Here is a 113,321-nt window from a genome sequence, read left to right on the forward strand (position 1 = left end):
ATTTCTTAGCAGAATATGCCTGCATAGTTTATTATTTAAAATAACCAGTATCAAACAATTTTATAAGGCACACTACACTCCAGAAATGGCAGTTGAAATATAACGTGGGTATAGCAGAGGGGCTGCAGCAGGAAAGTGGAAAAACAAGATAAAAAGAAACACGGAAAAAATGCTGCTGAATGGAGCTTGTGCCCTATGTTTTCAGTAACTGAGAATTTTTATTTCACCAAAATAGGAAATGTTTTAATACTTATTTAAAGAAAAAAGTTTATTTTACTGAAATAAGGCGTAGCCGAGCGCCCGCAGGCACCTAACCACCAGCTCGCAACCTATGGCTAACACACCCTCCCGCCTCTCCCCTCCCCCCGCCAACGGCCGCACGGTGAGCGACGGTTTCGACACCCGCTTCCCACCCCCCCCCCCCCCGAGGGATTCTGGGAGCTGTAGTCCGAGGCCGTCATGGCAGAACTACAACCCCCATAACAACTGCGAGCGGCGGGGGCGAAGGGGCAGAGGGAGGTGGCGCCATTTTGAGAGCGAGGGGTCGCCCACGCTCCTCTCCCCCCGCCGCCGGTCCGGACTGCGCTGCTCGCCGAGGCCTGGGCGGCGGAAGACGGGCTGGCGGCTTTGCCTGGAGGTTGGTCTCCTCCCCCGCGCGCGGCAGGGGCTGCTGTTCGGCGGGTCCGCGCTGGGGAGGCCCTTCTTCCTCCTCCGCCCGGTCGGGCGGGGAGAGGGGGCAGCGCGGGAGGAGGCGGACGTTTCCGCGCAGGGGCCCGCCGCTGGGGTGGGAGGCGGAGGGGGAGGCCGCCTTACTGCACTGGGCGGGCGGAGGGAGCCGCCGCTGCACCTACCCCACCCCCCGGGCAGGAGGCGCGCCGTGACTCGGCGTGAGGCCGCTGGCCCGCGCCGTTTGCCACCTCCCTGCGCAGAGGGCGGTGGGCGCGCACGCGGCGTCGTGCGCTTCCCTTCACCGTTAGGTTCCGCCAGGCGCGTCCTCCTTTTCCAGGGGGATTTTTTTTTGGTCCAGGTGGAGCTTAAGACCGTGAGTCACTTGTTTGAGATGTTTGGCAGTCTAGTTAAAGTGATGATTTGCTATTGGAGGCACCAGGCAAGCGAATCACTTAGGCAGGTCAGGTTCAACGCTTACAGATAATTCTTTACAGAAATATAACAGTCCTACATTATCCCATCCCAGAGGTGAGACAGTCATCTACAGGTTGTGCTTCCTCAGTACACGCTTGCTTTATGTGGCAGGTTGGAGAGAGACTGCCCTTTATATCCTCCCTGAGAAGGGAGGTGCTGTCATGTGCTAGTTCTCTGTCTCAAAGGATGTGTAGAGAAAATCTCTTTCAGATGAACCAAAAATGGTATTGGAGTGTGAGGCAATCACAGAGCAGTATCCTTTATCATTAGAGAAATTATTGTGCAACAAGTGTTCACATTCTCTCTCTTTTTTGTCTTCATTATTCCACGTCAAAACATGTGCTTCCCTCAAACCCCCTCCCAAGAGGGAGATAAGGATAGAAACAGATAAAGTTACTTTTTTTTTCCAATCCTGCTTTTGAGTGTAGGTAGAGTAATGTTTTGGGATAGCTGGGAGATAGTCCTCAATACGTACAATGTCATACTTGCTTTCTTATTTGCAAAAAGGAGGAACTGGGAAGCTGGAGGTAGGCACAAAACAATGTGTATCTTGAGAGGAGGAGAGACCATACTACCCCCAACTGTGTTCTGCCTAATTCTGAAGAAGAGGGGTAGTTGCACGGCCATGTTTGTCCCCCTTCTGACATTAGCAATATCTCTGAAGTAGTAAAGACAAACTCCTCCTCCTCCTTCTCCTCTAAGGATCTCCTCCTCTGGTTAGAGATGTGAAGACTAAGGGTGGAAGAATTCTCTCTCTTCGTCTTTTTGGGTGATAGGTAAGAAACTGCCCAGAGTAAAACCTTTTCTTGTTAGTTTTGCAAGCAAATGTGAGATGATAAACGTTGCCTACAAATCATTTTCAAGTAAAGAGAAGACTTCATTCCTTGTCCAGAATGAGGAATATGTGACACTTCTCAACTTTCTAGGAGTAAATAGTAATAATGTTTCACAGTTCATAGAAAATGGCAGAATAAACCCTCTAATAGGGAGAATAGTTTCTTCCTGGTTTTGCACCGCATTTGTTTTGGTTCTTTTGCTGAATAAATTACTTGACAGTTTAGAACACAGTGACTATTACTTTTTAGTGCAATCTGTTTAGACCCCTGTAATGCAAAGAAAATCCAAATAATTCTAACTGTTACTTAGAGAGATGGATAATAATGGGATTATGGCTTGACCGCTTGCTGTGCTGGTAACCAGCAGCACCGTCTTGCTGTTTATTTTTATTTATTATTTATTTATTTTATTTTTTATTTCTCATCCTAGCTGTCTGCATATTTCTAGTACTTGCTAGCTCAGTCTTAGATCATAAGCTATTTGGGGCAGGGATTGCCTTTTAGTGTATATTTTTATACAGCATGTATAGGTCTTGATCTCTAACAATGGTACTTGGTTGTCCCCAAAAAGAAGATACATAATAACAGACTGTGTGTTTAATTTTAAGTCTTATTTCACTCATACCAAATTATAAATGCAAGCCAGCATCTGTTTGATGTTAAATGAATTAGCTGAGTCCAGTTCCTGTTACAGAAAATAATCCTAGTGGTACCAGTATGGGCACTTTTGTTGATAGTCTTTGTAGGGATGTCAGGCATTAGTTTGTTTATTGAAACTTGGCACAAGTTTATAAAGGAGATTTATTACACTTGGCAGGTTGGCACAGGTTAGGGTAAATGAATGGTCAGTGCAGACACTGGACTTTCAATAGGTAGAGAACAAAGATTGTTGGTCTAATTTATTTTCAAATGTTAAATTCACATTTAAAAAGAATATTAATATAAATTTATTAAAAATAAATTATTTAGGATGTATCATAAAATACAACTACCAGGCAAGTACTGCACTAATGTGCTTCTGTGGTAAAGATGTGCAATATTGTATATACAGTACATGCAAGTTTACTTGAAGAAAATTTCCTATAGGTGATGTCAGTGTCTATTTTGGCTGAGTATGTTCCACTTGTGACAGTGGAAAGTCTGAGGATATGCATCATAAGCTTGAATAATTTTTGATTTTTTTTTTTTTTTTTTTTACACCTTGCTTTAAAGATGTGTGCCTTGATAATGTTTAAATTTTTCTTCTTCTAAGATGCTTCACGCTGAATGTAGAGTAAGACTGTTGGAGTGTCAGGATGAAATCACAATTGAACCATGTTCTAAAAAAATGAAGTCAACAAAAAAGGCTTATGAGAAACTCTGTAATGATGATTACCAAAATATTCAAGAGAAAGTGGATGCTGAAAGAACATCTAGTGATTTGGTACCACAGTATGTCTCAGATAACCAAGGGGAACATGAAATGCAGAAGCAAGAGAAAATACCTACAGATGTCTTGAAAACCCTGAATGAAGTGCTTCCTGATACAAATCTAGTGCTTAGTCAGCCAGCTGATTCAGAGATCATACAGAATATAAAAAATCATCCATTTGTAATAGCAGATGATGCTAAAGTTGAAGATAAGCAAGACCCTTTTATTACTAATAATGTTGATGAAGGTAATAATAAAAATAGCAGTGAATCATTCTCAGTAAATAGAAATGAATCAAATGACGAGTTTATTACAAGCAAAGAATTTATTGGACCAATTTACAAACCTGCTGAAAGAAACAAACGGGATGAATCTCAGAGTTGCATTGAAGGTAGAAATAGTGGGAGAGATCAGAATGAACTGCGTGAAAACAGAACTAAAAGAAAAGAAGCAAAGAAAACACAGGCTGCTGCTGCTACTGTACCAGAAATAGATGATGAACTGTGCCAGTTTTATAAAGAAATTCACCAGCTTGAAAATGACAATTTAGATAGTAATTTTCAGGCAGAAGAAATTAAAGCTTCTCAGGAACAATATTCTCCATATAACTGCAGTCAGACATCACATGAGGATTGTCAACAGACATTGCTGGGCAGCCCACAACCCTTTTATGAGAATGGACAGTGTTTCTCTGGGGAACAGAAGGGTCAGAAAGCAAGTACTGAGCAACAGTTTGACAGAGAAACAAGTGGCTGGAAAACTGAAAATGCCTTTAATGGACAAGTAGATTCTAAGTTTTGGAACAACTCAGTGCCTGAATTCAGACCTGCCTGGCAGTCAGCAGAGTCTTTCATAGTACCTCAGGGACCTCTTCCTCCTCTGCCTCCTAGATTCAACCAGCAGTCACATTTTCAAGTACTTAATTCCCCACCACGAAAAACAAATGTTTTCCCTTCTCATAATGATGAACTTTCTTACAAAAATTATCATGGTTACCATGGAAATAATGATATCAACTGGCATGGTCCGTTACCTGATCAAGGTGCCAACTATGTTGGTCATATTGATATCCAGAGTACTCAGGCATCCAGAAATGGAAATAATGACCAGAATGTACCCAAAAATAATGGTTTCTGTGAAACCAGAGAAGAGTGTTGGAAAAATCCTAAAAATTACCATACAGATGGAATGCACAGCTTTTCTTTCCTGCAGTTACCTGAGGAAAAGTTACGTAGTTCACAGAAATTGCTCCTACTTTTAAGAGGCCTACCTGGTTCAGGGAAATCAACACTTTCTCGGTGAGTAAAGACTTGAAATTTGGAAAGCATTTTCAAATACAGATTTTTAAGAAATTTTAAAAAGTTTATCTGCAAGCACTTAGCAAATATTGGTATTTGTAAATTATCCTATTAAAATTTTTACTTAGTGAGTAGTGTGATAGTAGGGATTGAAAACATGAGTTTTGGGGTTTTTGTCTCAATAAGAATTTTGATAAACAGGAGCTGTTTTACGCTAGTTTTAAAATGTTTGTTATCCATAAAGTTGCATAATCTCTCATTCTTCTGGAACTCTCAGGTGCACTAGCATGTGGTGGTCTGCCTCTTCATTTTTATTCTCAAATTCTTCTATTAAAAAAATCTTCTGTCAAGTTTGGCAGCTTTAATTCATCTGAATCAGAGGTGCATTTTTATGGCTATGCAAAAATCTTAAAAGGACTATTAGAAGAGGTTTACACTGATAACATTTAATTTGTTTTTAGTGTGCTGATGAAGCTGAGCATTGTCCTATTCACTTTTTTCCTAGCATGATCTGTCCGTTTTTTGTGTTTGTGAACAACACACAAGAGAAGTATCATTGTCCCTTAAGAATGTACTTACTGAAGCCTCTAACGGGGTTCAGAGCAGATGCCACTACCAAGTTAGATTTTTCACTTTTTTTAAAATTGCCTGGTTTAAAAAAATATAAGGGCAGACATAAAACCCAAACACTAGCAGTAATAAATTAAGATACAGTCTTTTAACATACCAAAAAGGAGTTACTATATCAGTATTTACTGATTAAGCTTCATCCAGAAACAGGATATCACAAGTGGGATGTCTTCTTTAGGTATCTTCTGTTATATGTTAAGTGTCTATTAAATAGATACAATAATCATGTTCTTCCTTGTTTTTTGCAGAAAAGAGTAACTTCACCGTGTGGGATTTTTTTTCTATGATCTGGAGATCAGACTCCTAAATATCAGAAAAATTAATTTAACACTTCCTAATTACTGATTGCTGTATTTTTCAAACTTAAGTTTTTGAAGCTGTATGTGCCTCTGATTGTTACAATAATTTCTTTAGGATATGAAATGAAGATAGAAAAGTGGGGGGAAAAAAGCTTGTAGGGGAAAAATACTGCCCCATTCAGTGCACTTCATGTGAAATTATCTAATATTTTGTTTTCCATGTTTCACATGCTGAATGCTCTTTGGATCTTTCACCAACAACTCTTATTCATGTTATATGAAAGATCCTACCTATCTTGAGGTTTCTTTGAGCATATATGCATGCTTTTTCGTCTCTCACTTGTGAGATCAATTACTAATTTAATTTAACAGATGCGAACATGCATGTTGGGAGAGCATGGTCAAGAATGTCATCAAATTTGGTGCACAATTTGAATTGCATGGGACTTGTTTTTCAGTGTATTTACCTATATATAATTTATAAGTTCAAAGCTTGGTTGCAATTGTTAATTCCCATCAAATCATGTCCCAGAATCTAAGGTATCTAGGAAGAAAACACAGAATTAGTAGCTGCCTATGGAGAAAACTTTTTCTTTCAATATCAACTTAGTATCATACAGGAGCTGTAAGTATTTCTGAACAGTGCAATGAATTGCTATGTTGAAAAACCTTTAATTAGTGCTAAATGAACTCGGGTTGCATTTTTACTAGTGAGGTACTCTGCCTTATTTAATATATTCTTTTCAGTTTAGAGTTAGCTTTGACAGGCCTGTGCAGCACTATGTCATGTTGCTCTACAGTATGTGACAAAAAGAAAAATGAGAATCTGGGATTTTTTGGGAGCAAGACCTTCCTGTACACTTGTGCACAGTCTAGCAAATGAGAGTGGACTGTTGTCCTCTTTCATTGTCTGAGTTTCAAAAGCCATGTCCATCTTATGCACTAAATGAGCACAGGTTTTTAGGAGGGTGTCATTATGAATTGCGTGTTATATTAGACATATAATGTTTAATATGTTTGTATATGTAACTTCATGGACTTCTGCAGTGCAGACTAGGACAGCAAATAAAATCTTTTGATGTTGTGTTAGTACCCATATGTATCTTAGCAGGGCTGGTATCTTTAGAATCTCCAAACAAACCTCTACCATTTGTGCTAGCAGAATGATTACACAGAAAAAGTAGAAATTTGATGTCTATTATGTGGATCAGCAGTAGAAGGGAATGAGACATACCTTGCAAGTGGATTTCTCAAGTTTATAATGACAGCAGAGCAGCGTTGACACCCAGGAATCTCGAGTTCAGCTCCGTGTTTTTGTGCAAGGCATGTGTTTGTAAGCACAGGCACTTCTCCTTCTGCTTCCATACTTGACCCGTGCCTGTCCTATATGTTCAGATAGGCTCTGTATTTTGACTGTGTGATCCCACCTGCTTAGAATCACAGGCATGTTATTTGGAAAGGATTTCTGGAGGTCATCTAATCCATTCTTCTGCTTGGAGGAGGACTACGACCATCACTGCATCAGGTCATCAGGTCTAGCCTGGTCTTCAAAGCTTCCAAGTGCAGAACTTTTCATTGTTGACTTTAATGATGTTTTGCTTAACCCAGTCCTCAAGTTTCTCAAAGTCCTTCTGGATAGAAGCCATGTTGTTTAGCATGTCAACCTTTGCCACAGATTTAGTATCATTTGCAAATTCCCTGCCTCATCGTCCAGGTTATTGATGAAGCTATTGAACAATTTGGGCACATTATCAACTGCTGGGGTACTCTGCTTGTAACTGACTGCAGGAGATGATGTCAGTCAAAGTATGTTACATCCATTACTCTGTCTTCATCCACAAAGCCAGTCATTTCATCAGAGGGGGCAGTCTGGTCAGTAAAGCATGATCTGTCTGTTGGAAGTCCATACTGACTGTTCCTGAGTGTTTTCATGTCCTTCACATGTTTGGAAATGAGTTCCAAGAGGATGCACTCCATGATCTTTCCATGGACTGTGAGGCGAGATGAGACTGAGTAGCATATAGTTCCCTGGGTCGTCCTCCTTACTTGTCTTAAATATAGGCATAAAATTAGCCTTTTCACAGACATTGGGCATCTCCCCTGATCTCTGCAATTTATTCCTTGTGTTCACCTGAGCTAGACAGTTCCAGCCTCCTCATACTCATTCGAGTTCCAGTCTCTGTCCATTTATTTCCAGTTTTGCTTCCCTACTGCTATGCAACCATAGCTTTTGGTCTGCAACTACTAGCTCTGCATCTACCATTAAATGCTAAGTTGATTTCTCTGCTCCTTCTTCCATTCCCCCCTGCTTCCTCCCGAGATTAAGCATTTTGTCCCTGTGTCAGCCAGCAGTGTTCTCTCATTCCCAGCTTAATTATGCCAACATCTTCCTTGCATTTTGCTCTTTGCCTTGTCCACATTTCGTGACTTTGCTGCTGGTTCCAAGCTGCTTGTTAGTGTTTGTACCACTCTGCTTCCCTTGTCCTTCCTGTTGTAGCCCAATTTTGTTCATTCTGAATTCAAGTCGTGTCTTGCTTGCTTCTTAAGGTTGTGTTGGGAGAAGTGTTTTCCTTATAATGCAGTATTGGTGCTTACCCCACTTGCTGCCACTGCAATGATGTTCTGTTCAGGAATGGGCTTACTGCAGTGAGAATCTTTGCTTCTTCTGCTGTACTTTGTACAAAAACAAGTACTTTTTGCTTTTATTTTCTGTGCACGCAAGACATTTTAAAGACCTACAGCTTGGCCAGATCCGGAATTTTTTTTTGCAGGGAAAGCAAACGCACATGCTTGTCCAGATTTCACATCCTCAATCCAAAGCTTCTAAGAGGAAAGTTTGCAAGAATGTAATGTGATTAAAAATGGTGTATTTTTTCCTCATTTTTGGAAGTGTTTGAACATTTTGTTAAAAATTTTCCAAAACAATTTAGCCACACACAGATGTCCTGTAATATCTTTAACCCAAAATACAAAAGTCTGCCAAAATTAGGAGTTGATAATGTGATCTTATCATGTGAATGCCATTGGAAAAGTTGCATAAAAGTAAGACCTAGATTTTTAGGATACTTTGCTTCTGAATTTGGCAGCAGTATTAATTTTCCGTTCCTCCATAAATATCTGAACATGAATTTGAGTAAAGGTTAACATCTGAGGTTGAAAGAACATATACTGGTGTTATTGAAAAAGTAGTTTTTCAGGATTACATAAAGACAGTTTATTCTTTATCTGGGGCCATTCTTTCTGAAGGTGGAGTCTCTGGATCTTCTGAATGGGGGAGCTAAAGAACTATTATTGATAGCTGAATATAAGAATATTTGAATGCTGTTGTTTCTAAGTATGTGTTTCTTTAAAGGCTGTTACATGCAGTGTTTTAAAATATCTTTTACATAGCTCAGTAACAGTATAGATTTAAAAATAGTACTTGGTTACATTCTGTTTTTTTCCTTTTCTGTGATACATTAGCTATTTTAAGTAGATAGGGAAATTTGTTAGGTTCTAAGAGATGTTCTTTATTATAATATGATCTCTCAAAGTAGGCTAATCGGAATGCAGTTTGGGGTACCGTTTTAGTTTTGAAGAACTAAAATTAAAGGATGGTGTGTGGGCGCGCATCTCTATTGGCAAAGATGTGTGCTGGCTTGCTGACTGGTTAAAATGACCATTTTAGTTTCAAGATGGGTTTTGCAGGTAGAGCTAATATCTTCTATTAGATCAGTGAGCATGTTTTGAAAAAGCAGGTGAGCTGCTTTAATCTTTACGTCTGCTTTAATGTCAGTGATTGTACTCAAAGGCAAGTGTTCGATTCCAGGGAATACATAGGGTGCAAAAAAGCTATATTACAGCAATTTGATAATACTGCTACTCATTTCAGGCATGTGCACATATTGATACTTATTAATTTGTAATTTGATTCTATTGTCACAAATATACCTCATTCTCCTCCCTCCCCTCTCCCTTCCTTCCTTCCGTCCTGGGATATTATCTCTCTTTGGGATTTAGACAGTAATGATGCCTCCTTTGCACAGATATGCTTTTTGTTGCCTGGGATAAATTTTATTTCCAAATACACATTAGATATGTGTGAAGCATTCCATATGAAGTTGACAAGTATGTTTGTGTGCTTTAATTTTACAGGTTTAAATACTATGAATTCTGAAAGAGAGAATTATCAGGCTTTTAAAATGTGTTTTATCATTTAATTTCACAGTTATGAAGCAGTATATGAACATTGCTGTAATAGTTGAAGCTTCAGTTTTAAACTCATTACTTAGCATTACTTTGTGTGTGTTGTGTACGTTGGAAAGACTGTGTTGTTATGGCCTATTTGGCAATCACGCTGTCTTTCCAAATTGCATAGTTTTAGGATTATTCTTGCAAATGTACTTCAGTGTATTACGTCTGTTCCATCAGAAACGTAAATTGTATAAAAATATAAAAAATGTAAATTGTGATTCATTCTGAACTTAGAGGAACAGTGACAAAATATTTCAAGAATAAACTTTGTTGATGGGTTTGCAGGATTCCCAAACCCTTATCACTGTTTCTGTCTTGCTAAAAATATTCCTGCTTGGAAAATACAGCTGAAGAATTTGAGTGAGTGAGTTACTCTACAGAGCACTGAGCAAACAAAGTCAGATTCTAGAAATAAAAATACAGATTAATGCAGCATTAGTTACTGTCTGTTGATTCGTCAGTTCACATATATCCCTACAAAAATCTGAGGTCTGTCTGGCTCCTAGGAGTTGTAGGGCTGTATCTGTATAGTGAGCTGAAAAATCATGGCCCAGTCATGATTTGCAATCTCTTTTATTAAGGCAGGTCGGTCCTTACGCTTTAATAAGTGCACGTATACATTCAGCACAGAGAAGTAAGTATGGAAGGCAGATCTAATTTTTCTAGTATGGCACACATAGAATATTGTAAATAATAAGATCAGGTCATGTGTAAAATCATGGCTAAGCAATTTAATGAATGTATGTTCCTGTTAAGTATTTTACAGAAGAGAGGAGTCAATATGAAAAAGTGCTATCATATATGGTGTATTTTGTGACACTGGTGCCATTTTATTTACTTAAAAAAAAAAAAAAGACTGAATTCTTGTGTGCTCTGCTAAACGTGTGCAATGCATGCCTTGCTAATGGAGAAGACTAAAATAATTATCAAACAATGTGTAGAGTAATGTGAATTAATATGCAGTATAGTGTTTTATTTAGTTTTTTGTTAACCAGGTAAAACTGGATGGTGAGTTCTTTTTCTAGCTAAGTTTTAAATGAACATCTCTAGCTTGGTAACTTGTAACCCTAGACCATTCACAATGTTTAAACTGTGATCCACGACTGATCTATTGCTGATGACAGGTGGCAAAATGTAACATATTCCCTCTGTGTGAATTAAGCCTAAGTAGCTCTTCCTGCAGATATTTATGGGCAAGTGTGGTAACTTAGAATGAACACACTTTTGTGCCCCTGGGTTATCTGAGATTTGGCCAGCTCTTCTATTCCTGCTGCCTCAGCATTAGTACCTCCCACATGCTGCTAATACTGTTTAGTTTTTGTAGCCTTTGGGTGCATTGGCTATTTCTGAGTTAGAATAGTTACCTAAACTTCATAGGGCAGTGGTATGAGAGCATTGCAATAGGCTGTGAATGCGCTTTGGCACTGAATAGCTGTTTTCTATTTACAAATTTAAATATATTGTAGAAGACAAATTAAGAATAGACAAGGTTTGTAATTCCACCCTTTTTTTTGTAGATCAGACTTTAAACAGTACTGTGCCATTGTCTCACAAGGTTGCACAAGGTTTTCCTTCAAACCCCAATTTCCAAGGACTTTCCGATAGTTTGTTTATTTGTTTTTCCCCCACAGAAATCATAATTTTTTGGAGAGAATATTCCTCTGTGGGATTTGGTTGAAATTGTTTTATATGTCCGAAAGTTGCCATGGAATGATATTTCCTTGGGAAACTAGGCTAAACTACTTTAATCGATGAATATTCTAAATTTATTTTTAAGATAGGCAACAACTAATTAAGAAGGTTTACATTTCCTAATTGCCACATTATTAAAAGATTACATGTTTTACCTGAGTAGTGATAGATGACACTCATCAGTTTTTAATGTGTTATCACGGAGAAGTGATTTTTTTTCTCCTTGTTTGAAGTAACACATGGAGCAGTAATAAAATACGTGGTTTTCTTATCACCCTATTCTAAAGTAGAGTGGTAGGGTGAGTCAGTAATTCCCCAAGAGAAACTAAGCTATGAAAAAGTCATATCTTAATTTTTTTTGTCATCTATTAGACTGAAACTACAGTTCTACAAGATGTAGTAACAAATGCAGCAGTTCAGTGCTGCTGAACTGAGGGTGGTCTCCACTGATCATTAGACACTTGCCTTGTATCATCTTGTTGGCTCTTTCCCTGACAAGTCAACTTGCTAAAAGTTTCAGAAAAGTGACTCAGGAAAAAAAAAAAAAAAAGGAGAAAAGGATCACTTTCTGGGGAGTGAATTTCAGGGGCTTACAGATCCAGTGAGTGCCAGAGCTGATGAGAAGGTGGAGGTAAGTGACACTGTATGGCCAGGACTGGAGAAGAAGACATGGAATTGGGACAGAAGAGAACAGGATCTTAAAGGAATATATATGCTTTTCTGTAGTCCTGACTTTCCTTAGTAGGACGATCTTGAAAGGTGGTTGTAATATTGGACTTCTCCCTGATAATAGAGAATCTGACATAAAATACTGCTAGTTTAATTTTGCTTTTGGACCTGTATTGTGACAGTAGCATAGACAAAGGTCAATAGAGGACATAGAGTTTAAGGCACTGAAAACAAAAATTTAAAGATACAATTCAGTACTCAGCTGCATCCAAATTCCCTCTGATCAGACTGGTTTCTTGAAATGAAAATTGATATGGAAAATGTTAGTAAATACATTAAATGATCATAAGGTATGAAAAATACTGCTTTAATCTGGATTGGAATTATTGTAAATACATACATGTACTTTTGTAAACTGCTTTGAACTTTGCTGAAACTCAGAAATAGGGCACAGTTAAATTTTGTTTTTCACTTGTACTCTTTTCCTCTGTGTTTCCTTTCCTTCTCTGAAATATAAAAGTTGTAATGTTTGTGCATTCTCCTTTGTTTAACAGTTTTCTGCTTGGCCAAAATTATGATGGCATTGTATTCAGCACCGATGATTACTTTCGTCAGCAAGACAGATATACATATAATGCTGCTCAGCTTGGTGATGCCCATGACTGGAATCAGAAGAGAGGTGTGAATGCATAAAAGGAACCTTATTTAAATTACATGTGTGGTTAGAAAATAGAAATATGGCATAACATGTATATGCATTAACAATATATATGAAACTGAGTACTGCATAATTAGTATGTAATTCTTTTTACATTAGATTTTGTACTTTTTAAAGGTTCGGATTTAAAAGGACAAAATCTCTCTTCTTTATGCTATGAGCTGCTCATTTTTTACATTTGATAGTTGCATGTTGGTGGCAGAATTGAACATTTTTAACATTTGCAACAGCAGATTGTCCAATTTTTTCCAGTATATTCCCCGATCTGAGGCTCATTCAAAATTCATGGAAGGATTTTTCCGAGGAAAATTTTAGTTCACTTGTGTAGGTTAACAACTTTAATAGTCATTCCTCTAATACCAGCAGATTGGATTTAATTGGGAAAGAGCTGCACTTTCCCTATTGTTACAGCTGCTTGTGCTTGTGCAGGCCTGAGAGAGACACCTGGAGTAAGAAGGACTGGAAACAAAGACAAGACTGGTTCTCACTCTCTTTCTCTAGCAGTTTTCTAAGAATCTCATTAGGTGTTTGGTCTGCTCCAAGGACTGGGCAAGCAGAGCAAATCCATTGCCTGTGCATGTAGATCCCTCTCTGCTGCAGTGTCTCAAGTAGAAGTTTCCTTTCCATGCAGAGGAATCCTTCTTCACATCAAAAGATAGGGAGAACCAAGGAAAAAAAATGACAGCATAGCAATTATGAATATCCTCCCTTCTTCTCCCCTTCCTGTCCTAGTACAAAATGTTGATACATTGGACAAAATTGGAAAGAAATACTAATATGGAATGCTTGATCTCTGAACGAACAATGAAAGATTTTTTTAGAGTAATCATTAGAATATTAATTATAAAAAGAATTTTTGAGGTTGGAGTGCAGCAATAATAAACATTTCACACACAGTTGCCTGTAAGAGCCTAGGGAACAGAGGAATTTATAAGGCAGCAGTCTGTGGACGAGAGGGCTCAACACTTACATTTAAAGCCACCGAGCAGTTCTCACATGGTAATAATGGCTTCTGGCTGTTTCTGACTAGACCTCAAAATGAAGATCTCTCTGGATCTATATCGTTTATTTATTGAGTGTTTTTGATAGCCAAAATAAGAATGGTTGTTCCTTGTGGTTGTTCCAACACCCACACTGCAAAACATTTGCCAGAATAGCTTTGGTTTGAAGTTATAATGACTTCATATCTACTGTTTTGATTAGATAGGCAGAACTCTATGATTTGAAGTATTTCAGAAGCTCTTGGTTTTATTTATGCTTGGATTCTTGAAATATATGAAATGAGAACTTCAGGGGAGTGGTAATTCTGGTGGTCGGATTCTTGTCTGGTGAGTAGGAAGTCCAGGTTCACGTTTCATGTAAATCACATCAGCTGCATAGGCTATTTATATATTTGCTTAAGGCATATGGCTACATATTTACCTAGGGCTGTGTAAATTCTCTTGTCAGGGTTATGAAGAAGAAAACAAAGATATTCTTTCTTTACAAGTGAAAAAATTAGTTGTCAAAATTATTCCTTTTTTAAGGAATTATTCCTTTTTTTAGTGTCAATCTATATTAGAATAAATGCGAGAAAAACCTTAGTTACAAATGAGACCCATTTTGGGAAAAAATAAATTATTTTAGCTGAACAGAATTTCAAAATCAGCTCTCAAGTGTTTACAAGACTGAATTACAAACCCTTGATACTAGAATACATGTGAAGATTGTAAAGTCAAGAGCACAAATACTAGGAAATAGAATTATATTGCCTCTGCAACTTTAAATATGAAATCAGTTTCACTCTTACAGGCCGTTTAAATTCACTTTTCCAGCTTTGCTTTGTGTCTCCTATCTTAGTTGGTCCTGCCTCTCTTTAGCTAGAACTTGTTGCTGCCTTCCCCATGTTTTTAACAGTGTTGATTTGACAGGTCCGGTTGGGTTTGGTGTCCTTTTTAATCTGTGTACTTCTTTGTTTTGTTTTTGATAGTGACTATTAAAATTAATTAGTAGCTTTTTTATTTTTAAATAAAACTTCATCTAAGGTGTTACTTCAGCACACTTAGCATTCAGATCCAGAGTTACAACAAAATGAAAGAATATATTGTGTGTTGGAGCTATAATATAATCTTTTTTCATGAGCTTCTGCAAATTCATGATGGCCTGATTACCTTTGTTACCAAATTGCTTCACTTGCTTCCTTCATGAATCTTTTCTTAACTACATCTTTCTGGGTTTTTTTCTAGCTTCTGACAGCCTATCAGTCTTTTTTTCTAGATTCAGGTTTTAAAAAAGTAATTTGCGCCAGGTTAATGAAGTCAGGACTTCTTCAATTTTTCGGTTTTTGTAGCTTTCTCCATTGTTTCTTGAGGGATTCTTAATGCTTTGAAACTTATTTTATCTTTGTTTTTTTGCTCCCTTCCATTTATGCAGTTTTTTCTCAGTCTCTTTTAACTTCATTTCTTCCCAGTTTATGAGTAGATTCCAGGTAAATTGAAATATATAAGATAAATCCCTCATTCTCTACAAAACTTGGTATTTTTTCCCTTGACATCCCTCCTTCATTCAGTGCACTGAATGGGCAGGTATTAAATAGAAGTATTTTTTAATCCTCATCGCTCAGTGTGGGTCTCACTTTTCATTTTAACATGTGGCATTTTAACTTTGTTTACTGGAGCATTATGAATTCTCCCAGAAAGTTTTTTGCATGACAGTAGCCTTAGTATTTTAGGTTTCAGATATTTCAGTTCTTGTTTCCAATCCATCATCTAAACTCCTTATGAGCATTAGTGGTATCACAGTCTGAATTTTAGATTGGCAAACAAAGGCACAGTTGCTAAAAAATATCCTCCCATTTTGATATTGGAAGGATGCTTAATTGATTTATCAAGGCTAAAACAGCCTGGGATTTATGAAGAGATACCATTTTAGGCATCAGGGTAGTTTTCTATGCTGCGGAATTTATGAAAAGCTGTTGAGTATCTGAGATTCATGTTTTGTTGCCTAAACTCCTCCAACTGCACCAGTCTCAATTCTGTCCTGTAATGCTTAGGTGCTCATACTGGGTAAAAAGCAGTATAATTTTGCTAGTCCTGTATTAAAAGCATGTCACTGTGTAAGTATTCTGCTAAACAGATTGTGTCACAGCTGCATTTTGTGTGTTTTTCCATCAGTGGAGGTGCTCATTTCATGTGCCTTCTTCCTGGTTGTGGTTTCATAGAACCTAGAAGCAGCTCCTTATTCCTGAGGTTTCTGCCCTCTTCCTGAAATTGAGCAGTGACTTCAAAAGTCATTCAAGCAGAGGCAGCTCGATTGTACTTTTTTTTCTTTCTTTTTATTTTTTAATGGCTCTCACCAAGATTTCAGAAATGTGATGTCTTTCTGTGAAGATCACATATGTCTTAGTAGTTTACTGAAAAAGAACTCAATACCTAAGCACAGGTCCCAGTTGTAAATGCAGCATGTGTTAGCTGGCAGGGCTGGTAAGGCTGGAACCAGGATAGGGTTTCATGCGGAGATCTCAATACTAGCACTTACTAGGCCTCAGACTTTGAGCAGCTCTGCATGTTTTTTTGTGACTTTTACATTTCCTGTTTACCCCTTTGCATCAGTTCACCACCACCTCATTTTTATGTCCCTTGCTTCATTTTTCTTCTTTTTGTTTTTTCTTCTAATTCTTTTCACTCGTGTGTATACCTTACACTGCTTTTAATCCTTTTCTGAGAACTCTTTGTATTTGAGTCAGACCAGATAAGTCCAAAAAATTTCTAGAACAGTGTGCTTGCATTGACCATTTTATTTGAATTGCATAATTGTTTATTAACTCTCTGTATTTTTCGTTGCAGCAAAGCAAGCAATGGAGCAGGGAAAATCTCCAATTATAATAGACAACACTAATACTCAAGCCTGGGAAATGAAGCCATATGTGGAAATGGTAGGTTTTGTCATGTAATTATATTATCTTACAGCTTTGCTTTGCAAGCATACCTTCACGTGTGATAAGCTGGTCTGCTTTGTTCAGAAACATTTTCCTTACTGAAATCTCTAGAGACTGCTTTTTGGTACAGTCAGTAACTTGTATGGCAATAATCCAGACTGATAAAAGGATTGATTAGACCTAATTTGCGTAGCCTGGCATGAAATCCATGACAGGTTTTAGGGTAAGTGAAATTCAGCATGTTACCACTGTAGAGTTGACTACCTATGTTTATTATACTGGTCTGTAAGCATCTTGTTATAGTCACTGCTATACAGATTTTATATAATAAAGATACACATATCAGACATTTTTCTTCCCTTGCTGCAGGCTCTAGAAAAGGGATACAGAGTGGAGTTCCGTGAGCCAGATACTTGGTGGAAGTTTGATCCCAAAGAATTAGAAAAGTAAGGCTTATATTATAGTAGTCAGTGTACTTTTATGTATTTGTATGTGTAAAAATATGTAACAGCTTATATTTTATTCAGCATCTCATTGGTGTATATGCTTAACTGCAAATACAAAAAGAGTCTTTATTTAAATATGACTATTTAAATATACCTTTAAGCAGAAGTGTTACGGGTATCAACATGAACACACAGATAAATAGAGGTCCTGGCTTCTTGGCCATTGGAGTCAGTATCAAAATTTGGTTGGGCATGAATAGAAAAATGATTGACCCATGTAGGAGACACTGCTCTCATAATGAATAATTTAAGTTATTCTGAGAAATTTGTTCCTATAAAACATCACCGAAGCCATGATATTAGTAGAAGGCAAAAAGAGCTTATGCACTTTACAAAGAATGTATCAATATAGGTGATTTGTTCTGTCTGCTTTTATATATGCCTCAGTGTCAAAGAATAATAGCCCATTACTAATCAGTAAAGGTTAAAAGGCAAGTTCTTCTGTTCCGATTATTCCATTTCAGGATTTTCTGAAACTCTACCCCCAGTCTTCCAAGGGTGTGACTTTGAGTACTGTTGGGCATAGGTTATTGGTCCTGTGGGTTTTGAGAAAGCCCGTGAAGCTATTTAATGTTTCTGGTTATTTTGTGTTTTTCTCAGGTTTATCCGCCTTAGAAATGCGTGAAGTATCATTCTGTCCTAGGGAGATTTCATTGTTTGAAAAGCAATGTAATATTTTCATGGTCGAACTCAGAGTTCTCTTACTGATCATCGTTTTATTTGCTCCCAACTGACTTGGCTCGTAATTGTTCTCAGCATTGTAAAATTGCTCCTATAAAGCATCAAGCGCGTCTATACTCACATTACTGACTTAGCCTTTATTGTGTTTATACATTATAAATTTTATTAAGTTTGTATCTTTTGCTCCTAAGCTACCACTAAGTTATTTTTAGAGATGGAGTCCTCTTTCTGCATGATGAGATCTAATACAAGTTTTTCTAGTTTTGGGTGCAGCACTGTTTAGTTAGGAAGCTGTCTTCAGTAATCAGACACTTCTAAGATGTTTAGTGTGAGATTTCCATTCCATAAGACAGATTCATATTTCCCATGAAAATGCAGGTTTTCACGTGGTCTTAACAGGTAACAGAATAAACAAACGTGAAGTATTAATTATTACCATTGAATTTTGTTGCCCGGTCATTAATTGTAGGAGTAAAGTTTATGTATTTACTGAAACCAAAAGGAAACCCTTTAACTCTGAAGTCCTGCTGCCAATTCCTGTAAGTATCCTAGAAATGTTGAAAATGTTTTAGCTGTTCCAGTTGCTCTAAATATTGGAAGGGAGGTCCGTTGTCATCAAACTTAATTTACCTAGAGTTCAGGAAAAGTGCTGATTTGAGGTTTTGTTTTGTTTCTTTTCATTGCTTGGAGGAAGAGGAGGCTTATTTCTCAGTTTTTTGTTTTTGTTTTTTAATATTAGAATGCCTAGGAAATAGATAATATTAAAGAGGTTATTGTCATCCTGGGATTCCCCTTATGAATTTTGAGCTGAACATCTTGTGCAGTACTTGGGCAAATGCTAAGTTAATAAATTCAGGTAACTTTATTAATAATCTGAAGTCCTAAAGACTGATTCCCTCCTAAACAGAATCAATTAAGACTGTTTTTTTCTTTCTGGGAATTGGAATAAAAAATACACCAGCTTCTGCTTTAATTAGTTAGCATAGGATTTTTATTATATTTTGGATACCTCTTCCTTTTTTTTTTTTGCGGTGCTGTGTGATCTATATGAAGTGGTATAATACACCAATATTCTAGAAGTCAAGTGTATTTCAAGATGCTATTTCTTATAGGGGTGTTTCTACCACAGTTTAGTGCGTTTGAGACACCTGTGAAAAGACTTCTTCAAAGAATAAAAAGACTTTCTAGGACAACACTAGGTGAATCCTTGATTTCAAAAAGTTGACAAATGTTTATAGATAGATGTTAGCGGGTTTTTTTTTTTCTCCCAGTATGTTTATGAGGTTCAAATTATTTCTAGACTCATGCGTGATTTTGCTTTTAGTTTAGTTTTGTGCATGTAACTGTCTTGTGAAAACATCTTGACTTCACATGCGTATGTCTTGTAGTCCTCAAGATTTCCTGCGTGTCATTTAGACCTCTATATAAAGGATTTAATGCTTTCAGAAATCATTTTTAGGAAATCTTGAAAAATACCAGCCATAGAACAAAGAAGTGGCAAAATGACTGGTAGAAGGGAAAGGTTCTCTAGTGTTTAAGCCGTGTCAGATGAAAAAGTTGCCATCTGTCATGCTAGTATCCTTTCAGAGTAACTGCTCCGTTAGGAAGCAGAAAATAGTTGTACATTTGTTTCAGACTTTGGAGAGGTAACAGGTATCCTATGTACCCATGTATTTTAGGACAGATGCTGTTTCTTTAAAAAAAGAAAAAGTTACCTACTGTTTCTATATACTGAAAGGTGGAATGCAAACATGCTTTTTATAATTCTTTTTTCTTCAATATGATCATGAATCTGCAATTTGGTATTCACCATTGAAGACAATTAGGACATGTTCAGTAAAGTAATGTCCATGTAGGATTACTTTGCCGATATATTGGTATGCTCTACTTGGCAAGATTCTTCTAGCATAGAGACAGTTAATAGTGAAAAAACTTTACTTTTATCAATAGATTCTGTGTTCCTGTGAGCAAAACAAGCTTCCAAAGCATAACTGTCTATTAGGGGCTTTTGCTGGTATATGCTTGATGTGATTTTTGCCATTAGTGATTGTATTATCCTGCCTCGTTCTTTAAGGGAAAGTATTAGTTCATTCTTGAAATGACTACACAACTCCATTCAATTGTAGATGAATGTACACTTTATTTTGTGCTCTTGAGCTATAATTTTTTTTCTAGCAGTACTGAGATATGGAGAATCTTGAATAACTTTGTGCTACCACCTGCTGGCATGAAGGGACATATACTTCCTCTTCTCGGTTCTTTTTTATCATTCCAGTCAAGTGCTTTTTAGAATCCCTGTATCTCTAACGGGATAACTTTTTCCTGTACTGTTAATCTTGTTCACCTTTGTGAATAAAATTAAAACTGTTAAGACTAGCTAGCTAACCAGTTCAACATGCTGCTGCTGCTGGATTTTTTATTTTATTTTAAGCATGATGTAAAAATGTGCCTCAATGAAACATTGAGCCTGCTGTGATGGTCACTCTTGGTTCTGATGATGTCTCAGGGAACAGCATCTGTGAGAGAAATACTCTGGTTAAATCTTTCCTTCCTAAAGAAGAAAGTTGATAAAATGCATCTCAAGGAGTCAGCCTAATTTTAAATACTTCTTCGATCACCAGTTCTTCTTCTGTTCCACATACAGCGTGCTATCTGCAGTATGCTTTGAACCTTGTCAACTTAACATGTACTTCCATGTTGGAATAATACACACAAACTGCTGAAAAGAGTCGGCCTTTAAAATGTTTCTCTCTATATAGAGTATCCTCTTTCCACTGTAGCCCGTTTGTTCTGACTATTGATTTCTCCATTATAGGAATTGAGAAAGTTGTTAAGGGGGCCCATGCCCGTTCTGTCCCTGACAGAAAGCACAAAGAGGTGGCTAAATTCAGCTTCTTGGTGATAAGAATATGTTGGGTTATAATAAATGTTTGTCTACACTGTTGAAAGGTTCCATGTGTGATGTGTTTTTAGTATCTGTTCTTTGAGATTTGGTTCTGTTAGACTACTGTTAATTCTCTGACATACAGTTCATGCATAAGCTTCATGGTCTTCTTTTTGGCAGAGTCTGAAATTTTCTACTAACATGAATTTTAAGATCCTGTTCTGTAGATACTAAGGAGATAGATACATTCTAATGCCAAAACATATATTTAATCGCCTTTCACTCAGGTTCTTAATTGACCAAGTTCTCAGTGAAAGCAGCAGCTGTTCATTAAACACCTTGCTAGAGCAGGACAATTCTTTTGGCCTCTCCTCCCTTAAATATGTCTTGGTATATTTCTGAATTTGCAGCAAGCGTCAATAAGAACTGTTAGGTAAAGGTATCATGAGCGTGCTGTTCTGGTCCAGAACTAAAATTGGTTCTTATTTTCATATGGAGGTTTATTGATGAGAAACATATTCCATAGTTAAGGTTTTGAAACTATAGTGGGTTTTTTTATGCTGGTTTCTGAGTTTGATAGTTGCTTTCATAAGTAGTAGTCTCATCATTCATCCCTGTTCTCACTAGCTAGAATACCATATAATATCTGATGAATAAATAGAAAGCAAAGACCTTCTAGGATTTTTTATGTACATAGTCCTGATGAATAACATTGCATTTCTGTATAAAAAAGAATGGCTGTATTATTTTTTATTATTTAATATGTACAATGAAGGATTGTTTAAAAACAAGCCGTAACACATGTTAAATCCTGGAATAATGAGAATGTAGTGTAATGAAATCTGAAATTGTAAATGTTACAGCATTTTAGTTTCAAAATGTATGCAATCACTTGATTTAGTTATGTCTTCCAATAATATATAGCTTACTGCTAGGTAATGCAGGAAAATACATCTGGTTCTTTCAGATAAGAAAAGCTTTTTTTAAAGACTGTAAACATATAAACATACCAGAAAATTTATTTAAATTTTTATTTTTATAGGAGGAATAAACATGGGGTCACTCGTGAGAAGATTGCTCAGATGTTGGAACGATATGAATATCAAATATCCATACCTATTGTCATGAATTCAGTGGTACCTCCTCACAAACACATACAAAAGCCACCTCTGCAGCGAAGACATAGGTGGGGAGGCAATACAGACTCATGGAATTTTTTCAGTATTTCCAATAACTGATAACACAGGTTGCAGTCAGTTAATAAAAATCTGTTACTTGCCGTTCTTAAATCTGTCTTCACCACCAGTAAAATAGTGAATCTTCTGCATTTTAAATAGGCCTATTTTAAGACCATTCCCTTCTGGGGATTGTTTCTTTAACAGACTTAAATGTAAATAAAATTGTACATTAAATGTTTTTAAAATATATATTTATTACAGTTGTAATAACTTCAATTTTTAGTAAAGTATTTGGAATAGTATGAAGTATAGCAGAGTCTTCCTTCATAAACCTAGGACAATGATGTTGTCATATACCAGGTAACTGTTGAGCAGTTTTTTAAAGAGGTCATATTATTATATCTTTTAAACAGAACTAAAGCCCAGAAGAAGAGGTTATTTATGTAATACCTAATTTTAATGATTCTCATTGCTTTTAAGTCTCCTGATCTCTTACCAGATTTTTTTTTAATACAGTTGTTTTCTGGATTGTTGGATGCTTTTATTTTACTTAGCATCCAAAATTTAGGCATGTCTTTTTCTCTGCCTTTTTTTTTTTTCTTGTGTCTCAGAAGCTCATCTAGTAGCTGAAGCAACATTCTGCCAATGCAGTATTCACCAGACTGAAACTGTAACTTGAATTATTTTTTGAGGGTTTTTCCTTCTCTGTAGTAGTATATAAAGTGTGATGGTGCCTGCATACCACCACCGTTTTTGTGCTAAAAACACTAAATTTTCGCATTACAAAAATAAATTCACCCCTGTCTTTCTGATCGAAGTTACTTACATTTAGCATAAAAATGACACTCATGAAGCATTAGCCTGTTAACTCCCAATCCACAATTGAGATGAATCAATTCAATAAAAATAGTGGACACAGTTCTGTAAAACCATGTTGTATTCTTAATTTTGGCATACCTAATGTAATCTGTTTAGCACATACCAAAGTATGAGCTAGCATGGAGATTGATTTATTGCCCCTTTTCTCTTAAAAACTGGTAAATTAGTAAGATTTCACTTTGCTTGCTTTCTAACCACTTGCTGTATTAATAAAATATGTCTTCATTGTTGTTTTAGTAGTTCAGTGTAAGTTTTTTATTATTTCAAAGTTTTTATGATTTTATGTACATTAAAATTATTACTAATCTGTTAGTTAAAATAATCTATCTTTAGGCCTACCTACATTTATTTTTCTTATACATTGAATGAGTTAATCTTGAATAGGAAATTTTGTCAAGAAAGGTTTTGGATGGGCCCTGAAAAATTGCTTCATTTTAAAATCTGAATAACAGATGTTTAAAATTCAGCTATCTAATGAAGTATTTTTCTGTGGTTTTGTATACCTATTGTGCAATTCTAAATTTGAACAACTTAATGTATATCTAAAATAATGTTTACATAAGACATCTTATTAATTATCGAAGTTGAAGTGTGCAGTTTCACATTTTAGTAATTGTTTTAATTGAAAAATAATTTTAAAAGCTTCAGTAGTGCATGGATTATTAATATATTAAGCTGCTGTGTATTTAAAAACCAAAACTTTCCAATGATATTAAATATTTTCCCTCATTGTATATTATTTATACCAATCGTGTTACTATTTTTTTAGTTTTCTTGGTCAACTCTTTCCATGTCTAAAGAGAATCATGGAAATCATTGTAAATCCTCAGTAATATTTAATTATCTCAAAGTTTTTATTTTTAAACATGAAAGTGTATTTCAGCTGTGAGGAACATAAAAAGGGTTTTAGAGAGATTGATTTTATTTACTCATATCTATATTACTTTAAGTCCTAATAAAGTGATAACATTTATTGAGGCTTTACGTAATGTTTACACAGTCTGCTAAGATATGACAAAAAATAGCTGGTTATTTGACGTTATGGGTTTTTTTGGTACCTCCCATCTTCAGTTTTTAAAGGAGACTGAGAATTTTTTTTACCAGTGTTTAATTGATTTTTAAGTTGTCTTTAACTGATTTTTTTAAAATTTAAATAGATGTGAATTATTACTAGTTTAAAAAAAGATGCAGCATTTTTGTATATTATCTTTTTAATAAGTTGTTGATGGATAGTAAATATATTGGATATGCAAAGCATATTGGTCAGTGTAGGCTAGCTATGTACTAAAGATACATAACAAGAACACTGCTTTACAACTTGGCACTGTATCAAATACTTGTTATAAACTGCTTAATGTTACAAAGCTATATTCCAAGGTAAGTACAGTGACAAGGTAAGTGAAAACACAATGGAATTACTGTCTGAGTGTGTAATGCTTGGTCTGCGTTTTATGGTATGTTCATATTTGATGAGGATATGACAGTCATGTTTTAAGCTACTAACTATAGATACAAATATCCCTGAGAAATTACTTAGTTATTGTCTGTGGAGGGCATATTGCATTATAATACTCATATGTAAGAATAATAAAGAGAGTGTGTGAAATACACGCACCAGGTATTGAATTTATCCTGCTGCCTCACAAGCAAAGTATTTTGTCAACAATTGCATACAAAAAATGTGAGAACTCCTTGTTCAACTTTAAATTAGGAATCTGAATATTTCTACTATCTGGCATAGTGTTGATGCAGTACACCTATTGACTTCTCACACATAATAGTAACATGTACCTGGAGTTAAGATTTTCTACTTTTTGTTTGTTTGTTTGAGTAAATTGCCAGTTCATAGGATTTCATAAGTTAACAGTGTCAGAATTTTCTTATGTAACTAATGCATAGAACCTTATTGTTATTAATATAAATTGTAAATACCTGCTGCATACCTCAAAAACTGGTGAGGTGGTAAGCAACTTTAAACAAAGTAGTTATAATACTTAGCTGTAGCTTTAACATCCCATTTTTTAACTCTGATTCAAATTTCATGCTTAAATTTGCAAAACATCCATAATTTGGTTCAGATTGCTGTCCAATTAGCATTGGCTATGTAGGATTATTGTGTTACTAAAGAAAAAAGCATCAGTCTTGCTGCTTCCTCTAAACTGCTGTTTTCTTAGTTTATTTCCTGAAATGTTACAAGTTTTCATCAGCCTTGTCTGTGACAAATGATTTAGTGTTCTTACTGTTTCTTTTATTAAAAAAGAATAAAATAAAATGTACCTATATTTTTTTCTTTTTAATGAATGACGTTAAGTAGTCTCCTGTTAGGAACTCTGTCTTCTGTTCTGATAGTTATGTCCTTTTTAGTCCATTTTAATGTAATTCACCATGCTACATGATTTTTTTTTAAGCTTTTATTTAAGATGAAAGAAGAAAGCTAAGATTTTATTTCTATCTTGTCTTCTATCTCTTGAAATCTTCTACAGACATTGTAGAATTTTCTCTATGTTTCTCTGCTAATAGATAACCAAAAATCAGGCTTTGTCTAGGTGAGGTGAGACCCATAACATTTATATTTGATTGTTTTCTGTCTTCCTCTTTCTTGGTAATTAGGCTGTCAGTGTTTTCTTTTTTGAGCTGAACATGATGTTTCATTTTCAATAAATTAGAAAAAGAATGTACTTTTATACTTTCACATTCATGTATGATAGATGTAGTTTGAACACCTGTTTTCTTCCAGAAAACTCAATTTCTGGGAAGAATGCTTCCATTCTGAGTGGCATATCATGGGGGTAACATGACTAGGTATATGATGAGAACTTTATATGATGAGCTTTCCATTATGAAAGAACAGAGAGGCTGTATTACAACTCCGAGTAAGAAGAAATAAGAAGACACATAATGTTGAAATGACAGTTTCTAAAATTGGAATTAATATTCCATCTTAAGAGTGTTCATGTAAATGTTAGATCAGATATATGGAAATATTTCACTTCAATGTTTCTGTATTGATGCTTTTTCATTTCAGTATTTTATCTTCTCATCCTTTTGAAATAGAAGTGCAGTATGAAACTGAATTTTTTTTCTTAGTTTAATGCTCCTTAGTAATCATTTTTTAGGTGAGAAACTACTTGTACAGCATTTCTGATTTTCTTTTTATAAAGCTAAATGGAGCAAATTTTCTGTAAGTCACATTATTTTCAGTTCTCAGAAAAATGTGTGAAGAAATAACCACCTGCTCTTTTAAATATTTAGGAGATGGGGCAGTAGCTAACAGGGGTTGTCAGAGTCAGGTCATTTCAAATCTGTCTAATCTATTTCTGTAATAGGGGAGAAGCAACAAGTGGCATTTTTTTCTTCAGTAGGACTGTGACAGTGTCATTATGGATGAATCATAATAAAAGTATTGAGAAGTATTGGGCCTGAAATGGAGCTTTGCAGCTTCCTTTTATTTGATAGTGCTGCTTCCCCAGAGAGCTAGTTCGTTTTTCAGGTAGACAGTCCTTGACTATTTAATGTATGCCTTACTGATACATAATGCTGTTGTTACAATGCTGTGTTATGCCAAGTCATGTATCTGTGAAGTATTTTTTTTTTCAGTTGCATTGGCAGTCTTTTTAATGGCATTAGATATTTTTCTGTTTTTGAGCTACTAATTGATTTCAGCATCAACTTTTCTCTTATTGTCCCTCAAACTGCTATCAGACTAATTTCTCTTTAATTATGTGGGTCATCCTGTTCGTCCTTTTCAAATTGGCCCGACATTAACTTTCTAAGTATTCCAAGGTTTATTGAAACATAGGAGAAAAATATCTTCTGAACCAATTTTTTGGAGCATGTGGTTGCATGTTACTTTGCCCTACTGATTTAAAAAATGCAAACTCATCAGTGGATGTTGTTTAATCTCTTCCTAAATTACTGACAGACTAAAAAGCGCTACTTTAGCTGACTCTAAAGTGAATAAGCAATCTTTTTTTTTCCCCTAGGGCGTTTATTGTATCATTAAAAAAATTAGTCTTCATTTAATCGTAGGCCTATAATAGTGTTAGTCTGTCCTTTTGTTCTTCATACTTCTGATTGTTTTTATGTGTTCTTATCTGTCAGCTTTAGGTTTTGCCTGATGTATGTTTCCTTTTCTGTATTTTGTATCTTCTGTCTTTCAGTATAACCAGCAGTGAGTACATGTTCTTGGAATGTACATGTTCTAGAAATAATTCTATGAATTTTCTTTTGAAATTAACCTTATGGCTTTGGGGTTAAAAAAAGAATAAAAGTAGCCTTGTTTTAGAATAACTATATTTACTTGTAACTGGAAAAGAATATCCAGCCAACCCTTCTCACAAATCTTATTATGTTTTGTAGAAACGGTCATTTCAGTAACGCTGTCAGTTTTAGCATGGCAGGATCGTAGTGGGATTTAAATAGGGCTTGTTTTGGAACCTGATAGCAATGTGAACTCTCTCTATTACCTTCATAATAGGTTACTGCAAAGCTAACCCACATCTTGTACTTACCATAAAGAGTTCCTGAAGGATCATGTACCTAAGTTAGAGTGGACAGGCTACAGAACTTTTTCCCCATCTATCATTTTTCCTGATTGTTTCACTTTGCTTCTAAGGTGAACAGAAGCTTTTCATGGCTAGCGAAAATAAAAGTGCCGATACCCGATCTTTTAAGTGAAGCGAGACAGATATACAAATTTGAGCTCTATTTGCATATTATAGATCAAACTGTTTGATACTTGCTCCAATTATTTAGTAAGTATACCTGAGAAAGTCTCAAAACTATGAAATCTGCCATCAGGAGACTGTGCTTATGGCTTTGCAGCAAAATTCATTTATCCTTGTTGGTCTTCAAGTGCTAAAAGTTTTGAACTGAATGTTCCTGGAATATCAACAACTACAAAATATTCTTTTAGGAGGAGAATCTGGATTAATCTTGGCAAATGAACTGCTTTAGGTTAGTCACTCTAGGTTGAGTAGGCAAAGCAGAAAGGATTAAGAGTTAAAAGTACATAAAAATTGGATTCAAGTTAGTTACAAGAGGTAAGAAAGACATAAGTTAAATATACAGGTGTATAAATAGAATTCTATATATGTGTATATAGAAGGCACAGTTAGGGCATTATGTTTTGTTCTGTGTTTTTGTTTTGTTTCCTTCCAGCAGTCTAGACTGAGTTCCTGTTTCTAATATTAAAAATCTTTGGTTATATGCATAATGCTGCCCTGTTCACCCTAGATCTTGAGGAATGGATTTTTTGGTGAGTAAAGATACAAAACTATGGCTTTATTTTCTGTTGCTGTCTAGAGGAGTGAACAGTAAGGAGATGAAATTAGTTTACCTGTTCTTGATTAGCCTACAGTGGCCCTGTTGAAAATGTCCAGCTTTGGGCTCCTCAGTACGAGTAAGATGTGACACAATGGAGTGAGTTGAGCGGGGGGCTACCAAGGTGGTCAGGGGCCTGAGGCACATGATGTACAAGAAGAGGCTAGGAGCACTGGATTCGTTCGGCTGTAAGAAAAGAATGCTAAGTCTAAGACAGCTTCTTGCTGTCTTCACCTTCCCGATGGGAGACTATAATGAAGATGGAGCCAGACTCCTCTCAGAGGTGACCAGATAAGAAGCAATGGACAAAAGTTGCAACATAGGACATTACAGTTGGAAGAAAAAAAAAAAAAAGTCTTTCATGAGGGTGGTGAAACACTGGCAGAGGTTGCCCAGAGGGCATGTCTGGGTAGCTCTTGAGCTGAGCTGTGTAAGCACGTGCCTGAAATGCAGCATCCCTAACAAGCATATCATAAGGGAAGGGGACTTTAAAATGGATTGTGAGGTGGCTCACAGGATTTAATTTTTGAACGAAAATCTTGTCTAAAATCAAGGGTCCGCTCGTATTCAATACTGTCTTACATTTGAACCATTCAGATTATATATACATTATACAATATGGTAAGTCTGTAAAAGCAACATAACTTTTTTTTTCATTTGGAATGAAAATGGTTGACACTGTAAGGGTAACTCATTATAGATGTGCGTGTATTTTTTCCACAGCTTTGAACTGGTTATTAAGCAAGTGGGCTTTGCATTTGCAATGGATAACACCATTGTGTCTGGTTGGCTGCAGTCTTCACCTCAGTGCTTCAGCTGCTTGTTTGGAACGTAGACCGCCAACTTGTTAGATGTGGTGGTGCAATGTGCTTCAGTGTTGCTGAGAGGAAGGTGCTTAGGATTTAGTGAGACCTGACAGCTTCATATCCAGATATGTCTTAGTGATGTAGTCTGTCCAGAAAATGATGAAACCTGAGGTTGAACCTTGTCTAGGAAAATTGGATTTTTCAAGCCTGTTACAGATGCTAAAAAGTGTTCCTTAAAATCTCATATAGAAATGTCTTTATATCAATAGAAAAGTGAGGACCACTACTACACAGCAGGTTACACTGAAGTTCTTTAACCAGTGCAGATTTGACCATAGTTCATATGTCTTCAAATGGCTTTTCGATGCAGTGTATTTCTTTTCTAGCCTGGATTAATTTCAACCTGGTTGTCTTCATCCCTGAGCTGATGTTATCCAAGTAATAGAATTAATGTTATCACATGTGAAAACATGATTCATGCTGTACTTCCAGTCCAGTGCATGCATTGGCATTGAAGTCTGTAGTGTTCTCTTCATCTGAACATTGATGGAAAGGGCTTAAGTGAAAAACCAATCCTTTAAAACCTTCATGAATGAGAAGGTGGATGGTAGAGTTGCAGTTTCCTATCTCTGTATTGTAAGTGCATCCCTTTAAGTTGGATTCGTATCATTTGTAGCATTTTGTTTGGTCCTTTATGTTTTATTTTTAATGTGCTTTTTAACATTGAGCCATACCTAATTTTGCGGAGAAGTCCAATAAAACAGCAAATATCCATTAGCATCTATCAGTAAATGTATTGCTGATTCTGTTTTATGTCCTCGTTATAATTTAGAGTTACATCAGTTGAGATGTATTTGTGGCATCTAAATGAGGTTGAAAGCAGCTTTTTGGTAGTTCAGGAAGCAGAGGTTTGATAACGGGCTGAAGCTAGGATCAGTATCTTCAGGATGGATTTCTTTAATGTTGATCAGTATATTCCATGACTAAGGAGCTGAAATGGGAAGTTGGTTCTTTTACTCAGAAGACATTTCTGGCTTTCATTAACCAGGCAGGACAAAGATCTTATTCTGAGTTAGTCACATCCCCCAATGCAGAACTTCTTGTGGAGTGAATAGATCATCATTTGAAAACTGAATTTATATGACTATCACCTCAGGCAATTGTTTTTGTTTGTTTTTTGTTTTGGGGGTTTTTTTTTGAAGTAAGGTGATTGTACTTTGGCATGTATTTGACTACCTAAATAGCTTCTAAAGACATGCTTTGGTCAAACCAGTTTTATGGTATTCTCTGCGTATACTCTCTATATCAACCTTTCATGTGTCTGGACTATAGTAGGGCATCAGCCTCATGCCTGACTGTACATTGCATAGAATTATATAAGCAAGTCTCCTATAGAAATTATATAAAAATTAGAGTAGCTCTTTGAGCATTGCGACAGATTATTGTCTCATATGAAAGCGAGGATTTAAATCTCACCATCACTGACAGTGCTTTTGGGAGACCAGGAATGAACAGTGAGTTACGTCAGGTTGAATCCAATTAGTGGGATCTCTACTGATTTTTGGGGAGGGGACATTAATTTACAAAGCTGTAATTTGTAGACATTTCTTAGGAATCATTTATAGTGAAATTCCATCAGATGGGCTGAAGAGCAACCCTGCTCCCACCGCTTCTTTTGTCTTTGTCTTAGCTAGGCACTAATTTTACTGCTTTTTTCAGTGAGTTAAATCAGCTCAACAACAAAATAAGTACTCCGTTTCTTTTTTCATGCTGACTTGGGCAGCTAAATCCACCCACAAGGAGGTAGATCTGTGCTAGAACCAACAAAAGACAGGTGGTGGAAATGCATGGCAACATCTGGGACAAAGTAGAAAGGAGAATAAGGCTGTTTTTTTCAGCAGCAATGAACTAAGCTGGATGCTCAGCTGTCTAATGGAACTTCAGTCTTCAGGGAACCCAGTAATGATGAAGGACAATTTTTAAAGTATTAGGCTCAGATTTTTTACATGTGTTTGTTTTCCAGTCATTTAATCACCTAATACTAATTCCATTTGATTTTGAGAACTCATTAGTTATAGGCAAGATATGTAACAAAAAAACTGGTACAGTGACTTCTGTTGTGAATCAAAAATTTTGACTTTGATTTGTTTGTTGCTGAAGTGCAGTTAGATCAAGAGGAAGAGAGTGTTCATTCAAAAAGGCACTTGGACTTAGCAGGTAAGAAAGATGCAGAGTATTCCCAGTTTTTGCATAAGCAGCTCTGCTGTAATTTTGATGTTGAAAACGCACTCCAGAGGTTTTCTGGATTAATGATAATAGTAAATTTCCTTAAGCAGCATGTACCTTATGACTAAATGTCATTCTTATGGTTTCATTTTTTTAATTTACCAATTCCTCTATATTTCATTACAGCAATCACTGCAGACTTTTTTTGATATCAAGTAGATGGTGTCAGCTGAGATGTGTGCTAGAGCTGAGGTCTGTGAAACTGCAAATCTTTAATTAAGTAAACCTTTTTTGGTTTTGCCATTTTCCAGTGAAAATGTTGCAAACTTACGTAGTTTATTTTCTTTGCATATTCTGCCTCGGCTGTGGTGGAAATGCATTTCTTTTTCTAGTGAAGAATCTCTTCTGACCACTGACTGTCAGCCACGCTGAACAGTGCTATTTTGAGCATCAGGTTACAACCCTGAAGACAGTAATGGCAAAAAACCATTTTAATATTGTCTAAGTGGTCTGAAAGTGGCTGAAAAGTTTCAAAGCATTCTTAAAGAAATTAAAATCCTATTTCAGCAACATCTTTTGTTAAATCTTTTCAGATCTGTTGCATCTGTTCAGATTTATTGTGTGGTAATAACTGAACAGTTTTTTAAAAACATCATAGCAAAATTTAAATAAATTAAATTACACTTAATTTTTTCCTTTGAGTGTGTAGCATGTGTTAAAAACAAACTACTAACAAATGTCATTGTAAAGAAGACAAGCCTATCTCCATGTTGGTTCTTGAATTTTCTCAGTGTTTGGGTGCCATATGGTTTTACAATAGGGCAAACTCTTTTGAAGAGCTTTAGGTGGACTCAGAAAGAGAAGGAACTTAGATAAAATTAATAGGTATATTTGTTTTATTATATGCAAAAACCTCAACGTGGTAATGGATATATCCCAGTTAGAAAAGTTTTAGCAATGCTACTATAGTGCATTACAGAGTGTTATAGACTTGTTTCTTTGAGAAAGTGGTTGCAATCAGTTGGGCGAAGAGCAGTTGTCTGGAGGAGTGAAGTCAGTTTGGTTGTTCTGTGATAAGCAGTACCATCACTTTCCTTTTGTTTTTAGGGTGGGGTTTTTTTGTTTGTTTGTTTTTTTTAATAGGAAATCTGAATCTTGAGGGAAAAGAATCAGACTTTTACTGAACTGCTATAGCACCTTTTTGTTTCCAGGCCTTTGAAATGGCAAGGTTGTTGTCTTTAATCTGAACTACTGAATGTCACTATATTAGCTGTTTTTCCATATATGCTAAATCATCACCTGGATCAATATTTGCATTCCTTATCATTTTGGCATGCAGTAACTTCAATGAAATAATAGCTGTTAGTTTCTCTTGATCTTCCAGCATGTTCTTTTCCCAATATTTGGTGGATATGTTTCTGTTCTTCTTGCATGCTAAAGTGAATCCTGTACAGTGTTTTTTCTCCTCCTGAGTCAGAATTAATGGTGAGGAAAGGAGGTAGATGTTCTGAACTCTGAGAATTTTTTCCTCATTTCTGCAGGGTTTTTCAATACCTTTTAGTGTACCATCCTAACCTAAGAAGGTCTTTCTCAGGATTGTCTTGAAAGGGCTTTAAGATGTATCAGAAGTTAGGTACCAGAAATGTGCTTGAATCAATGTTATAGAAGTTCCTTTCCATGAGAAGCAGCACAAATTCATGTCTGGGAAAAGTGGATAGTAAGTAGGAGTAGACCTAGAATAATATCAAGTGCGGAGAATTCTTTTCCTTTGCTTCTGGATTTCAGCCTTTCTTATGCCAGTGCTGATATTGGCAATGTGGTTGTCATTTCTGCAGACATGTTACAACAGCACAAAGGCCATTAGACATAATACTAAATTTCTCTTGGAATTGGTGCACAGGTCTGATGTTTTATTCTTCATTCCTTTCAAAAACGATTAAAAACAGGACATTGTTCTGTATTTCATCAGTATGGGGTTTTATGATTTTGAAAACTTCAGAGAACTTTGTATTGCTTCTTAAAAAAAAAGAAAACAACTTTTAATAGCCACGTAATTTTCACGACTGAAGAGAAAAGTTAATGTCAGGATTTAAGACAGCTTTTGTGATTAGTTTATGGCCTGTGCAAAGCTGAGATATGCATAATAATCTTTCCAACCACCAAAGTAGATGTTTAGTTCTTATATCATTTGATTAAACAGACAAATAACATCTATTCAATCCTAAAACTTATTCTGGCATCCCATGTCTCTTTTCAGGCAGACAAGGAAGCATGTTTCTGAGTAGGGAATGTATTGTGAATGGAATTTGGAGTGAAATCCATCTTGGATAATTTTAAGTATCTGCAGTGTAGGTGTCTGCCCCGTAAAGAAAATACGCTGATTTGGGAAAGAAGTCAGTTTTCATTATTTACATGAAAGCACCATGTACATTTAAATGCCCAACATCTGAAAGAAGTCCCATTTCTTAGTAGGTTTTCTCGTCTGGATGCCATTTTAGGGGAATAAGATTTGTGTGCTTCCTAACAGAATGTTTTCCGAGATCCACAGTGCTTGCAGCAATATCAAGGAACCAATACTTTTGAATCCAGTTCCAGTTAAGTGACTTTGTGGCTATACCGAGGCCTAGAAGGCTGCTGAACTGTTTCCAACTCGGAGAATTGGGAGGGCTTGCTTTATGGACTTCAAAATAATTTGTGTAAATTGAGGGTAATAGTGAATAAATTTAAGAATGAATAAAGGGTAAAGATGGGTCTCTGTAGGTGACTTTTAGGTCCCAGGCTGCCTATTGATGGTATTGGCATCCCCTCCACAGGTACACACGCCTTTTTTGTTATTTCTCTTAAGCTCCATGATGCCACACTTAAAACAGCCTATGTTAGATACGAATACACAGAAAAAGAAAATAACAACACTGATTCTTCTTGCTGTTCCTGTTTGTTTTAGTGTATTCTATGAAGTGCCATCCTGAATAAAAAATTTTGCAAGAGCAGCAGATCTTTGACATGAAGATGTATTGATCAAGCATAACTTTGAAAAGCCAGTCTCTCTTTGAAGAGTAGCTTCAGGAGAAGTTAGATTTCTGGACTAGGTTTTCCTTACTCATTTTCATTTCAGGATTAGCTGGCTGAAGGACCAAGATCAAGATTTTCAGAAGAGAAATTGTTAGGGCTCTTTTTTTTTTTTTTTTTTTGGTCTGTATTTCTTATCAAATTCAAATCGGAGGTGCTGAAAAGAACTGGAAAATTAATGTTATGTAACCACCTATAACTAAGTTAATATGTCTGTAGTGTGTTATTCTGGTTCAAATAAAAAATGAAGTATTTTTTTTCCAAATAAGTATATGTGTACTCATAATATGTTGAGCAGTAAGTTTCAGAGTTGTTATAGTCACTATCTTCACATTATTCATTTTGTTTGCTTGCTTGCTTGTTTTTTAAAGTATTTTGAACTTCTGGATGCAGCTAATCTGAATATAATCCATTGAATCTTAATAGATGCATTTTTCTTACCAGATCCTTCATTTAGTACCTCTCTGCTCAGCATGACATTCCATGAAATTTCAGAATACCAATACCTCTTTAATACTTGGTACTTATCATTCAAGCATAATTTAGAAAGACATCCAGAAACATGTTGTTTGGTCTTGCATTGATTTTTTGATACTTTTTGTAAAAGTAGATCTACTTAACAATTAGATCTAAAATTGGTGAGACTGCAGCTATATTTATTTAAACAGGTTTAAAATGTTCAAAAATTGTTTGAATACTAAAGTGTGCATATATGTTCAATCATAATTTCTAAATTTGAGGTTTTATCAATTTAAAAAGCAGATGATCTGTATTTGATAATCAGATTAATGTAAAATACTTATTTTTCAAATTGAATACCACATAGATATAATTATTAAAATATATTTTCTTTCACATTTAGTTCTGTTATTCTTCATATAGGGAGACAATTTTAAAGAAGAACCCTGGGCGCCAATTGACAAAAGTGAAGCAGAGGAAAAAGCGAAAAAGAAGCAAAAAAATGAAAGGCAATCATACAGAAATTACAAAGAAAAAGTTAGGTGGAGCAGCTCATCATCTAATTCCGGATGACCAGGAAACATCAGAAAGTGAAGACGATGACTCAGAAGAAGAAAACAGAAAATCTTTGTGTACATTTAGTGAAGATCCAGGGGACCCAATAACAGGTTGTGAAGAGGGGCCCAATGATGATAATGAAAGCCTAAAAGCCGCAGTGTTTCCAAGAGAAAGGTCTCCTATTACTGAATCTGAGATGTCAACTATGTTGGACAGTGCAATGAAAAATGAGCTGTCTGTAGAAAGTGGCAGTTCATTTTTGTTAAATTTTAAAACTATTTCTAATGAAAACCTAACCAAATATGCTTTTGATGATCAGGAAACAGACCACAGGCAGAAAGAAAGTGTTTTAGAAAGCAAGAGCAATTTCCTAAAAATAAATGATGATAAAAGTTCCACCCAAGAAACGGAATGCAACTGTGCTGATTATAACACTATGTTGTTAGGCACAAAAAACAAACTTAGCTCAGATCAAATTACACGTGCACCTGACATGGAAGCTAAGCTTTTAAGTTTGAATGGTGAAAAAAAAGAAATCTCTCAGTGTTACAGTTCAGAAGTATATGATAACGTGTCTGATAATAACACAGAGGAGAAACATGCATTAAAAGGAAAGAATTGCTCTAATGGCTGGGCATTTTTTTCAGTTAATATACCTACGGAGGAATTGCAGCTGGACTTTGATGAACAAGTTTCTCTCTCTTCTTGGTCTGAGGATAAGTTTGTAGGTGAACAAAGACAAAAAAAAGTGAGGAAACCTAAACAGGCTCATAGTAACAGCTCAACAGAGCTAAATTGCCATCAGTCTTATGAAGAACCAGTAAAGGAAGGCGATCCATTGGTAAAGGTAACAGCAACTGAGGAGACTGCTAATGTAATAAGCAATGGTCCATGTGCCTCTCCTGCAGGTGAAACATGCATTGATTCAGTTGTGGAATCCAGGGACACCTTCACACACTGTTTGAGTCAAGTGAACACTCCAGGAAATGGTCCTGCACCAGTTACATCCAAGAGGAAAACATGCAAAAGAATTTTCAATTTGGCACCAAAGTTTAACCTACCAAGACAGATTGCTGCTAATACAGAGGGGAGGAAGGAAGTCCAGTTAAGAGATGATGTCCCCTCAAAAAGCATTTTAGAAACAGAGCAAAACAGAATTCTGAGCAGAGACAGCGGAGAGGAACATAATGAGAACCTTACATCTCAGGAATGTTCTGCACTTTACAATGGCAATGAGACAGCCTACTCCTTACCCACCTATGATGCAGATTCTCCATTAGGTGACGTTTCATGTAGCCATTTGGGACAATCTGATTCTTCTCCAGTGCCAAGTGTTTGTATTATTTCCAGGACAAAGGAGGAGCAAGATGGAACTCATAAGCAACAAGTAGTTGATGAAAAAGAGGGTGAGAGTGCACAAGCCTCTTCAGCGGTTACAACTAGCAAACCAGATATTTTGTCTTCTGTTAAAGTGGTTTCTGAATATCCAGAAGGTTCTAATATATTGGAAACCTGTGGTGAAAATATGCACAAAGCAGATGACCCTGAGCCGTCAGAGGCTTTGCAGGCCAAAGATAAGCAAGATGTGAACATGAAACCTGATTTTCTGGGACTTCCCTTATCATTAGGATTTGCTTTTCAACTTGTGCAGCTCTTTGGTTCTCCAGGCCTTCCACTAGGTAATACTCTTCTTACTACCTCAGTGTAAAAACACCTATGACTAACTATTCATTTTCATTGCAGGTAACAATCAAATTTTAGCCTTATTGTAAGGAATGACTGCTTTCTTGGTGAATTTCACCTAAACTCTTCTTCAATTTCTGTCTAAGGTGCCATTAGTGTTGAAGCTAAGAGGGTGTCTAGTTTGGCCTTATTTTTGCAGTCTCTTTAGTAATGGTGGCTTACTAACTTTAAATCCAAAGCATGAAGCTCTTGTATTGCATGCTCTTGTATTGTGTTGCTATGTATTGCATTAATACATCATGCTGAGTAAGATTTTAATGAGTTGATTGCAATATTACATGGAAACATGATACAAAGTGTTTGCTCTTATGCAACATTTATATGCTTGCTTTTATATTTCACCTTGTTAGAATAGTACCGTTCCTTTACTTAGTAAAGCTTTCATAGACTGTTATGTGGCTTAGATACTCTTGAAAAACCTTTACCAGAGTCTAATTTAATTTGAAATTGAATATCAAACTTGCAAAAGTCATTTCCTAATACTGAATACATTATTTTAATCATGCATGGTTAAGAAGTGTCACAGGTGTGTATACTTCCGTTCCACAGCTCCAGTTGTCATGTCGTACTTTCAGTTTAATCTTTTTAATTTGGTAGTTATAAGTGTGACAATCAGTCATCAAAGGATTTGTGTGTTGCAACTGTGATTTCCAAATAAGGCAAGCTAACATAACTATCATAACTGTATCCAACAACAATAAGAAACATTCGTTTAGAAATCACTGTAGTATCTTATGTGTATATACCCCTGCTGAAAGGTCAGAAAATATTAAACCCTAAGTTCCATGTTTCCTATGTGCAAAACTGTGAAACCTTTTTGGCCCAAATTTGATGAGACTATTCCTGCGTGAATAATTCATAATTAAAAAAAGAAAAAGAAAAAGAAATGGAGCTAAATTCTCTGAACAGGTAATGCTTTTTACAAATGCAATTTGAACTGAGATACTGTTTCAAGAACTAAATATTATTAGATAGGCCTGGTAACTGCAGCTCACCAAGGTGCAGAAGCCTCTGTGGAAAAACAGTCTTTGATTTGGCCTGCAAATAGGATTAGAAAACAGGCTAGCTTTTCAGCACATAAGCCCTATTGGTTTCAGTAGAATTTACTGTTAAACATGTCTTAAAATTTTTGCTTGAAAGTACAACGGCTGAAAAGCAGCTTATGTTCTGTTTATCTGCCGATGCTGACTTCCAGATTCTTTGCTTTTATCATAAAAGCTGATGGCATTACTACCTGCCAGAACAGTGATGGCAAACCACTGGCGGCACTACTAGGAATGGTACTGATAAATTCGGTGTGGTGCCCAAAAAACCTACAGTGCTGCTTTATATAAATTTGGCACCATACACCAAAAGGTTTTCTGTACAGAGCTATAACAGAGCAACTAGGTACTAGTGATGTTGATATCCTCAACTACTATGTAGTTGCATCTGCTGTACATACACTTCTCTGTGATCAGGTGAAAGGCTCTTGTGTTTAGATGATTACTTTCATTTGAAAATAATCTTTAAGAGACGCAAAATCCCCTTGATATCTCTCTGAAGCCTCGCATGTTTGTGGTTGTTACTTTTTTCCTCAAAATTGTGAATGCTATCTGCAGACTGCTGGCCACATTCTGATTTGACTGTAATTTTCCTACAATTTCAAAAATACTTGGGCTTTTTTGTGGCCTCTTATTTATTGAAAGTCTATATTTTACTGTTGTACACAATTGAACTGTGGTATTTTACCTCGCAGGCAATTAGAATATTTTTTTTTTTTTTTGGTAAAGTATTCTTTGGATACTTATCAATGAAACATTTAGTTGATTTATTTGCTTATATGATTCTCATAAGCACAGAATATATTTCAGACTGTTTTCTTACAAAGAATCTCTTTCAGCCTTTTAAAAAGTGAAGAGTTATTACAGTTAAAGCATTTAATAAGTAATTTAATGATGTTGCAGAACTGTCTATAATTAAACATTTTAAAATGTAAAGATTGTTGCTTATATTGCATTATCTTTTTAAAATTTTGTTTAATCTACAGACTGAAAGCTTTCTGTTGTTCTTGTTTTGCATAGTTTCAGGGGAGGTGTGGAGGAAATGAAAGTATTGTAGGAAAGCTTTTTTCTAAAATGGAAACCAAAACCAAATCTTTCTCTCTCCTCCCCCTCCCACACGCTGGCCTTAGATTCTGTAGAACCTAAATTCTGACTCTGCTGTTGGCTCATTTAAATATCCACCACATATTTAAGTCTGCAAAAATATAATTCAGTGATATGCTCTGGCTAGGAAGAGATTTGAATACTCAACTGCAAAAATATTTTGTTCTGCAGAATCCTTGTTGCCAGATGATTATATAGTACCTCTTGACTGGAAAGTTTCGAAGATGATCTATTCACTGTGGAAGACCTCTGTGGAGGTATGAATTTTAGGGGATTTTGGAAGGCTTTCCAATATTTTAGGTGTAAAGAGGAATTGTTCAGCTCGTGAAGCAAGATGATGTTCTTTGCTAGTAAATTCACCTAGTTTTTTAAACAACAGGAATGAGGAAGTGGCTATTTTAGGTACTCTTCTGAATATTACCAGAGCCAGCTCCAGGCTGCGTAGGACTGAGGTTTTGAAAGATGGGCTTCAGAAATGCATATGATCTAATTGTGGGAGATAAAAATCCATTTTCTCCTGATACTTGTGTCCTGTCCCAGCCTATGTTCATTAAATAGATCCTACTATCACTTACCATGTATTCCTTCTTATGATTTTCTCCCATCATCTAAGAAAATGCCATTCTCTGCTGGTACTAGCTCCCTCACAGCCTCTTCCAGAATTAATTCTGGCAGAGAAGTCATTCTGGATGATTGGGACTTAATTCTCCTTGTCTAGTTAGAAACTGTTGCTTACAGATTACGTTTTTGCTACTACCCACTAGTAACTGTATAATAGAATATGAACCTTGTTCTGTCCCCAAAATAAAATCTCTTGTTGTTACGTATTTTATTTTTTTCTTTGAACTATTCTTATCTATTTTAGGAGAAACAGAAAACAAATGGATTGCAGAATCCAAGTGCCTTGTCTGGTAAGTGTATTTTGTGATACAAAAATTGTATAAAATATTTGTTGGTCAGAAGAGAAAATAGTTAATGCTGAAGTCTCTCATAGTTTTTCATTGCAAATGAGTGATAGCACTCCTATTTGGGCAAATGCAGTAGGCTATGCTAAATAATATGTGACTCTGTAGATTGTACACATAGTATGGCAGAATTATAGTTGCTATGAAATGCCATTTTATATTTCCTGATTCATGGGTTGAAATTCTCTGCCTTTTAAAGTTTCCCATATCAAATTAATCAAGTGCTTAGCTCAAGTTTATCTGATTCTAGATCAGGAGGATGTTTAACATGAAAAATATCTTCCTTTAAACTTTATTCTTCTGAAAAGTTGAGCATCTTGAACTTAATTAAACTTAACACCGAAGACTGTCAGCGTAACAATCGATGTGGCTCCTAAGCAGCAAGAGATAGCTGAGGTCTATGAGAAGCTCAAGTGTTCTGCATACCTGAATTCCTGCAGTGTGTAGATTCTGGGATAATGTTACTGTTTGTCTTGGTCCATGATTTCCATATTAGTTTAATATAGTTCCAGAAGTTGCATAATGAGCGATTAAAAATACACACTAGTTGCTCCCTGGAAACTGATGTGATTTCATGCCTGAAATGGGAAAAGAAATATGAGGTTCTTAACAAAGAGAAAAGGAGGCTCTTTATTTGAAGAGACCTACTTGAGAGCTGAGAGGAAGAAGAGGAGTAGGGAATATATATATAAAAAACTGTCAGAGACAGCTGCAAAAAAATAGTTCATTTTATAAGCCATTTAGGATGTAAAATCAATAGCATTCTGATAAAATAAAGGCTTGTTCTAGAAATCTTCTATTCTGACATGATAGAAATGAGACTATATAAGATAATTTCAGATGTCTTTGGCTGCAGTTTGTAATTTTTTTTTTAGATGATACTGTTGGTCTTGAAGATCTAAATAAAAATTGTCAAGAGAATCAAGACTCTTCTGAAACACTTCCAGAAATAGAACTGTTTCAAGGAGTGATAGAAGAGAACGTCATGACCCATACTAGCACTGGCTGCCTGGATACTGTGTTTCATCAGTCATGACTGACCATCTTAAATAAAAAATTCTGCAAGAAGGAAAAGGTAGTAAATCACACCTTTAAAGTTCCATTCTTGTATTATATTTGACCAAACATCTGAAGACCATTGGTTGTTACCGTTTCTAAGATGCATTTAGTATCACCCAACTTGCTTGATTTTTTTTTTTCCCCTTCAGATTAGGGATGAGGCTTTTCCCTCCCATTCCCGCTCCGGATTGGGGAAAAGAGGAGGCATCACTTTGTTATCAAAGCCAGATGATTTTTTCCCCCAATATCTAAAAACCTTCCTAGGGAAGTAAAAACAGTGGTCTGGGATGGCTAAGAGCGAGACCTTATTCCCAGTTTGATCGCTGGGGTGAGCTGTGGTGAGTCATGTCATCTCAGTGCTATCTTCCTCATCTGTTGACTGTGGGGAGTAATGCTGACTACATTAAGGGATCTAATTATGAAGATCACTGCATAAACAATAGAAGAGTATTTCACCAAGTTATGAAAACCTGATGCATGAGGGTTTTACTTCTCAGTAGAAAATCAGCAGCAGGAAGTTGCACTAGGATTCCATTTACATAAGCGTTAATTTTTCGTAAATGTTCTTTACTTTGTCACTGTGTATGACAAAGTGTACTACTGAGCATTACAAAGTACACTAACATGCTCAGTCTCTCCTTGCTAATTTTTGCACCCTTTGGTAACTCGGCAAAGTTTCTCCTATTTGCTTATGGTAGATGTTCTAGGTAGATTGTGTTAAGGAGGAAGGACTTTTGGATCCAGTCGTGGAAAAAAGCCAGCTTAACTTCTGTATGGTTTTTCATTAGTTGCTCTTTCCAAATTGGGAAATGCTTTCATCTGTGGTTTTAGAGTGAGGATACTGAGGTATAGAGAAATAGAATAATTTGTATGGTGGGCAGTTGAGCCAGATAACAAAAATTCCAGATTCTGAGGCCTAAATTATTCACATTTAGACCTCACACTGCTGCTGATAAACTGAACCATTAGAATATCCATATGGGGTCTGGTTACCTGGTCTGTGTTATCTGCTATCCTGTGCCTGGCAGTGAGCATCAGCTGACATCTGGAGGAGTCAAAAAGGCAGGCAAGCGCTGTGTTGGGACAGTTATGGAAGGGGAAGTGGACTTTTTAGAAGGCTTCTTAGTTTACCATTTTCACAGTGGAGTTTTGTGACCGAAACAAAGTAACTGTACAGGGAAGGGACAAAAGCATATGGGACATATAGTACTAATGTTGCGAGGTGCTCTGTCAGCATAGATCATTAACAAAATCTAGAATACCTAGAAGCACTGTTGTCCTCTTCAGTAATCAAATAGTAAAATATTTGGTAATTAAATCATAAAGCATTTTCACCAAATACTTAGCTCTATGCCAGCCACACACTTTTTTTTTTAAAGTTCTGTATTTGTATTTTATAATGTTGCAGATGAGGACACCCCATAGACCAGATTTTTGCTTATGATGCTGATTAAAGGTCTCAGCATTGATTTGTAACTTGTAACCTAAACAACTGGACGTTTCTGGAGAGATTTATTGATTAAAATGTTTTTATGCTGAAGGAAGAAACTTGGAGAACATCAGTATGCAAATTCTGGGGATTTGGGTTTAGAAAGTATCAGCCATAAATCTTTTTAGGGTTGAGACTCACTGGTGGGCTTTATGTTGCAGTGCAAAACAGGTGGAGGACATTAATTTTTGAAATTAGTTTTGTACCTTGCTTTGCTTCACGTACTGTGCAAAGTTTTTAGTGCGTACCCCTTCCAGTTAATTTTTCTATGTGAGCTGCTCATTACAGCATATCTCTGTCCAAAGCCTCAATTTAGGAAAGCCTTGAATATTCACTGTGGACAAAACAACTACTTTTCTTCTTCCAGTCAGCCAATTTTCCCTTGTTTCTTTACCCTGCCTGCATTCTCCTGCATGTAAGCTTCTCCTATTTTTTTCTCTCTGCTACCTGTAATTCTCTTGCACTCACGTGCTGCATCCTTTCCTTTCCTTTGATTGTTAGGATTTTTAAGGGATGCTCCATTGCAGATCCCTTTCTTTGGACTTGTAGCTGTCAGTAATGAACTGTTAAATAAACCCATCAAATGAAAAAAGTGATCAGTTTTTGAAGAATGCCGTTTTTACCCCATTAAATCGTGATAAACCCTGGAAATTGATTTTTTTCTTTGTCTGCTTCAGGAAAGGAAAGGTGTATGCCAGCAGAGTATCCCACCCTATACCCATTTTCTGATTGCTGCATCTAACAAACTGTTTTCTCTAGTAGGTTTATCTACTTTTTTTTCTGGCACCCTAATACCCAAATTGTTTCAGCCTTTCTTTCCCTCTTGTTTTGAATGCAGAGACAGTGGTCTTCAGTCCTGTGTATTTGTGAGCCAATCACTAACTGGTGTTGTGAAACAAAACATAATCTGATGATTGTGACAGACCTGCCATCTGCCACTTATTCTAGAATGACTTGATAATTTTTTATGTAAAGTTTTAAAACCACAGTTCTTTATGAAACAGTGTAGTCTCATGCTCTACTGTGTTTGCTTATGTTATTTCTAAGGAATATAGAATTAAAACTGTGTAGGCTTTCCTGTGAAGGAAGACTCTTAGTGTTTGATTTAAAAATAGCCATTGCACACAATGCACAAAAAAGTCTGGTCACGAATATCTGTGGTGAGCCTGTGTGGATAAGCTGCAGGTCTCTGCTGGCAGCCGAAATCTCTGTCTAATGGTTGACAGCCCTGGTCCTGGCCACGTGGTCCCACATCAGCTTTGGTGCTTGTCAAACCTCTTGATTTCAGATCCCTAAACCAGTTAGGGCTCTGTATTGAGGGAAGGAGGGAAGTACATCGGGGTTTTTTTTGTTTGGTTTTTTTGTTTTTTTTTTCAGTTTAACATTTGTAATGAGTCAGGGAAAGTCCTGCTGTCTGTTGGAGCTGGTACAAGGGAGGGGATGAGACACCAGAAGCTGGATCAGTGTCGGCTGCCCTGGAACTGCGGTCTGTTGTCTTGGATTCGCATGCAAGCAGAGCTCGCCTTAACGGCTCCCTTCTGCCAAAAGTGGGAAGTGCCCTTCTTCCCAGCACCCTCCACTTTGCCATTTCTGGCACTCACTGGCTGGCATAAAAAGGGTATAATTTAACTTGCTAACCTGACAGGAAACAAGTGGATATTTTTCTGCTGGATATGATTCTGCAGATCAGATTAGCGCATGTAAGGTCCAGCTAGTGCCAAAGCTAGGAGAAGGGAGCAGATGGGACTGTGCTGCTGAAAACAAGGAGGAGAGGAAGTATAGGATTTCTTGCTTAGGTGACAATGAATTTTTATATCAGGTCACCACATACCGTGGAATTGTACCTTCAGATGTGAGACTGCTTTCATGCTTATACAATTATTAGGATGTTAAAAACACAAATGTATGTGAAAAATATCTCTTGGAGTTCTTAAGAGTCTCTCTCAATGGTGCCACTGATTTTGAAGGATAGAGTCATCTTTCCTCACCATAAAATCATTATTTTCTACATGTTGATTAAATCAGACTTACCAAGAATGATGTCCCAGAGTGGCTGTAAAACTACTCAAGTGAACAAGTATAAATGTTGAAATGGATTAGATTTCATAAAATGTTAGAAATTAAAAAGAAAAAAGAGAAAATGGAGGCATTCCTACTGAAAGCTTTTTAAACTGCAGGAAATCAATGAAGCTAATACTATCGTTCCAGTCAATTTAAGTTTGAGAATAAACTAAGCATTACTGGCCAAATGCAACTTAATCTGTTAGCCGGATGATCATGCTTCTGTACTGAGGTTGTGTAAGGGTGTTTCTATGCAAATGAGAAAGTGAATAGTTTTCTTGTTTCTTTGTAAAAACACAGGGTTAATCGCAAGTTGTTGTGAGAGCTCCTTGTTGCCACATTGGCAGCACTTCAGTATTTGTTCTGGAGATTAAGCAAGAGATCGCGATTTTAAAAAATGCTGAGATCAGTAGAAACAGTATTATTTTAGTGCCTAGAGGTTCTCCTGCAACCAGGACTCCACTGTGCTCAATACTATATAAATAGAGAAAGAGAAGAAAAAAATTGCTTGCAGTTTCAGGGTTTATCTGCCAGTAGGGACTACTGCAAAATAAAAGCTAGCACAGCCTGTATTTGAAGTGTAGCAGCCGTTTTGCAATAACTCTGTGCAAGAACATTCCCTTCACAACAAACCCAGTAGCAAATTGTTTTGATGAGACAGTATGTTATCACTCCTCCTTTCCTGGGCTGTGCTATTCCTGTCTTTTCCCCTTGTTGGATGCAGTGCCGCTGCAGCCATGGAGTAAAGCAGTTCAGCTCTCTGATCCAATGAAGAACCAACCCATCAAGGTATCTAAAAAGTTTTCAGTCTGACCATCAAGCTGAAACAAATTGTCCTAGAGCCATGCATCCACTAGGACACAAGAAAAGAAGCAGGAACATATAGCTGGGACATGGGGAAGAGAGAGCGTATTATAGGTACAACTTGAAACCCCATCAAGCTTTGGTTTCATCAGAGGTTTAAACCGGCATAAGCTAATGCTGCTGCCAAAAGAAGCAGTCTTCACTGATAATTCCTAATGCTGTATTGCCCTCTCTTGCACTATTACAAGTATTGGTATAGCAATGCAGGGAACTTCATTTGGCAACTGATCTTAGTAAAAACTAAACATTTTGTGGGCCAGGTTTGGAAGATGAAACAATCAAAGAATTCCAAGCATGAAATTGCTAGTGTGAAAAGGGTTGTGTTTTGGTGGACAGAAAATTAAGCTTGGAGTTGTCTCTGTATGCAGTCATACACAAACAGAGATCAGACTTGTTTTGCATCAGTGCAGAGACCTCTGTGCTTGAGCAAGTGCTATGCTCAGGCCCTTACCATACCTTAAGATGTTCCTGTTGTCTGTGAGAGGAGATTTTTCAAGCACATGCACACATTTTCAAACAAGCCATTTTCTGCTGCTGTAAGATAACTGACAACTGTATCAAATCAGAGACAGGAGCTGTCACTGATAGTGAATGAAAAGTGATAGGGAAGCGTGAAATCAAGCCTCTGAAGACCTTGATGCTTAAAACTTCTACCTTTTATTTGATGCAGAAGATAAGGGGAGCCAACTGTAATGGATGCAAAAGCAAGGATGCCCTGCAAACTGAGCAGGAAAGAGAAATCTGATGGGGGGGGGGGGACATAAACATTGAGGATGGATTTGTGACACCTCTCCTGCTATAATGCAGAAGTAGAAATCTTAAAAATTTGACTAATACTAAAACTTGGTTTTACTTCTCAGTTTCTGAGATGAGACATTTCTCAAGAATGGACAAAAAAGATAATTTTGTTTGCAATTTCTACTCACAAAACCATTTCTCCACGCTAGCTTCTTGTGTTTGCATTTGTAACTTTGAAGCAGTTACTAAAAAAGATACCAGTTAGGCACGTCTGATTTTCAGCATATTATTAAGTATTGAATCATTAGATATTTCCTTAAGTGTGTTCATGCTAAATTGAGACTTCTGGAATGAAGAAGATCTGAAAAAATGGAAGAAACAAAGTTGCAAATCTGGTGCTTTACTGATTCATTTCTCTGTCTTTTGGCTAGCATCAAAATATAATCTAGAAGATACGTAGAAAACTAAATCAGTCTTTCAAAATTGTCACAAAAAATACGATCCCATGGTCAAACCTCTTGCAGTTGCTACTTTGATATAAAAATAATAAAAAATGTTTTCTCTGCCAATTGACATTAATTACTAATTTTAAACAAAATTAAGCATAAAAAGCCCTCCAGAATTATGACCAGAAAAACTCACCTGTCTTTTACAGTGCTTACCAGTAGATCCTGGCCTAAAGCATAATTAACAGAAGGAGTAAGAGCTGCACAGAACAGTCTATTATAGAGTTTTCAGAAAAGAATAGTGATCAGATTGTGCTGTTGCCTTACACAAAATTCCTTAACGCAGAGGCCTGTGAAGTCCTAGGGGAATATAACAGAAGAAAACAAAATGAAACATAATAAAACAATTATGAGCTGTAGCTATGCTATAGCAGCATTGGTTGAATAGCTACGAGTACCTAATGTACATGACTGTAAAAACTGTAAAAAAAAGAAAAGTTTTCTTCTCTTCTTTTTCCATTTCCTTGCTTTTTTTCTTTTTTTACTTTTTCTACATGTTATACTGTCTGTTTTCTCTTCGTTCTTTTTCACTTTTTAAAGAAGGTACCAACAGTTGAGTATGAGAAAGAGTCTTTTTCTTTTCCCCCAAATATCAAAGACAGGTGAACTGTTTTTAGTATGAGGGTTGCATTTGCAACCATTAAATTGTTTCTGTAATCTGCATTATTGTCATATTTCAGCAGACTCTCTTCTTTTTTATTACAGAAATTTCTCACTTTGATTCTACCATGGAAGGACCTCAGTTTACAACCAAGTATTTTAAATGTAAGGAATAACCTGGAAGAAAATAATCAGTCTGGATTTTTGGTGTGAATCTGTGGCCACCATTTGTTCCCTCCCTGATATCACTCTCTTTGTCTAGGAAATAAAAAATCAAAATTGAGATAACTTGGATGTGGCAAAAGGCCCTTTCTGAAGCCATTTGGAATTTATGCCTTTTTCTATACATCCTTAAGTATGATAGAAAGAAACTGAAAATAGAGACCAGTAAGCACAAAGGAGAAGGCTGTCTGCAGAAGGTGTGAACTTCAGGCTTTTGTATTTAATTCACTTGTATTGGGATTTCAGATGCTGCCACATGAGCTGAAAAGTCAGGGCTTCCTAGTAATGATGTCTTCCTGCAGGGAAAGGTGTCTGTTCTTTCATTGTTAATTAGGTGGCTTATCCTACTCCTGCTTGCACTTATCTTTCATCCTGCTTCTATTACTCATAATTATATCCCAGTCTCTTCACAAGGTCAAGTGGAAGAAGTCTTCATCAATCTCTCCTTTCATCTGCAGGTGCACAAATTACATTGTTTTTCTCCTGAAACCATGCTTAATGTTTCCCTCGGAGTACACCATTTTGCAACTATAGGAATAAGGAGAAATTTTCAGTACAGAGCTGACCCAGACATGCTAGAGGAAAGATGCTTATGGCTTGTCATAGACTAAGATCTATAACTAATGTTCATAATCAGTGATTTGATGTTTCTGTTAATGATATTCCTTTTGCCATTTTTTACTTAAAATCCTTATATTGTGAGGAGAAATTTAAACTAAACTAATCTAAAGGCAGCTGTTTCCTTATTTTTTTTTCCCTTTAAGATTAAATGTGGTGTTTATTCCTCAACAAGAGTAATAGTCTTGCTGGTAACTCTGTTACTCAAGAAATTATCCCAATAGCATTAGTAGAATATTGATTTAATCAGGGAGAGAGGAAGCAGAGATTGAACACAAAGAATAAAATCTAAAATCTTGCTCTTGCGAGTTTCTCTGTAAGGCCCACACAGGTATCAAAGAAAAGCAGGAAATATTTACATATATACAGTGAGCTAAATTACATAGGCAGTGAATTTCATCCCATGCTTTTTAAATCGAATTTCACATTTTCTTTCTGAGGCATGTTTGAATGAATCTGTGTTCTTTGTTTCATGGAGGTTGAAAGTAGGGGAAGGCATCTCTGCCAGCTCTCACTTTTACTGGGAAGCACAAAATTGTTATGATGTGAGTATTGCTGTGGCTCATAATTCCCGAATGTTTATCTTTAACCTGGTGCTCTGATGCTTGGCTCCTCTGCCAGGCAGAGGATGAAATGGAGCGCTGTGGGTTGACCTAGTTATTTATGCCAAAGTGGCTGATACTTTCTCTTGCAGACAGAAATGAGTACAATCACAAAATAGGTGAGGAAACCAGAAGGCAATAGGTATGGTGTGATGAACCAGAAAGAACAGGGGCCAGTGGAGCCCGGGTGGAGGAGGAGATCACAAAGGATAGCTATTTTTAAGAGAAAAAGCAGGAGTACCTGCTGAAATAGCAAGTCACACAGGTGAGGCAGGACATAGAGAATGGAGTGGAGTAGAAGGTGAAAGGACAGATCAAAAGATTATCAAACAGAGCAATATGTTATGGGTAAAGGATACAGGAAAGAAAAAATAATTAAATGAATTTAATCATAAAGAACAACCTTTGTCTATTACGAGAGAAACTGTCATGGGTAAGGCTGGAAACTTCTTCATAGTGAGCGGGAATGACAAGACAAATATCATCTCACCTCTGGTGAGAAAGATGGGAAAAGGTCAATGAAAAGAAGAGAAGCAAGGAAGCTTAAATTTCATGTACTTGTCAAAAATAATACTTCCCACTTCTGCAGCTTTCAGATCCAGAATGTTTATCCAGTGAAGTTTTCCAGATTCATTTGTTTCCTCTTTCTTATCTCTTCCCTGCACCCTTTTCATCAGGCATCAGCTGAAGAACCAGCACCTGACTGAAGTCTTGCTAAAGCCTTGCTGCGCTGTGGTCCAAATGGCCAACGTGTCCCCATGCTCCACTTAAATATTATGTATATATAGAAGCAGTTAGAAGCTATCTGCATTTCTAAATTAATGTTACAACTTCTTGGTGGCTGCACTGTCATTTTCCATGTGTATGTTTTTTTTTTTTCCTTTCCTTGGATTGAAATGTACTGCTCTTCTACAAGCATGAACATCATAGAAAAAGTTACGGGGGAGATGCATAAGTCATGCTGGTCATACCCTCAGTTTCAGACTTACCTGAAGTACCATTGGCAATAGAAAAGTTGGTTTGATTTCAAGAAAATGCCATTCAAACACTAATATTTTCTTTCTACCTTTATTTATTCAGAAAGAATTCTGAACGCATATGTTTTCTGTTACTGAATACCAGACTTCCAGAATGCTTAAAATAAAAACAAATTTCAAAATCTCAGAGTATTTTTGTATGGAAAAAACAAGGCGGTTTTGTTTCATCTTTTAGCAGGGTGTTGCTAGGTTAAGCCTAATTTAAAAACCTGTTAGTATCTTTGTTGAATTTCAAAGAAGTTTACGTCTTATTTCCTGCCATTTTTCCCACTTCATTCAGCTTGTGTTGGAAGTACACTGGTCAGTTTTGCTTTTTCAATGCACAGTACTCATAATATAGTGTGCCACATTTAGGGGACTAAGCTTTTTTTGTTGTATGTGAACACTACCTTTAGTACTATAACTATTTGCAAACTCTTAAAAGCTGAAAAAAACTCTTCAGTACTGTAGTTAAATGTGTACGTGTGCCTGTGATATATGAGAGACTAGTTTCTAACCAGTAGTTGGTTGATATTTTGTTTGCCTTTCAGAGGGAGAGTGATACCACACTGCCAAGTGGGGTTTTTTTGTTTTTGTTTTGTTTTGTTTTTACTGGAAACACTTATTTCTTTCTTTTGCTGCTGTGGTGGTAATGTTAAGGCAAGTCAGGTTTTCTTTATGGAAAATAAATCTTGTTGAACTTGCCATAGTTTCTTATGTGATCGGGCATTTGGAAGAAGTAATGCTGGTGCGTGCTTGATGCATGGGGTCACCTAGATCATGCCACGCCATTATTTAGCAACATCTGCTTGGAACCCTTGTCTGCTGCTGGGGGGTCTCCAACGGATGGGTTATTTTCCCCTGTCCCTCCTCTGGCCCCTCCCAGCCCCCCCCCCCCCCCAAAAAAAAAAAAAGTACTGGAGCACTTTATGAAGGTACTGTAGATACCGCCACTCTGAAGTGATTTGGTGATTCCCTTTCTTAGGTAACTTGTAGTTTATAGCACCTAGGCCCTCTACTCAACCCATGGAGCTGCAGACTTTCAGCACTTGCGTTTGCATGTCTGTGAGAAGTGGGAGATTAATTGAAATGATTAAAGATGATGCTGATGAGAAAATTAATGTAGTGACCTGACAGTTTTGTGCACTGTTTAGAGTATCTTCTCTTCCTTGTAATGTCCTAGGCCCTGGATATACATTTTTACACAACGTCTTTTTTTCATAAGTTCTCTTTTTAAAGTGAGCCTTCACTTTTGCACAGGGAGAAAACTGAAAACATAAGATCTGGAACTAGACTCGTGCTGTCGAGCGGCCTGAGCTTTCATTTGTTCACCAGTTTCCATACGCTGTAAGGAGGCGGGGGAAGCTTGTGTGGGAAGAGTTACCGGTTGGTTGGGTGGTTGCTTGCTTGTTTGTTTTTAGACCAACTCCCGGTGAGAGCAGCGTGCGGGCACGATCCCGGCCGCGCAGCCGGGGGCGGAGGGGGCGAAACCGCCCGTGCCCCGGGGGCAGCGGGGCCGGGCCGGGCCGGGCGGCGCCGCGGGGCCGCATGGAGGAGCGGCTGCTCCGCGCCCTCGGGGGGCTCCGGCTGCAGCCGCGGCCCCGTCGCGGCCGCTTCGGCAAGACGCTCGTCCTGCTGCGCGGCCTGCCCGGCTCCGGGAAGAGCACGCTGGCCAGGTAAGGGGCAGCGCAGCGCGGCGGCCAGCTGCTTTGAGTGTATGCTGCCCGTAGGGCTGGGTACCTTGTCGTTCTGGGTGGTGGGTACCACGAGGTGCGTCCCTGGTGGGACCCAAGGCACGGTGTCTTCTGCTTCGTTTTTAGGCTCTCAGGTACAAAACAGCAGAGTGGTGTTGGTAGCCTGGGCTGTTGTGCAGTTTGTCACGGGTGTGGTAAAGCGCTGCCCCTCTCGTGGTGAAGCTTGACAAGAACGATGACTGGTGTTTTCACATCTAGTCACAGCAGTGGTGCATGAAGTGGAAGGGCAGAAGAGACTGTTCCTCTCTCAAACAGGGCTAAAAACTGACTTAAAAAAGGAACTTACAGATAGAAACAACTCTGAGGGGAACGCTGGGAGACAGTGCCACAGTTGGTGTGACACAGCATAGCTACAACCTGTAAATCTGGTATCTCAGACCCCGCCAGGGTCACCCACTTTCCACAAAACCAGGAAAATCAACCCCCCGTATTCCCTGCATCCTTCCCTCAAGTTTTCAGACTCCGGTGCGGACAGCCCAAGTGCTGGTACCATACACAGGTTCTTAAAGGACTTCGCTGATGCTGTTGTTTTCGCAGGAAGGGCTCAGCTGCAAAAGGTGGCGGTATAAAACCCTACAATGGGCTAATCTGTAGTGTTTCCTGTTTTCAGTACTGTACTTTCTGTAAAATGCTACCTCCTGCCTCTCCTGTTCTGTAAGACTAAGCGCACTTACAGATACTGTGTTTTTAATGAAATCTGAAATATGTGCCTAGCTAAAGAGGCGCTGTAAGTACAGGCCGTACATGTTTCTGGGTCTTCTCCTAGTGCACCAAGAACCTCATGATCCGGGGACGTATCCACCACGGTTACAAGTAACTGACTCACCACTGTTTTTTCCGGTTAAAATGCAAGATTAATTATTAATGACAGACTTACAAAGCGCATAGTAAGCCTTGTTTTAGGCCCATGGGAGACAAACGCTCGAGCGTCTCACTCTGCATCCAACTCCTGGAAAAGACAGAGGTGACGTGTAAATTGTATCGTTACTTTCGGCAGTATGTGGCTCAAAGGGCAGTTGTAAAAACGGCGTGTAGTGCCTCTGGGCTAGATTATGAAAAGAGGCTGTGCCAAGAAAATTCAGAGATTTGCCCATCCCACATTCCGCCCTTTTCGGTGTTGTTAATTGCAGCGGGGTAGGCAGGATACACCAGGAGAAGGTTGTGCACGTGGGCAGATGTCTCAATCCATAACAAAACAATATTTTTGAAACAACTCTGTTTAACATCTTCTATAAAGACAGCTAGAAGCACAAATGCATTTGTGATCCTTTTGCACATGTTTCTTAAAACAGCATTTTCCTGTTTCGCAACAGTTATATAATTGTTTTGACTCTACCAAGCTTATTAAAGGACACTGGTGGGCTCAGCAGGCTGAGCTCTGTCTGAGACAGACTAACCACATCAGCTGCTGCACATGCCCGTGGCTGTGCAGGAAGTGTAATGGGTGTCACAGCGTAAACCAGTTTAGCTGCGTCCTAACGAGCATCTGGAGTGGCTTCTCTATTTCTCTCTTTCTGTCACAGATTCAATTTCCATCACATCCTAGGAAAACAAGCCCTGTGCTGAAAAGCTCATGGTGCAGCTCCTGCAGCTCCCTGCGTGCAAGCGGAGGGCTGCGGTGGCGGGTAGTGCTCCGTGCAGCTTGGCTGTGCACAAGCAGTTGCAGCGTGAGGAAGGGCAAACGGAGGGAGTGCTGTCGTTTAAAAACCCTGAGAAAGCAGAAGGCAGATGGTGCATCTTTTAAGGTTTGATGCTGGCGTATTTTCCCTGCCCTGCCAACCCTGCTCATAACTTCCCCTTGCTCGAGCCAGTATGAGTGTTTGTGGGACCACATTGTGAATTCCGCTTCAGGGAATGAATCGGAGTCTGGGTTAAAGGATTCACTCAGTTGAAGAAAGTATTAATATTTCTGAATTGTCTGATTGCCCCAGTAGAAGGACAGCAGGCAGCTCTGGGGTCATTTCTTTGGTGTATGTTTGCAGAAAGCAAGTATAACAAAATAAGACTTGTGGAGGGGGGAGGCGAGTATTTATTTACAAAATCCCTAGGTAAGCTGACTTTACCCACTCAGATTCATTCTCTTGTAGATTTTATTCACTCACACTGTCCCACTGTCACACCCACATATTTGCAAGTGCTTGCAGCACCAAGATGCATTTGCCCAGGGGGTCTTGCAGCAGTCGGAGAGGACAAGGAGCTTCGGCGGTTGCCTCCCCACCGTATCTCCTGGGTTCCTCTTGGTTGCTGATGAGGATCTGATTTTTGGACGGTCTTTTATACCCCCTAGTAGTCAGCCGTTATCATGGTGCCGTTTTTTTGCCTCAAGAGTTTGCTTATTTCATTCTCCAGGAATCTTTGGCAGTTTCCCCCCCCCCCCCCCCCTTTTTTCGTTCTCTCGTTTTGGATGTCTTTACAGCTACAGCCTCTCTTCCTGTTGGAAAAGCAGGAAGGGGAAAGGCACGGACAACCTGGCGTAACCTGCTCGCCATCCTGCCGCTATCAGAGCGTACGTCTTGCAGAGGCAAATCACCTGTCCCGGGGCTTCAGCAGAGTGCTGGCCTTTTGCTGTGTGTGTAAGCAATACCTGCCTGGTTTTGGTCTCTGATGAAGATGGTGAGGGATGTAATAGGGCAGAAGGAGGATTCAGTCTCCTTAATGCCAAGGCCCATACCTCTCCAATGACTTCACGGTTAAGGATAATCTTCCCTGAACTACGTTTATTAGGTGATCCTAACTGGCTCCCTCTGACTGTTCACCCAACGTTGCTACCAGCAGAAGCATGGAGCAGAAGAGGGCAGTTTGGAGGTACATCTCTAACAGCCTCCATCGCAAGTACGTGCAGCACCCGCCACCTTGGCACGTCCTCCCGGCTTCACGGTACATCTTTCCTGCTCAAACTGAGGCAACTGCCGAGAAGACATGCTGGTTATCTGAGATGATGGAGTGGGCATAGCTTCCAAAAACATCTCTGAAAATCAAATGACCTGCATAAAGTTCATAGCCGGTTCCTGCACAGGCTGTTTCTCTGTTGTACAGCAGCTGTATTTTCAGCTCTTTGGCAACATGTTGCTGTGATACACAACTCACGTAACACATGGCCCTCTCTAGCTAGCAATTTTGCCCAAATATGAGGCATGATCAAACAACCAGAGCAGACTGTTCATTTTTCTCTTTATTTATTAGTAGAATAACATAAAACTTTTCATCCACTGCTGTCAGTTTATCGCTTGAAGTAGGGTCATTCCTTTGCCCCTTATGAAGCATGGAGCGAGCAGTCTTGCAGAGCAGATGACCAGAAAACAGGAGGGTAAAATTACGTTGGCACTGAGGAACCGCTGCTTGGTGTAGTCTGTGGCTTCTCGAGTTATCTCCGCTGCGTTTGTCCAGCTCCTTCCTACGCTTCCAGCCCCACTGTTGTTATGAGGATCCTTAAGGTCCCGCACGGCTCCAGCTCGGACACACGTTATGGGCTTTGCCTATTAGCTCGTGCTTCTAGGTGGTAATGTGTTGCAAACATTTAACCATGTTAATACAAAATGCCCTAAGCTTCAGGGAATTCTCCTGAATAATCTGTTTATCAAACCTTACGTGCAGCCTGTTGCTCTGCAAAATACCGCCGCTGCTCTAATCCAAGCAGGCGAGATGTGTGCCCTGGGAGAGGTCTGCAGCACTGCAGCAGTTGGCTGGCGGGCTTGCCCTGGGCCAAAGTCTTCAGGGCGCTAGCAGTTGTCCAAATAGTGCAGGCAGCTAACCGTGCCATGCAGGTGCTCCAGATCTCACAGGTCAGATTTTCCGGCAAAACCGAGTACGTTTCAGATGCCGTGGGAATGCCTTGCATTACGGAAACTGACCAGAATAAGTAGTTCAGTGCAGTGTTATTACATAAACTTTAGAAAATTTACCAGTTCTGAGATCTGCCTGAAATACAGTTCTGTTAATTTTTATGAATGCTGAGAATGTTCCTTCCAATATACTTACTCAATATCAGAAATTCATTTACCTTCAGATTTTCTGATGGAAAAGCATGACAGCATGAGAAATGTAATTACGGACTTCTTTTCTCTCCAGTAATGTTATCAGTGATCTTGGAGACTTCTCCCATGTGTTCTCCTTGCATGCAGCTAGTTGAAGTCTTGGATAATTAGTTTGTTATCTGTGAGGATAGAAATATATATAGTTAAAATTTGGAACTATCATTTGAAAGCACTGGAGATGCTATTAATAAAAAAGGGACTTAAAAACTGTGTAAATCATGGGAACAGGTCCTCAGATTAATGACTTAGAAGACTTTAAAAACACTGTCTCTTCAGAGATATAATTCTTACAATGCTGCTATGGTCAAATAGAAGCACAATTAGGTTTTCAACAGAAAGACTATGTCTCTCTTTTTTTGCCCATAGCAACCATCGTAAGCATGGCCAAGGTGAAGCAGCAGGTAAACGCGCACCAAGCAGCCGCATTGCCTGGCCGAATCCCCACGACCCGAGGCTGCCGCCGCGGTCAGCGGGGCAGGTGGCGAAGCCCGTGGCCCTCCGCAGCTCCGCGTTTCTGAGCGCTTACCGGTTTCCAGCAGCAGAAGCCCGAATTTTGCTGCTTTTGTGACAGGGCTGAAGAAAAGCAGAAGCATTTAAGAGCTTCCCCCCCTCCCCAGCTGTATCAGGCAATCTAACGTGATCTGTTACCTGGCATACAAACCTGCTTCCGCTTGGGAAAGGGGAAAAGAAACGGGTGGGGAGGGTTCTGGGAGATTTATTGCAAGAGAGGAAACATCCCCGTTTCCCCCAATCCTCCTTTTTTCCTGAAATCCAGCAGCAAACTTGTGTTTAGCAAGATGTATAATATGCCATGTTTTATAAGTACAGTAAGACAAAGAGCCATGCAATTAAAAATGCCACAAAGTTGTATTAACACTGGACCTTTGACAGATACTGTTTATCACAGTGCAGCGCTTTTTTTTTTGGCAATGTTAACGTATCTGATAAGCACCCTTTCATCTCGCGATGAGATTTCTTCTTTTCCTGCTTAGAATAGTTTGACAATTACTGATCTGACTGCAGTGGGTAATTTTTGTTTTAGAGTGCTGATCAAAATTTATTAATAAGCAACATTGGTCCCAAGTCCTCCCATTTTCAACTGCTTTGTCAAAATATAGGTGTTTTTATTTTGCAGAGTGATTAGTATTCTAATGTGATGCTATAAAACCTTTATTCTAAGCAAACCAACTTGTTCTGCCTAGCTTATAGCTCTCTAGAGTCGCAAGGGAAATGCTAAAGAGGTTTGGGTGCCTGTTGAAATTATAAGGGGCAAAAACCCCAGAATTTTTGCTGACTTCGCAGGTGGTAGAGGATTACTGAAAGCTCTTGTAAATTTTGGTGTCAGTTTGGTTGCTTCAAAAAGCCACATGTAAACACAGCAAAATAAGCAGAAGGTAAAGCTTCTTATTTTTCCTATTTAATGCTCTGTTATGTTGCTGTTAGTAGGCATTCACTTCTTTAAAAGGAAAGAAGGCAAATGTGACAGTGATTCATAGTTTTTAACACACTTTGAACCATATTTTCCTCCCTTTGAAGCACAATTTTTATCTACTTTAATTACCAGTGATGCGAAGGTAGTAGACTGAGTTTGCAGATAACCGCATACGTAGCATCCATGCATAGATTGCTTAAAGGGTTAATATCAAAGTCCTCTTGTAAATGTATGCATATGTGTTAGCAATTAAATAACAAGGAATATGCTGAGAGAATAATTTAAAGAAATTGCTCTGACTGCAAAAAGTTTTAAAGGAAGGGAACACTGGGCAAGATAATAAACATCTTGGAATCTTTTATTAATATGCACAATTACATGTGCATCATAGCAGTTAAAGGGGCTATAAAAATTTTAGCACAACTCATTTTTTAGAGGTTGTGATGCAGATGGGTAAAACAGAGGGAAAGGTAAGGTGCTGAATTATATTGAGAGCTAAATATATCACTTCATCAACATGAGAGTAAGCAGGTGATGTGCTGGGTGTTCACATGCTTTCTATGATAAGAACTCTTTGCCTGGGATCAAAGCTAACGTGAGAATGGTCTGACTGCTTTCCAAAAGTTTGCAACGTGCCTTTGGTTACATCAGTTTGCCCAGAAGTAATTATGTGAATAAGCATCTTTTCAGTGCTAAAAGATAACTGCATGTAGCCACTAAATGGTAGGGGATTTTGTGGTAGCAAAACCCCAAGGCTGCAAGGTCAGCCCTGGCAAGCCAGTCAGCAGCGGAGTCTGTGCTCTTGGTGGCAGTTATTACCCCGAAATAATGTTCATTAATCAACCGAGAGAAGTTACCGTGGCAGTTACCAAGGCAGAAGCGGCCCTTTCCTCAGCTAAAAGCAGTGTGCAGGATGGGTGATGAACTGCTGCTAGCAGGCAGATTGGGATAAAATTAGTAAGTGAACGATGAGAGCAGGACTCGGGACGACAGAATTAAACGTCGTCTGTCCGTCTGCCTGTTTGTTTGCAGATAACCTCGAGGGACCTTTCCCCTTGCCCTTGCTCAATTCGATCAGGCACTGAGAAATACTGGGGGGTTTTTTGCAGCTTATGGGGGTGGAAGAGAAACGTCTTATGAGGGAGGTTAAAGTGAGTCATGGGGACTAAGACCTCAGCGTAGTGAGAGAGCGGGGCGGGCACCTGCACGTCCGAGAGGCGCGAGCTTTCCGCATTGGCCCGATTTGCTTTTCCGGTGCTGTTTTGGGCTGAGGGGGACGAGAGGAGCGAGGCAATGCAGCAGGCTCGCCCCGACTTCTTGCAGAGATTTCTTCCCTGTCCTCATCCTTGCTGTCGTCCTCCTCATCCTCCTCGTCTTCCTTGTTGTTGACCTTGTCCTCGTCCTCATTCTCCTTGTCCTTCTCGTCCTCCTTCTCATCCTCCTCGTCCTCATGCTCGCCCTCCTCCCGGCACTCCCAGGGCTGAGGAGAGAGATGGCTCCATCTATGGACACAAGTAAGTCAAGATCTGACTGTGCAAACGGGAATGCCATCTTGCATTAAGATTTTTTTGTACTCTCTAAGGACTGGTAGAGGAACACTGCACATTTAAGCCACCACCAAAGGAGCCTTTTCGCTTCCTTGTGCTGGTCTCCGGGTGTCCAAAAGGCGGCCGGCCAGCTCACCACAGCGCAGCCAGCTCACCGCGGCGCTGCTCTCCCCACGGCTCCCGGGCCCCAAGGAGCGTCCGCGTGGGACGTGTCGGCCATAGGAGCCGGGGGATTGCCCTGTGCCACTTCAGAAATCTCTCCAGCGAAACTCCTGTGATCAGGTTGTCTTTGGAGACTGGCTTCCCTGAGATTATCAGTATCTTTTTGGTTATTTACAATCAGCTCTTTTCAGCTAACTCTGAAAGAAAATTGAATTTGTTATTTAGTATGGTTAAAGACTCATATGTTGGTATTCCATCATAGATTGCTGAATTGAAGGAATCAAGAACACTCTTTTAAGCTCAATTCCTGTCCTCCTATGTGTCCCTCTACCGATTACATTTTCAGTTCTCTTGAAGCTGCGGTTTTCAAAACGAAGTGCTGTGCAAAGCTGCAGAGCATTTGCAAAGCTCTGAGTTTAATGTCTGTTCTAAAGGAGTACATTCGTGTGCACTAATCCTGCTTTCATCTTTTTTTTCAGACAACTGAAACGTGACTACCCCAGCGCTGTAGTTCTCAGTACTGATGACTTCTTCAATAGAAATGGTGTGTACGTGTTTGAGCATGACTTCCTGGAGGACGCGCACGAATGGAACCAAGCAAGAGGTGACTGACCTGGAGCCAGGTTTTCTCAGCGTAGTTTTACCTTCAGTCTGTCCATAAACTTAGCCCCCAAAATAAAGTATCTCAAAGTAGCGGTGTACAGTATAGTAACACTCTGGGAAGATAATTTTGGAGTGCATCGTCCACTGACGTTCATGGTTTACTGGTTAAAAAAAGTTATTTACAAAAGAGAGGAGTTCAGAAATGACCAAAGGTTGGTGATAAATGTTATTTTAGAAAGTAGAACAGTGAATACTAGGTGGCTTGGTAACAGCAGGTGGCATGCCAACACCAGCACAGCAGCGGCTCAGTACCGCTGTTGGCACGTTGTTCAGAGTGTAAAACTCCCCCAGTGTCGATCCCCACTGGGAAGTGGGTGTTACAGTGAGTTGCTAGTGATGTCCAGGAGGAAACCTGCAAACTTAATTATAAGTTTGAGAATGAAACAATCCAGGTGTCTGTTTCAGGGAGAAAAGTGTAACACACTTCTGAGGCTGTGCTCTGACCTTTGTGGAAGCAGCAAACATACGTTGAGGTCACGGAGCAGATGTCTTCTGCAAATAACAGTTATTAATACCTGCTGTGGCTACCTAGCGCTTATGGACCTGTAAGCATGGTCTACAGGCATTTCAGCTCTTACCACTGAGCACAGTCACTGGCTGCATAACATCCTTTGAGAAAGTGCTGGCTGATTTACTGTCCCCTGGTTGCGTTTGGGTGGTAGGTGAAAACCCACGTCAGGGTTGAGAGCCAAGTGCGCTAGGAATGGGCCAAAGAAAGGACTCTGGGGGCTAGTAAAACCTGGATCAGTCTGTTATTTAATATGTTTAGCTTTACTTAATGTGTTGCATTACAGCAGACAAAGCAATGAAGAATGGGAAAAGCCCGGTTATTATTGATAATACCAACATCCATGCTTGGGAAATGAAGCCGTATGTGATGATGGTAGGGAAAGCTATGATTTATTGCTTTTACATGCTCCGCTATGACATTTAAGAGGCAATCTGATGGAAAGGGTTCTTACCGTGGCGAAAAATAATTACTTCCATTTTCCCTTAGTTCTCTAATTATAGTTAGTGATAATTGATACTGCGAAGATGTAAGGAAAGAGATGCCAGTGTCCTTGTTTTATCTAGTTGGTTGTATAACAGAGTGGAAGCAAAATCACTCTAAAAGATCTTGCACTGTGACTTCTTGGTGATCAGGCTGTCACTCCCTTCTCCAAAAGTAGCATGAATGTAACAGTTTCAAAATTATTAGTTGACAAATATATCAAGATATGATTTATAGTTTTAATTCAGGACTTGTAAAAAATACACGATAAAGTGTCTTTGCGGATGCATTTGTATCTGTTTTCAGTGATTCTGGCAAGGATGGCATTTATTGGCAATATTTTTTAGTACAGTTTCATAATGTCAGTGCCAGCCTCACATTCATGCTTGTGCACAGCTATAAGTTCTTGGGTTATTGTCTTGCCAGTTAAGAAATTTGAGTGTAAGTGTTTTTTTATGGAGCCCAAGAGAGGCAAGTATTAATAGTAGTGCTGCAAACCATAGGCATGTTACTACAATAGCAGAAATTGTGAATGCTTGTGGGTGACGATGTAGCAAGTGAGAGATCTCAGCTGGAGGTGGACTAAATGTAAAAAGGTCAGCAGAGTCCCTGCCTCCTTTCTGCTACTCTATAGCCGCCTCAGGAGGCAACCCTCCCACCCCCCAAAAAATCCAAGAGCAAAAGCAATCAAGTAGTTGTATTACATAGCTGGGAGCTATGCTGAGGCTTGCTGGGAACAAAAATCCCTGATGTAAGAGTTCATGAACTAGCTGGGACTCAGCCCACAGCCTTGGTGGGAGTCGCCGTTATCTCCTTCTGTGTGGCACCTGGTGGGATGTGACTTGTCTCTTCTTGGCCAGCTAAAATCTCAGGGTGGTGCTCACAGAGTCAGGAAAACCGGCTGCCCCTGGGCTCAGCAACCATCTGTCTATGGCTAAAACTTCTGTGTACTTCTTCAGGCCCGTGAAAATAGCTATGAAGTTATATTCCGAGAACCAGATACACCCTGGAAGTTCAATGTTCAAGAACTGGCAAGGTACATCTTTCTCTCTTTGATTAAGCAGGGAGTTTCTCATTTTATTAATGTGCTCTGAAGAAAGGTTAGCACTCCTCCTGTTTATATGTGCTAAAAAATAACCTAGTAGATGACAACAGAACAACTGTGGCATTGTTCTGTTACTTGGTACCTGATGTGCAGTGAGCTCAGCTCCAAAAGTGACTGATCTGAAGGGAATCGATCACCAGTGGGCTAGTAAAGGTACCTGCCTGAAGCACGTGTTCGTACTGCAAACACCTAGGGGCAGGGACCCTGATTTTTGTTCTGTGTTTTGAGCAGCACTTTCTGTATTTGGGTACAAGACATGTCGAGGCACTACAGGCAACATCTTGACTTCTGTTCTTAAAAAGTCTAACCATGATAAGTATCATCTTTCTGTAGTATGGTGGGATGCTACATTAACCACTTTCAAGAAATGAGGTTCTAGAGGATCTTAACACACACATGCAAAATGGATACAATGTGCATCTCATTTCTGCATGATACCGTAGTAACAGAGGTAACCGCATGGCTTTAAGTATGCTGCTTGGCTAGCGGATGCAGGGTGAACAGCTGTGATGTTATTGCAAAATCCATGCAGACAGACTTCCTGGGCTGTAGCCAGCTGGCTGTGGCGTGTGTTGCAGCCGAGTGCACCCCTACCTGTGAGACCCAGAAGGGAGCCTGTGCTAACTTACTTGTCTCAAGAAAACAGGGCATGGTGACTTTGCTTCGACTGATTTTAGGCGTTGGCAGTATTTTAATGTTTTTGTACAAGCTAGGAGCTCCAGTCAAGAATCAGTGGTGTTCTTTTTATGCTTGATGGAGACAAATGCTGGAGGTCTGTGCCTCAGAGCATTCACAGCCCCACGGGAGCCACGACACGGCGGCCGGCAGCCGATGGCCTGGGGCTGAGGGCCAGTGAGAACGGCCATGACGTAGCCTCACACGGTCAGACCAGCATGTGCTTCACCAGCACCAGCCAGGAGGGATTTGTAGGGCATCACTGCAGAGATGTATTTTAACAGTAGTCGTTAATTATAGACCAAACTACTTGGTCACTTGTGTGTTGTTTTATTAATCAGTTGAAACAAGTCAACGGTTTATGGTAGCCAGTGAGCACTGTACAAATACATTGTTTGGGGCAGTCCCTTGGCAAATGATTCAGGGACAAGTGAAGGTGCTTTCTGGTGCACGAGGGCCTTCAGTCTGTGCTGCACGTTTCTGGATAGCCGGTAAACATCCCTAGTTTCCACAAGTTTCCACCAGTGCTAGGTTCCCTAGGTGCCACAGCCTTTTGTCCCCTCAAGCTGATGTGAACAACCGAAGTCTCCCATGCAATCACTGCTAACTCTCTCCAGAGCTCTGCTTATGTGTCCTGCACACCCAGGTGTGATTCAGGATACCGCTGACAGCACAAGTCCCTTACTATCCCCACAGCTCAGGTACAAAGAGGGCGGGAGCAGGGACTGGGTTGCAGTTACCCGTCTGGTTCCAGGACTGCGTGTCCACATTGCATCTTCACTGGCAATGAAATGTGTGCTGGGTGCTGGTCCTGGGCACTCATGGGAGGCACTGGCTGCTGGAGGGACTTGTGGCCACATCACAAGTAGGGTGCACATCCTGCTGCATGACCAGCACCTCAGTGCTGCCAGGGAAAAGGGTTTTTTGGAGTGCTCCAGGATGTGCACACTGCAAGACTGCAAAAATACAGATGCAGGACAAACTTGCGCCAGAATGAATCCATCCTGCATGCTAAATCACTAATGGCGCTTTAAAGAGTTAAATGGCAAAAAAACAAGACTATCAAGAATTTGCAAAAACTTTTTTTTTCTTGGGGGGGGGGGGGGGAATTCACACTGAAGTCCTGAGTGTCTCCAGCTGTTTCTGGTCTCTCCAGCAAGCCCTGTGTGTTCGAGTACCCTGTTCCCCTCTCTCTCAGCCGTGTCTTCATTTGCTCCAATGTGTGAGCATGGCCAGCCTCTGTGGCAAACAAATTCCACCAATTTGTCTTCCCACCGGCTTCCCCTCTTCCCAAGTCCCTGTTTGCCAGCAGCAGGCCTTGGCCTTTCAGCCCAGCGAGCACCTGGGCTAGGTTTTCCCACTCAGCTACTGCAGCAGCAGAGTCAGGCCCCTGCACGCATCCGTTGCAAGTCGGCAGCAGGGCGAGCTGCAGCCCTGGCTGCCTTTCCGCAGGTGTGTAAAAGCCCCCCCCCCCCCCCCCCCCAAGCCTGCCAAGCTGGTTGCATTAAATAACAACAATATTCATATACCACAATACACAGATCTACACAGCACATTCATCTAATGTCTCAAGGCCTGGCTGCTCACCAAAATCTTTGGGTTATGTTTTTTCCAGCAAAGTCACCAAAAATAAATTTGAAACATAGGTGGCCATGAATAACAGTGGTGAGAAAGGGCTAAATCATATCACTGGGGCCAAGAACTGACATCCTGAACACAGCAGGCCCCTTAGCAAGCTTAAGGTAACCTGTAATATATGGGTGACTAAATAACCTGTATTTTCTATTAATGTTGGTTCTGTAGAAGAAACATTCATGATGTCCCTCGCCAAAAGATACAGCGGATGAAGGAGCAGTACGAACACGGCGTGACCTTCCACAGCGTTCTTCGGGCCCAGAAGCCGAACGGAGCTGAGCGGAGCACCGGGGCCCCCCAGGCGGGGGGTGGTCATGGGGCCCAGCGCGCCCCCCGGGCGGCCCTCGCCGACAGGCGGCTGCGTGGGCCGCGAACAAACCTTGCGCCAGTTAATTAAGGGATGGATTTCACGTCTGTTTTAATCGTCAGGATATAAATGTCTTTATTTTTACATTTTTCTAAATTATTTCTTATTCTTGTATTTTTCTACTATATTTCTAATTTAGACTCTTTTATCTTACAAGTCTTTAAATGTCAGCGAACAATAATTTCACAGGTTTATGTGACTGAACTAAGCCCACTGTACCCAGTACAGACTATAACCCCCCACCCAAACCTTCTTCCACCACTAAAATCCAGTCACATTTATGGTGAAATTTGCTAGCTGTGCTTATCACACTTTTTCTTTTTTTTTTTTTCTTTTTTTTTTTCTGCCTAGCTATCTGTCACTAACAGATAACACTAGATATTCTCAAATTCTTTCTTTCATCAGAGGCTATGTGGCCAAGTCCTCCCCTGTGCAGCAGTCCCTTCTTGACATTTTGCTTTTAGCCGGCTGCATGTCTTGCGTGGCCTTTTGTCTCTTCCCACTCTACCATGTCCAGGGCATTACTGCTGGCTTTAAGAGAGGCAAAGTGAACCATTTAAAAAAAAAAAAAAAAAAAGGTAGCTCTAAAAGACCTTAACAAGATTTAACAGCATTCCCTGTTCTACCTCAGCATCTCTGCTGCCTTGATTCATGCTTTTCTCGCTTTAGCTCTTGCACAGCCAAAGTTTCTCCAGCCTTGAGAAAAGCTTTAATGCTGAACCGAGCTCCTTGTCTTGCTGAGACTTGGGCTGGCAGGAGAGGCCGAGTTCAGCTGAGCCCGACACAAGGCCACATGTGGAGGGTCTTGAAAGGAGCCGCTAGTGCTAGTCTAGCACTCAGGCAGGAGGAGGGCTACAGAAACAGCTCTAAGTAGTTGAAACACATGTCTACAGAATACCTGAAATAACCTCAAGTACAAATTCTATTTCAGAAAATGATTACTTAAGAAGGGAGAAAGAAAAAATGTGTACATAGGGGGAGAAATCAGCTCCTTCCACGACAAAGCACAGAGAAACCCACGTGGATGGGGGAATGGATGAAAGAAAGAAGCTATCTTGCACTATTTTCTTTTGTCTGTATGTTTAAATCACACTGATGATTTCCGTATCAGGAAGCCTCTGGAAGCAATTTTTAAAACGCAGCATTTGCAATGACAATTTTTTAAAGTAGGTGTGAAATATTAGAGAGCAGTTGTAGAAAGGGATGGTAGTGCTTTATTTTGCAGTAGGAAATGAAGACAGCTAGCACTAGACATTGAGAAGTGCAGGTATAGCTGCAACTAATTAGCAGTTTAGTGGATAGAGAAGAGTTACGAGGCATAAAGAAGTATCATGCTGTCACTGTGCTAAAGCAAAGCTGTCTGTAGGACTCTAAAGTAGTGGATGTATGGGATAAATTTTTTACTCAAGTAGCATTTAATGTAGTAGTGTCTTAAAGGGTCTCCATCATAAATAATTGTGACCGAAGGGGCCGAGGGAAGCTGGCTCAGCAGCAGCTGCTTGCAGCCCGTTACAATTCTCTGGTCCTGCCACAACGTTCAGCCGTCCCCACGTCCCCCCAGGCTGGCAGGGGGAGCTGCTGGCCTCCTGCAGGAGCACGCGCCTTCGGCGGGCGTCTGGTAGGAGGCAGGAGGACAGGGCGGGCTGACTGCAAAATCCCAGTGGAGGTGCAGCTCGGCTCGCTAGAGAGAGTAGAGAAATTCCAGTTCTGCAAAGTCTCACTTGTTGAGCTTAATGAGAACAAAGTAATGAATAAAAGTACTCGCTACTGCACTTCAGTATTTTCCTGGCAGAAAGAACTCATAAGTGACGAAATTAAAGTAAGATCATTCTTTCCATAATGTCACTCAAAGTGGTACCTTTACTACAAATGAGTAGTTTAGAAACATTCATAGTTACAGCTGTTTTCTAAAACTTTTAACACTATGAGAAGTATGAGGGAAAAACCATTATGAAAACTGTACTGAAATTAAAGAGCAATATTCCAGAATTAAAGTGTTATGTTCTGGTTATAATGGAATTAGGGAATTGTTTTCACTTATTTGGCACAGTACTACTGCAATAGATGTGCTCCATATTTACTTCTGACAGCCAAACAACTGTTCTAACAGAGGCAACAAAACTGATGCTTTTACACAGAAACAAAAGATCGTGGTATAATTTAGGAATACATCAGAATCAAAGCAATGGCTTATAAAATGTCATTAAACCTTTGGCCACGCTAATGCCTATTGCATCATACGTAGCTATGTGAGAAATGTATAATTATTCAACTCCAATTTATGGTATCAGATGAAATGCCACTTACTTTGTTTTTGTAATATATCTTTATTAAATACGATCAGAATTTAATGTACAAAGTGTAAAAATAATTTGAATTTGAAATATATACAACACTGTATACATGCATTTAGTAGCATTCTTATTTTTTTTGTCTCTGTAGCTTTCTGTGGTCTGTTAATGAGCCCTCAGCTTCCTCTGCATCCTGCTGAAAAGCCTCAGCCCCTTCAGCACAATGTTTTGAAGAGTTATTTGCATCCTCACCAGATCTAAAACTATTTTTTTGTGAAAGATCATCAGATAAATTAGTAGCTATTGTACTGCTGTTTTCATTTACACAATCAATCTTCTCTTCTGGTAAAGTATTTATGAGTGCTTGCGTATTAATCATCGCAAGTTCTTCATCTGCAACCAGATCATTCTCAGGAAGACGGACAGTCTCTCTCAATTTTCTACAGGGGGTGGCATGACTGATATTCCAATTATTTTCTTTTGGTGACTTGCTATGCTGAAAACCCAAACTTCGCGGAGGCTGAAATGCCTTTTTTAAAGATGGAGAAACAGTTGAACAGATTGGTGTCAGTGGTGGAGGGGCAGGTATGCGGCTGAGCAAGTCCATAGCTTTTCTCTTTTTGCTGTTTTTGGGATGGTCTTCATTTGTAGTAGCAGATGGAGACATTTTTGCTGAGCTGTGTGGGACAAGTTTCAAATTCTGTATGCTGCTTGCCAAAGGCCTATGATACTTCACTTCGATATTAGGAGAAGAGATCTGTTTAAAAAAGAAGTTTTATGTTAAAGAAAACATCCTATTTTGTTAGCTTCCTCAAATACTTCCACACAACGGGGAAAAAAATGATACAAAAATGCTATTCATGTCATTAAAGTGAACTTTAATTTGTTATCTTCTGATAGTGATTAACATTTTTTTCAAGTACTGATGCTTGATAAATCATTTTTACAGGCACATTAAGACAGAACAGTTTCAGTTTCTGAAATCTAAACTAAATGTATGGGATTTTTTCTGTGCCAGATTGTACGAATTCAAAATAATCATTATAGAATAGAGTTAATTTTGACTTATACTGCACTGAACATATACTCAAAAAGTTGTCAAAGAAAAACATAAAAGAAAACTGAAAAAAGGGGGAAAATAAAAAAAGGAGGGCAGCATATAGACTAAAAAAATGAAGGGTAACCATATGCGCAAGATAATCACTACGCTGCAAGTCATCAAACCCATGCTTAACTTCAGTATACCTTTAAAGTCTCATTTATTTTAAATTGGTTAATATATTTAATAAAATTATATATACTGCTAAACCTTCAAAATTAAATATTAGAACTGTCTCTGAAAATAGAAAGTGATGCCTTGGAGACTTTTTAATCTAGTCCTCAGGAATCAGTCTTAAATTAGGGTGCTTCCACCTCCATAGCAACCAGTGGCAGAAAAAATTTTTGTTCCAACTGCACTCAGTCCTACGCTTCTGGAACAACTTACCACCAGCAACCTTCAGGGAAAAGACAGCACTATTTAACTCCAACAATTTATGTTGAGATTGCTCCAAATGTAAACCTTTACCAAGAAAATTGTAAGTGAACTATATCTAGGAAAAAAGACCAGAAGATATATTATCTAAACAAGGGCAGGACTTGCAGAGTGTCCCAGAAGAAAAATAAAATACTGATGAAGAACTTTCCTCCCAGTGACATCCATATGTCAGATAGTTTTCATAATGGGACCTAGAAAGCAGTAAGTCATCCGTAAGGGAAAAGAGGATTCAATTTACTCATATAAAATTAGAAAGGAAGTTAAGCCCCACTGGAACACTTCTTCTATAAACATAATATACCAAAAAATGCAGAAGGATGTTGATTTTAGTGGACGAAGAGGTGACTAAGATGCAACAAATCTCTAGCTACAATTTTTGTGGAAATTTTGAGGAAAAAAACCAATCAGTATAAGCCATATAGTATAAAATGTGCTTATATTATTACTATAAGTATTGTCTGTATAAAACCAATATTAGTTACAAGAAGCTTACCAAACTGTTATGCCCTGCATAAAGGCCTGAGTTACAAGGGGAAAAGCATTCCAAGCCATATCTTTTAGGTAAGTTGGGTGTAAGTGGGCCATTTCTGCGGAGCAAATTCATCAATTTTCTTTCGGCATCAGAACAAAAGGAATCCACATTCTATAAAGAAGAACAGATTACAATGCAGTAACAGCTGTTTTTAAAATTACAAAAGTATTATATGCTTGCAAACAAAATTTTGGGGACTAAGCTTTCTCATCATGATTCTGCCATAAGTTTATTTTATGGGTAACCAACAATTTAGAAGATTGCTGCAACTTCGGTGGGGGGAAGCAAAATACACCTTCCTGATACTGTTAAGAAGAAACACCTCCTTCTGTACTTAAACCTGTTTTTCAGTAAGAAGTGAGAAGGCATGACCAGATGCACTACTTCACACAGCTACAAAATTAGGTTTTTTTTAACAGCCAACTGGTTAATGAACGTGTTCAATTGAGCACAATAATAAACTTTAAAAAGGCTAGAGCCAAAGTGTCTGTGGCAGATTTCCCCATTGACAGCTCCACTATTTTTGTTAGCCAGAGAAGATTCTGTGGCACATCTTGAGGACAGTACTGTTGAGCTAAGGGAAAAAAAAGCAGAGACATTCAATAGGAGATACGGAAAGTTGTCCAGGAAAAGTATATGTAACACCTTACTCCATCTTCCATAAAATCCCCTCAAAAGTCAACATGACATGCGTTACTTACTCTAAGAGTTATTAGTACTAACAGATTCTTTGGTGAAGAATACCACACAGCATTAACTAAAATTAACTGTGTTGAACTAAAAATCCACAGGTTTACCTCTATTGCACTTCTCAGTTCGTTAAATTTCTCTTGAAGATAGTTTTCCTTTGGACTGGCAGAGAATACAGAAAGATCACCAGCTGAGAGCATAGGAATTTCTGATCTGAGTTCAGACTGCTGCTGAAGGTTGCTTGCAGAAATGAATGAACTGCGGACAACTATATCTTCAATAGCAAGGTGTTTAAGATCTGTCCGGATCTTTACTGCCACTAGATTGTAGTTTTCATCAGACAAGTACACCAAAGTAGTGAAACCTAAAAACAAGGAAAAATTTGAATTAAATTGTAAACCTTTATTTAAAGGTTGATTATTGCAATTTGTATTTATAAAAAGAAACCACACATCTTGAAAGAGTTCTACTTGATAAATGTAACAGTGCAGCCTATCTGCATGGTAACAGATGTTTGATGCTTCATTCATATTCTATGCTAGCTCCCTACTGATTACAGAGACTAATTCAGAGTCTGTGTTTTAAACAACAATATTCCTATGGTGCTTTCCTTTTTTATCCAAAAGATTATCAGTCTGTTTCTGCCAGGGAGCATCAATGGCTGTGCTTCCCAAATAAGGGAAGACATTTTTTCTTTAGGGAAATCAAAAAATATCTGCCAGCATGTCATGGTGATGGGCTGTATTTGCAGGTTTTGACAGACCTGCTGAACAATATCAAGATCATCTACAATTTTGAAATAAGAAGTTTTAGTGCTTATTCAATGGAAAGACATGAACATGGTCTATGACATACCTGTTTTGCCAACAGAAACTACAACTCCCACTAAATCAACTTCAGCACATGGTGGATGAAAAGAAGGATCCAGTAAACTTGTGAATGTCAGAGCCTTTCTAGGAAAGAAAATCTGTGACAGCATCTCTTGTGAGACCTGAAAATACACATTTTAAATATTTACAGCATACTGTCATGCAGGCTGTTATACTTTTTAATCATGACACATCTTCATGAAGTTAAAGCACTTACTGGTAATTGCAGATACTGAGTTTTCCTTGTTGCTGTTAGCTGTATTTTAGCTGGGTCTGATCGTCCTTTGGACTGCGATGCTGATAGCTGGTAGATTCTGTACCGACTTCCTTCCTTTAGTAGGGAACAGACATCTAGCAGTGGACGCCAGATACTCAGTATCACTCCTAAAATATCAGATTAAGATATATTAGGTGTACAATACTAATGTGAAGGCTTCTTAACAAAAACAAAAGAAATCTACAGCACTCCTTCTACCCAAATAACTTAAATCAAAACCAAATACAACCATGAAAGTTGACATGCAAGCTAAAACACTGTTAGGAAACTCTTTTCAAATCTACCTATTATGTTGAACTGTTATCACGTGTAAATTAAAGTTACTTACACATCTCCAAGTACTAACCCTTATGCTTTTCTTGCTTTCTGTAGTCTACCACACATAATCTCCATACAGTAGACACATCCCTTTTGGAACAACCATGCTCCTCCTGTTCTGCAGATTCTACTGCCTTCTTGAATTCTGCCTGTATCTGAGCTTGCTTTTTATCATTCATCACCTGTCTGTGAGCATTCAAAGCTTTTAATTGGTCTTCACTGAGATATCCCTGTAACCAACAGAAGAAGTATTCAGTATCTTTTCTTACTAAGTAAAAAAACAAAAAAACAAAACAAAAAAACAAAAAACACAACAACAACAACCACCTCTCAAGGTTTTTAGACAGCCTCTTTTCCAAATACTCTTCTGTTACAAATAATCTATTGTTCAACTGATATACTACTAGGACTTGAAATGATTCTATGTTAATACAGTTGAGCCACCAGTCTTTACTGAGGCTACTAAGCACCATGTGAATACTAGTATTATATTATGTGCTGTTCTTATGTGCTAATTGGTGAGAAGTCTGCTTAAGAACTTATAACTAAGATGAATACTTAGTATAACAGGCATGCTTATATATTAGAAGAAAGTTCTGTGAGAAGAAAAAGAGGTGCACCCCTCTCAACTGGCTGCTGTCTCTGAGCTGACACAGTGATTTATATCAAAATGCATCAGGAGTGTTATCTTTCTGACCAAGCCTTCAAGATCCAGATGCCTTTACATGTAGCATAACAGATATGCATAACATTTTATCAAAGAAAGTCATAACTATAGGGTTTTAGTGCAGTCAAGGACCCTGATCTTGCAACAGATGAGGTATGCATTTAGTTTCTAACAATTGGAAGGGACTAATCACCTCCATCTAATTAATAAAGGTATAAACACTTAAAAATTGAGATTGAATTGGAACACAGAATAAAGAGAAAGACAGAATAATCGTTCAAATATTTCAGTGAAGAGCATGCAGAAAAATGTATGCAACTCTAAAGACTTAACAGACAGATTTAGTTTTTGTCAACATAAGACAGAACTAAATAATAAAATAACAAATAATATTAACTCATAATTGCACTATATTCTGGATTTGTTATATCAAGAGAGAAGAATTTATTCTTTTTTGCAATCCAAGATAATACTTGACTATTTTAACAAGCCTTCATTCAAATAATTTTCAAATCTTTTATTCTAACTTACGTAGCAATAAGGATACCGTAGGAAATCTTAAAAGAAGGCAAAATACATGGTAATTAAATGGTTGATTTTAGCAGCAGGTACTAATTGGAAACAATTCCACCAGCATTTCAAAATTAGCCCAGTAACATCTACAATTACCTCCATATAGCCAGGATCAGATGCACTCTGAATTGCTTCATAAAGTTCTGCACCATCTTGCAAATTATGGATTTGCTGTCTTGTGACTATGCGTGATCTCAGTGCTCTTCTGCTAGCTCTCTCTGTTAACAAAAACAATATGCTGGATATAGCATTACATTTTAAAAATAAAGGAAAAAAATATATAAGAAGCATGACAGTATTTAGGCCTTGTCCAAATAAAAATACAAACTGCTACTCTACAGAAATTCATTTTCTTTAGGACGATACTAGTGAAAAGAATTCATATTCATTTAAATGGAACGTAGACTAGAATATCATGCAAACTTAGGGGAAATTTTATGAAAAGGCAAACTAGTTCTGGGACTCGTCTGACCCCTTGATGAGCCAGTTCAGTGTGCTAAACCAACAGAAAAGTAATGCTACAGACAAGGCAATAGTTTTCTACCAGCTTAGCAAGCAGATATCAGAGCCTTCACATAGGAGAGGGTGGGGGACTTGACAGGCTGCCATGAAACTACCATGAAATACCAAAACCACACCCACACTCTCCCACACTCTCCCACTCCCCTCCCCACACTCTCCCACACTCTCCCACTCCCCTCCCCACACACACATAATTTCCTCTTCCCTACTGTCAGGGAGCCTTTTGTTAGATTCTTCTGTAAATGCCAAAAAAGAAAAAAAAAGTTTTTGTGTTCTCATTACATGTTTTGAAGCAATGAAAGCTTTACCTTCATGCTTTTCAAATTCTGCTTGGATTTTTGCAAACAGAGCTTCCAGCTTCTTTTGTTGATCCTCTGCATGCCTGGCAGCTTCCCTTTCTTCAGCTCGACTGTTACGAAACACATATGAGCCAGTTGATGTCTTTTCCATCCACTGAAATAAAAATATTCAAACAAAAATCAGTTTTTTTAAAACTCATTTGACTTCCTTCTAATACTGAATGTTAAGCAAAAATGCTTTAAGAACTGATCAGGTAGTAGTTCTTTCAGTAATATATATATATGGCAAAAGCCCACTGCCTTGGTAGATAAATCTAGATAAAGTTTTACAGACAGATTGGAGCAGCTGTAGTCAAACCTATATGATGTAACAGCTGAAAAAAACCCACAGCTTATCATAACAAATATTGATGTAATTTAGAAGATACTTGGATCCCTCTTGTAGATACATTTAGATAAAAAAAATTCAATGATGAAAAAATGTCAGAACTGTATTCTACCCAATTTATCTCTGCACTTCAACTGTACAGTCTATATTAACATGCTGGATTAGATGCTGTAAAAGAACTATAATGCTGCTCTGCCATTGCCCTTAAACTTTTTCTTCTTGAAGTGTTTTCATAGGGTTACAGTCTCATCCACAGCCCTGTCAGAACTGGTTTGCTTGAGGCCTTAAGTACATGATTTGAAGAGATGGGTGAGCCAAACAAAGAGGCCACTGCTGCTGAAAGTGGTAGTCTTTGGCCCCTTCCCTTGCTCCCTGCTGTGCAGTCCTGCCTCCTCCCTTGTACTGGCTCTAGTGCTTATCTGACTCTCACTAGAACATGCCAGTTTGCTAATCCAATAGAAAGCAGTTTGCTTCTTTGCTGGTTTAGTTTTCTCCTGATTTAGTGAACTAAATTAGCTAAGCAAGGGGGTCAGGTGAGTTCCAGATTTAGCATAAAGAAGCAGCAAGACAGCATAACCAGGAGCAGGATGAAGAGGGGATGAAGGATTGATCCTTCAGGGGTAGTGAACTGTTGAAACAGGCTCTGCCTGTCTCACTAAATGCATGCTTTATATTCCCTCTACTATACACAGTATGACACCTCAAATTAGGGTTAACTGTGGGTCCAAGACCACTTGACTCTTCAGGTAAAAAGGAGACAGATAGCCCAGGTCTTCCTACCATTTTGGTATGTTTAAGCAAGATCTTCCATGTTTCAGAAGGAAAAGAAAAAAAAAAGCCTACATCAGCAAGTTGATCTCTCGAGGAGATGAAAAACAAAACACCACTTTCCTCCCCAGCCTTGAAGCTATTTACTGTGATGAGGCTACAGATTACAGTCTCCTTTCTGGGACCTAAATAAATGTTAGTTCTATCAGGGAGTACACACAGGGAGTGTTGCAACTTCCTCCATTAAAATAATGATCTAAATATCAATATAATGACCCAAAAAAATACTGATACTATCTTTGTGGAATTCATGTCACATTGACCAACATTTAAATAACTTTTTAGATAGCAAATGCCAAGGAACTTAAAAAACCCTACATGTACATGCCAAGTGTAATATACTCTGAGAAAAGTTAGCAAAATATGAATGTTTTATCCTGATTACACTGTTAACATTAAGAGGAATAATCACCAATGAAAACATTGTTTCTCCTTGTAGTTGGGTCTGTTATAAAAAGCAAGTAGTTACAGTGAAGTCAGATCATATTTAAAATCTGTATGAATATTTAAAACATCTTCATTCTATTTTACCTAAGAATTGCATTGTATTTTCAGTAATATTATAAATAATAGATCTTACACAATATAACCAGCTACATGTAAGAAATATTATTCTTACAAATAGTTCTAAATATTTATTTGCATGGATATTGTATGCTATTAATAGGGCAAATTGGGTTGGACATTTCTACTTGGAGTTGAAGCTGTCAATATTTTTTTCTCTTCTTTCAAACAAGCTCTGTGCTTGTTAGATTTAGCTTGCTAGATCTGATATTCAATTATTTCTTGTTCTTTGAAGCTGAAAACAAAGTCAGCCAGAGGATATTGTGCGTAAACTGAAATTCTTCTCACACCAGGATACACCACTACTGAAATATTAAACTCATGAACTTCTTAGCACTCTATATTATGTCTCATTTCAGAAATTATGCAACAATTAACTATTTAGATAAGTTAGTTCTAATAGAATCTATTAGATTTATAAAATATTTATACCATACCTGGATAGGGTAAGTTCTTTGAATAACTACATCAATACACCCCACTGCACCACCCTCACTGTAAAGTGATGACAAAGGCAAAGGAAAAGGTCTGGGATCCCGATGAAATCCTAGTTTTGCATGCCATCGTGCACATCGAGTACTGTTTGCTGAAATCTGAATAAGTTCAATGTTGAATGAAAAACTGACACTGATAGGTCAAAAAGAAATCCAACCTACTAAACTAGAGAGAAGAATATTTTTACACCAACCTCACTAAAAATCTCTCATTTCAGCACATGAACATACTACATTTTGATTGCAGGATTTTTCATATTGAAAAATGCATCTTAAGCAGGTATTAAAACGTTGATAAGTTAAAATTCTTTAAGAAATGAGTATCCACGAAATACAAGCCATTGCTTTATACTAGCATAGAAAAATCTGAAACTTTGCACAGCACTTTATTATCCCGAGGCAAGTCAAGCCCCTCCCTCCCAAGCTCACTCTCTCAGAAACTGTTTTTCCCCCCATTCTTCCTCAAGCTTCTGTATTATCTATGATGGATAAGTAGTTTTTGTAACTTGGTGTTTCACCAAATTAAGGATTTGGAACTGACAAAACATGCAACAGATACCTTGACAGAATTTACTATAAACTCCTCTTCCAATCCTATTGAATAGTGTCAACTAACTTGTGTCATGTTTTAGCAATCTGGATATTAAACTGACAAAACTTTTGTCTGACTATAGAATTCCATCCGGTTTACAGCATTGCCCAAGTCAATTAGCATCCATCACATCTCTCAGCCGCATCCAATCAAGCTGAACTAATATTTCATTTTACCTTTAACATAAGGGAATCTGGGGCTTCCAGTGGTGTACATCCATTCTGAGAGCCAACAAGTTCTGCTCCATGCACTATGATCTTCTGACCAACAGTCAGCCGCCTTCTGTGCAAGAATGCTTTGAGAGGCGGATCCACAAGAGCTCTGATCCCATACCAGCCATCAGTAACTTCAATTATTGCTGCTTCTTTTTTACTTTCCACACTCTTATTATTACTGCTAGGAGACACAACAGTGTTCAGTGATATGATTTGAGAAATACACAGTACAAGTGTTTTACCTGCTGTATCATCCTTCTCCATTATTTTTTTGATTGCTGATCGTTTACTTTTATCAACTTCAAAATCATATCTACAAAAAAAAGAACACATGACACTCTGTTAAAACACGCAAAATCCATCACAACTGTTTTCCTTTAAAACAACAGTAGCAAACTATTGCTAAATCAATCTACAGGCTTTAGCACCATTGTAGCAAAGTAAAGCTTATAAAATTTTTAGCAAATAACATGCAATACATTTTTAATATTGAAATAATTAAGCTCAACAATAAAAGCATTTCAATATATAAGGCAGATGTGCTTAATTTAAAATAATATAAACTAGAAAGCACACAGTATCACAAATTACAACTCCAAATACGTTGCTATACATACCTATATTTTAATTGCAACAACACTGTTTCTGGTGTCAAACATCTGTTAGCAAATTCATGTGGAAAAGACACTTCCATTGCTGCCAATTTCCATACAATCCACCTATAGTGATTGTAAACCCATGCCTCTGTTATTAGCTTGGGATCCACACCAGGAGTATCACAGAGGGCTCTGCAAATGAATTATTAATAATGTTTTTCCCCAGCATTGCATTCAGTATACCTGCACAGGCAACAATAGGAATAATTACCACTGTGAAAATTGGAAAATTACTTACCATAAACTTTCCTGAAGTCTTGTCCATACACACTCTGGCAGCTTGCATGTGCATACATATATGTGTTCTTGAAATGGAGACTTCTTAAGCCTAGCAGTAGCTGCAGGAACACACCCTGTCAGCTCTCTACAGTCAAGCACATAGCATAAAGGGACAGACGTGTGCTCCATTCCCTTTCAACACTGGAATTTCCCCTGCTTGCTTGATGAATTAATTATAATCCCCTTCTACCTCACAGTCTTTAAAGTTGTGGTTTGGGTGGGGGTTTTTTTGTTTGTTTGCTGTTTCTTTTTATATGCATGTGGACAACACATTTCAAAACTTTCAGTTTTGAAAGAACTTTCTTCTCTCTGTTGGATAAGTGTGCAAGCAGACTTTCATTCTGTGTTGATTCCAAGCTATACCCTTATGACCTGCATGAGAGATCCTGGAAACCTCTCTTTTTTCCAACTCTCCTGGTCACTAGGAAGGCCATTTCATTAAAGAAGGAAGAAGAAAAATCAGACTAGAGATTCAAATGGCTGAGCCATTAGATTGGTCAGAACACAAGTTAAACCCCACAAAAAGAGTCAGATCCCAACTGGTCAGAAAGCCTCAAAAAGACTTTAATGAACCAGATTGCATTGGGTGAGGAAAAGAAACAACTTGAAAGCTGAAAACTCATATATAGGAGGACAAAGAGCAGGCATGACCATCAAATTAATTATTGTTACATTAGAAGAAAGCCAAGTAATCTTAAGCTTTAGGAGATACTCTGTAATCTCTTGTAAAGGACACTCAAGAGTTAAAGACAGCATTCAGTTCACAACTAAGACCCTAAATATAGATGACTAAATGAAGGCATATAAGTTGTAGTGGAGATTCAGTCAATACGTGTACCAGGGTAAAGAAACTGATGCAGCAGACCAGTCAACAGGTATTTATTCTCAACCATATACTTTAAAACATACAAAAATCCAGAAAAGATAAAGGAACTGAAGGCACTTGTGGAACAACCTCTACAAATTGCTTGAGAGGAAATCTGGTATTCAGGGTCAGATCTATGTTGACAGCTGGAGCAGGTTCTGACACCAAAATGCCTTGGCTGGGCTAGGACAGTTTGCAGTATGTTGGTGGTTTCTCTCTTCTTTTTCTAAAAAAAGGAACGTGAGGAAAGCCATATACCAGATGGCCTGACCAGAATCGGAAACACATCTGAAAAGGATTGCCAAGACAAGCTTCCTCTGGAACAGGAAACTGGACGGCCTAGAAAGGCTAATATTTGGCTTGTCTAGTCATAAGATGTTTTGTGCCAATACTTTAATACATTTCCCATTCACAAGAAAATTGTGTGAAATGAATCAAGATAATCACTGGAACCTCCAACATGTATGAGCAGTAGACTGCAAATACACTGATACAGTGTTGGGTACATTTCTCCCAGAGGTCTACTGCTTCTTGACAAAGAACAATCCAAACCTCACGTCCTATTCATTTGCGTGGAACACTGTAGACATACTGCTGGTCAGCCGAGAAATAGCAACCTATCCTATGAAAAAGCAATGACCAGTATACTTACTAAAATGCATAAAACTCTAAAACACTAATAAGTAGGCAAGAGCTCCTGCACTGTTACTGCACTCAGGTGAACATCCCAGCCAGTCTTCTAAGCATCAACCATAAATGCTTTGCAGGAACACTCCCTCTGACAAGGTGTATCCCAAAAATATTCAACAATTGTTTACCCACTGGATGGAAATGGAGAATCAGGGATGGTTATGTTAATAGTGAAATACTTGCCAAATGGGGAGTAAACAGACAAGCCACAAGTTAGGTTAAGCTCTGTATATTCCGCCTCTGGGTGACTACTTCAATGCATCCAGTTACATGGCCCAGAGCTGTCAATGAAACAGTTGCGTCATGTGATGCCACAGGACGTGAAACAGAGCTGTGGGAGGATTAACTTTGCCTTACAGTATTTAGAATAACAACAATTGATGATTTAACACGCTAGAATATTTTCATATTTATTGTCAAACCAAGAGACTCAAGAACCTCCAGAGCAGTCTCCCATAGTTTCCTTATCACCAAATTGGTAAGATATGGGCTGGATAAGTAGATGATAAGATGGGGGGAAAACTGGCTGCCTGGCTAGGCTCAAAAAGTTGTGATCCACAGTACAAAGTCTAGCTGGCGACCAGTAACTATTGGCATCTCTTAGGGATCAGTATGGGGACCGATACTGTTTAATGTCTTCATCAACAATCTGACTTCAGCAAGTTTGCAGATATCACCATATTGGGAGAAGTGGTCAATACATTGGAGGGCAAGGCTGCTATTCAAAGGGACCTGGACAAGCTGGAGAAATGTGCTAACAGAAATCTCAAAATTCAACAAAAGCAAATGCAAAGTCTTGCACCTGGCTTGGAATAACCTCATATAACAGTAACAGGCTGGGGTTATCTGTCTGGGAAGCAGCTTTGCAGAAAAGGATCTTGGGTCCTGGTGAATAACAAGATGATCATGAGGCAGCAGTGGGTCCTTGCAGCAAAGGCCAACAGCATCTCGGACTGTACTGTAAAGGGTGAAGCCAGCAGAGAAGTGATCCTTCCCCTTCAGCATCTGTGAGACTACACCTGGAGCACTGTGTTCAGTTTTGGGCTCTCCAACACAAAGATGTTGGTATACTGGAGCAAACCCTGCAGACAGCCACCAAGATGGTTCCCCCATGCTCCAGGGGGCCAAGTACATTACATATGAGGAGAGGCTAAGAGATCTGTGTTTGTTCAACTTTAAGAAGAGAAGGTTAAGAGGAGACCTTACTGCTGTCGACAGCTACCTGATTGGAAGGCACAAAGAAGACTGTGACAGACTCTTCTCAGAAGTGCATGCAATAGGATGAGAGGCAATGGACAAGTTGAAACATGGAAAACTCCAACTACATACAAGCTTTTTTTTTTTTTTTTTTTTTTTTTTTAAAAAAAAAAAAAAACATGAGAGTGTTCAAATACTGGCATGGACTGCCTGGAGGGGCTGTGGAATCACTATCCTTGGAGATATTTGAGATTCAACTAGACAAGTCTCTGAGTAACCAGATCTAAATAGATCTGTTTTGAACAGGGGCTGGTGGACCAGGAAGAGTGGAGCTGTTTGTACACTTTTTTGCTTCTTGTATATACACTCAAAGAATGAATCAGTGAAAGTTCCACCACTGGAATCACGGCTTCCTTCAAATCATGCTACAAATCCAGTTTCTTTTTGTAGGTCAACTTTAAAAACTTCATCATTAAAAAGCATTTCCAGCCTTCTCCTGCCAGAGAAACCTTAGGCAACTTCTTCTGCACCCCGCAAAAACTCAACCTTCATTCCTTCACCCCCGCCCTCAAACTCTCAAGTCTAACAGAGGGGAATCCTTTTCCACTTGAAAAATCGCAACCTATTAATGCTATTAATTAAACAAAATGGTAAAGAGCAAAATTAATCAGTAAATAGTAGCATTTTTCTAGACTACATATGCTATGGAAAAACCTCTGGAAATTTTCTGAATTGACTTTATATTTTACTTAATGCTCAATTAAGATCACAATCAGTGATTTTAATTACAAGTAGTCTACACAGTTACAGTAACAGAAGTGTACTAAAAATGCATGGAAGAAAAGTAGCCAGAGGCTTTAAAAGATCATTTTGTTGAATTTATTGTAGAGAATAAGAGAATCGCAAACTAAAATAGCACACTTGCCTCAAGTTTGTAAGTAAAAGTACCTGTAAAACTCCTTTTTTCCAGCTTTCCCCTCATCTGTAGGTATTAGGCATCCTCCATCAGCAAGCTGCAACCCATGCCCAGCTAGTAAATACTCCTTACTGAAAAAATCTTCCATCAGAAACTGAAAAGATTCTGCATTCACACTGTTAACTTGTACGCAATGTTTTGAAACACCGTATGTGTAAAGCTGCAAAAAATGAGATGAAAAAGACAAAATAAATGACAATACAGTAAGAATTCAGCTTATTTTTTACATCTAATGCTACAAATTCACATAAACTATCTCGTCTATTCATCTGACCTTGTCATTTTGTATGTAATCCAAAGAGAATGGAGGAACTCTCAACATTTATTTTTGCAGAAGCGCAGCAGCACATGCATGTTTTTGAAAAGGATTTCAAAAAATTCAACAGGCTTTGCCCCTTTACTATGCCAAAAGCAAGGGGTTTGTGGTATTGACTCAGCCCGACTAAAATTTTAACTGGGTGTTAAAAAGCTTATCTTAAAACACCTCTTTATATGGGCTAAAGGTCATTGGCTGCTATCACTGGTGGATTTTTTCCTTACTCCACTTCTGTTGTTTGATGATTGCGTTACAGAAACACATAAAATTCTTGTTATTTGGAATATTCTTAAAAACTGTGGACACATGAAACTCCTTAAAAAGCTGTAACAACTGGTATAATAGCTACTGTACTTATCTTGAAACCAAACAAGATAGACATTTTACTTAAATGTATCTATTCAAAAGATTTTTGCCTATTTTTAGGAACAGACCCTGGGAAGATGCACAGTATGAAGGTATGAATATACCTGTTCCACAGAATAAGAACTAGGAGACTTCTCCTCTACTGCAGTTTTCAGAGAGATTCTATTTCTTGCAGAGGTTTTTATGACATAAAGACTGCCTGGCTGTGAGCTAATATTTTGTCTATATTTCTTTTTAATTCTCATTTCCTGCAGATCTCTTGCACAGTGGAGATTTGTCATCATCTTGCTCATAACTGCAAAAATAAAAAAATCATAAAAACCTACTTACAACATCAGAGTCATATAATAAAAGCAGATTCAAAGATGCATATTTTCCAAGTCACTACACAGATCTTTAGAATCTGCAACAGTCTAAATATTCAAAGTTTAAAGCATGTAAAAAGCAGTGTTTACTGAAGGCATTTGAAAAATACTGACATGAAATGAACTGAAGTCCCTGAACTAAACACCATACATTTCTCCCCAGACTGAACCAAATTCACACCAAATGAAAAGAAACAGGTAGATGATGACTAAAAAAAGTCTGTAATCCTGAGATTCTGACCTGTAAATAGGGGATCTAGTTCTACAAACACTTATGCATATGTTTAAACTGACATATGTGAGTCCTTCTGAAGAAATCCGTATTATTTGATTTTAATAGTTACGTAAGTTATGCATACTGGAACATTCTAGAGAGACCAGATGGCATAAGTAAGCCTGCATACCAATGAAAGTGAAAGAGCAGAGCATTTAAACTCTGCTGCTTTGAAAATGCTACAGTCAGCCATCTGTATGGTTAGGCCTACATTTTAATCAGGAAACAGAATGCATATTCAGCTTCTATAAAAGTGAACGAAGTATAGCAAGGCCACTCCATAAAGATCCTAGAATACTTAAATTTTTATATATATTTATATATACACACACACATATACACACATGTATATATAACATCAAATATCAAATGAAACCTAACCATCTTAAACATTTGTTCCTGAAACAGTGCGTGAAAATAAAATGCTCACATTCGTAATTGACTTTCAAGATGCATATGCCATATTATGAGCACAGTATAAGGTATTATTTCCTAATTTCCCTACAAAAAAAGCTTATAAAGAAAATAAAAAGTCTGACAGAATGTGCAAAGCCTTTAAAGGTCAAATTCTGATTGTTAGTATCTGTAGTAGGTAAGCGATCAAAATCTGAAAATACCTGAATTACCATTTTCTAAGCCAGTGTATGCTGCTTGCTGAATGTAATTGCTGCCCTCTGACTGGAGATGATGAGCTTCAACAATATTTTGTTCAATTGTGATCTGATTTATTTCTCTCTCTCTAGTCATATTTTTGCTGATCAATGAACCACATCTGCTGCTGCTGTCTTGTTGATCTGTAGAAAAAGTCAGCTTTGTTCTGAAGGGTGGAATAAAAGTTTGAACAGCTTTGCCAGGTTTGTATAAACTTTCTTCCTCAGTCTCTTTAGCCAAGGCCTTACATGGAGTAGAAAACCCTGAAGTACCACTTGAGGACTGTCTTCGTGCACAGCGTTGAAAAATGGCAGATTTATATTTAAATCCTTTGAAGTCTTGATCTGGAAGAGTAAAGGTTGGATTCTTGACTTCCTGTCGTTCTTTAGTAGCACTGCAGAGGCAAAAACATTTAAGCATGTAAGTTCAGCTTCCTGACATAAAAATCTTTACAAAGATTTTGACATTCTTAATTTAGTAAAGTAACTTTCAACATCATGTCAATAAAAAGATAGAATGTTATCTAACTTTTGACATTTTAAAAACTGAATACTTAATTTGCATCTACTGAGAAAAAAAACGAGTGTAAAATTTCTGTTTTTCATCTCAGTGGACTACTGCAGTAATACATGTCATAGGTAATTTGATGTGTTTATTCTGAAGTAAAATTGATTAGTCTTTTAGAAATTTGGGTAGCAAATTACTACTATACATTAAAAAAGTCAAAAGAAACTGCAAGGTCTTAAGAAACCAAAATATATTATAAATTACTCACCCAAAAGGTCCGCAAGTCATGGGTTTTAAAGGAACATGGTATATAAATTTTCTTCTGTCTCTGAAAATGCCTGTAATTAGAAAAAAAGTTTGAAATGGTACATTATATGGATGGATATTTACAGAACATACCTATATAATGTTAATACAGAAAAAGACAAGTTTGCAGAGTGGATTAAAGCAGTTCTTCTTCATGTTTTTTGCAATAAAATCTTTGTATAAAATGTCTCTGATGTTGAGAAAGCAATTTCCGCTTTCCTAGCTTATCTTCGATGAACAAAAAAATAAATATAGAAAAAACAGTCAGGTACAAAACATTTAACACTTTCAGGGCTAATCTTACTGTGAGAACAACTCTTGATATCTGAACTACTTTTTTCAACAGTACTGCTAGAAACCACTTACAGAAGGAAAAGACAATTATCTTTAACATTTCTGAATATTAAAAAAATTTTATAGCATAAACTTGTCTTTCATAATCTGATGGCCCCTAGAAATATCATTTCTATTTACTAGTTCAGTAACTAGCATCCTCTGGAATGCAATGCTGTTGTGCCTTTGACATGTTCCACGTGGCCAGCACCAGATATTTTGCCAACATCTGTTTGATCTAAGCATTACAGTTACCCTTATCAACTAAACCAAGGATACACAGGTAGTTACAGACCAAGGAACACAAATTAAAAACTCTTAACAGGGTTTGACACTAGAAGGATGACTTCTTTACAGGTTCTCAAAAAATCTTGCTGTGGCTAAAACCAAGGAAACTAACAGAATTGTCAGTAGTCTGGTGATAGGCCATCATAAATGCAAAATATATTTTCAAGGAACAACAGAGTTCTCCTCTTTAATGATAATACATAGTTCCATATACCTGATAAATTAAATACTGATGCAAAACGCAAGATTAATGCCACATGACTGGGTTGTTTTTTTTTCCAGTTTGGAAATATAAATCTTTCTTAAAGGTTCTTCTCTCTGGAAAATGAGAGACTGAGCAAGATCTTTATATAGATGACATTCAGCCACACATGCTGTCTTACGTGACAAATACAAAAGATTTAGGAATACACTATTTCCCCTTGACTGGTGTCAAAATACTTGGCAAGCAATAAGTGTGAATGGCCATCTTAAGAAACTATGGAAACCAGAATCAAACCCAGCACATCTGGGGTCACACAGGAGTTCTGACTGGTCTTAGTTAAGGTTCTCAGCAGTTACAATACAGGTTGAAAAACAAATAAGTGATGCCATCTCCTATTGAGCCCCAATTCATGTTCATACTGGTTACAAACAGATCTAAAAAAAGTAAGTGACTACAAGGCTAAACTCTCCATTCTCATTTGTGAGGGTGTAAGATGTTTTGGGTTCCTGGTAGGAGAATGTTTACATTTTATTCCAGCTAATCTCCCCATTCAATTAAGAATTCATTTAGCAATTTATTTATTTTTTATCTGCAGTTGCAAAAGAAGAGAGCATGTTTGCACAAACCAGGCTCTCCTCCTTCCATTATTATAAGGACATGCTTATCTTGGACCTACCAACATATCTAAATCATATCTGACTGGAACTTAAACTGATTTGTGCTATGCCTTTAAGCTGTGAAAAGGAGGTTGCAGATGAGAAGTCACAAATACAAGATGCCACGTGATCCAAGAGTCAGAGGAAAGGTTGGAGTGGAGATAGAAGAACTGTTTTCCATTGTTCCACCATACAGAGTAACAGTGTCCATATTCTGTTGCAGGGTAGATTAGTATTTACAGATGCAGGGTACAAACTGTTCTCTGGCAGCCACTTACAAAGTTCCATTTAAAACTTTCTTTGAATCATGAATCTTATGCTTAGAACAGATTTAAGGCTGCATTCAGGAACCAATGAATTTGTTCAAAAGAATAACTTTCTAGGAGTCCGGTATCTAGTTACAGAATCACTTCTACACACTAATGTAGGTAAGTCATTATAGTTACTGTGATAACTGTAAACTTTCTTGATGCCACTGCAATGCCAAAGAGAAGTCAACTTTATTGATAGCAGTATGTGCCCAACAAGAATCCAAGAATTTTTCTGGGTGTTGGAATCATGTTCAAGAAAAGTGGTTTGCGTCTCCTATAAAATATTGAAGGGATCATGGAGGATTTTTTTTTCCTGAATCTGAGGCAGCACATGAAAACATTCGCAGTCTGAGATTAAGTATGACTCCCCTTTCAGCTTTCTTCTTAGAATGTAAGAAATACTTTGAATAAAGTATTTAAATAAAAACTGTTTAAATAGGATATTTGAAGTTCTATAACTCTCATTTGCAGAAGAAATCCAAGTTTGATTCCCTTGAGAGCAGCCTGGCATGGAAGGTACTTCCTTGAATGGACAGTAAAGGTGGGCCAAAACTGAACTGTGTATCTGAACAATAACAGTAGAAAACATTCATGACCAAATCTTTCTGCATTATAGCTTCAAGAGAAAAACTGTCCACATTATCTAAAGAAATAGGAAGGTGAGGCTTTCCAAATTCTTGTAATGAGTAATGCAGATCACAATCTAGGTTAGAGAATAGCTGGCTGAGACAATCCAAAATGGAAGTGGTATTGATGAGGTGTATAAAATGTTTCCCAGATCTAGCTAGCACTATTGCAGCGCTGGGTATATGAAAGGAGGAGTCCTCTACATCATCAGAAAAATCCACCCAAACTGGATTCTTTTACACTCTATGCTATTTTCAGGGCTTCAAAAAGCAGCAGCTGTGAAGAAACATCTCTCGTCTAAGATAAAAGATCTGACAATAATTGTTACTTGTACATGCTTTTCTAACTTAGTGAATGAATCCTGCTACTCAATTCCGGATGAGATTCAACAGTGCTTAGAAAAAACAAGTTACTTAATGGAAAAAAACCCAGTTTATCCTGCGATCAAAAGCAATGGTCAAAATCACATTATCCTAGCACCCTAGTAAAATCAGCTTTCCATAAAGCATCATCTCAGATTTTAAAACTTTGGCTTCTTTTTCATGAGCCTCCATATTACTGACTCAAAATATTAAAAGGACCTGTAATGCAGATGCCTGTCTGTAACTACATTCCTCAAAAATTATTATATGTTAAGATTGTCAATACCTTCTCATTTTCCTGTAGATAAAGGTTTTAATTGTGAAATTACAGATCAATAAAATATATTCCTCCAACTGAGTTTGGGATTTGAGATTGTGAGAAATTCGATGAATTCCTACAATGTTGGAAATAAAACAGAATTCTTGCAGTAGTAGTACTTTCTAATATATTTAGATACTATATGATAAGGCATGCAATTAATCATGTGATTTCAAGTCAGCAGAGACATTATCATAGCAGCTTCCTTGATTCTTCATGACTATATTGATAAGAGAAGCAGTTGAGCAACCTTATTTTATGTTAGTTTATTGGAAATTGAAGAATTCTAAAGCTAACACCCAACACCAAATTACTTCTTAGGACACACAAACATTAAAATTACCATCAGGGGTGCTTTTCGAAGCTGTCAAAGATTTGCCAGGATTCTTTGTTCTATCAAATTCAGGTAGCAGCTGTCTTTTAATTGGAGGTTCTCCTAGGATAAAAACACAGATTTAAAAAATGAACTTCCTTTTAAGTTCAGTTTCTTACTCAGTATTGTTCAAGTTAACTAAATTTCTAAACAAAACATTCAAGAAGTCACAGCAAATAGAAGTAGCAGGTCTTCAGATCACAATTCTATATTAAAAGCATCCTTTTTCAATTCAGAGCTACTTAACCACGCTTTGTAAAGCTTTCTTTTGTACAGGATGACTATAAAGTGTTAACAAGAATGGTTTTGAGGCACCATACAATAAAGTCTGTTGCAGACTCTTGTGGTCAGTAGGTTGTTCCCTCCAAGTCAAAAACTGTGAGCTTTACGTTACCAAACATCCCAGAGACAGTCTGCCTCAGGAAGTCAACCGTAGTGGACTTTGACACCTCAGCTCACCCCTATCTTCTTTTGTACTTTCAGTAATTGAGGGGTCCCTACACAATTCTAAAAAAAAATATGCAATACATCTTTTTAAAGAAGTTATAACAAAGGGTATGGTTCCACTGCAGCATAAACTTACTCAAGCTAGAGTGATACAGTCCCATCCACCTTCCCACACTTACTCAAACTTTCTTGCGCTAGCCCCACGCCCTTTGTACCAGAACCTGTGGAGCTGGGCAGTGAGTCTGTCGCAACCTAACCCTTCCGCGACCTTTGTTCAGCTGGCCCAGATCCCTGAACGGTTTCTGGATGACTGTGCAAGCATCATTATCAACACTGCAGCCCTGAGACAGATGAGCTTCAGACAGCAAGGAACTGTGCTTTTAGACCAACGACTGTTTTTCAAACTAGAAGACTAGCAGTCTAAGTGAAACCTTGTCCTCATCCACAAGGCATGAAATGCTGAAAATAGAAATACTACTTCTCATTTTTAAATGAAAAAAAGACCTGCACAGAGAGTAGTACAACATCCTATTCAAAAAGAAGGAAAATGAGGACTATCTCCTCACAGAGAAAAGAGGCAGTAACTTTTTTCTATACCTTTACATGACAACTGGATCTTTCACAGAACAGCAAAACCTGCATAGCTTTAGAATTATTAGTAACAAATTTGGCTTGTACTATGCATTTTAGGCTGGAAAGAGCGGGTGAACCCTTGCTTGTAGCAAGAACTTTTCTGTTGACACTAAGAGACAAGTGCAATTTCTAGATGACAAAAATATCAATTTTTATAAGCAAAAAACTGCCCACCAGTATAGAAGTATGAACATATATAAGACAAAAACCTACCAAGTGAGATATTTCCTTCCAAGTGCCTCTTCCCAAGCATCTTATTTTGAAAGTTTTTATCGAGCATTCTGTCACTGAAGGACTTTGTGGCATTAATTCGTACTCCAGAATCTGAAAGATCATCTTCCATAAAAGCTTTTGCACTTTCTACAGTCTCCACTTCCAAGCAATTTTTTGGAGTTTGGAAACACGTAAGGTTAATATTCAGTTCTGCTTTAGCAAAAGTACTACATGAAACTGCTTCAGACTTTGTTTCCTTCTCCAGATTCTGCTGCTCTTCTCTCAGAAATGAAGTTTCCTCTTGCTGAAAACTGCTTTTAAATGTTAACTGCTTGTCTTTCTTAGTACGTGGTATGTACTCAGGCATTTTAACATGGCGAGCGCTTGGAAGAGGCTTCATTTCGTCTGAGTAGATGCTTTCTAATTCAAGTTCTTCATTGAAGCCTTCTTCAACTTTGGGTTCCGAGATCACTTTATCTACTATTTTGGCTGTATCACCACAATCAGTTAGAGATTTTACAGGTTGACTGCTCTCTTTAGTTGAGCCAAGTTGATTTGTAATGCAAAGCCTATTCCTTACAAAATCATCAGAATCTTCTAAAATTGCCTTTGCTTTCTGATAGGTATTTTCAGACACTTTTACCTGCTTTCCACTTGCAGTGCTGAACCCAAAAGCAGGACGTAAAATCAATTCAGTGTTGCCATTTTCTCTCCCTTTTGGTAATACTAGCCCCATTTTCTTAGGAACTGCTTCGGTGCTCACTTCAGACTTTTTAACATCTTCCTCAACTGGAAGTATTTCTTGCAGATCTGAGGAACTATTATTTTCCACTTCAGAAAAGAGCTGCCTAGCTTTCCTTAGTGACTCTTCTGATAATTGTACTGGTTTACCACTTGCTGTACTAAAAAATCCAAGATTACTTATAGAAGAATCTGACTGCTTTATTTGCTTATCTAGCATAGGCAAGTGTCCTAAAAGCTTAACATTCTGTTCAAAGCATTGCATCTGAGCATCTGGAACAGCCTCTGCATCTGCAAGTGTATTTGTATCATGGTGTCCATTTTTGCCTGCATTCTCATTTACATTAATGAAATGGGATGCAAACAAATCAGTCTCCTCACTTTCTGCAGCATTTAAGAGTGTAACAGAATCAGGACACTGAGCATCAACAATGAAAGAGGAATTTGCAGCAACTTCCGTCTGATTAGTTTTTGACTTAGTTTCGCGTTTCGGTTTTACAGATTCACCATTGTCTTCTTGAAACATTTGTCTGACTCTTGCTACTGCATTTTTTGAAACAGAAACTGCTTTACCTTTGGCTGTACTAATCACAATTGGTTTCAGATCACCCATTTGTTTTTCAAGCTTAAAACTATGTGATGTTTCTTCTAATCTGGTCAAATTAGTTTCATCTTGAAGATGACCAACTAGTGACTGTTCTTGGTGAGCAGTAACTGAGGTGTCTGTGAAACAGTTTGTATCAGGACAAGATTCATTTAGATGTTCTAAGTCAACTTCCTTACTGTCACAATTCAAATGAGAAGAGCTACTTTCTGAAACACTGCTGTAAGTTAAGAGGAAGGGTTGATTACATTTATTTTTACTGTCCTCAACAAATAAACTATTTTTTGCATCTCTAGGCATGGAATCATCTGCAAGGTCATTTGATACCTTCATTAAGTGCAGAGATACAGCAGATTGCACAGGACAATCATGCATGTTTTCTGACTGATCATTCTTTTTTGCCGAATACTCCATATCTCTCTCTGCAAACAGTTTTTCATCTTCAGACAACGAAGTTCCACTTAAAGCATCACTCTCCTTTCCAGGAAAGTATTCTAATTGTGACTTTCCAAGTCTGACATCAGTTTTTTGTGCACGCTGAATTTCAAAATTTCTTTCACAGTCTTTACCTGTATTAACAAATGTGTCTTTTCGAACAGTATCAAGAATAACAGTTCGTTTAAAGGGACTACCCTCTACTATCTGTTTAAACTGATCTCCAGTTTCTTTACGAAGAAGGTTTTCACTAAAATTAAGTGTTTCTAGATTGCACTGAGCAGTGCTTTCAATACATGAATCACAGTCTTTGACACAGTCTGTACTACATCTCCTTTTCTTTAAGGGGTCCTCAAAATTGTCATTCTCTTCCTTTCCTAAATCAACATTTTCTTCTGCAAAAAATTGTTTGGCTTTAGCCAAAAATCCATCAGCAATTGTTATTTTCTTGCCACTGGCAGTATGGAAACCAGTTGGATAACTCCCTTTAACTGCATGTTCTTCAACATCCATTTCTTGCCAGAAAGGCAAGAATTGATTTTTTTTGATTTGATGATGATGGTAAGAGCCTATTTTTATTTTGCTGTGGTTCACAAACGGGTTCTTACCAGGGGTGGTGTCTGCTTCTTCAGTATTTATGATATTTGTCTTTTGTTTATCAGTGTTCTCTGAAACACTTACATCTCTTTCACCACATTTTACCTTGAGCAAGTATACAGAATCATCCATAGATGCATCAGAAATGGATATATCACCATCAGCTGCAGTTTGCAAACTCTGTGGTAAGTATTTATCTTTTTGATTTTTCTCTTGTCCTTTCTGATTAGGAACTAGTTTTTCTGTTTCATTGGATATACTTAAACTATGTTTTCCTCCAGTTGTAGTAGCATCTCCTACACATATTGCATCTAATGAGTCTTCCTGCAAGCAGCGTTCAACTGGGCAATCTCCTTGATTCAAAAATTGTTTCGAAGTTTTCAGATTCTTGTGTTTTTTAATGGATGATAGACTGCTTCCCATTTCACAGGCAGAATACCTAGCAGTATTAGTACAACTGAAATTGACGTTTTCATCATCATTTCTTGATCTTTTTGTCCAATTGTCTTTATTAGTACACCATTTAGGGGAAATATTTTCCTCATATTTTTTCTCTGAATCGTGTGAAACAGAACCTGTGCAAGAAATAGAATCTATGCTTTTAAAGTCTGTAACACAAACTGTCTTTCCTCTGTTTTCTTTTGTGAGGCATCTGAGAAAACTCCAGTCAGAAGATTTATGTCCATTTGAACCCTGGCATCTGGTATTAGTTTCAGAAGATTTAAAGCAGTAGTTATGATCATCCAAGTCCCTGAACAGCTCTGCAGACCTGGTCAAAGCTGCTTTAGAAATATTTATTTTTTTACCTCGAGCTGAAGTAAAGCCCACAAAATTAGAAAGGCTGTCCTGTATAGGCACTGGAAAACTTTGACCATCAGATATTTTACGTCCAATTCCATCTAAGTGAGAAAAAGTAACTGTTTTGTTATTTTTATGGAAAACCACTTTGTTCTCTTTTTCATATTCCATCATTTTAGACTCTTCATTAGTATCTTCCTGCTTACCACAATACTTGTCATTTGTTACTTGATTTTCAGATTTAAGAGCATTACAAAAATCAGTATCTTTCCATACTTCAGAAATATTTTCTGTATTTGTTGTTCCATTTGTTTCTCCAGTTCCAAACTGTTGAGAAACATGACTCTGTAACATGTTACTTGGCTTTCTAAACTGTGTAAACTCAAACTGGCTGCCTGTTTCTTCCAGAATATTAGAAAGTTCAGCAATTTCAGCTTCTTGGCTTGCTGTCAAAGTTGGATTTGGTTCTTGCAAGGACTGTTGACTTCTAGGGAAATTTGTACATAGATCAACTTTATGTGGAATAAACTGTGTATGCCTCGGTTCAAGAAAACTTGCCTGTGAACCTAAAGAACCAGGCAAATTACTGTCCAGTTTGCTTTCCACATCTGAGAAAAACATATTTTCCTCTTTAACTTGATCTGAAATATTTCTGACTCTTGCCATGGAAGAGGCTTCAAAGAGTTCATTTTCAATATCTTTGAACAACATTTTGCCTTTTGAGATACTGTCCTCAGAGAATTTAATCTGCTTATTGGAAGCGGTTTGAAAGCCACCAAACCTCAGATTTAAATTGCATGTATCTAGATTTCTTGACCATCTCTCCTTATGTTCTAGGTTCTCATTTGGATTTTTGTTGGAATACACAGGTTTAACTGAATATATATCTTCATATGATGCAATAATTTTAGAAGGAATTAAATTTGTCATCTTTAAGTAATGTTTATCTTCAGTGTTAGGTTCTGGCTCTTTCCTTGACAGACAAAGTCTTGCTTTTTGAGTCATGGCCGCAAAATGATCTTGGGCAAAAAGATCTGGTGCTGCCTGTTTATCTTTTCCAGAAATTACTTCATTTAAAGAATTATCAACTATACAATCCAACAATTCTTTAGCACTCTCTACATCTGCATTATTGCAAGCAGTTGCTTGAGGGTTTTCATCATTTTCAATTGACTTTGTTTCTTGATTATCAGCTACAACTTCTGAAAAGCAAGCTGTATCTATTTTTTCCCTTTGTTTTAATTCAGTATTACAATTTTCTGAGCCTTTTATTCCCAAAGGTGCAAGTATTTCTCTACTTTCAACTACTGACAATTGGTCAGTAGCATGCTTTTTTTCAGTTGATATTTTATTACAGCAATCACTACTGACCTTACTTATGTCAAAGTGGATTTGACTCGAGGTATTATTGAAACTACAGTTTGTCACAGATGTTGTGTCATGTTGCATATCAATCAAGCATTCATTATCACCAACAGAAGACTGTGCAAGTTGTCCTTTAAGGCTCTGAGGCACAACAGCTCCATCACTCACATTAATACTCATATGCATATCCTCCTCATCCTTCTCTAAGCAATAGTCTTTAGGCAGGAGTCTGGAATGTCTTCTTGCCATAAGGCGTGCTGAAGTTAGAACTTTACGTTTTATATTTGAAATTCTTCCACTTTTTAAAGAATCTGTCGTGTTTTCTTTCAAAGTATTAGATATTTCTAAGCATTTTAATGATGTAACAGGTTGATGCTCTCTTGCCTTTTTCCCCATGTCTTTCAGCTCCTCTTGTTTCAGCTTATTGTTGAAGGCACTATCAGATGAGTTTTCCATTACATCCATTTTCACAGTACAAGTGCTGAAATTATTTTCCTTGATATTCGATTGCAAATGCTTTCTCTCAGCAGAAAGCAAGCAGTCTACAAAAAAAGACATTACAGAACAGACATGCTAATAAAGTGGTTATCATTTATTCAAAAAATGCAAATTAAAATGTTCATAAAATTTTGACTCTTTCACAAGATACCTATGCTGAACGCTGGTACCATAAATACCACTTTTGCTTCCAAATGTTAAAGTCTTGACAAGACTGGAGCTTTGCTTGATCTAATCATGTTCTAATAGCCAGAAATAAGCAAGTAACCTGCAGTAAATGCCATCATTTAAAATAACTGATTTTCAGTTGTAATTCAATTTGAAAAGACAGACTTCCATTCCTTGTGTCTCAACAAAGGATATGCTTTAAACTTTAAAGATAAATATTTCAATTCCCAATATTAAGTAACTGTTCTGCAAGAACAACAGCTTTTAAAAATAAGAGTATGTGCTTGCTTTCGTTACATAATTTAAGTCTTTAAAAATATCTTGTGCTCCTGGAAGAAACAGATCTACAAACGTAAACCTTCTAAATTCAGAAAAATAGCCAAACTGTAACAATCTTTATGCTCTCTTAGAAATCATCTACAGAGGCAGGAAGACACTTGACACTCTGGGTGTCTAAACAGCAGTGGCAAAGACAACTGAGCTTGTCAATTAGAATAATGGTTCAAGATGAAAGTTTCTATTCCATAAACTAGTTTGAGACTCAGTAAGTTAGCACCAGACTATTTGAAAATATTAATGCTATTCTGTCACTATTATCATTAACAGACCAATTCCAAATCTCAGTTACCAGACTAGTCAGTTGCAGAGCTGCTTTATCACTGATAAGTAATAAATAATGTAATAAGTGAACAGAGAACCCTCCACCAATGAAAAAAGCTTAACGATATACCTTGAGCATCATCTCTGGCCCCGTGGCAACTTTTAAATTCACATGAATCAAATTCCGAAGATGGCAATGCAGGATGAATAGGCAATTCAGAGGTTAGTTCTTTCTGAATTTTTTCTTCTTGATACAGTAAAGTGTTATTTATTGTATAAATAAATCTCTTGGATCTCTTTTTCAAGCTGGATAACATATTCAGCCTTTTTAAGCCAGATTTTGTAAAAGTATTTTCATTATCTGTTAGATGTAGGTCACTGCAATTATCTGGAGATGTAGTGCTACATACAAGTGGATGACACAGAACATCAGTTATGACAGATTTAGAAGTTGCTTTTAAATGCTTGGAAAAGCTGCTGTTGTAGACTACAGCATACTCTGTGACATTTGTACTTTCAATTAAAAAAGAATTACAGTCTAAAAAGCTCACTTTAGAAACCTTTTCAGCAGCAAATCCTTTTATTAACTTTGGATCTTGAACACTCATAGACACAGATTTTACTGGAGGTATTTCCAATATTGGATTGTTCCCTGAATTTTTCACTTCATAGCGCTTCTCTGACAAATTGACACTTAACAGCTTTTGCGCTTTTAACAAACTTGAAATGTTTGGTAAAGATGTTTCTACAGCATCCTCTTTGGTCATTAGCACTGATTCCTTTTCTAAATTTTTCTCTCTACTTAAGTCAGATGGTGGAGAGCCACACATAGACATTTCCAAGTGAGTTACATCTAGATCAGATAAGTTCAGCTGAGACCACTGACTGGATGAAGATGACAGGTCTTCTTTCACAAGCTTCTTGTTCTCAGATGACTTCTGTATTCTGTTATCTTGCACATCTGTTGTGATCTTAAGCGACTTCAGTTCCTTTTCATGTTCTATTAAACAGGCATGTTTAACATACCTCATATCTTCATCAGTTTTCTGAAGTAAAGAATCCTTCATTTCAGAGTATTTTCTTTCAGTCCAGCTAGTTGTTTTCATTTCCGGTGAACTGCCAGTCTGTCTTCTAATAGGCTGTTCAGAAGGAACATCCCCCTTTCCTCGTGCTTTATCTGTGGTTACTTCCCATATCTCTACTGCATCCAAGGCATCTGGCATCAGCGGAAGAGTTCCATTGGACTTCACAGGCATGCTGAATGTATCCTCAAAGCTATCCGTCTCGCCAAATAAACCATCTAACATCTTCTCAGACTCTAAATAGTGTAGAGAAGCCAGAGAGAGGAAACAGGATAAAGATTAAGTTATAGGAAATAACTTGAGAAACAGCTTGTGTTTTTTTACCTTACAATCCAAAGTTGTACTTACCTTTACTCGGGAGTAAGTGTGGGAAGATAAATGTATGCACCTTTAAAATAAGTTAGAGAGAGGAGATAGCAGGCAAGAGACACGTGCAGATGCCCCATGTCTCCTGAAGACTATACTGGTTAAGCAGGTTTCCAAGATGAAACCTATTTTTTTCAAAAGAATTTTGCTTTTTCTCAAGACAGGAGATTGAGTAGGAAACTTTACAAGATAAATGTCTAGATTTTTTCCTCTGAAATTTATACCAGATTGTGGGCTGCCTAATTTTATCTGTAGCTGGCAGTTAAAGGAACTGTTATTTAAGGATGATTCTATTAAACTACGTCTTTTCCTTTGATAGGCAATATTATAGTATTTAGAATGATTTTTAAATATCCCTTTTTTTAAAAAAAATTGTTTAGCCAGCTTTAACAGGCCCCAAACAATTGACAGAAACATTAGAAAAACAGTAATGAGGAATTTTTTGTTTGTATACAGAAATAGGCAGTGGGAAAAAAAAGAAAAGAACTCTGTTTGGTAGACAGCCTTGAAAACCCATATATACAAAATAAAAATATCACCTTCTCGAATGTATGAAAGTAGTCCTACCTTTTAACATATTTAACATTCAAAAAGATAGCTACGTTTTATTCTGAGGGTACTTTTTAAGACGGGAAAACTTATTTTTCATATCAAAGAAATTATAACCAAGTACCCTGAAACATCCCTGTCTTCTTTTTTCCTGAGCACACAACCAATACCACAACTTTTTCCCATAAGTATTTTTTCAGGTAAATTTTCTTTAATTTAGAACTATTTTCCCATTTAGAAGCATTACATAATCCAAAGTCTGAAAGATTTCCCATCTGGAAGTCCCTAGAAGATTACTCAATACTTAGTCACACGTATCCAGCAGTTCATAATAGAGTTTAGTGACTGCTCATGCCCAACCTATAGGCATAAAACCACTTCTCTCAACACATCTCTTTAACAGTTACTGATTCTCTTTCCCTTCTATTTTTAACCAGAAGAAAAAACTACAACACTGCAGATTGAGGCTGCAAGTCCTTTTCCCAGATTAGAAGTGCATTCCTCTGGAGTAAATTCTGTGCCCACATCCTTTCACCCTGTAATCATCTGTCAACAAAACTACCTTTCTTTCAACATTGTATCTTTGAATGCCAACTTAAATGTTATCAGAAGGGGAAGACGCAGAAAAATAATCATTTACAAACATTACTGTGAACTTTAAAGGCCACAGTTCCTTCTTCCTGTTCTTTTTACTACAGACATTTTAAGTAGGCTTTTCTACTGTATTATGGGCTGTGATAAGGTATTTTGGAAAACAGCACAGGGCATCAATTTGTCCTTCACTTCTGTAAGTATTATACTGACCATAGACTACTTATGTTTACCGCCAATATGTCTCTCTTCCTTCATGTTTGAAACTAAAATACAAGAACAGTAGCACACATCTCTCTGCAAGCAAAGATGTTTCCTGATCTCAGTACTCTTAGCCCTCCTTGTCAATCCTTGAACTGATTCTTTTGCAATCTTTATGTTTAGTGACAATATTTTAGGGCAGCCTAAGGAGACATACAATCCCAAGGATTCAGCTTCCCATCTATCCCATGTGTATCTCTACAACACCCATACATCTCGAACAAAGTTCTCTGTTAATATCCTTCTCTTCTGCCAACATTTCTCAGTAAAAACGTGAGAGCCAAACTGAAGTGTATGTTTATTCTTCTTCACTAACATGTTCTAAGAACATACTATGAAAACAGTTTTTGTTGGCAAAGTATTTTCTGATTTATTAAAAAGGATAACATTCCTTTTTACTAAAGGATTTTCATGTTTTGAACTACAAAAGATGAAACGAAGAAAGAATAGCAAGATTAAAAAGTATGCACACCACATAATGATGAGTGTTAGGGTTAAACTGCATGATAAAGATAAACCAACCTGATAGCCAGAAATAGTAGTCTTGCTCCCCCTTCAGCCTGGACCTGTTTTCCCCTCCCAGCTCTCACTTCCAGACAGTCACTCCCCTTTACTTACATCAGTACCAATCTGGTTATCCAACAGCATGGTAACTTTATCTAATTCACTGACCTATCAGAAATTGATTCCCTTTTTTATGGCAAGATTAGTTTTACAAGTAGAATCAATTTAGGAGGTGGGAATACACAACTGGCAGAGGAAATAAACTGTAAGATTAGCTCAAATCATGTAACACAACTTCATCCTCAGTCTTGCTTCACAAAATGCCAAGTAACAGTAGTAAAGCATGAATATTTACCAAAATCTTCAGCATTTAGCTTTATTGCCTCTGGTATGGACTGTATACTTGTATCACTCCTCCCAGGACATTTATCATGTTTGGAGAAAAAATTATGTGAAACCTATAAACCCAAGAGTCAAGCTGTTACATACATTGCATATCGGTAAGGGTCACCTTAACATTAAAGCATATAACCCTAAACATTTACTATAATATGAGTAATTCTGCACTCCTTAAAATAAAATGTAGCATATTTTTGCAGGGAAGTTGAATATCTTGAAAATAAGCAAGCTGATAATTCTGCAACCAATTCAAGGGCAGTGAATGATTTCAGTAGTTTATTATAAATAAGCCACTCAAAACAAGAAGGAACTACAAGAAGAAGAAAGGTTATTTTAACTTGCAACAGTTGGTTTGTTAACTGTGAAGTTTCAGGTAGTAAGAATGAAATGTAAATCCATAACTGAATCCCATTAGCACTGCCCTTGGTTTTCAGTCTCAATAATCATTAAGTGTTCACATGTACAGAGTAAAATTACAATTCTGCAGGACCTCTCTCTTTCCTAACAAAATAAAAGAATTGAAATTAATACTCAATTTTAACTCTTGGTGTAGTGGTTGAGCACAAGAGCTTATTTGACAATACAAGGCAAACAACAACTCTCAACTTTGACAAAAAGGGAGGAAAACACAGGAACTAACAGTCCTACAGCAAAGTAGCATATTGATGTTCCTAGAGTTGATTTCTGTTTGAATGACTCACACTGCCGCTGAATCCAAGTTAAGAAGGAAATAAAAGTCCTCAAAGGGGTTGTATCTCTGAAAGCATAGCCTACAGCCAGGTTTTGCAAGCTTAGTTTCGTGAACAGTGAGTTTTAAAAATAGCCAGATAAGAGAGCCTAGAATCAAAGTGACAGAATTTTTTATTTTAGGCTTAAGGAATTTGAGTATGTAACTAAATAGCTTAAGTGTAATTAAAGAATAGCATAGCTCTTAAATCTACTTACTATCTCAGAGCCTTCATCTTGTCGCTTTACTTCAGAAATAGAATCATTCTCTCTAGCTTTAGAAGAAAGATAGACAAGTCAATTCATTTGTTCTTAGGTGATTGGCTGAGAGTGTTCAAATACAGCTGAAGTTTTGAGAGGGTTTTTCTTTTGAATATTTTAAATGCAACTGAAATCTATAAACTAACAAAATAGCTCCCTAAAGATTAACTGCAAGCTTAGCTAAAAGCACTTACAGGTGAGATTCTCTGCTAAGAGATACCATATACTTGCAGTTCTGTAACAGCGTAAAACACCCTTGATCATAGAACGTGGCTGCTGCTATGCAGGTGCAGCGGTTACAACTCTGAGCCCCCCATCACCCTTTCCAGCCGTTATTCATGGCACTGCTCCCTAATTTTCTTCCGTCACATGATCTGGATAAATACTTCAAGCCACTGTCAAGAATTTGATTTTTCCTTGGCTCCCCTCTGCAACAGCAGTGATATCTGTATCATTTTTATTACAAAAGGAGAGTGTAAACCCCATTTTTAAGATTGTTAAAGAGCAGTATCTTGAAATATCACCTTTTGCTGACATGGCATCTAGATTCCTGTGTGCTATTAAGATTAGTAACTTGAACCCTTCTGTTTAGGCAGCCAAACAACTTATTCTTTCTCACTCTTTCCTTTTACAGGTGACTGATGACAGAAAGTGGGCATCATGAGTATAAAATACTACGCTCATCCAGAAAGTGACAGAATGAGAAAGAGGGTTCAAATCACAACTCATGTCCCAGGAGTCTCTCTAAGCTAGGGTTAGTTTCCCCAGACTTCCTTTTCAAGTCACATTATTCCAAAGCCATGAACATGCAAAATGGCACATTTCATTAGCCCTGTGAATGGCACAATTCAGTAGCCCATCCCTGCTTAGAGAGGGGACTCCCAGAATGCATTCTTAGTCATGCACTTCATACTGTGACAATTTAGTAATAATAAATTAATTAAAAAAAAAATACTCATGATAGAAGCCAACATCCAAGTCTTTGCATTTTCTCAAGGGTTTTCATCATCAAGTCATAAAGTCAAATTTTGTTTTGCCTGTTTATCACACACAAATTCCACTTAGGGCAAAACCTTAGGTCGAAGCTTGATATTCAGTGGCTATGCCATTTAACAGTCATCACCCACTCATTTTCATCCTCTATTACGCTGGCACAATTGTTTGTGCAGCTGTGCAGTAAATGAGATCCAGGAATTGCTCTGTCTGAATAATCTAGGAAAAACTGTTTTTCAGTTGGATCAGTATCCAAATCTGCTTCACTGCTGGAGTACAACAGTGAGGATAGTGAGAGAGCTTGAAATGCTGAAGCCAGTGCTGTTGCTGGAAAGCTGCTTGACAAACTATATCCTTGGACATCATAAATATACTCAACATGACTTAAACTTGACATAATGGTATCTTGCTTTGTGATGGTGCAAATAAAAGCAAACACTATCTAATCCTCTTCCTATGCTTTGCTATGTTAATTCTAATTTTCTATTCCCTAACTGCTTATACAAAGAAAGAAAACTTTTGAAAGCAATTACACATTTAATTTCTTCCTTTTAGAGTGACATTGTTTAAAGTCACCCACTGAGCATTGCTGTAAGAGTTTTGTCTTTTTGACGCTAGAAGAACAGGCACGTTTGAATTTTCTTGACAAAAACAGAACAGTTTTTAACCCTTAACAACTATTCATTATCAGAATTACCTATTATCACAGTTGCGCCAAGTGTTGGAGGTGTGGCTAAAGAACTTGACCAGGACATATCTGGATCCACTTCTGCTCCCAGACTTTCAGAAATACGTTTTGGAGTTCTGATCTAGAAATATATTTAACAATTATTTCTACACAAAATTCTAAACATACCACTCAGAAAAAGAAAACAAAACACAGGAATAAATATTTACCTCCAAAAGTTTTGGTGTGCAAAACAAGCTTCCATATGGTCCTAAAAAGCATTAAGTAATAAGAATATGTAATTTATATCTATAGATATCAAATATTTTGTAAAATTAAACAATGAAAATACACACCTGGAATATTACTTCTCTGTGGAGTCCGGCAAGTATTCCTTAAAACAGTCGGACTACAGAACAAAGCCAAATAAAAAATATTAATTCCACTTCTCAACTTCTGAAAATAAGAACAGTAAATATTGATACCAGACATTATGTACAATAAATTATACCATTCCCTTTATTTTCTTTTTTCAGGCATAACTTTTGCCCTCACAAATAAAATGTAAATTTCCTCTCCTGTGTTGTGCGTCTTTCTGAACCACCAGTCAATATTTTAAACTTCATGGTAATTTTATTTCAAGCTGTAAAATGCCTCCTTTGTAAAATATGTTCATTTTTAATGATGACTGGTCTTATAAACTGTATACTAAATCTCAATACAATCTGTCTACACATTTCTTAACATGCTGTATGAAACTATGGAAATTGGCTCAATTAATTGGATTGAATTAGAGAATTAGTTTGATTATTCTTTTTAATCAACATGAGCAGTTTGAGCAGATTTATCTGAAAAATATATATTTATTGTAGAAAGTGAGAATATTACTAAAGAAGATCCCTGTAAATGTTATGAACAGCATTACAAATTACTACATTAGAAGCACATGATATGTTACTACTACTATTGCCTGCATTAGATGTTGAGTATTTGGGAAAGTGAAATAACGTTAACAATTCTCTTATGCCAGCTGTTAAAGAGTGTAAAAAACAAAAGGAAGAACACCGAAGAATGGAAATTTTCAAAAATTAGCTAGCATTTTATTTTCAACTTGCCTGGCAACATGTAAGTATAATAAACATACAAGAAGATATGCAAGATTATCCACTGCTCTGAAAAATTTTATCAGTCAAATACAGTGGTTTTAAGATTGCTTTTGGTTTAAAATTCATTTTATTTTAAATTTGTGTTGACATATTTAACATACCTAGTAGCATAACAGGTACGAACAGGAGAAGCGAATATTTCATTTCCTTGATCTACTTCTGTTCTTATGATTCTTGGACTAATCAAATTCTCTTTGCCTGGAACACAGAATATAATGACCAAAAAAACCTTGAAGAGCTACACATAACAGCTTTGATTTTGAAGTTTAAAGATAAGCTTTAAAAAATATGCAAAGCATGATTTCTTTTGGTACCAAAAATTATCTAATACTACCTTCTCTTCTAGTGTTCTGAACATATTCAAATTCTCTATCAAAACCATGCTAAACACATTTCAAATGCATGGCCAAAATAAGTAACTCCTTTTGCCACCTTATTCTTTTGTTAAATACTTGTTTCAGTATATTTCCTAGATATTATTCAAGTAATATATTCCATTTTAATGTTGATATACTCTGTTGTACACTTCTTGTTATTGCAGAAGTTATTTGTAGGAGAAACTCAAAACATGCCAACATGCATTCATATCAGTTTTCCCTCAACTTTACTTAAGACATACACTTCCTGATACGAATGAACAGCATAACGTAAAAAATTTTTCTGGAACTATTGCTAAAAAATTTTTTTCTGGAACCATTTGTATGGTATGTATCTCTAGGTAAAAGAGAAAGCATGCTCACCAAAGAAGCAGAACCCTTTGAACAGTGAACCTCTCACATGAATATGCACCAACTCAAAGAATTCCTACTTAAAAATTTCCAAACAATTTCTATCTCAGAAATTACACCTATGTTTCTGCATCTCTGACTGCTTCCGAGTTCCTGAGTCCACACGCACAACAGCATGGCTACATCCCAGTACCATACCAAGGCGAAATCAAGATGTGCATCACTTCCATCTACTCTTGTTTTCACAGAAGGGAAACCTAGGCTCATAAGTCAGTTGGCCATGACACAGGCCATGCTGCAGGGTGGCCCCACAGGTAAGTATAGAAACTTTCTTGACAGTCTTTCTTGACTGTAATCATTAGGGTGCACAAACATACATGCATTTGCATACACAGAGAGCAAGAGTAACCATTTCAAAACAGAAAAAGTTCCTTTGTTTACATCCTATGAAATGCTATTGAGAATTCAGCAGGGACTTAACACTGTAAAAGTCTAAATAGGCAAAGGTGGAAGAAGTATTTTCAGCTAAGTGTAAGTTGAGCAGAAGTCTGGCAATAAACTTAGGAGATATAACAGCGTAACAACAGTCTATGGAAACACTGTTATAAGGTGCATGCGAACAGCAGCACCATTCAACACCTTTAAAGCCTTCACTTCAGGATCTAAAAACAAGTCCTATAATTAGGAGAGTCTTATGTTCATCTGTGACCTATCTAGAAAAGCTTATCTCATTGCTAACGAGGACACACACAAAGTAGATGTACAAAACGGATATTGTGGGAATGGAGTTAGAAATTCCTCCATAGAAAAGATTCTTATTTGTCAAAGGATGGCATTTGTCCAACTTATTTGTCCAAGAAGGATAGATACTACAACTTGCAGGTACATCAAAAAGGAGCGAAGAGTGACACGTACTTTCACAATGTACTTGGGGTTTGGAAATAGCGTCATGAGAACTGTCCTGCAGAAGTGGTAGAACTCTTTCTCTTCAAGTGCAAAAATGTGACTTCTTTCCATCAATTACAGTTTTACTGACTCAAAGAGCTAAGTTCTTCCGAATCTTTCCAAAAAAAAAAATGGAGTGCCCTACAGATTGCCTTGTATTTCAGTGTGATAAGCATCATATTCTCTCTCTTGAAAATATTTCAGAGCTAGTTCACAAGTTACATTTAGGACAGACAAAAAGTCAGACTGTTAGTAAAATTCATTTTCATCCTCAGTTACCAAGTTACACTAACAAGCTTATATACTCCTTATATTAACATTATTTAGAGCATTAGGACAAGGTCAATATCTTTTCTACACTGATCTTTGCCTGTATGGATACATTATCAGGTCATTGCAAGACTAAACTCATTAAGATCAATTCTACATTTCTACAGGTGGGCTTAGGAAGCCTAATAATCTTTCTGGTTATCAATACTGCTACTGCAGAATTTGTATTACATTACAAGTCGTCAGCTACAGAAATAAAAATGTAAAAAAAGTCTCTCTCTTCTAGACCTCACAAGAAGCCTTTAAATAAACTTATTTTAAAAGTTACTCACTTGCATCTATTTTTTTCTGATCCAGTTCTGTTCCAGGAGAATAAAAAGGTGGCAATACTGTACCGTGTTCTTTAAAAATTAGTGGAGTTGAAGCCAGCTGGCTGTATGTAGAAGGTTTTGCCCTTGGAGTTTTAAAAGAAGCTTGATCAAGCCAGCCAATATGACCATCAATTTCTCCTAACAATTTAGCCTCATAAGGGGGAGCTTCTGAGCTGAGTTCTTCAAACCAGTTGAGACTTACAGGCCCTAAATCTATGAAGAAAAATACACACATCACCACATTAAAAAAAAAAAAAAAAAAAAAAAGAGAGAGAGAGAGAGAGAGAGAGAGAGAGAGAGAGAGAGAGAGAGAACCTGCCAAATGGCACGCAAATTACAAACGGTAAGAAGTATGAGTTTATATGTCATTAAACCAGTACATAAAATAGGAATATTCATTCTATGCATGATAAACTTAAGACCACATCATAATTATTTATAATCATAGCAAAACTAATGTTCCATGCAGGACACGAGCCTATATTGAACATAATGCCATAATTCTATTTATTACCATGTTTCTGGATAGCTATGACCTCTGGTGTTGACAAGGTATAAAAGAAGGTCTGCCATAATTCTACGACCATTAATGAAACTAACCAAAGAGCAATTAAATATCCAGTTTATATAAAATTAAAAGTAAACTTCTGGCTTTTAGTTTATATCTTATTGTACTCAGACTGACAAGTTACAGAGGTTCCTTCTAACATTATTAAATCATAAAACTATAGCTGCACTTGGCAAAAGACTAAACCTGGACTATACACAGGTACATAAAAAAAACACAGCTAAAGCAAATACATGGAAGCAATTGGGAATACCTTATAAAAAATGCTACAAATAAAAATTAAATGAAATACATAAAAAAGTGGGTAACAGTGAATACAGATTTTGGGCAAGCAGAGCAGGCAACAAGTTGAGTAATGCTTTTCTACGGGACATAAAGCTCACTGCAAATGCTTACAAAATATCAACATCCTTAAAGCAACTCTGATAAAAACTATTTACTTTAGTCAAACCGTACCTGATTCACTGCATTGTGCCTTAAATATTTCAAAGAAAGTTGGTTTGTAAGCCATTTTCTTATCCGTATCATTACTGGAATGCTTACTAAAAAGCCTGAAAAGAAACAGGAAAACACTTTCAAACAGTACTACTCTAATATCACTAGTGAATTGGAATACAAGCCTTAACCCTGCTTTCCTGCACTTCGTGGTACATGGGTCATATACCAACTTGTTAGCTTCAGGACCATGATGTACGTATTCATTCATAACAATAGACAAACCATGAAAACAACAGACAAAAAAAGTAAAGGGAATTATATAGGAGAAAATAGAAGAACTGAGCAAATACAGAAGAAAAACAAGATGGTATGGGCATAATGCTTTCAAGATATTTTAAATATACTCACACTACTATATGTGAGGATAGAATATATACCATTGCATCTAGACTCTTACAACCACGTGCCAAGACTTTGGTTCAAAGTTGCTTTCAAGTTGAGCAGATTTTGCCAGTTTCATGATTTTTTTTAAAAAAAGCAACTATTGGTAAGATTGCCTTAGGAAGGCATTTTTCTGTTTACTTTATTTGAACACCTTTCCTTCACGATGCATTTTATTCTTTTCACTGTAAAACCAGTTTCCTTTGCGATGGATACCTTACACACACCTCGCTTATCAAAATGAAAGGAAAAGCGTGCTTTTGGAGATGGGTAAATACTCTCATAAAACAGTAACAAGAAATTAATTAAAAGTTACTTCACAAGTACACGTCATAAGGCAAAGGGACCTATTTACATTGCTCCCCACACGTGCTTATGGAAAGGTTGTGCCAGGAAACCAACACTTCCACGCTGAGGGGGCTTTCGCCTGCGCAGTTACCACAGCAGCCCGCGGCGTCCTCGCGGAGGGCAGATCCAACCCCTCCTGCCTGGAAGCGCCACAGCCGCCGGAAGGGAAAGGCGCAGCGGCGGGCGGGGGCCCCGAGCAGGCTTAAATCCCCACAGCGCACCGGGAGACGCTCCCCCCACGGGGAGCAGCGCCCCCGGGTCCCGGGCAGCCCCCGGACGGGCTGCGGCGCCCCTCGCGCAGGGCAGTTACCTCCCTCCGGCGGCACCGCGCCCACAGCATCGCCTGGCGCGCGGGGCGGGGCGGGGCGGCGCGGCGCGGCGCGCGTGGGCGTGGGCGTGGGCGTGGGCGTGGGGCGTCCGCTGGGCCCCACCGAACCGCGCGCGCGCCCACCGCGGCGCTCAAAGCTTGGCGCCAAATGCCCCGGCGCCTGCGCACTAGGGCCCGCCGCTGCCCCGCCTGCTACGTCGGGCGGGAGGGGAGAGGCGGGGACGGGAGGGGCGGGAGGCGGGTAACGGCCGTCTGTCCTTAGTGCGGCCGGGGCGGCCGCCGCTCAACCCCTCGCTCTGATCCCGCCGCTGCGGGGCGGGCCCGGCGCGATCGCCGCCCGCTTGGGTTTCTCTGTTAGACGGCTGAGGCATTTCATTAGGGCGCTATGTTATAGCTGAGATTTCAAATTAAGCCCCCCAAAGTAAGAAAACGCCAGCATTACGGTTCTGTTCTCATGATACAAGTGCCTGCATTACAAGATGGAGTTCGATGTCCTTTGTAAATGTTTTTCCTCTGTGGCTGATTCAGTTCACAAAGGGAGTGTTGTCCATGTGACAAAGACCTTATCCTTCTACACATGGTGGCACATCTGCTTTGTATCATCTCAATACTGGATTAACTATGGAATTAATTCTTTCCTGATGGCACTACAGCTCAGTGGGATAAAAAATCTCTGCCCAGGCTCTTACAACAGTAGCAGACGCCAGAAAATCTTTTCCTTTGTTAATTCTTCTGAAAGAGGATTTTCTTTTCTTTGATAAAGGGTTGTATAAAAGAATTATATAACAGCAGTCCTGTGAAAGTTTCATTATGAAGGACAAAAGTCAATTTAAGTACAAAGAAAAAAATTATGAATTTGCAGTGTCTGAAGATGACTCCTCTCCCACCACCTCCCCCTGAAAATGCCTTGCTGACTAGATGTTATCCCTGCTTTATATTCAAGAGATCTCACTCAGCAATCCCTGTATTCTAATCCAAATGTCAGCTGCCTTTTTTAATTCACGCACCCCTTGATACATGAGAAACATAGCATCACATTCAAGGTTCACATATTTCAGCTTCCTGTTGGACAGTGGGTGGCATTGATGTCCCAAAGAAAGGCTCCAGCAGTCTCACAGTACACAGAAGTACTGTGATGGCGTATCATTGCCTCTGAAGGTCTCAAACTAATCCTTTTAGATGTTCTTGTAGGTCTTCCACCATAAGATTTTAAATCCTTTCCAAAAGTTATTAGTATTATTATAAAAGCGAATATATGACACATACGTGTCCATTCCCATTTTCACAGAACCACAGAATGGCTGAGGTTGGAAGGGACCACTGGAGATCATCTAGTCCATCCTCCCTGCTCAAGCAGGGTCACCTAGAGCACATTGCATAGGACTCTGCCCAGACGGCTTTTGAATATCTCCAGAGAAGGAGAGTCCACAACCTCTCTGGGCAACTTGTTCAGTGCTCTGTCAGTAAAGTCAGTGCTCACAGTAAAGAAGTTTTTCCTCATATTTAGGTGGAACTTCCTATGTTTCAGTTTGCGCCTGTTGCCTCTTGTCCTGTCGCTGGGGACCACTGAAAATAGTCTGGCCCCATCCTCCCTGAAGATATTTGTATACATTGATAAGATCCCCTCTCAGTCTTCTCTTTTTCAGGCTAAACAGGCCCAGCTTTCGTATCCTGTACTCATGGGGGAGATGCTCCAGTACCCTAATCATCTTCGTAGCCCTACGCTGGACTCGCTGCAGTAGTTCCATGTCTCTCTTGTGCTGGGGAGCCCAGAACTGGACACATTTTGACACCTGACAAATTCTTGGCCTCAGCAATGAATTCATAACTAAAAGTTAGGGTGGAAAATTCTTTATCAAATTTGAATTTGTCAGCTGTCATTTTAGTTGGATATCCTACTCTTGTGTTATAAAAGAGTTTCTACCTATCTCCCCATATGAGTCAATATTTCACACAATTTTATCACGTTTACTCATGTGTCACCTTCTCCAGTGTTTCTTCCCATGATAATTTTTCGATGTTAGTCAACCTTCTAGTGAACTTCTTAAACCTCCTTCTATTTCTGCAGTTGTTCTTTCCTTCTCTTTCTGCCTTTGGAGGTGCAGTAATTGGTTCTTCCCATAAGACTGTAGAAGAAGCCATACCATTGATCTGTGTGATGGCATATTGTTTCTGTTTTATTCTCCATCCCATTCCTAAGGCATCCTAATAAGTTATTCTTTGTTTTTTCAGCCTGACACGCACCACACAGGCAAGCATGGGACACCGGCTGGTGCAGCCCACAGAAGAGGGTTTTGCTCCGGGGCGCTCCCCGAGAGTAAACAAACCCCGGGGGCATCACGGCCAGCGCCACCACGCTGTGGGGTTGCTGCAGCCTGGGGGCACACCCTGTAATGACCCCATGATTGACAAGTCCAGACAAAGGAGAAGTGACACCGCAGACCCCCACCATAGACATCTCTGCTATGAAGCCATTCCCCACAGAACGACCTGCTAATGGGCGTGTTGTTACACGACCAGCAGTGTTCGGGCTGAGCAGGAGGTCACCTGCTGATGTGTGTACTGTTATTGACTGCAGCCGTGCAGCCTTGGTATGGCTGTGGCCTGGCATTGTTCTGACTGGGTAGAAAAGGGAGTAAGCCACATATGCTTGGTGTGGACTCGGACCCACAGTTAGCTGGCCTGTGGACTTGAGGACCTGCCCGTCAGCGGGGATGCCCCTGATGTCAATGGTGTGGTGAGGAGAAACTGGGGAAAAATTAGACCGGAGGGGTGGCCAGTAGGGGCGAGAGTGGTTGCTGTATCGCACACCCATGATTTAACCATGGAGCTCTGATATATATATATTTTTTCAGTTCTACTTCTAGCTTTGCTATACGGTTAGCTTTGTTATAACCTCTCAGCCCTAATAAATTCTCACACTTGACAGATGATGATCTCTCGAGTTCAGTACAACTAACCCCGGAATGCGAAAGAATCCTGGACGCCGCTCTGGTGGCACGTCCCACAGCCACACTGCAGTCATAAGCTTTACCTTAACTGGCCATCCTGATGTCCTGTTTATTCCTTTGAGTTGATGCAGATAAGGCATTGAAAACACCAAACGTCAGGGGGAGCCTTGAGCCATCTTGCTATTAACTGTGATGAATCTTGACCATGTACTTCAAGTGTTTCCTGAATCTTAACCCATTTTCGATCCATAAAACTGACCAAGTTGTTGCTGACCAAGTATTATATCAGACACTTGAAAAGATTTTTTTCAGATAAGTTGGGAAAGTTTAAAGACATCATCTTCTCTAGCCTCTACCTTGCTGACCTGTTGAATTTTATAATGCAATGCTTTTATAAAAAACACTGCCTTTTAGAAACTGCCATGTTCTGATTTTTCAACAATACTATATTTTAACAAACATTTCAAGTGATTTCTTACGTGCAGACAAAAACACTCATTGATAACCGTTAACAATTCTAGAGCTTTTCCAAATTGTGGCATTTGCCTTTAACTGCCTTTTATCACTGTAGTAGGCTTTTAACTATTTTATGACAGATTGGGTATCTGTATTAGATGTGTTCCTATTAAATACTTAAGTTCATTCAGAATTTTAAATACCTATCATCTAGAGCTGGTGATTTGCAATTGTTTTGTAAAAATATGAGTAAGTTTTGATACATAGTAGTTATCCCAGTCTCAACAACATCAGAAGTCAAAGGAGGTGTTTATCTACCATTCTCTGTCATGAAGAGCCACCCAAAGAAAATATTTAATATCCCAGCAAGTCCAGGGATTTTGGGACCCAGCAGTCTCTAAAGACCCACATACATGGTTTACATGACTTAATTATGTGATTTTAACAAATTACTTAAGAAATGACATAACTAAAGTGATGTAATTATGGAAGGTGGACTACTTGTCTAATATATAAATACTTATATTTGTATAATTTATTTCATTATACAGGTATTAAGTCACTTATCCCTGTATAACTGCTTTCCCTCTGGAGTGCTGTACGAACAGAAGCATATTCCATCTTTTCCTGGACCAGTATGGTTGATAGAAAGGCTGTGTGTAGACAATCCCTAAGTAGTGGGGCAATGAGGGTGTTCAAACCTTTCAGTAATGACTAAAAACTTCTTTCCAAAGATTTAATTGCCTGCATTCTTTGCTTGCTTGTGTGTGACGGGACCTAGTTTATCCAGGCCTTCTTAGTATCCTAACCCACCTTTTTTTTTAAGTCAGTAAACAGAAGGAGTTATGAGCAAGCAGAGCTGCAGACTTGCCATATCTGTAAAAGCTGTGGTTGTCCCAGATATGGATGAACTGCATCTATTCATCTTCACAGGGTTTTCCAGACTTGTGCTACTTTTTGAGTGCTTATTACTTACCAGAGCTAACACAGCTCTGTCAAGCTTTTTTCCAATTTGCAGCTCCCCAAACAATTAAGACTTTACTCAGCACTGGATTTGTCATTGCATCCTCTAACCCTGTCACTGTATTTTCTACCTGAAATTGCAGGTAAAGGCCTCTAGAAGCAGAGCAGCCTATGTGTACTTAGTGGTTCACACAGAATCTCCACATGTTTCTTGGTTATAGGTTAGCTCTGAAAAAGTCTCCACCTTTTACAAAGATCCTGATTAGATAAGAATAGGAAATCCTGTGCATGACTGCCTTAATGCAAACCCATGTACCCAGGCTTCCCCCACCTTGTGTTTGGAAACACATGAAGTCCAGGTTTAGCTCTGCAAAGCAGGAGTAAGCACAGAGGGCTGAGGTGAGTGTGGGCCTGCAACCCTGCAAACAGCCCCTGGGCCAGCCCCACCCAGCCCAGGCCAATCGCCCCATCAATTAGCAACAATTAACAGCAGCTCTCCAGACAAGATAAAGGCACGGCAGGGAGACAAGCAGGGCTAACTTTCCTCTGGGTGCAGTCATGGAGAGCTTTGTCTATCCCCCCTTCAGTGCCTACCAGGGCTTCAGGAGCAGCCTCACACCAAGCCGTGGCAGGGACCCAGTGCTGAAGCAGCCCAGCTGGAAGCAGAGCAAGAGCAGTGGTATCAGCCCCTTCCTCGGGGGTCCCCCGACCCCTATGCCTGCTGACTACCTTGACAGCTACCGGCGGGCCCAGCTCAAGGCCTTGCTGTCACAGGTGAGCCCGGGGCTGACGCCACGGCTGCGCCGGGCCAACACCAAGGAGGTGGGTGTGCAAGTGAACCCACGGGCTGACGTCGCTGTGCAGTGCTCGCTGGGGCCACGCACGCTGCCCACCAGCTGCCCCCTCAGCCCTGCTGCCCTCCGTGCCCGTGGGCCCCTTGCGCTCTACTCACCTGTGCTGGACCGTCGCCTCTTCACGCTGCCTGAGGCTGCAGGGCCCCAAGGGAAGAGCCAGGCAGCAACAGCCACAACTCCTGAGGAGCAGAAGGCCAAGGATGGCAGTGGAGAGCAACAGGAGGGTCAGGCAGAGGCTGCCCCACAGCACGAGGAGCAGGCAGAGGCCCCGCAGGAGGAGCTTGTGGCCCCCAGCCGGCGGGCTGCCTTCCAGGTGTGCAGTGCCAGGAGTCCTGGGCTGGTGTGGGGCCTGGGGGTGGGGGTGGCGGTGGCTGGGGGCTTGGCACAGCCTGCGCTGGGCAAGGGGGTGAACCCTGGATTGGGCTGGAAGGAAACTGGCTCCTGGGTGGCAGAAGGCATGGTGGTCCCCAGCCTGGCTTCCCCATCAGGTCTATGTCCCCCTTCCGTTAGTGTCAATCATCCCTGTGGGGACTCTGGCCCTTGCTCTCCTGTGGTGGTGGCAGCAGCAGCCTCCTGCCTGTGAGAAACGGTGGTGTAATGAAGGAGCTGGGCCTGGTGTTCTTGCAATGATGGAGGCTGCTGAGTGCACTTTCTTTCTGCAGTTCTTGGAGCAGAAGTATGGCTACTTCCACTGCAAAGACTGCAAGACCAGATGGGAGAGTGCCTATGTCTGGTGCATTTCTGGAAGTAACAAGGTAGTTAACGTAAAACAAGCATTTCCTTGCTTCTGAAACTTGACACCAAAGCTGTGCCAGATTGGATGTTTTTGCATGAATTTAGGGCAACTGTATAGGAATGCCTGAATAAATCTCTATGGTAACTGAGAACTTGTTTCTTAGGTATACTTTAAGCAGCTCTGTCGCAAATGCCAAAAGGGCTTCAATCCCTATAGAGTGGAAGCTATCCAGTGCCAGGTAAGTTACAAACTTCTGTACCCTTGTAAGACTGCCTGAGCTTGCCATATATTTTAATGCAGATTTTAATAATTTACTGTTGCTGAACTTGATGCTGGTTTTAGCTGGAAGAAGGCAGTGCCAGAACTTGCTTTCATCCCATTACTAGGAAGCATTATTTGGGAATAGCGTAACACTGTAAGGCTGCTTCTTGCAAGTTGTTTAAATCAACTGCATTCTGTTCATATGGTGTTATACCTAACTACACATAGGGTTAGGGTTTTGACACATATATTTCTGAGCTTCTGGATGAGAGGGTTTTTATAGCTAAACTCTGCGGGGTTTTCACAGTGTAAGCTCTTTTGAGCATATTGGGTAAAATGTGTCCCTGTGATTAAGGGGAAACCAAATGTCAATCTAGCATGAAATGGCCAACTCTTACCTGCCAATAATAAAATGTCATCTTTCTTAAGACCTGTTCCAAGACTCGTTGTTCCTGCCCCCAGAAGAAAAGACACATTGATCTCAAGAGACCTCATCGCCAAGAACTTTGTGGCCGCTGCAAAGGCAAGAGGCTGTCCTGTGATAACACTTACAGCTTCAAATACATTGTCTGATCCATGTACCCTTTTGTTTTGCACTTTGTCAGTCCTTTGCAATGTTTTGACTTTAGGCTTTTGACCTGGCATTGGATAATGGATTAAGAATTTTGTATTATTTATAAAATATTTAACTTTACTGTATACATATTGTAAATAAAATTCAATAAAAGTTTGCACTAATTTGTTACCCCTTAGTTCATCTTGCTGTGATGTGTAGGGAAATAATCTGGAAGGAAACAAAACATATTTGATTTCCTAAAGCAAATGGCTTTTGCTTTTAGTATTTCTTTAGGTAGTGTAAAATAGTCTGCTATAACAAATCTGTTCTCTCTTCACTCTGAATACTGAACTATTGTTGAACATATGGATAATACTATGGGGAACAAAGCCTATGGTAAATATGAATGTCTCTTGGAGCTTGTGCTACAGTGGCATGCCCCAATGAATGACTGCTC

General features: G+C 38.4%; 4 protein-coding genes across 10 annotated transcripts; 3 read left to right on the plus strand and 1 right to left on the minus strand.

Annotated features, from left to right (window-relative positions):
- Positions 1-432: 432 nt before the first annotated feature.
- On the plus strand, positions 433-50,191 carry LOC112988379 (uncharacterized). 3 transcript variants are annotated; one of them, XM_026108870.2, is made up of 12 exons: positions 433-637; positions 1,846-1,919; positions 3,232-4,688; positions 12,766-12,890; positions 16,754-16,842; positions 17,215-17,291; positions 21,959-22,102; positions 35,279-37,092; positions 39,475-39,560; positions 40,169-40,214; positions 41,144-41,343; positions 47,691-50,191. In XM_026108870.2, exons 3-11 carry the CDS (start codon positions 3,232-3,234, stop codon positions 41,302-41,304), a joined length of 3,999 nt encoding a protein of 1,332 aa, XP_025964655.2. In that variant the 5' UTR covers positions 433-637; positions 1,846-1,919; the 3' UTR covers positions 41,305-41,343; positions 47,691-50,191. The 3 variants fall into 3 exon arrangements, with proteins under 3 accessions (XP_025964655.2, XP_025964654.2, XP_064361014.1); XM_026108869.2 differs by lacking the exon at positions 1,846-1,919; XM_064504944.1 differs by lacking the exons at positions 1,846-1,919; positions 21,959-22,102.
- A 1,220-nt stretch (positions 50,192-51,411) lies between these two features.
- N4BP2L1 (NEDD4 binding protein 2 like 1) lies at positions 51,412-66,816 on the plus strand. 2 transcript variants are annotated; one of them, XM_026108845.2, is made up of 5 exons: positions 51,412-51,719; positions 59,452-59,576; positions 60,430-60,518; positions 61,586-61,662; positions 64,210-66,816. In XM_026108845.2, the coding sequence occupies exons 1-5, from the start codon at positions 51,592-51,594 to the stop codon at positions 64,436-64,438; spliced, it is 648 nt and encodes a 215-aa protein (XP_025964630.1). In that variant the 5' UTR covers positions 51,412-51,591; the 3' UTR covers positions 64,439-66,816. The 2 variants fall into 2 exon arrangements, with proteins under 2 accessions (XP_025964630.1, XP_025964631.1); XM_026108846.2 differs by having other exon boundaries at positions 51,486-51,719; positions 60,433-60,518.
- Positions 66,654-106,272, minus strand: BRCA2 (BRCA2 DNA repair associated). 4 transcript variants are annotated; one of them, XM_026108843.2, is made up of 27 exons: positions 106,070-106,272; positions 104,989-105,083; positions 103,926-104,177; positions 101,752-101,848; positions 100,841-100,893; positions 100,715-100,755; positions 100,515-100,626; positions 98,783-98,838; positions 97,794-97,896; positions 94,216-95,403; positions 88,280-93,361; positions 86,957-87,049; positions 83,475-83,544; positions 82,666-83,093; positions 81,514-81,704; positions 80,700-80,887; positions 76,682-76,852; positions 76,026-76,377; positions 75,201-75,356; positions 72,993-73,137; positions 72,259-72,380; positions 70,951-71,152; positions 70,545-70,711; positions 70,314-70,449; positions 69,566-69,822; positions 68,730-68,879; positions 66,654-67,456 (listed from the first exon to the last, which is right to left on the minus strand). In XM_026108843.2, the coding sequence occupies exons 2-27, from the start codon at positions 105,041-105,043 to the stop codon at positions 66,830-66,832; spliced, it is 10,494 nt and encodes a 3,497-aa protein (XP_025964628.2). In that variant the 5' UTR covers positions 105,044-105,083; positions 106,070-106,272; the 3' UTR covers positions 66,654-66,829. The 4 variants fall into 4 exon arrangements, with proteins under 4 accessions (XP_025964628.2, XP_025964627.2, XP_025964626.2 ...); XM_026108842.2 differs by lacking the exon at positions 106,070-106,272 and adding an exon at positions 105,767-105,926 and having other exon boundaries at positions 82,675-83,093; XM_026108841.2 differs by lacking the exon at positions 106,070-106,272 and adding an exon at positions 105,767-105,926.
- Positions 106,273-111,015: 4,743 nt separating this feature from the next.
- ZAR1L (zygote arrest 1 like) lies at positions 111,016-113,005 on the plus strand. Its single transcript, XM_026108933.2, has 4 exons — positions 111,016-111,624; positions 111,974-112,066; positions 112,211-112,285; positions 112,738-113,005. The coding sequence occupies exons 1-4, from the start codon at positions 111,016-111,018 to the stop codon at positions 112,879-112,881; spliced, it is 921 nt and encodes a 306-aa protein (XP_025964718.1). The 3' UTR covers positions 112,882-113,005.
- The last annotated feature ends 316 nt before the right edge of the window (positions 113,006-113,321 follow it).

This window comes from Dromaius novaehollandiae, chromosome 1, assembly GCF_036370855.1.
Source record: "Dromaius novaehollandiae isolate bDroNov1 chromosome 1, bDroNov1.hap1, whole genome shotgun sequence".
Classification (NCBI taxonomy): Eukaryota; Metazoa; Chordata; class Aves; order Casuariiformes; family Dromaiidae; genus Dromaius; species Dromaius novaehollandiae.

Coding starts and splice junctions, on each gene's coding strand:
- LOC112988379 (XM_026108870.2), top strand. CDS start 3,232: ATGCTTCACGCTGAATGTAGAGTAAGACTGTTGGAGTGTCAGGATGAA. Junction 17,292..21,958: donor GATCCCAAAGAATTAGAAAA/GTAAGGCTTATA, acceptor TTATTTTTATAG/GAGGAATAAACATGGGGTCA. Junction 37,093..39,474: donor TTCTCCAGGCCTTCCACTAG/GTAATACTCTTC, acceptor TTTGTTCTGCAG/AATCCTTGTTGCCAGATGAT.
- N4BP2L1 (XM_026108845.2), top strand. CDS start 51,592: ATGGAGGAGCGGCTGCTCCGCGCCCTCGGGGGGCTCCGGCTGCAGCCG. Junction 59,577..60,429: donor CGAATGGAACCAAGCAAGAG/GTGACTGACCTG, acceptor GTTGCATTACAG/CAGACAAAGCAATGAAGAAT. Junction 61,663..64,209: donor AATGTTCAAGAACTGGCAAG/GTACATCTTTCT, acceptor TTGGTTCTGTAG/AAGAAACATTCATGATGTCC.
- ZAR1L (XM_026108933.2), top strand. CDS start 111,016: ATGGAGAGCTTTGTCTATCCCCCCTTCAGTGCCTACCAGGGCTTCAGG. Junction 112,067..112,210: donor GCATTTCTGGAAGTAACAAG/GTAGTTAACGTA, acceptor CTTGTTTCTTAG/GTATACTTTAAGCAGCTCTG. Junction 112,286..112,737: donor TGGAAGCTATCCAGTGCCAG/GTAAGTTACAAA, acceptor ATCTTTCTTAAG/ACCTGTTCCAAGACTCGTTG.
- BRCA2 (XM_026108841.2), bottom strand. Junction 83,545..86,956: donor TTCGAAAAGCACCCCTGATG/GTAATTTTAATG, acceptor TTCTAATTACAG/GCATTTTCAGAGACAGAAGA. Junction 73,138..75,200: donor AAAGAACTTACCCTATCCAG/GTATGGTATAAA, acceptor TTTTTATTTCAG/TGGATGGAAAAGACATCAAC.